This window comes from Anguilla rostrata, chromosome 6 (genome assembly GCF_018555375.3).
Source record: "Anguilla rostrata isolate EN2019 chromosome 6, ASM1855537v3, whole genome shotgun sequence".
NCBI lineage: Eukaryota > Metazoa > Chordata > Actinopteri > Anguilliformes > Anguillidae > Anguilla > Anguilla rostrata.
Genome location: NC_057938.1, coordinates 5,627,540 through 5,768,679, shown reverse-complemented (window position 1 = coordinate 5,768,679; position 141,140 = coordinate 5,627,540). Strand labels below are relative to the sequence as shown.

Sequence of the window (141,140 nt, the reverse complement as noted above, 5' to 3'; positions counted from 1 at the left end):
ATTTACTCTAATTTCCCTGTTTTTATTTTCTCAAAAAAAAAAGATGGGTTGCAGGAGAGAGGAGTGCGGGAGAGATGGATGGCGCTTCCTCGCCGCGGGCCGTAAACGGGGGGGGGCGGGGGTGCGGTGACGCGCGGTGAATCTCTCCACCCCCCCCCCCCCCTCCCCCCCCCCACTCTTCTTCCCTCTACCAGGCTTCCCATTCGTCCTGATGATTCACCGTGTCTGCTTACCATTAAAGTCAGCGCACAGCAGAGACTAATGTCTCCAGGTTTTAATCTATTCTGCTCACTCTAAAGTGCAAATGGTCATAAGTTAGTTTTTTTTTTTTTGGAGAGTAGGTACAAGATTGCAGGCGAATATTACCGGCCTGTTGGTGCACTGCTGTCCCCCCTGGAACGTCTCTACAAATTGGATTTAGAGAACCGGGCGAAACGTTTAGAAGTGCGATTTTCTTTAAAGGTCCGGGGCTGAACAGTCTCTTTTCAGTTATTTTTAAAAGCAGTGTCTATACCAGGTTTAGGCTGCAAGTCGACGGTACTCTATTCATAATGGCCTCCGGTTCTAATGACTGAGAATTTACTGACACTTTCGTGAGCTGATATGAAGACAACGTCACGTTTGTTCTGTCGCTAAGGCCGCAAAGATGTCCATTCAAAAATATAACACAGGACTGCAATGTAATACCATTAGGCCTTCCTACGTGAAGCTCCTCCACTCCCAAAAAAAAGGTAAATAAATAAATAAATAAATACAGACACAAAGCGATAACTAAGTGGCGGACTAAAAACGAAGCACTTGACCGTCTGAAACAGGTCACTTGACTGGCTGCCTGCGCACTCCTTGACTAATGCTTAAAGTGGCACTCTTATCACACGCGATGCTAAATGGGCTTCCCTCAGGTGTCCAAAAGTGCTCCTAATCCCTTAAACCCACCCGCGCTCTCTCTCTCTCCCTCTCCCCCTGATCAGGAGGAGCCGGCTGCGCTCCCCGCAAATGAGTCGGATCGGCGAACGCAGAGCAGTCAGTCCGCGGGACCTCTGCCAAAAAAAAAGAGCGACCGCTCCAACAAGAGCGGGACGGCTGAAGCGCGCGCGCCGTACGGGAATCGGCCCGCGCCTGTTTAAATCTGCACAAGGGGTTCCGCCCAACTCCACCGCACCGCCGGGACTGGCAACGAGAGGCTGCAATCTGGCGGCCACTGGCAAGTTTTTCCGTGACGACTTTTTCATTCCTCCACCACCCGATCCTCGATTTCCTCCCAAAATGCTCATCTCCGCCGGTAACAGCCTCATTTTTCACCACGACAAAAAAAAAATCAATATCCTAAACAATTGCCCCCCCCCCCCCTTTCAGGACCTGTGCTGAATCTCCTCCTGACTCACGGTGTTAGCCTCTGTGCTCTCATCGCGTTCCCTGGCTCTCTGCGATTCTGCTCCCTGCTCCTCGGTGGAGAGCCTTAAACCTGCTCCCGGCCTTCAGCCTGCTGTACACACACACACACACACACATCTCACTCCCCCTCACCTCAGGCCAATCACTCTTTCTCTCTTTCGGGCAACTCTCTTATTTCAGGTTGTTTCTCTTCTGCTTTCGAGCTTCTGTTCCTCACTCCAAAGAACCTACCCAAGGCCTACCGCATTCTTTCTGAGCTCTTTCGTTTTTGGGTTCTCATTCCTGTTAATTCTTCTTTCTGAGGCTGCCAGTTTTGACCGTGCAGGTCACATGGCTCCTTTTTTTGGGCCCTCCAGGAGACCAGGATCCGCTCACATCACCTCACTTTAATCAGGTCCCCAGGAGGACCTCTGGTTCTACACTCTTAGCCTTTTCCAAACTGGAGTTCCTCAAGGCTCCATTTTTGGGTCAGCTCCTGTTCTCTTCTACGGCCATTAATCAGGTCCCCTAAGTGCTTATTCCATAACCTCAATGCAGAATAGTGCTTATTTCCTTATCTGATTTTCCCCTTGATTTCGGGTTTTAAGTCAGGTGTTACTGCTTCCAGAGGACATCTTTTGTCTGGATGCATTCCCACCTTAAATCTCAAAATATGACCTCTGGTCTTATTAACTATCACCCATTCATTAACCACATTACTATGCTGTTACAATATGTTCACAGCATTGATACATGATGCAGATACAACTGGATACAGGAGATACAACACTAACAATGCAGGGAAAACAGTGGGAAGGCTACAATGCCATAGCGACACAGTGAGAGATTTCCAGTGGCACTGTAGCCTTGTTCAAAGCCCCACTGTGAGCCTGTAAGATCCCGCGTTTCCCAGCGAGGGCCCCCCCGGCCAGCGGAGCCGCGGATGAACTGGACCATGGTGGACGCCGGGTCAATGAAAAGCAGAAGGAGATAGCGCGCATAGGTCGATAGCAAATTATCCAGGGCAGTGGCTCCGGAGCGGGGTGCAGCGATGTGTCCGTCCTCGGAGCGACGCGGGGGGGCCAGAGGTGACGCCGATGCTGAGATAGAACCAGGAAGCATGGAGGAAACCGTCCCGCCTGGCACCCCGGCCGGACACCACATCAACTATGGATTGATTATCAAGGCCCAAAAACGCACACACCAACACCACCACCAGCACCTCAGGAGGACTACAGTTCCCATAATACCGTGCTGCTAATCGCTAATTAAGCTTCCTGTGTCTCCTCACTGTGACTGAGTCACTGGGGCTTGTTGATGTAATTAACAGGGAGGCCTTGATCTAGTGGCATCAGTGCAGGGCTCCCAGAGCTGTATGTAAACAGCACTCTACCAGTGGCTTCCTGCTCCTGCTCCTCCACCAGGAGCTCGCTGACTCGCTCGGGTCTTACAGCCTTACAGTCCTGGAGAGTGATGGGGGAAACACGCGGCTGCGCATTCGTAATAATCAGGGCCGCACTTGCCTGAATCAGCACTACCGTCCCGCCATTTGTCCCACTAATGCAGCTGTTTTTAGCCATTGTGTCTCTGTTCACGCTGATTGGTGGGACGCAATAGCTGTGGCCTCAGATTGGAGCCCGTGACCCAGGGGGTCCTTAATACAGTTCCCTAATGAGCTCCCCTACCCGCAGCCTGCAGAGAGAGAGACAGATATATATAGAGTGAGGGAGAGAGGAAGTGTGTGCGTGTGTGAGAGAGAGAGGGGGGGAGACAGAGGAAGAGAGATAGAGAGAGAGGGTAGAGGTAGAGATTTAAAGATAGAGAGAGAGATAGAAAGAGAGATAGAGGGCGAGAGTGAGGGGGAGAAAGAGATAGAGAGAGAGAGTGAGGGGGAGAGATAGAGAGCGATAGCAAGGGGGAGAAAGAGATAGAGAGAGAGCGAGGGGGACAGAGTGGTAGAGACCGAGGAGGGAGATAGAGAGAGAGATAGAGAGTAAGGGGGGAGAGAGATAGAGAGAGAGCGAGGGGGAGAGAGAGATAGAGAGAGCGAGGGACAGAGGGTAGAGACCGAGGGGAGATAGAGAGGAGAGAGAGAGTAAGGGGAGAGAGAGAGAGAGAAGGGACAGAGGTAGAGACGAGGGGGAGAGAGAGAGATGAGAGAGGGATAGAGAGAGGAGGGACAGAGTGGTAGAGACCGAGGGGAGATAGAGAGAGAGAGTATGGGGAGGTAAGGGGAGAGAGAGAGATAGAGAGAGGAGGGGGAGAGAGAGATAGAGAGGAGAGAGGGAGGACAGAGTGAGGTAGAGACGAGGGGGGAGAGATAGAGAGAGAGAGAGAGAGAGAGGAAGAGTGAGAGAGAGAGAGATAGAGAGAGAGCGAGGGGGACGAGTGGTAGAGAGTAGAGGGGAGATAGAGAAGAGAGAGAGAGAGAGTAAGGGGAGAGAGAGAGAGATAGAGAGAGAGATAGAGAGACTGCTTCCTCTCCTCTCCCCGGCGTCTCCTCCAGTGAGAGCGATGCGATGGCAGCGGACTCAGGGATGCACCTGCTGGCGTAGGACACCGGCGCGCTCAGCGATGCTCTCCAGCGCGCCTGCAGCCCAGCGAGCGAGCGAGCAAGCGCTCCGCCGACTCTTCCCCATTGTTCATGCCCCCCCCTCCCCCCCCCCCCCCCTAACCCCCCCGCCTAACCCCCCGTGATCTATGAGCTGGGCTGTCTGATGGATGGGTCCACTCACTGGGCAGACATCATGATGAACACCACGCCTACAGATACCCAAGGAAGGAGACCACATGGCAACTCTCCCGGAACAATAACCCCGTGTCTACAGTGCACTCCTCCCCTCCCCTCTCCTCCCTCTCTCCCTCCCTCCCTCCCTCTCTCCTCTCCACCCAGCTCCTCTCCAACACATCCATTCTTCAGCTTTATTTATTTATCTGCTCCGCTCCTGTTTGTTTATTAAGCAAGATGGATTGAAAGAAATAAAAACAAGGTGAGAGATTATTTTTATGTTTTTTTTTATTTATTTACGTTGTTTATTTATTTATTTTCTCTCTTTAACGCGTTGTGTCCTGAGGTAGCGCGTATCCTGGGCCGGTGAATCACAGAGTCGCATGCCCCCGCGCGCGATGCGTCACATGGGGAGGTGGGGGGGGGAATAATTAAAGCTTTGCCGTGCGGATGGCTGACAGGACGGGTGAATAATTGGTGGAGACGGCCTGGATTCGGAGGGTTTTGGCGACATGTGGCCAGGCTGGGGAGCGGGGGCGATGAGGATGCTCTGAGGCCACTCATTTGTTAAGCCGAGTCCCCCCCCCCCGCCCGCGCCCTAAACGCGCGATCGCTCTCGTCCCGCTCGCCCGTCTGACGGGCCCCCATTCCTCCTGTCCGGCGCCCCTGTCCCACAGTGTCCGGCCGCGGGTTCTCGGAATGCCAAATTTCTGATTCTTACGCCACTGAATTAATCTGGGATTGCAACTCAATGGGGCGACGCACTGAAGATCCGCTGGAACACTGATGCTCTTTCAGCACCATGGACAGCCACCTCAGCCCATTGCAACACAGACTAAAGCTGTGCAAATCAGCCTTACAAGACAACCGACCTCCACCGGCTGTCCCGCACCCATGAACCCGTCACCCTTTCTCCCGGACCCAGAGAAGACGCCAGCGGAGCACGTGCTGCTGCCCCATGTCCCCTCTCCAAAACGCAAGGCTGCAAACACCTGCAAACCGTGACATCAGCCAAAACCCACTCTGGAGTTCCTTCCTGTGGCTCGGATGGGTCGGAGACACGCACTGCTGTGACCTCCCCCTTCGGGCCCCGGGTCACCAGCAGTTCAGGAAGTGGGGGCGCGACGGACAGGAAGAGGACCCTGACCTCTAGCCGGGGCGACGCACAGTACAGGAAAGTGTCACATTAGCAGCTGAGCTCTGATGGGTGTTGCGTGTGCCGCACTGTGCTGAATTAGAGCGGACCTGACCTGACACAACCTTCCCAAGCCAGTAAAGACCAAGCCGGACAGTCCAGGCAGATTAATCATTATAGCCCAACAGCCTCCAGGTACGTTCCCTTCAAAAAATACAAGCAATAGCAAGCCGTGTACGTGAACTAAAACCGTCGATTTTCAGATTTTCACAAATTCCACTGCGTATTCTTAACGAAGCAGGAGAAAGATGAAAAAATAGAAAGTATGACACATAATTAAGATACATATTCTCCATTCTGGGGGTCTCCATTCTGCTTTGATATTCCACAGGTTGCTCTGCATGTGAAGAGCCACTTAATTTTTTTTTCAGTTCTCTCAGCGAATAACCAACATCCCCCCACCATATTCATTAAACACGACAAAAAGCAACAGCGCAAAATAAATAAGAAAAAGTATATTATCCGCGATGGCCCACAGAACCGGTAACAACCACCGCTTCGTCCCAGGACACACATGAACGGTATTACAAAACACATATACGCAATAACGCGCACGCAAAGCGCACAGATCCACAGTCGTGCACACACAAGATACCCGTCCGCCCGGGCCTAAGACTGCGTGCTTATTAACAGCACGAGTATTCCCCAGCCCAGACTGCGAGGACCCTCTGGGTAAGCGATGGAGCCTCCCCTCCTGGGGAGTGGAGGGTAAGAGGGGCGGTAATGTAGCGCAGGAGTCCGTTAGCGCCCCTGGGGCATTAGCGGCGGCGCCGGCGTTTGTTTACCCCCCTCGTGCCCGCGTTTATTCCCTTCCGCTCCGCTCACCTGCGGCAGGGCGGTCCAGGGGGTAAACAAATATTTATCCTCATTACCCGTCGGCAACCCCGCGCCAGCCGCTAACCACAGTGCGCCGCGACCCGCTGCAGGACGCCGCGGTAACCGAACTGCAGAAACAGAGGGATTATTAATCAAAGAGAAGGAGGAAGAGTAAAGAGGTAAATCACCAACTCCCCCCCCCCCCCGCTCCTCGCCCTGATGTACCCACATACAAAAAAGACTTCTTCTCTCTTATGATTTACACTGCAGGCCCGAGCCCCGACCGGTAACGTATTCATGAACAAAAGCCGGTAAATAATGAATGACCCCAGAATGCATTGCACACAAAGTGGCATTTAAATTAATGGCGATCGGCGCGGGAGAGTCCCGGAAGCTCGGCGCGAGCGTGTTGTTTGTGCGTGCGGGGGGGGGAGCGGTCACCGCGGCGCCGGCCATCACCCGTAATGTACTGCGCAGGTCCCGCCGGGGGGGGGGGGGGGGGGGACGGGGAGCGGTGGGGGGGTCGAGCGGCAGTGCCCTCGTAAAAAAGGAAGAGAAAGGTAACGATAATTCCAGGGGCCCAAAGCCAGGGAATGGGGGCCCGCAAAAAAATACAGTCAAATTATGTATAACTTTATTCAATGGCGGTGGGGCCCAATGTGTAGATAATAAGGGGCCACAAATGGCTGTTGGTCCCCCTGTTTAGGGGGCACTGACAGTCAATGGGGTCCTATGCAGGGCTCCCTCCTGCTGAATGAGAGTAGGAGTTGCACGCTGCAGCCCTGTCAGGCCCCTCCGCAGGACCCCAATAACGCTGGCTGACTGATGGGGCTGTGACAGCTCACCGGCCGCACACATCTCCCCCCCTCTGACTTTATGGGAACTGAGGGAACGCCCCCCCGGATTAGAAGCGTTTTTTTTATAACTCAGCGGAAGCTTGTTGTGCGAGGCGGTGTTCGTTTTATCTGCTGTTTCTTTTTTTTACTGCCGTAATGTACTCCCCGTGTTTCGGTTTGAGGCCCCCCGGCCGGGAACCGTTTAAGGGAGAATTCGCTGCGGTGCAGCTGGCCGGCCTTTTCCCGGGGTTCCCCAGGGCTCCACTGGGGCCCGCCTGAGGTCTGCGTCGCTCTAATGGCACCCGCCGCCGAGCTCTGCCCCCCCCCCCGACCGCCGCCCGCTCTGCAGGGAAGGACCTGTCAGGACCGGTCAGAGCCAGCGGGCCGCTGATCTCGCGACCGCGGCGTTCGCTTCGAAACCCGGGGCGCCCGGAGACACGCCGTTCTGAATGCCAGCGAGAGCGGCGGCCCCGGGCTGACGGGCAGCTGCGCGTCTGGAGGAGACAGACGCCTCGGCCCCGTCTCGCACACACACACACGCACACGCGGGATCACGCGTCCGCCCGCTTTCGTCTGCCGGCTCCTCCTCCTCTCTCCCTCTACCCCTCTCAAACAAACAAAACATACGCTCCTCCTCTCCGTCTCGCTCCTCCTCTCTCCCAAACAAACGAAACAGGCGCTCCTCCTCTCTCCCTCTACCCCTCTCAAACAAACGAAAACAACGCTCCTCCTCTCTCCCTCTACCCCTCTCAAACAAACGAAACATGCGCTCCTCCTCTCCCGCTCTACCCCTCACAAACAAACAAAACAAGCGCTCCTCCTCTCTCCCTCTACCTCTCTCAAACAAACGAAACAAACGCTCCTCCTCTCCCGCTCTTCCTTTCTCTCAAACAAACGAAACAAGCGCTCCTCCTCATGTTCTCGGGTCGCACATATACAGGAATGTTATGAAACCTGTCAACACATCCGGCACAGGCAGACACATCCAAATTATGCTGCCTGTCATCTCCCGAGAACAGAACAAGTTCAAAAAGTGAAACACTGCAGACGCAAACAAACAAAAAAAGATGTCTGCAGACTGCATTAAAATACACAATACAACACAAACAATGCACAACACAACACAAAATTTCTCGCATGAACATAATGGAATATTATATCTGAAGCAAAAACAGTGCTTCAGATATAATAAATGCTGTCAATTCTGTTACGTGCCAAAGCACCAAAGCAGCAATTTAGAACACATATCAGAAACACCCATTATTTTAGGCTTCTTTTTTTTTACACACAATTATGATGTGAATTCATTCAAAACTGACTGACGTGACTTGTGCCTTTTATCTCAGAAAGACATGCATGTATAATGTACGTGTACATGTTATGTTTATGAGGGGAAATTAACATTTAGGGAAGTGGCGAAGGGAACACTTAAGAAAAGCAGCGGTATAAATCTTGACATTAAAAACGCGATCTTTGTTCTTGAAAAAAAACGGATCCTGCGCAGTTTAAGGTCGTGCACACTTGTCGGGGACAGTGGTAAGAGGTCTGAGAGGACAGCCTCTCTGTGCGCTCTAAAAGAAGCACGTCAGACTGACCCAGACCCCTAATAACGGCACAATGGGCCCTGTCAGCGCTGACCGTGACACGCAGGAGAGAGCCTGAGAGGCAACCCAGGGCTCTCCTTTCACCCCCACTGACATTTAACTAAGAGCCCGTCTCACTGGCTATGTATAGCAGAGCTCACCCAAAGGGGTGAGTGTGGGGGGAAGTGTGTGTGTGTGTGTGAGTGTGTGTGTGAGTGCGTGTCTGTGTGAGTGCGTGAGAATGTGTATGTGTGTATGTGTGTGTGTGTGTGAGAGTGTGTGTGTGTGTGTGCGTGTGTGTGTGTGTGTGTGTGTGTGCGTGTGTAGTGTGTGTGTGTGTGATGTGCGTGAGATGTGATGTGTTAGTGTGGGGTGTGTGTGTGTGGGTGTGTGGTGTGTGTGTGTGTGTGATGTGTGTGTGTGTGTGTGAGTGGTGTGTGTGGTGGTGAGATGTGTATGTGTGTTGTGTAGTGTGTGTGTGTGTGTGTGTGTGTATGTGTGTGTGTGTGTGTGTGATGTGTGTGTGGTGTGTGTGTGGTTGTAGTGTGGTGTTGTGTGTGTGTGTGTGTAAGCACGCCTGCAGGGCAGAGGAGATGAGCTGGGGGACTCTGTAACCAGCAGAGAGGTCAAGGACCAGCCTACTAGGACATCATCATCACCATCTTATCAGCACTGTAATAATTTGACGATAAAATAAAATAAATAATAAAAGGCACCATAATCCCAGCTCCCCGGAATTGGAAACTTATACAAGGGCTAGTGATTGGAGGTGGATGGTGCCCTTGGGCCGCCACGGCCTGCCGATACAGAGGGAGAGAGAGAGAGAGGGAGGGAGGGAGAGAGGGAGGAGGGAGGAGGGAGAAAGAGTGAAAATGTCCTTCTGTCTGACATATTGCACGGCGTGTCGCCCTGCTTTTACGGTTGCGCGATCTTTAGCATTTCACAGAAGGGTCTCGGTGTGCAGGTTAACTAGTAGCCAGGGGCTAAAAGAATTCCATGTGACAAATGGGACAGTCAGCTGGAAAGGGGAGGAGGGGGTGAGGCGGTGAGGGGTGGGGAGGGGTGGGGGGTGTGGGGGGGGTGGAGAGATGAAGAGAACTGATCAGCGGCCTGTGGTGGCGGGGGGTGGGTGTGGTGCGGGGGGGCGGGGGGGGCAGATAAATCTCCTGCGCGGTAACGGCGGGGTCCGTGGTCACCCTTTTGGGGCCAAAGTTCCCAGCTGGAGATCTCAGGCAATCAGGCGAGCAGAGCGATGTTTGCGGAACCCCCCGCGCCCCGCGGTGCCCCCCCCCTCTCCTCCACCCGGTCGGGCCGCCGAACAGTCCCGCGCGTCGCCGGGGCCCGTGGGGGGGGGGGGCAGCAGAGAGGGGGTCCCGCGCATCTCCTCTACCGCCGGAATTTAATTGGAATTAGGCTCACCAAACCCGGGAATGGGGCCCCCCGTGTGCGGTGCTTTTTTTTGTTTCCGCGGATCTCTTAATCAATCAGAGTAACTGAGACACGCTTTAAAGCGCCTCGATGGCTCCCTCTAACAGGATGCGGGCTCGGCTCGTTACTGTTCGCTTTCGTTTCTGAACACCTCACTTCCTGCTGGCGGACGATTTTCTAACCAACCAGCTCTCCGCACCTGGAAACATTCCGGTGTGCAGTAGGAGACCAATCAGCCAATCGATCTATCGATAAATCAACCAAATGTAACCCCCTGTCCAACCCCCTTTTTAGCTGCGTTTCGGAAAATGGATGCAACAGTTGTCTGAGAATTGGTCCCATTGATTAGCTAATCATGAAATAAATGTTGGGCGTTCATCTTTCATAGCATGAATATTTACACCTGACACAACCTGACCTTCGAAGGGCGGATAATTGTAATGGTCAAGCCCGGACTCATGATTAATTAACAGCTCATTAGTCTCAGGAATTAGTGATTTTGTTTGAGACGAGAACAGGCAGGTGCAGGTAAAGCCCAGGGGTGCTCAAAAATTCGCCCTCCGAATGCGCTGCTTTTAAACCAGGGGTCTGTTGCCCTGGTCCTGGTGAGCCACGGGCTGGCTTTTTGCTCTCACCAACTGAAACCCGAGAAACCAGGTGAGGTGACTTAACTGTGCAACCAGCGCCTTTAATTGATCAACTGAGAAAAAGCTAACGTTGAAAAGACTGTTGTTCTGTAGGACCGGGTCTGTAGGATTCCTCCTTTTAAACGGCAGCTGCTACAATAAAATTCCCCTGCCCCGGCAGTGGCGTGTCACTGACCCCACGCGTCACGCGTGAAGTCTCCCTCGCCATCCTTTCTCCAGCGACACCCCCCCCCCCACCGCCCCCCCCCCCCCATCCCTCACATTCAGTTTCACAAATGCATTCGCTCCCTGCCTCCAGCAAACAGATTAGGGCCCTTTTATCAGAGACAGGGAGTACGTGATAATGGCTTCCCACAGATCCCCACCCTGTCACAGATTAAAACAGCCCCGGCGAGTGAGGAGTATTAGCAATCTTTTCTCTTCTACTTTTTTTTTTTTTTGTCTCTTCACGCCATCAGATTTCCAGACCAATCTATTGTAGCGGGGCCCGTCAAAGGTACAAGGAGAAGTCAGTTCCAATACGATAAGCCATTGTCTTTCTCCTCCCCATCACTGACTCCCAGTCCCGCCATCGATCGTCGCTTTGCCGCGCTGCTTGTCACCTTGGTGTTTGTGTGTGTGTGTGTGCGCGCGCGTGTGCCTGTGTGTGTGTGTCCGCCTATGGGTGCGTCTACCTATGTGCGTTCACAGGAGCGCGCACGTGTATGTGTGTGCTTGTGTGTGTGTGTGTGGTGTGTTTGTGTGTGTGTGCATCCCCCCCAACACACACACACACGCACACACACACACACACAGTCCCTTTAAACTTGATTCAAAGTGATTGATCCTAGGGTCCGGCAAACAAAGGTAGACAAGAGGGCTCCTCACCATGTGCAGTTGCTACGGAGACTCAATTACAGGGGTTACCGCTCCCTCACCGGATCCTCTTTCATGGGGGGGGCTCGTCCGGCATCCAACAATTTAACGGGCCCGTGCACACCGGGGGGCCAGCAGTCAGCCGCCTGTTTTTCACTTAGCGCAGGTGGCGGCGTCGGAAAGGCACACACCGTCGCCACCGCCATCGATTTTCAGCTTTCCCGCCAACGAATTCGGCGGAGCGCGTTTCAAACGGCGGCGTCGAAGACGTTAAGCCGGACGAAAAATTAAAAAAAAACGAGAGAGAAAACGCTTCGCAAAAAGGTATTTTAGAAAAAAAAATATATCGTACTCACGAGCTGATCTTCAAAGTGGAGCGCTAATTGGGATGAATTTTCTCGGCAAACGTTCCGCATATTTCTAGATTTTTATTGTTATGTAAATTTTAATATGCTAAATGGAAGAGAAAAAATGTATTAGGGAAAATGGAAACACGTTCCATTGATATTTAGAAATAATAAGAACAATAATGATCACAACCGCATGAATAAACTATTTTGAATTAATTTTACTACTCAATAAATAGCTGACATATCGCAAAATGAAAAGCAGTAACATTGCGTTTGATTCATGCACACACACACAGTGGCATTTTGCTGGATAATTTCACTTAAAATGCTTTTGACATTTTGACACCTGGTAAGCGAAAGAGACGGTCACAGAAACGTCAGGCTGGACTGCAGAGGCTCCACAGCAGGGCCATGTGCGGGGAACTGAGAGGCCGTGCATTGCAGGCCAGGGCCGGGGCCGGGACCGGGGCCGGGGACATTAGGCGTCAGGTGACAGTCTGTAGAGTCTGCTCCTTCATCACTGCTCCCTGTCGCTCTGCAGCTCTCTCAGTACATTTCCTCTCCACTGATCTCCCCATCTCACTCTCACTCTCACTCTCACCATGTAAGTCTGTGAAGAATACACACAACCCCCCCCGACCCGGTGCAAATACACACACACACTCACTCACACACACACGTATGCACACTCACTCACACACACGTATGCACACTCACTCACACACATATACACACTTACTCACACACACACGTATGCACACTCACTCACTCACACACACATACACACTCACTCACACACACACACATATGCGCACTCACTCACACACACACACACTCACTCACGCACACCAACATACACACACACACAGACACACACTCACACACATGCACACACACATACGCACACGTGCATACGGACACACACATGCACACTCACTCACACACACACACACATACACACACACACATACGCACACGTGCATACGGACACACACTCACTCACACACACACACATGCACGGTCACACACGCACCCCCCTTCGCCGTGATAACCAGCCTGTCCCTGGCAGAAATTTACAGCCTGTGAAGAGGTCTCAATACCTATGTGATGAGATATACATATTTAATGAGCTGAAATGAAACAAGGTTGGGGGGGGGCGTGGAGGAGGAAGGGGGGGGGGGGGCGATGCCTCCCCTTCTCCTAGCCTGTTTTTATAGTCATATCTCTAACAAGGTGCCAAATGTCAGTGCTCTTGTTAATCCCAGTCCAGCTGGACTAATGAAGCCAAACTCCACAGACACCTGAGCATGGTGGGGGGGGGGGGGTTGTGGGGGGTCGACGCGAGCGCGAGGGGGGAACTCTGGCTCCAAAAGTTAACATGGCTTTTCCCGGGGTCTCTGGACAGAGACCCACGCGGCGAGGTCAGCGAGCCCGTTCCTGATTAGAGGCATGTGGCCAGCTGAGCCCCGCCCCGCGGACAATCCCCCCGTCCTGCCGCCCGCTGATGGGATGGCAAGCAGGGGCAGCGCGTCCGCGGCGCCGCGTGATGAAGGGCTGGCCGTCCGCGCCGCGCTCCTCGCTCCCGATGGAGACCCTATCAGGGGAGACAGCGTCCTCTCACCCCCCCTCGCCCCCCCCCCCAGACCGGATCTATTCCACACGCAGACCGAACAGATCTGCTCCGGCTGCTTATGGGCGTGAGCTAATCTACGCCGGGTTACAGTTCACCCAACAGCCCGGCTGGTAAACTGTCACTGTGTCAACCCGGCGGAAACTACGCCCCTCCCCCTCCCCTGCCCCCTCCACCCCCCCTCCACCCCCACCTCACACGTTTTTACTGTCCCGAGGAGGAAGAGACTGGGAGCAGAATTACTCCCCCAGCTTTGGGTTGCCACATACGCTAATGTGGGTCACAGATCCGGCTGGGTTCAGCTTTCTCCTTTTTCATTTTTTTTCTTTTTCTTCCCCTCGTCGGCTTTGAAGATTGTCTCCTGGAACACGTGCCTGGGTTCCAGGGGTGCAGTACGAGGGTGGGGGGGGGGGGTCTGTTTTCCGGGGGAATCGTTACGGAGGGAGAGATGAGGAGCCCGTGGGGATTGGGATGGACGGTGGCCGCGCGGGCCCTGTGTGTAAATCAGAGAGAAGATTGGATCTCCCCGGCCTGATTGTGCCGGTAAATGGCTCGGGGAGGCTGCCTGTGCGTGCGCCGGGGCGGGCTGATTTGGTCGGGCCGGTGCCGGAGAGCCCCCGCGCCTCATCTGCGGCGCGCCGGGTCTAATAAAGGGCATCATGCGGCCCATTTTTCTTCCGGGCCCTTCCGCCGCGGCGGGAAGCGGTCAGACATCTGCGCCGCGGCGCGCCCCTCCGCCGCCCGCCCCGCCCCGCCCGCCCAAGATTGATGGGTAACGGGTCACACTGTTCCGTCCCCAAAAATAAAACCCTCGGAAAAAAAAAGTCCCCCCCCCCACCCCACCCCCCAGTCTTTCATCACTTCTGTCACCCCTCGCGGAACAAAACACCTGAGAGAGCTTCGGTGGTCGCGGTCACGGGCGGGCGGTGCGTGTGGGTGTGGTGGCGGGTCACGAGGGCGCGGTCCCGATCCGTAGAGGGAGCGGAGTACTTCGACGAGCGGGACGAACCGCAACGCTTTTTTTTTGTGTTGAGATCTTGTTCAAATTGAACGGGGGAAAAAACATTTTTTTTCTTGAGGTGATGTTCAAATGCTCAGATCCAACCGGGGAGAAACCTCGCGACTCGCCCGTCCGCCTGTGAACGAACGGCGCTTCTCTCGCCCTGCCGAAGTCGGTCCAGTCGGCTCGGCGGAAAAACCCGCCGCTGGGACGGACGGGTCGCGATGCTTCCGGAAGGACGGAGACAATGGGAGGGGAGGGAAAAAAAACGGCGTTAAAAATAATAAATCAACCTTTAGGTACAGTGGCTGAAAAACAGCGTTAATAACGCGCAAATTAAATGTTTGCATAGAACAGGGGCGGAGGGGGTGGGGGGTGGGGGGTGGGGGGATGGGTTTGGGCGACCGGCGGTGGTGCTGGGTGGGGGGGGGTGGACAGCAGCCCACGTTATAGAACAGAGGGACTGGCAGCACATCCCCCCCCACCCCCCTCCCCGTCACCCCATTACGGTGTGCTGGTGGCAGTGTCTCCGTCACGTCACCATTATTATGAATAGTGAGCATAATGCATTGCCATATGAATGGGATTGTCAGGCTGATTGTGATGTATAGGTTTTCATTACCGCTTGCTGGCCCCTGCCATTCCGCATGTGGAAAATTCTATTTATCCCCTCATTTGTAGAATCCCCCTCCCTGTGTGATAGCAATCAGAGGGCTGTAATTGTCTGCGCAGCTCTGACGGCTCGGGGCTGATGAAGAGCTATGTGCCGGAGCAGGGGGGGGGGGGGGGCGGCTGCCGGGCCGGGCCGCCCGTGCCCCGCGCCCCCCGCCCCGCGGCCGCCCCGCAGCCGCCGCTCGCCCCGCTCCGCCCTTCGCCGCGCAATTAATAACCATTTGCAAATGGCAGATGCATAATAACCCCCCCCCCCCCCCCCCGCCCCATCTCCTCCGGCCCCCGTGTCTGCCGGGCCTATCCACCTCCACACCACCGCCAATTTGTGTGTGCGTGTGTGGGGGGGTGGGGGTGGGGGTTGGGGGGTGGGAGGATGAGGAGGGTGTGCGCCATCGTGTCGCGGACGCGCGTGTAAAGATGAAGACAAACGCGTGAGAGATGCGCCTCTGCCAGGGACGTGCAACGGCGCGGACGCCGGGGAGCGGGGTCGTTATTTTTTCGACGGGGGGGATTAAAGGCGGCAAGGCGCCGGGGGCGTCGGCCCGAACCCGAGAGCGGAGCTCCAGCCGGCTCTGAAGGCCCCGGGTTTCCGCCCGCTTCAGCTCTCCTGATCACGGGACGGACGGACGAAGAACGAGGAAGCGTCCAATTTCTGAAACAAAATGGCGGACAACGGCAGGGGTGAACCAAAAACATTAACAAAACTAAAAAAAGAAACGGGAAGCTAAAAGGCGACTAAAACTAAAAGGCCTGGTCTTACACCGAACATAGCGAATCTTCGCTTTCCATCTAATTACTCGACTCAGACACAGGGCGCAAGAATGACAAAATGGCCGTTGGCCAACGCTTTCCAAACACTGTGGTAAGAGGCCAGCCCCTCCGTTTTGGCTTCACCGAGCGCCAACTCTCTCTTTCCCAATCCCGCCAGGCGTGCCCCGCCAATATCCGCAGCACCTCGTTGCTAAATTGAGCGAATTAACGCACTTATTCATGCATTTTTGCTTTTTCGGGATGGGGGGGGGGGGGGGAAGCGACATTCGGATTGCCCTCGCGGTTTATATTTATTCATTTGTTGACTCGCGACAGTAATTTCGGTGGAGGGGGCAGACGAAGCGGGGGGGGGGTCGCCGTAATTCAGCAAATGAGTCGGGTTTTCTCTCCGGGTCCTGGCCTCTCAAGGTAAAAAGCGGCAGGAGAAAGAGAGAGAGAGAGAGAGAGAGAGAAGATAACGTCATTGTGTACATATACCGGGCCGGCCTCCTCGCTCGCCCCTAACTCGTTTTAGTTTTAATATGCACGTGCCTAATTTGAGGGAATATTCAACAATTTGCAGCACGTTAATTCGGTTATTTTGATTTATGATTCCGCCTCACGCAGATATTACAAAATCATTCCCAGATTTGAAGACCACCCCCCCCACCCCAGCCCAGCCCCCCCCCCACCCCCAATTTAAACATATTGCATTTTTTCTTGTCTTTGCTGCTATCTAGTTTAGTGTTTCATTAGATCCTTTTAAGTGGACGGCTTTCTTGACAAACACTTTATGCATATCAACCTCCACATGTATGCTGGCAGTGGGGATAATGGATGTGTAATTGACTAATTTGGATGCTTTTTGCCCAAAGGAGGGCGTGCATTAAATGTTTGATTTCCCTAATTTCCAAACACATCATTACGTCCACCTCGGCCGCTCTTAATAGGACTTTATGAGGCTGTTTTAAAAGTCTTCTCCTCTTAGCTCTCCAATTCCTGAGCATAATTAAGTCAAATATTTAAAAATATGGTAATGCAGACCTGTTTGAATAAGTGCTCTCCATTTCCATAATTTCATTATCACGTAAAACACACTAACTATTTGAAAGTATTTGCATTGCGAGACGGAAATGTTGCACTAATTAGAACAAAAGTGGCCTTTGGAGCGAGGATATGTGTCATTAACTCCCCATCAATGGGGCGCTCTGCGGAGGATGGAGTGCCGGCGTCGGACCCAAAGTCCGGGGGACGTGTTCTCGTCTACGCCAGGGCCTCTCTCCAACAGTTCCGTGGGGTCAAGGATTCGTTAATCCCCCCACCCCCCCCCCCACCCCCCACCCCTTATTTTGCGCTACACCGTCTTATCTCGGATACATGCAAGATGGAATTCGCTAAACCGACGCAAATACCTTAAACTTCCACTACCAGCAGCGTGCTACCCTAAGCTGGACCCAGGTAGATTAACTAAACCTCTTGGGTGCATTTCAATTCACATATTGAATACAAATGAATTCGCTCCAGCGCTATGAATCCACAAGGCCCACATTGTAATGGCATTAACCAGGTTTCAGAACAGAAATATAGTCATCCTCAGGTTGTCATTATAGTAAATGGTGGCTGAGTTGTCACTTGTTATCATTCCCTTTGTATCCTCCTATCAATTTCTTTCACCTTTGGTTTTATCTCTGTGTTCGGCTCTCGTCATCGATTGGCAATCTCTCGCCTGTGATTTGCCGGTCAAAGCAGCGCGCAGCCATCTCAGCGCGCGGGGACGCCGCGCTAGATCAGATATGATTGACGGATTGATCTCCTGTCTGCCCGCCCCCGTGCGGCTGCTGACGGACGGCTGGAAGTTCTCCTGTCTCTCTGAGGGGTTTAATCCTTTGAACAGCTGGTTTTTTTTTTTTATGTTTTTTTTTTCTCCAAAATTCTCAATCGTCAAAAGTCAGTGTTCTAGAACCCTGTTGCTCCCAATTACCAGCAGTGATTGTTACATCAGCATTAGAATGTTCAGTTAAGGACATTCTAATCACATATTTGTGATCTTACACCTTACAGGGTTAAGGAAAAACCATTTGAAGTGTGTGTCTTTTGGAATGTTTTTTTTCAAAACTGTAAGTCAGTGCTCTAGAACTCGCTGCTTTCAATTACCAGTAGTGATTGTTACATCAGCATTAGAATGTTCAGTTAAGAATTTTCTGGCCACACACGCCTGTGACCTCACACGTTAAAGGGTTAATCCTTTCTCGAGGTGTGCGGTGGCGTGGGCTCTCTCTGCACGCACGGTGCGGCCCGCACCCTGCAGCTGCGGCCGGTCGCCGGGGTCCAGCCGCCGAGCGCACTTCCCCTTAACGCCAGGTGCCGTTTTCAGAAATAACTTCGCCGAAAACCCCTCGTCTGGTTTTGTTTCTGTGCCTCCGCAGTGGCGTGATTACGCAGCCTCTGACGGACGCGCCCGTCCGCTTTTAAAGTTCTTCTGAGAGAATATGAAAATCGCCCGGCTCATTTTCGCCCTGACACGCGTCGCCCTGACGCGTCGTCGACATACGCGAGCGGCTAATGGCTCGATGCCCCTATTTGTGGAGAATCGCTTTAAGATGATGGAGATTTCTGGACGCGCTCCCTGTCAATAGTATCATTTCCAGGTTTGCCGGCGTAAGATGCGTGTCAAGTGGTGAAACAAGCCGAGCCCTTGCCTCGTTCCCACTGCAGACGGGAGCCGTGCGAGCAACGTGTCACGGCGTTAGCCTGAAACGGCGAATCCAGAGAGGAGGAAATTTAATGGTTGGTTGGAGCCCATTTTATATTGACTCAGTCAAAGATGACACATGACAAGAGGGTTTTCTTAGCCGTTGCTTCCGCCGTCTCTATCGGGCAGCAAAGTGACACTTCAAATTGGCAGGCCCGGGGAGAGACAGTAAGAGAGTATGTTTTTTTGGGGGGATGCAGGGCATTGTGGGATACCAAGAAAATGCTTTGAGATAGCGATGTTACCAGTACATTCTGGTCTCAGAAAAAAACTGCTATACAGTTATGAATTGGGTACATCGTAATTTTTTTTTTTTTTTTGCAAAGGAATTTTCTCTTTAATGATAGAAATTATAATTATTCATTATTAGAAATAATTTGAATTTAGTTTTTAAAAATGAGCTACCCAACTATGTTAAACTACTTTTTCTCTTTCACAAACACACACACAGTAAAAATGTTTAAAAAGATGGTTTCCTTATAAACACAGTGCAAAAATCTTGTTAAAGACACGACCATTTTCAAATGTAATTTGTAATGACCAAAGAGTCATCCCGGACAGTTTAGCTTTAGGTTACAAAGGCCACGTCAAAACATTTTCACTCAGTGGTTAATGGAAAGAAACACCTTTAGTGGACACCTACAGCTCTTGCATCTGTAATTAACCTTGATGCTTTGTGCTGTTGTTGCCATTGATTTTTCTGTTCCGTGTGTGGGTGAAAATTGCACTTTAAGTTACCCTAAGTGCTGAATTAATACCGAAACCACAAGAGTCCCCTCTTCCACTGACTTCCAATTAAAACGATCAGGCATGTCAGGGCGCGTGAGGGACAAGCCCCCCCCTCCCCTCCCCTCTCCAGAGACTCCCTCGCTCGTTACTAGATGGGACAGCGTCCCCTTCTGGCGAGCTGGGGCAGGGGGGGGGGGGGGGCCGTGTCCCATCTCCGGCGCGTGAGAGAGAGCGGGAATGTGGGCGGGGCGAGCCGGGCGAAGCGGCAACGCAAACAACAGAATTCCAGAGGAAGCAGGTGCAGACTGCCTCATGTGGGGGTGTGGGGGGGCAGGAGAGTCCCTCGTCCCTAATGAACTGTTAGAGAGGGGCAGATGCATCCGGCGGGGGCGCGCCGGGCCCTTTCACCAGGGCCCCTGCGTGCAGTGGGGAGGGGGGGGGGCGGAGCCACAGAACAGGAAGTGTAAACGCCTTGGAAAAGCATTAAGGCTGCCGCTGGTGTCGGACGCTGCAGATAGCCCTGGCTGCGCAGGAGCAGCGGTACTGCGCATAGCCTGCTGCGCAGAGCAGCGGTCGCTGCAGATGCCCTGGGTGCGCAGAGCAGCGGAGCTTGACGCGGCTGCTGCAGACGGGGGCTGGCGTCGGCGGTGGTAAACGTCGGAGAGTTAGCGCAGCGAGGCAGGCCGCTGACAGTCGGAGCGAGAGTTTCCTGCCCCGAGCCCCGGTGCATCCTGCACAGGAACCGCCCCCCCCCCCCTCCCCCTCTGACCGCCTGGAGCCCGGCCCACAGCAGCCCCCCCCCCCCCCCCCCCCCTCCCGATGCGTCAGTCATCTTCCTGCCGCTTTGCCGTAACATCAGAGGATGTTTGCGAGGGAGCGAGCGAGCGGGCAGCCGGTGTCGCGCTCCGGCCCCACGCGCCAGACGCTCCGCCGCAGGAAGTTCCGCGGGGGTGAGGTCACGGTGCCTCGCGTGCGGCCGAGCGCGGCCTCCGTCCTCAAACGCGCTGGCGGAAACCACGGGACGGCGTGAGGTGACCGCTCTGAGCGTTCGAAACAAAAAAAACCGAAAAAACTAAACGTCAAAACACATCAAAAACCCGCTATTTAAAACACGTTCCTGCGTCTATCAGGGTGAAGCTGTTATTGTATTGTTCCAGAGCCCTGCTGCTCTAGCCTCAGCCACCCTGTTTTAAAAACACGCAGTTCACGGTCCTGGCCTGTGCGCTGCAGCCGGATGGATTCCCCGGCCGGCTCTCTGGACAGCTTTGCTTACGGGTGAGTGACATCTGGTGGCGGAGTTTAACGGCAGGACCGAGTGGCTGACTGGAGACCCCGGCAGGCCTGCGGGCCCTCAGTTTGAACCCTGACCCCATCCACTTGGCCCTGTCACACCCCCCCCCCCACAGGGAATCATTTTACTCAGGTTTTCTGTGGCAAAGGGGGGGTTGTGGTCTGATCCTGAGAGAGAGTGAACCCCCTCCACACACACACACGCACTGATGTACTGCAGTCAATGGGGAACTCATTTCCCTTATTGCGGGGCGAGGCCCCTAATGCGATTTGGGATAATGTGGCGCGCTCACGCCGCGTACCTGCTCTGTCACTTCCTGCAGACTTCATTCCGAGCGATTCGCACGCGCAGATTCGGCTCAGAAACGCTGCGTTCCAACAGCCCATCCCAGAGACGCTGTCAGGCACTGTAAGTGTTATGACTAAAGCAAAGGAAGAATGATGATCTTCCAGACAATGTGTCCCGTAGGAGAATGTGAAATTCACTAAATATCTCTACCCCGCCAGAATGAAACGGTATTGCGTTTAGGACATTGTGTTTAAGTTAACTTTGCAGTCGCTCATTTGAAAAGAGGCCAATATGACTCAATAAATCTAACAGTAGTTCTGAAGCTCAGACAGACCCAGCGAATGTATGACTGTGGAGCACATTTACTTCCGCACACTGAGATCTGTCAGTGTGCTAGCGAGCTAGCTCGTGCGTCACAGGCACGGCTGAAATACTGTGGCGCACACTATAAAAACCAGTTTCCTTTTTTAATCGTTCCATTTCCAACTGTTACCAGGAGCCGGTTTGCTCCAGGAAGCATGTAAAATAAGGCGGTGTGAATTAATCTAGGAAAGGGGCAGCACTGGAGGTCCATGCACTGGAGTTGTGTGCCAAGCGCTGTGGCACCTGGAAGAATGGCAGACTGGCACCCTCCGTGCCCAGCAGAGACAATCAGTACTCCTGTGGCTGGCACAGTGACCTTTACACTCCTGAGTCAGCAGTCATGAAGGTCATTACAGCATCCCACTGCAACCAACTAATAATGACCAGAATACCCTGTCTGTGAAAGTTTGCATGATTGGACTACTACTACTATTACTACTATCACTACAATTATTATTATTATTATGATGATGATGATGATGATGATGATGAAGTAAACTGCACTTTTATTTTTCCATGGAAACCCCTCATAGAAATGATATCCCATGGAAACCCCTTATAGAAATGATATTGTGTTAGATACTATGTAGTATGTAGGGAATCAGAGCACTAATTTAGTCAGGATAATGGCGAGCATTGCTGGGGTGAATGGCCTGTTTTCATCATTATGTTATGTTATGTTACATCAAAATGGATGGGGAAAAAATAAACTAATTATTGCCTTTTTCAGATATTCCAAGACATTCTTTTAAAAAAAATTAACTGCTGTGAAATATATATGCATCGTTAAGTCTACATATTTACAACGCATTCCAGTGTTCTGTTTCCATAAGCGTTATTTCAGGATGAGCTTTGCTAATGGAATCAGATCGCATCCAGAAACTGTATTACAACATTTTAACTTAACAGCCGCTCACAACACTGCAGTGTGGTTGTAAACGACTGATTAACCAATTAACAATCCTCATGCTATTAGTGGGGAAAAAATGTGGAAAAAAAGACGTTTTAATGGAACGTATGTCTCGTAATTTTCAGTTCCTGGACTTTCTTTAAAAACTATGACAGTGGTCATAAAGTAGGACATTCCATCTGTTTTCCTGATCCTTCATAAGAAGGAAATGTTAAAGATAAAGGGGAGGGAGGCTTGCACAGTAGACAAGGTCTTTGTCTTTTTTAGACCTCCTTTCCAACCTATGTAACAGCACAAAAATTCTACATAATGTAATGTAGCTGATGAATAACGTCTTCAAGGCCTGGTGGCACAGGGTCTTGCTCCAGGCTATGGGGAAAGGTTGGACATGGGGACGGGTTAAACACAGGGACAGGCTGGAGACATTATAGACACATCAGTCTCCTGTCCCACCCTCACCCCCTTAGGCCCAGGCACTGAGCCCCAATCTCGCACACCCCCCTTGCTCCGATTGCGCTATGCTCTCTGACAGGGGCACAGCAATGGGCATGCCCTCCTCTGTCCTCTGTCCACTCTTCCTGGGGAGGGAGGAGAGGGGGGGGGGTGGCGGTGGCTAATAGTCCATCTCCCTGCCTGGGGGGTTGGGAACGCTGCGTATCTAAATAAAGACAGCTGCATGGAGAGGGATGGGTGCCTTTGGGATGTCCTCTTCCTCCATTTACACGTCTTCATTACTCCGGGCGCGTGGAAACAATCGATTTATTAATCTCATATATTCATTTATTTATTCATGCATTTCGCAGGGGCCCGGGACCCTTTCATCACGCCGCTCATTTGCCGCCTCCGAGCGGATTTACCCATAAGCCTCTGCCTTTGGCAGTCGGGCGGCCGGTAATGACTGGAGCAGTGGCTTATCCGAGGAGTGAGGGAGGCCTTGCGAGAGGCCGCTGTGACAGTCTATACACTGCCGCTCTGCTGAACTGACTCCTAGGAGTACGACAGAACTGCAACTGTCCACTCAAGGGTACAAAAGCAGGATGAAAAAAAAACACTGGCTGCGTCGGCTGGGCGGGCTTCGCTGCTTCCGGAAGGCCCCTGTCACATTCTCCTCTTTGTAAGTCTCGTCTTCTTTCGTTACGGTGAAGGAGAACAAAAATCTGCTTTCGGAAAAATAAATGCGTGGAGTCGGGCGTGTGAGACGGTGAAAGACAAGTGCCACGGGACCTCTCTCTCCCGCCATTAAGCTTCTCTCCTCTGCTACGGCGTTTTCCACATTCCTTCATACCGTGCGTCAGCTCTGCAGAAATCTGTGATGTAAGCGTACTGTTAAGCGTACTGTTCCGTCATAGGCTAGAGAATGTCCCTCCGCCTCCTTCCCTGACTCTCTCGTCCTCTTGGCCTTTAGTCCATAGCGACACTCGCCTCTTAATAATCGTTACTAAATTTAGGCACTTCGGCCATTGTTCCGTTTTGCGACCCCTCTGTGAATAACAGCTGCGGCGACGGTCACCTGCGTCCTTGATTAGGTTTACAGTAACGAGCTCTTTCCCTCCGGTTTCGCCCGCTTTTAGGAGCATTTAGGCCGGGGACGTGCGTGACCACTTGGCTCCGTTCCTGAGTGAGATCGTCAGGCCCGCCATTATTGCCATGCTAATTACACGACTCCCCAGCCGCTTTAATCATCCCCCCCCCTCCGCTGGTTACGCAGCCTTTTGTTTGTTTTGTTTTCCGGAGCGAGCATCTGGCGGTTGCTAACGCTAATGTTTTTGTCGTTCTGTTGCTTCCGCCATTCCAAACGGTGTTCTCAACTCAGGCCCGTGCTGAATTTAGGATAATGTTAGTCTTTTCTCTCATCATATTGAGGGTCCTCTGCTTCTTCTTCTTTGAGTTTCAGTTTTCTTTCGTTGGTTTACACCGGACCGTCTTAACTACGTTTTTTTTTTTAGCGCTCGTAAATAAAGCCGCTCAATAATCCTGGAGGAATCTCTCGCTCCGCTCCGTCCTCTGCTCGTTCCGAATACTCACATTATGCTTGACGGCCTCCTCTTTTACTGCATTGACATTTGGCTGTCTGTATAATCTACCCATCTCCCTCTCTCGCGGGGTCTGATCTGACCCGATATCCAGCCGCCCCGCGGTCCCCCCCGTCCAACATTTACCTCGTTAAGTACAGTTACATTTTTCACAATGTCTGATCTGTCCGTGAGAACAAAATCAATTTCGTTCTTTCTTTCTCGCCATTGGCCCCCTTCCAAGTCCATTTCCTGCCCGGCCTCCTTTGATGGAATCTATTCATAACCCGAGAGCCGGCTCCTTCTTCCGAAAAGCTCTGGCGGCATGTCGCCTCGGTCATTACGGCCGACCCTCTCCAAAATTGCCTATTACCGCCTCACCTGCTTTCTTTCCCTTTTTCTGCCTTACTTTCACATTAAAATCTCCATTAAAAAAAAAAACCCTGTATTGAGTTTGTACAATTCTGCGACCGCCTCACCTGTCCCCCTGAACTCAGGGAGACCTATGATATCCCGTTTCACACCGTCTCACCCCCCCCCCCCCCATAACCGCCCCCCCCCCCCCAACTTCGCTTCAAAAGACGGCCTGACTATTTCGAAGTTTCCGAAGGGCGCCCGACCGCGCCCCCAGACGTTCTGAGCTACCGGCTACTCCGGGCGCAGGCGTGACCGCCACCTCGGGCAGTTGCTGCCGGCGTCCGAGGGCCGGTGACTGGTTAGTTAATCGTGTTCGTAGCGGTCAGCGTGACCGTCACGGAAAACATCGCGCGCGGTTCAAAAGGTAGGAACGTGTTTTTATTTCTCTTGTCACCGGCGGCGTACCCGCCGAGCGCGACGGCCCACGGGCTAGTTCGGCTCAAATCAAACCGGCGTGGAGCCGGGCTGACCGTCGGAGCGCCCGAGCCCTTTTTTATTCCGCGGCACGGCGCGTCTCCTCTGGAGAACAGGAGGCACCGCCGCGGCGGCGGCGTGCGACTCGCTCCCGTCCCGCCCGCAGATTTATTAATAAAACATGCTCCGCCGAACAACACTGTCACAGTCCTCCAAATCATTTCTCTCCTTCTGCTCAGATCATTTGGGTGGAAATTGCACAGGCCCGTTCCCTACACAAACACCCGCCCCGGCTTTCCCTCTGACAGACTGAAGTGGAGGCCGAGTGACTGACCGATGACCGACTGACCGACTGACCGGCTGACTGACTGACCGACTGACCGACCGACTGACTGACCGACCGACTGCGACTGACTGACCGACCGACCGACTGACTGACCGACTGACTGACTGACCGACTGACCGACGGGCCGGAATCGCTTAGCTGGCGGGACCTTAGCGACGTTCGCCGCGCCGCGAACGCACAGCAAGGGACCGGGGGGGCTGCGTTTCCCGCAAGCGTTACCGCAACGCTGCGCCGACGTTGAGAGGACGTCTGCGTGTGGAACAAAACGGAAAAAACCCCTTGGTGCACAACGCAGGGAAGAAGACATGCCAAACTGTGTCTCTCTCTCTCTCACACACACACACACACACACGCGGCCCAGCTCGGTCTCGCCCTATCAGATTCCCTTTCCCATTCATCCTGCTGTCCCGTCCCGCCCCGTCCCGTCCCAGCCTCTCCTAATGCCCACATAAAGCATTTCCCCAGAAATGAATTAGCGGCATTTTTAATCAGTTTAGCGGTCGATTGTTGTAGGGGGATAAATACATATCACCATAATACGATACAGCGGCCACTGTCCGTCAGCGCGGGCTATTAAACCCGCCACGCGGTATCAGTGACAGCTCGCGGGATGGCCCCGGACGCGTTTATGGACCCATAGGTTTTGGTTAAGCGGAGCCGCGGTCGACAGGTGATTTGCCTATAACCTCGCCGCAACCCTCCAGCCCATTACAAGAGGAGCCATTTTGAAACAGGTGCGGACGCGCGAGGGGGGGGGGGACGAATGTCCACGTCTGCGTGTCCTCTGCTTTTAATGGCGTCACCGCGGTAACCGTGCGGAAAATCCATACGCGCCCGCGAGGCGGTCAGTCCACATTACAGCGGCGCTGGAACAGGTGAGTAACGTTCCTGCTCCGAACGCCACCGTCCCTCAGGCGGTGGAAATTCAGCCCGCTCGCTGTGACAGAAAGTTCCAGAAAATTCCGGAAAAAACGGAAGGCTTTTTTTCCCATTGTCGTAGGACAGGGACTGCTTTAGAGGACTTAAGGCAGTGGTGAGAAACCCTCCCCCTTGAGGGCCGCGGGGTCGGCTGGTTTTGGTTGTTACTCGGCAACTAACTGATAAATTTAAGCAGTTGATCTGACAGTTAACTCACCTCACCAGGTTCTCCGGGTCTGAACTGGTCGCTGTTTTTGAGGTGAAAACAAACACCAACAGACCGCTGCTCTCTGAGGCCAGAATGGCATACCCCTGGCTTAAGGTCTCCACAGGGTTTAGGCTCTCTCACACTCAAGTTAACTTATAGATTACATCGTGATGTATTTCTGACTGAAGGCCATTTTGGGATGCACTGTACACGGCTTCAGCTTATCAGCACGCCATTTATCTCTTACAGTAAGTAACAGGGATTCCACAATATCGTATCTGTCTGGATAAGATAATAACAGTAACAGCTATCTGTGAGGTGGAAGGGCTTAGATAATGACACATACGGAGAGGTTTGTCATGTAACTTACTCTCAGCAAAGGTGCCAAAATAATGATGTACCTGCAGGGTAGAGAGGGTTTGGAAAAGGACGCGAGAGGAACAGTCTGTTCTTTATCAGCAGGACAGAGCAATTTAACGGTGAAGCATGTGTTATACGGGTTATGTGTCCACCTCCTCTTATCTCTTCCCACTCATTCAAATGTATTTATTACATTTTTTTATGATGTTTTCCTGGTTTCAACAGGCAATACGTTTTTTTTTTTTTACCTTTTCATAAAATGGCCGAGTGCAATCTGTCTGCTTTATAGTCGGGCCGGGTTAAGACTCTCAGCAGACCGAGCGGGGGCCTCCAACGGCCGTAACCAGGTCCTGCTCGGGCCGTCCGAGGACCGCCTGCTGAGAACACACACACACACACACACACACACACACGCACATACACACACACACACACACACACCAACACAGCACACGCACGACACCACACACACACACACACCACACACACACACCACACACACCACCACACACACACACACACACACACACCCCACACCCACACACACCACACATCAGACACACATACACGCACACCACACGACACACACACACACACACACACACACACGCACACACACACGCACACACACCCACACACACACACACACACACCACACACACTCACACACTCACACACACACACACACTCACACACTACACACACACACACACACACAACACACGCACACACACACAACACACACACACCACACACACCACACACTACACCGCGCGCACACACACACACACACACACACACACACACAACACACACACACACACACACACACACACACACCACACACACACACACACACACACACATTCACACCCACACACACCACACACACACACACACACACACACACCAGCTCCCATGGGGGGGGGGGCCCGGCAACCAGCAGCCGGCTGGGAGACAGCTTGATTTACCGGTACAGCCGCAGCCGGCGAGCCCCACGGATGTGCGCCGTACGAGCTGCCGGCGTGCGCTTGTCCCTCCTTTCTTTTTTATCCCTCTCTCCCTTCAGGACAGGATGTTTAGCCCCCCCCCCCGCCCCCCACCCCCCCCAGGCCATCGAAATTTATGAAAGGCCCCGCGAGCGCCTGTCTGTAACAGCTTTATCAGATCAATCGCGGATGATTACACTGGGAAATCGATGGCGGCCTGTAATTGCATATTAAAAAGATATTTTTTTTTGTATTGATAATGATACTAATACGAGTGTTTACATTTCGCATGATTAAAATCAATGTTGTGGAGTGAGTTACGGGGGGCCCCGGCGGCGGGGACACCTTTATGGGGCGTGTTTACCGCCATCGCTCCCGCGCTTAGCGCTTAGCGCCGATCTGCGCGGCCAGGCCCGGGCGGGACGCACCGCGGCCCTCTCTGTTTGATCTCTGCACCCTGCGCGCGGCCAACGCGCCGCCTCTCCCTGTACACCCAAACACAGCGCTGCCTCTCCCTGTCCACCCAAACACAGCGCTGCCTCTCCCTGTACACCCAAACACAGCGCTGCCTCTCCCTGTCCACCCAAACACAGCGCTGCCTCTCCCTGTACACCCAAACACAGCGCTGCCTCTCCCTGTCCACCCAAACACAGCGCTGCCTCTCCCTGTACACCCAAACACAGCGCTGCCTCTCCCTGTACACCCAAACACAGCGCTGCCTCTCCCTGTACACCCAAACACAGCGCTGCCTCTCCCTGTACACCCAAACACAGCGCTGCCTCTCCCTGTACACCCAAACACAGCGCTGCCTCTCCCTGTACACCCAAACACAGCGCTGACCCGTAACACAGGACCTGGCAGAATTACCGCCGTGTTGTGGTACAACGTTACCCCCAACGACAGACATCAAATTGCAAATAACTGACACAATTAAAGCTTTTTGAAACTTGAACTTTGTAGGATCTGCATTCTAACGCTGTTGCTCGTATGTTTTTCAGTTAGCTTTTCTATCCGTCTGTAAGTGCTTTTTAATATCCTATGCTAGTTCGAGTCACTTTATCATATGAAAAATGTGAGTTTCTTTTAAGATTAACTACCGCTACTCAGCACAGTATAACATCTTTATCATGTGCTTTCAACTGGAGCATGATTTTTTTTTAAATGCATCACTCATTAAAAATAAAAAACAGATTGGATGATCCCACAGAAATAATTTTTCAGACTGTGTAAACAGTGAACTGAAGTGAATATATTCTTAGCCATTTTTTTTCTTTTCTTTTTTTTTGCAAACATGCTGGCCACTCCTACCACCCCTAGGGTTAACTAAACACTTTCCCAAGCACCATTAGATATGGACGGTTAAATATAATTGTCTGTAGAAATTCTGAAGTCTTTCCGGGGGCAGCCCACAGCGGGCAGTAAAACTGAGGCCCGTTTTAGACCATGTAGGACCCACAGACTCAGACTGAAGTTATTAGGCATAGGGAATTGGGGGGGGGGGGGGGTCTACATGCAGGTAAATGGGAGGAGGGATTGTGGGGGGTGGGGGGTCTACATGCTGCTAAATGGGAGGAGGGATTGTGGGGGGTGGGGGTCTACATGCTGCTAAATGGGAGGAGGGATTGTGGGGGTGGGGGAGTCTACATGCTGGTAAATGGGAGGAGGATTGTGGGGGGTGGGGGGTCTACATGCTGCTAAATGGGAGGAGGGATTGTGGGGGTGGGGGGTCTACATGCTGCTAAATGGGAGGAGGGATTGTGGGGGGTGGGGGGTCTACATGCAGGTAAATGGGAGGAGGGATTGTGGGGGGTGGGGGGTCTACATGCTGCTAAATGGGAGGAGGGACTGTGGGGGGTGGGGGTCTACATGCAGGTAAATGGGAGGATGGTATGGGGGGGTGGGGGGTCTACATGCTGCTAAATGGGAGGAGGATTGTGGGGGTGGGGGTCTACATGCTGCTAAATGGGAGGAGGATTGTGGGGGGTGGGGGTCACATGCTGCTAAATGGAGGAGGGATTGTGTGGGGGTGGGGGTCTACTGCAGGTAAATGATGAGGAGGGATTGTGGGGGGGGGGTTCTACATGCAGGTAAATGGAGGAGGGATTGTGGGGGGTGGCTAGCTAGCTAACTAGCTGAACAAGGCAGGCCTGAAGCAAGCCTGGTTAAAAGAACACACCTTTCCAATGGGGGGGTGGGGGGGGGTGGGGGGTTTGGCAAGGGAGGCGTAGGGAAGGCTTGGGGAGCAACGTTCAACCCATCGCTGGTTATTGAGGACATAACCTCCTTCATCAGCTAAAATTCTAAATGGGGTGGAAATTGCATACCCCTTTCCTCCGTGCTGGGGGGTGGGATGGAGATGGGGGGGTTACAGGGACAGGAGGCACACGAATTCAACTAACCTTTGTTCCTCTAGCCGCTCCACGTGGTTCCAGGCAACTACTGAGGCTTTAACTTTAATTAAAAGTTCCTTTCCTCTGGGTGACTTACATTCCCAGTCGGGGGACAGCCAAAGTCAGCGTGAAAGACAAGAGTGATTACAGCGTGAGGAAGGAAGAGGGAAAAGAGGAGAGAAGGAGAGGTCTTTCAGAAGCAGTGGCGTGGGGGGGGGGGGGGCGGGGGGCGTGTGCCGGTGCAGCGGGGAGGCTACGCGGCTGCCGGTCTCCCTCCCGCCGTCGAGCGGCCGCCAAAGAATCCCTCTCAGCCGCGGTGCGAGAGCGAGCGCGGCGGCGGCTAACCACGCGGCGGCTAACAGCGGGACCTCGCGCTGGCTCGGAGTTAGCGGGGCTGATCAGAGGATCCCTTTCATTTCCCCCGAAAACCGTCCCATGGCGTGCGTACTAGAGTAGAGTCCCGGACACACGCAGGCACGAACCAGAGGAGCTACTGGAGGCCCCGGAATCACAGCATATCTGGTCTTATTAAAAGATGAAATGTTTGTGTCCTAACTGCGGTAAAACTGAGACACTGTTTTAATTACGCATTACTTCAGCCCAGTTCAGGAATTCATTTCTTTTTTCCTTCTGTGGCGCTATTGTACCAACTATATTTTTTTAGGGTGAACTCACATGACACCACCCAGTCCCACCCAAATCACCCCCCCACCCCCCCCCCCCCCCCACCCCCCCCCGCCCCCCGAGCTGCAGCAGGACAGCCCCCCCCCCCAGGCCCCAAGTTCTGCTACGCCAGCTGCTGCGGCAGCGGTACTGTATTATACATCATATTATATTAAATACATATATAATCACCGCACGCTGATATGATAAATGGAAGGGGCCCGCTGGTCCGGGATCCGTGGACCGCAGCCCGATTCCGAATTCCAGCAATCCGTCTTTTCCCGCCGCGCAGCCCCGGCTCCGTCCGGATCCCCCCCCCCCCCGCCCGAGCGGCGAACGAGCCCGCGTCCCAAAACAAAGATTTTCATCCGACGCAAATTATGAACCCACCCCCCCCCCCAAAAAAAAAAAAAAATAGCACACAGAGATATCTTCTTCCTGAGCGCAGAAGAAGAGAGGGTGGGGGAGGGGGGGAGAAAGAGAGAGGGAGGAAGGGACAGAGAGAGGGAGGGAGGGAGGGAGGGAGGGGAATCCATTCTATTCAGTGAAAGATTGGACAGGCCCCTCCGTTCCACTTAATGTCTGTTCCTCTTGAGTTCCCAGCTGAGCCCAGAGCTGACTTAACTGTGCTCAATCTCGCCGGCACTGCGCCGGGCCGCCCCGCCAGCCGGCCGGGCCCCGGACAGTGAAATATGGCCACAATTAGCCCGGACACAGTTCAATGATGATAGAGAGTGTTCGCCCCCCTTAGGCCGTGATTAAAAGGCCCGCCCGTCCCGCCTTTGATAGAGAGAACTAATTTCACATTATTATGGCCACATCTTGATTATAACACCCTCTCCCCGAGGTTCGGTTTTTTTTTTCTTTTTTTTCCCCCCCTTCTCCTTTCTCTCCGGTTCTCCCTTAACTCCGGGCTGCAGATGGATATCCCGCCATCTTTATCATTCACACATCAGCGGCGGAGCGGCGCTCTCCCCCGGCCCCGCGCCTTTATTCACACTTATTTCCCCCCCGACGCTTCCCCCCGCTTCGTCATTATCGCGCCCGTCCAATCGGCGCGGAGGATGAGCCCTGTCATGATTAAGCCCGTCCAATCGGCGCGGAGGATGCACCCGCCCCAAACACACACACACATACATACATACACAAAAATGAAAAAAATAAAAAAAGCCAGTGGACAAGATTGAGATCAGTAGGGTGACCTTCTATGTATACCCATAAATACTGTTCCCCCTCCCCCCTTCACTTTCTCCCTCTCTCTCTTTCTCTCTCTCTCTCTCTTACTTGGCAGCACACACTCTGCTCCCCCAATAATGTTCAGGAGCAGAGGTACCCCTTTACAGTAATGGGTAGGAACACAGAGGGGCTGAGGGGGGTGGAGGGGGGGGGGGCAATAATGAAATGGAGACATCAAGGGGCATGAAAAAGGGAGGGGGAGTGGAGGCTGAGGAGGGGGGCAGTAATTCGAAAGGAACTGAGCTGTCCACAAAACAGGTATGGGGAGAGAGAGAGAGAGAGAGAGAGATAGTAAGAAAGAGAGGGAAAGAGAGCGGGTGGGGGGGGGGGAGACAGAGCGAGAGAGAAGGGGGTGGGGGGGGGGTGCCGAGCAGAAGAGTAAGAAGGATCGCCTTCCACCAATGTTCCATCAAGGGAGAAATTACACATTTACTAAGGTTTCTTCTTAAGACGACGGCGCCCATAGATCAAACCACTGGATTTACGAGCCAATTTCCAACATGAAATATAGACACCGGGAATCAATTTCACCTGTGTTTTTCCCCCCCTCTTCCCGATAAAACACAGCCCTCAGCTCTTTAAGGGACTGTTCCATGCCCCGTTTTATAACCCATCCCCCTGTCAGCTCCCCTTTGTTACGTGCACACATCCGCGGCGGCCATTCTGGATTTATTGAATTTAAATAATCTATATGGACCTTGACTTTTGTTCCCTCATTTTAATTTTCAGAAAGACAGGATATACTGGAGGGGGGGAGGGGGGGGGGGACAGGAGCAGTGTGTCTCTCTGCCCTGCATATTGAGGTTATTTCCATATTCCATAAGGTCACTCCACTCTCCTTGCGAGCTGCGTTTATTTAATCAAAGCTAAAAAAAAACTTTTAGCATTTTTAGTTTTGCCTGCAAAGTCCTACTAGATATATTCTTGAAGCGAGGCCATGTCATTGTCTCCACGGACACACAACAGGACATCCACGTACACTGCACAGGCACAGTTTCAATATTAACCAGCAAAGGCAATCCCAGTCTCTTACACAAACCACCATGACTAAGTGGGTACAGGCGATGACAGAGTTTTGTGCATCTGTGGTTGTGGAGTAATTTCCAGCTGGTAATGCCACACTGCCACCCCTCGAACGGCGAGAGAGCAGTAGAAGACAGGTAACCAAACACCAAAACAACCAGGATGACCTGTCATCTCCCAGCTTCCCTCACTCCACCACAGCGAAGCTCCGGACTCTTCCCGCAAATGCAGCCCTCTCCCGAACCAAAATGCAATTCTGGAACACAAGCCCTGTGAAAAAAAAAAAACAGCTACTGTGCTTCACTGGGAATAGCAAAATGCGAGAGAGAGAGATGGCTTTGCTTTAGAGCAGCAGGAAAAGGCCCACGGCAGGCAGACACAGGCCGGGTGAGGAGAGTCAAAGACCCGGGCGGCGAAAATGCCCTACTTGAGATTTTATACGGCACAAATACCTGGTCCCCGACGTGCAGATGTCACTGGGTTATGTTTTCCTTTCTGGAATATTCTATTTTTCCTTGACATGAAGCCACTGCAGGGCGCTTATACGTGCTCAGTGTGAAGAAACAGTCCTGTGCGTGTGCATGCGAGCGTGATGTGCTAGTTAGCGTGTCAGGGCGTGACATTTTCAAAAAATTTCACAACGACTATATGAATTTAAATAAAAAATCATGGTAGGTACTGATTAGCCTTTATCACACTGTTTTGCATCTAATGGCAAAACGGCTTGCGTTTTAGTGAATGTTACAAAACAGAAGTCTTAACACACAGCTCCTGCTTTCTGTGTGTACGAACAAGACATCACTACAGTTCACCTCCCGCGATTGTCACGGTCAGAACGCAATTATTGCCGATTCAGTCAAGACGTGCCGTAAGTAGTGGGTGGATCTTTGTGTAAAATTCACTTAGGTGCCACATTTTTCTTCCTGAACAAGATGAATTGCATTATGACTCGTTTCCAGAAGAAAAATGGCACGGTGGTCGTCTTGCTCAAATTCGCAGAGCACCGTCTTTTTTTTTTTTTTTTTTTTTAATACATCTCGCAAAATTGAGGTTAAGAGGGGATATCCTGGAGCTCGTGTGCATCTCGTACAGGAGGGGAATGAGATTGATGTGTTAAAGAGATTGGTATGGGAAGGCCTTATTCATATGGTAATGCTCCTATTGTTTAGGGGAGGTTTTTCTCGGGGTTTTTCCACAATTTCAATCACGATAAAAATCAGACGGAGCACCTTGTGTCTTGGCGACGACGCGCCACGTTCGCAACAAAAGCAACGCCGCGCGCCGCGGAGAGGAAAGCGGTCGCGAAAACCATTTAACTGGGCTCCCGGAAAAAAATAAAAAAACGACAGATCTGTCCGCGATTCGGTCTCGTTTGACGGGGGTTAGTCCGTCACTCAAAACCCGCTGGAAAAAAAATCAAAAGCTGGATTCAGCGTGAGGAAGTGCTTTGGGGATTGATTCTATCAAGTCAGCTTCACGTTTTAAAATCAAACTGAAAAAAGACATCATTACTAATAAAAAAAAAAGTCACACATCCTTGAAAAGAAGCTGGGGTGGTAATGTAAAACAACAGGAAGCTGGGGAAAGGTTTGGTTTAAATCATCAAATATGTATGTAAACTACACAGGCAGGACAGTTTTCTCAGCACATGCCCAGTACATCCGGCTTAGCAGGCTACTTTCTGTGCTTCCAGGTCTTAATGATTTTGCTCCAGAAAATGTCAGCTTTAATTTTCTAATCAGATATGTCAAATAATTAATCATTATGACCTGGCTGTTACTGTAAATGAGAATGTGTTTTCAATTAACTAAAATAAATAAAAATAATTATATTATAAGAGGGTATGTTACTGATCATGTTTAAAAAGAGAACAGCAATAAGTGCCCTGTTCACCATCAAAGCAACTTATCACTATTAAGCTGTAGATGAAATTAAACCCCTTCATGTCGTGAAAAATACTGAAAACAACGGCTTTTGCAACAGAAAAAATGGTCTCTCAGAACAAAAAGCGGTCATTTATGCATTTTGGTATTTGCCTTGAAAACGACGTTGTTTGCTGTCAGCGCATGTTACCCGTACTAAAGCCATTGATTTATTTAACAGATGCCAGTGTCCAGGGAGAGTTACAGCGGAGTACATATTTCACATTCTTAAACATGATGCATTTATCCAGCTGGAAGCGATTCGGGTGGAGATTCCAGAGCTCGCAGTGCATAAAGGCGGCGAGCGGGACACGGGGGGGAATCGCACCTGCAACCTCCCGGGCCGACGGGCCGATCCTTTACCCGCCCCCGCGCCGTCCCCAGTCACGCCATAACCATGACTACAGCATAATCCTTAAGCCAATTTGCCGGCGCGGGGCGCGCGTCTGAAGAACAATGCTTATCTCTTATTGCCGGCCCTTCGCCGTTGCGGTAATGGCTTCATTATTTGTGAGGGATGCCCCTCGCCCGCGTGCTCCGTCACGGGCCCCGGGAACGGGGCACCTGCGCTTAAGAGCGAGGACGCGCCTCCTACCTGCCGCGCGGGCCCCGCTGAGCGCTCGCCGTGGTTACGGGGGCGGGGGGGTAACGCCGCCGGGCCGGAACGGGCCTCGAGGCCGACCGGGCCGGGTCGCCTTTAAACGTCCCGGCAGAGGCGTCCGATCGAACCGACGGCGGTGTTTTTTTGACCGCCGGTCGCTCTGTAAAAGTGCCCATCGGATTTTTTTTTTGCATCCGAGCGCTTGTCCCTGCATTTTTCTCCATATCATCGCCGCACTTCCCCCCCCCGAGCCCTAATCGATAGGCATATTAATCATTTAGGGGCAGGGGGGGGGAAAAAATGTGACAAACCAATTATTAATCGGCCCTGTCAAGCCCAATGCAGTAATGAATTTACTAAAAATGGTCTTAACTCCATCCATTCATTAACTGCTGATGGGTGGCAGACTTCACAATGTCAGTGGATTTTCCCCTCTTATTGACGTCGGCGCTGGCAGCTAATTTGCAGCTCTGCGGCGCGCTAATAAAATGGAGCCTGGTAATCAGGGGAAGGGCCGGACGGCAGGGAAACGAGGCCCTCTCGCCATGGGAGCGGTACTCCCCGCCAACTTCCGCATCTGAGCTTTAGCATCCCCGGGTGGAACCAGGGCAGGGGGGGTCTGCCTGCAGAGGGGAGAGCAGTATGTGGTTGGGTGGGCTAAGCTTAAAAAAAAGTAAAAACTATTATTTTAGGAAAGGAGCAGGTGGTGTTTTAATGCTCATGTTCCCTTCGAAGGCTGAGGGTGTCGAGGCCGCGTAGTTTAAACAGAGCCATGGACGAAAAAGCGGAGGGGGTCATCCTGAGAGAGATGTTTGAGCATCAAGGCTGCGGATGAGCCTGATTTTTGGGGCCAGAGAGTGCCGGGGGGGGGTCAGGGTGGATGGAACAAGCCCGGTCCAGTGGAGACAGCTCAGCAGATGAGTCGGAGCGGCCTTCTGCTGCAGCCGTGTGCGCTCCCCCTTCCTGCTCCTGACCCCCCCCCCCCCTCCCTGCGTGGGGTACAGGAAGACCCCGTACAGCCCCCCGTCCCAAACACTGCTGGGACAGCTGCATCCGTACCTCTGAGAGTTGCATTTTAATTCTTTATCCGAGAGCGCAGTTAAAAACACGAGTTCAAAACACCCTCGTTTGAAACACTGATGATGGCAGTTTGAACAGCAGGTGCACACGCACAAAAAAATCACAAAGGACCTAAAAAGGCAGGAGGGTGATTGTAACCATCGGAAGAGCGATTCTACAACGTCCTCATAATCCCCAAAAGTCCACATCGTGTCAGTATGTATTCAGGTGAATTGTTCTCATAATACAGGAAAAGCAATGCACACACGCACAAAACACACACACACACACACACACCGGATGAAACCCACACACAGACACACACCGCATAAAATCCTCGCAGCGATGCGTGTGCACACATAGAATCTGAACAGTGGACAAACTGATTTATTTCCCCTTGAGTGGATTACAGAACATGAGAACTTTAAATGCCCACACTTAAGGTTTATGTGACTGCTACAATGAAAACGCTCATTTCCCAAAGAACAGAAACAGTATTTTAAAGTACAAAAAAAACCAAATGTGTCTTTTTCCATATAAATTAGCGAATGTGCAGTTTATAAGAGCTCGTTTGACTGAACCACTCATCTCGGCACGGTGCATTTCGCCGCTTTCGCCACCAGAGGTCGCTACACCTCTCATCCGCATCTCCGGGCATTCCTCGGAATATCTATCACCCGGCCAAAGCTGATATTGACAGAAAAAGATCATCAAAGCGGGATGCGTCAGGGCGCAATCGACTTGGGCAACCTCTCCTCGGCGGCCCTAATTTATGACGCATTGATGAGCTTCGGCGTTTCGAGTTCGGTTGCGTCTGAACGAACGCCGTTAAAACAGCCTGGGCCGTTTCCCCGCTCGCGGTACGTCGTGACAACCCGCTCGCGCCGTCTGATAGTCATAACCCGCATCCAAATGTCAGCCTCGCCAAGCAGGACTCCGATCGTGCACTATTTATAAACTTTGTGTTTTTGAGGGGAGAAACCTTTTCCCTCCCCTCCGCCCCAAATTTGCATACAAATGAAGTGCTAAATGGGCTCAATGATATAATTGACTTGCAATTAGGAATATTCTGGAGAATGGTCACTTTGCAGTGGCCACAGCGAATAAAATATGGGAGAAAAAGGGCTGCTTAGCATATTAATGAAGCTCGTTAGCTGTCACTTAAACAGGGCTGACAAGAGGACTTATGTATGCAATGACCTTACAACTTAATTTGAAATGAGAATTCAACACTAATTGTTTTGGAGGACATTTTATCTAATTATAGTAGAAAGAACGAGCACGTTTGTGACCAAGTGTAAACGGGGGGGGGGGGGGGGAGCGGACGGACATGAAGACATCAAGTCAAACCGCGACCGCTTTAGTCTCTTCTCCAAATGAGGCCCGACTGGGGCGTGGGAATTGTTTACCACCGAGGGCCACGTCGACACAAACTGATTTGGAGTCATGTGGTTGACTGTCATAAGAGACTTTTTACATTTTTTTAATTTTAAATTCCCACTTTGGATTCTTTTCACTGGTTGTACTTTGGTTAAACAAGATTACCCACAATGCCCTCCCGCTGCTCTAGAAATGCTTACATGGTTACAGTCCTCATCTCATCTCAAAGACCTCCTGGAATCCTGAATTCTGTGGTGGAAAGAAAATCTTCCCACTAACCCACCCAGGAAGAGTGGTATGTTATGGGAGTCTGTGGCTTCGGGCCCCATAACTGCTAACCTGTGCCTTTTCAGGCACCCCAAACACTATGATACATGCATATTTAAAACAAAGAACTGCCATTTTAACCATCTTAGATACTCCTGCGATTTACTGTGTACATTCCCAAAACATATACAGCCACATTTCCAGCACTTTCAGGGTTGTCCAATGAAAAATTGCTTAGAAATGAAAATGCATTACTATCACTATTGCTCTCATTATTATTACTACTGCTCTTCTAGTTCATTATTAATTCTAATCATTATTATTCAATATTATTACTACTGAGATGCACTAATCATGACAAAAGAAATGCTTCAAACATTAATGGTACACAAATCTACTCATCAAAAACACAATGCTTGTACAAATGTCAAATTCACTGAGTACTGTTATGTTTAAGAATCTCAGAACATCAGTTTTATAATTCTGTAAACGATACCCAGACAGACTTTCAATTTCAGCAAAATACTGTTACTTTATTTTACACACCATTTACAAGAACTTACTGAAAACATCAATATTTTTCCAGTAATTACAGTTGTAGTGTCGCAACAACGGAGGCACTACTGAGATTCACGCCGGCGCTATTCATGTGGTACAATGCATCTTAATTTTAAAAAGTTTTTATATGTATCTTTGGAACTATACTGAGTAAAAAAAAACCGTCAGTTTAACTGGGTTCCACATTATGTAGCGGTCTAGCTTCCCCTCCTCCGTGTGCCAGTATCAGGGAGAAATGCTTTATGGGCGGGACAGGTTTAGCACCGGCGCACTGTAAACACGAGCCCCGGCCGCTCCTGCAGCTTGTTAACATCATCTCCGTCACTCAGCGCGCCGTTACTGTCAGGCCCCTCGCTGCGCGCCACGCAATCAGCATTAACCATGTCAGGAGCTTAATGGGAGGGCCATAAACCAGCTGACAGGCCTGGCAGAGCCCTGCTGCACGCAAGACAAACTGCCCCCCGCGCCTCCTTTACCAATGCTCGCCACTGCGCGCGGGGCTGGAAACGGCGCTCGGCTCACGCGGGGCTTGCCGGAGAAATCGCGCTGTCAACCGGCTAAAAACAACTACTCACAAATGATGATTTCTGGAAAATTCGCACGTTTTCGATTCGGTGCGCCGAGACGAGGGATTTCGCCGAGTCTTAAGTTCGCTTCTGAAGTTTATTAAAAAGTAAGACGCGTTTTCGTGTCACCGTAATTTTTACGCGTGACTTAGGTCACAGCCGAGGGAACCGTGACTGAGGCCACCGAGAATAAATTAACGGATGTTGCTTCATTTGCGGATTTATTTTGTTTTTGACAGGCTACCATAAATGTAGGCGACACTTGGCTTACGCGAGAAGCATAAATCAGTCCTTTGGAAGCAGTACATATGCAGATATTATGTGTACAAACAGCAAGCTCAATGTGTGAATGAGTATTCCTCATACTAACCTCAGTAAAATTGACTGGTGATTAGGACCATCAAATTGGCATTCAATTATTTTTTAATGCTGAAAAATACCGTACCATTCCGTACTTTAACAAGAAATAAAAACGTCTGAAAACACCTCGATTTTATTTGAATATACCGGCCTATCAAGGTGCTGCTGGAAATATACCTTGTAATTTACAGTGTGATCCAAAAAAAATAAAAAACAGAAACCACAAGGTCATCCACTTTCCTGAGAAAAAAAAGTTTTTATTTTTCAAGGAACGGGAAGAAAAAGAAAAAAAACACATTGTTGCTAAGCGTTTGCGCGAGCGCACTCATTCCAGTTCTATTCACAGTTTTGGCCGCGGCCAACCGACAAAGTGGAGGAATCTCGGGGCCGCGAAGTGTCAGCTGACACCCTCCCTGCCCCAATAAGCACGGCGGTCACACAGTGTGAAAAGCTATAATAAACAGGACATTTACAAAATCTTTACAATGGCAGAGGAGAGGCGCGCATTTAACTAGGTGCTTGTCAACGCTTCAATTAGACGGACAGGCACACTCCCGGGCCCCCTGATTAGTTCTCCGTGGCAATTTTCAGTTCATACGACTTCATTTCGCCAACGAGAGCGCGACGAGGGGGAATAATGGAATGGAATGTCAGTCAACGTCCACTCTGTGGTGGCGCCGGTGTCCGGTGGCTGTAGAGGAGGTAGAGAAGGAGAGAGAGGGAGGGAGGGAGGGAGAGAGAGGGAGAAAAAGAGAAGCGAGTGGCCAGTGTGGGTGTTTGGACTGTGTGGACACCGTGTTCCCGGAAAAGGGGAGAGGGGGGAGCGAGGGGGGCAGCAGTCTGGCCAAGACCGCATTCTGTGGAACGATGAACGAGCCCCGCCCCCCCCTTCACCAAAATGACCAGGCCACAGCACCGCCCCAGCACTGCGCCCGGGACCCCTCTGTAAAGGAGAACCACGCCCCGCTCCGCATCACAGCCGCTTGGTTTTCTTGCCAGGTGAAGACCCGGGGATCCACTCCCTCTGTTTCCTCTGCGGACAAAATGGAAGAGAGGTAGAAAAGAAAAGGAGAGATAAGAAAAAGAACGTCAGCGGCGGAGGCGTAGGCCGACGCCCCTGCCGTCACGCTGCTCTTCATCCCCGAAACGCGACCCCGCCGCTCCGCCGATACCGCGGCACCACCGCTGCCGTTGTCGACGACGACGCCGCCGTCCCGCGTAAAAGGGAACCCTGAGAGATGAAGGCGCCCTCTGATACGGGGAGAGCTTGCAATGAAACGGGGTTTGGGTGGGTGGGGGGCGGGGGCGGGGTGGTGCACGTGACCCCCCTAAGACGCTGCCCTTTTGGCAAACAGCTCAGAGGACACGGGGGCTAACTACCTCCCTGCTTCCAGGCGAGGGCTGTTCCTCAGACGCCGCTGTGAAACAATCTCTACCAGGTAGGCCGGGGCGGCCGCGGCTGCCAATGCGCTTGACCTTTCCCTCCCCGGACTAATCTGATTGTGCCTCCTTTATGTAATCAGCCGCTAAAGGTCACAGCGCCATTTAACACGGGAACCCTCTAAGCTATGGAATTTGCCTTGCAGTAAATTACCTATATTATGTTTCGCTCACATGTCACCCATACAAAAGACTTGCTTAACTCCTCGGGGGGGTGGGGTGGGTGGGTGGGGGGGGGGGTGTCGATGGGGCTCTCTGTCCGTAATGTTAACGGTTGATCCTGTAATGTAACAGTTTGCCGCGTTTGGGAGAAAATCTCCAGATGGATTTGAAATTAAGTAAATGGTGGCGACTGGAGTTCGGCAAAGAACGGATCTCGCCCCGCCGGCAAAGCACCTCCCCGCGCATTTAAGGATATTGACCGTGAACAAACCGTGACTGGCCTGGGAAACTGAACGGACAGACAAATAAACGCTCTAAAAGACCGCGACTGAGAAACGACACCGGTGCGCCCTCCACGCGCTATCAACGGCGAAAAAACAAGGCCTGAAACGGGCTCGCTGTCTTCATCACGACGACGCGGCAGAGAGCGACGACCGAACACGAGCCGGAGAAAGGCATTCTCCCCCTCAACTTTCTCGTTTTAATGCTGTTTCCACTCCTATGCATTTCCACTAGTTTTTTTTGGAGAGAAAGCGATGATTGTACGTCTGCTCAACACCGCGCTAAGCTCAACCTCATACACGACAAACAACACACACCCTCCAACCTGCAACACACAAACAAAACACCAGCCTCTCAAACTGGACAACGAACACCAGCCCTCTCAAACTGCACACGAACAGAAACACCGCTCTCAAATGCACATCAATGCCCCCCCCACCCACATGAGTAGCTACATGAAAGCATTCATGTAAAACGAGTGTGAAACTGAAACAAGTGTAATAAAGGCACATAAAACAGGCTGGCCACAGGCCCCTCTGACAGCATAATCCATTTTGTCCTTCAGGTTGTTGACACTGGTACAGGAAAAAAAAAAAAAAAAAAGTTTGCATTCAATCCTTTATCCAACCCCCTTCCTCGCTCTCCCTCTCTCTCTCTTACACCACACACACACACACACACACGCACACACACGCACACACACACCCACACGCACGCACACACACACACACACACACGCAGGAGACGCACACACGGCTCAGATGTTATCAGGGAAATAAAAGCTCCCCGCTCCCGCGTGCGTGCCATAATCCAGCACAGTTGCGAGAGCGGTCCCAGTGGTGTTATTCTCATCTGTTTAGCCTGAATGGGAAGGCTAGCCATGCTAAAAACCCTCCCAAACAACAATTAGGGAGAACAAACGAGCGTTGATTTATTCAAACAGTTCCCATATGCTCCTGCAAATTCTCCTCCAATTGCAAAAATTGCCTCTTCTGAATGCGCCGCGATGTTTAATATAATGTTTCGGGGGAAAACCCCTCTCGGTCGTTAATCAACCGCTAATGAGATTGCGGCTTCTGTGCTGATTTGGAGGAGAGCTCTTCTTGTCCAGGTTCTGGGAAGTAAAGATTTTTGTAGTGTAGTAATTCGTCACCCACCGCCCCCCCCCCCCCCACCCTCCTCTGTCCTCACATCACACTGTCTGACATGTCCGACCCTGCGCTCAAAACTCTTCGAACAAACACATTCCGTAAGCAGGCGAATCTTACGTAGCTTGTAAAAAAAAAAAAAAAAGACTTTTTCAATTCAGTTTTATTTTTTCCCCATCAGTTTCAGTTTTTCTCCATCGTTTGTCGTTTTGGAGACGAGGTAAGTAATATGAATGCCTGTTAATATGCGAAAACTGTTGCTCTGCCTGGATTTAAAAAAATAAATAATAACCTGTAGTGCACAGCCTTTCTGTTTCGCTGTGTTATTTTACATTACTGTACAACGTGTGTCATTTATTTACTGAAAATGGCACAATGCACTGCCCTCTGCAACAAGCAACTAAAATCAAGATCATTAGTTAAGTGCCTAAAGATGATCCTTTTATTCTAAACATTCTACATTTTTTTTTTACATTACATTTAACTACATTTTTTGCCTATTTAAAAGCCTGTCCTTTATTTTCGCCCTGAAGCTGTTCACGCTCATTTCATATAAATTTTATACTTTAATAGGAATATAATAATGGCTAAAACAATTTTTGGAAAACAAGACAAGCTAGGTCTAGAAATGTTTTTACCTCTTCAAATAAGTAAAGCCCTGATATAGGCCTACATATATTTTCGCTTAAACAAGCACAACACTTATGGAGTTTCATTTTCTTGTACACCGTTGGTAAATTCAGAAGAAAATTCCCTCCTCTTGTTTTTTGTAATAAAATTTTGAGTTATGAAAAAAAAAAAATTCTGCTGTTTTGTCATAGGCCACGATCAAATGAGGATCATACTTTAAGATCAGTTTCTGGCTCACTTAATACCTAACTTACAACATGGATTAGCCTTCAGTGTTATTAATATGAATATTATCAGTTGCTTATTCATGTTTATATGAGTCACAGTGCATACCTGTTACATTAAGAATACAAAAAGAATGCACAGAGGGCTTCAGTGGATCAAGACTGTGTGTGTGTGTGTGTACGTGTGTGTACGTGTATGTGCGTGTGTGTGTGTGTGTGAGTGAGTGCGTGTTTGCGTTTATGTATATGTGTGTGTGTGTGTGTGTTTATGCATGTATCTGTGTTTGCATGTGTGTACGTGTGTGTGTGTGTGTGTGTGTGTTTACATGCGAGGGTGTGTGTCAGTAGTAACACACACCGCGGTACGCACCGGGCTGGGGGTGAGCATCACTCCTGCAGCATCCAGGCCCTGCTCCTTAGGCTCCGCCCCCACGCTGCCGGCCTGTCCGTCGGCCGCGGCCCCGCCCATCTTGAGCAGGGCGTCGTGGCGATGGCGCAGGGTCTGCTCCTCGTACTGGCAGCTCCCGAGGGCCTGCTTGAGCTGGTACAGCAGCACCAGGTCACTGCGCAGGTCGTTGTACATCTGCACCACCTCTTCTGTGGGGATGGGGCTCACGTCTGCAGGGACAGGGAGGAGGGAGTGAGGGACCGCAAAACACACACAGATACACACACACATGCACGTATACACACACACACACACACACACAGATACACACACACATGCACGTATACACACACACACACACACACACACAGATACACACCCACACACACACACACACACACACACACAGATGCACACAGACAGAAACACATACACACACATTCGTGCACAGACGTAAACACAGACACATACACACACACACGCACGCATGCACAAACGCACAAACGCAAACAGAGAAACACACGCATGAGCACGCATACACAAACACACACATGGCAATGTGTGCACGGCTTTGCCTTCAGACATTAGCAAACACAGCATTTAAAACAGACATTTACAAAAACACCCCCCCCCCAACCCCCCAAAAAAGGAAAAAAAAAGTCTCATCCAATTTATATTCATTTGATTACAATTAATGCAAATGAACATTGCATCCCTTAAGTAGCAATAAACACTTTATTCACCAATCTACACAGAATAATTCAGCGGAAAGGCCTTTCTGCGAGCGCGCGGCGTGTATTATGACTGTTTTGTTCTAATTAGGGACGCGGCGGGCGAGATGGCGGGATGAGCAGAGCGCGCGGCTAAAAGGCCGGCTCGGAGCGCTGCGCCACTCCCGCCACCGTTCCATAAACTACCCAAGGTGTTCATTTCAGAGGGCTGGGGACCCATAAACGAGGGGTGAGGAGGGGGGGGGGGGGGCCCGGCGACCAGCATGCATCTGGGCCCGCCTCTCCCGAGACAAATCAGATTTACGGCTAGCCGCGGACCCCCGCGCCTTCAGCCCCGCTGCTTTGCATTTGTATTGGCTTTAATTGATGCTGTACAAGCACCGACCCCCCCCTCGCAACCCCCCCCCCAACCACCGCGCCCCGGAGGCGCCTGTAGTGCTGATGAGCTTTTCTGCTTTACAAGAGGAAAATCGTTCAGAGACAAGGTGATACGCTGCTCGCCCCCCCCCTCCACAGCCCTCCGGCAAAGCCGCACCCCCACCAGCCTTCTTACCCACACCTCCCGGCCCCCTCCCTCCCCGGACCCGGGCTCGTTTAATCAAACATGAGAGCGGGAGGGTCAGGCGGGGCGGCAGGCGAGGATGAGTCACGAGGAAGCACGCTGCGCTCTGAAGCGGGGGCTTCTGGTCCGGCCGCCGCCGCCCCGCCAAGATCGCACATCACAGGGCCCTCTGAAGGGGGGGCGGGGGGGTGGGCTGGAGCCTGCTAACCTTTAACAGGGCGCTGATGGATTCCATCCACACAGGCCTCTCTGTTCCACAGGCTCTATCAGGGCACCGCAGCAGGGCAGAGCTTAAAAGGGGGCGGCCCAGCGTGGCCGGGGGGGCGGGGGGTCAGGTAAATAAGAGGGCGCCGAGGCGGGCAGGCGGGAGCGTGCTGACCGCCGTTAAGGCGATTCGCTGTGCCGAGAGGCCCAAACGCGTCGTTAGCAAATTAGCTCCCGTCGACCGAGCCAATCTGGCGCAGGCCCCCCAACATCCGCCGGCTCGACGTGCGGGAAGCGAATTACACGCGGGGGGGGTGGGGTTAAGCCGAGGCGCCCCCGCGCAACGCGTTCGCCTCGTTCCGACGGTCGCGGTCGCCACCGTTTGAGCACGTAAGCACGCGGCGGAGAACGGCGGCCATGTTTAATTCATGCCGCTCCCGTCCGACTCGCTGCCAGGAATTAGCCCCCGGGTCCGTTAATTAACCACGGCGGCTCTTCAGCACTGAGACGCGCGGCGCGGAGGTCACCCGGTCTTCGGCGGCGCCGGGGGCAGAGTCATGCCGCGGCATAAAGCCCGCGGCCCCGGGTCGGGCGCCGAGGCGGAGGGAGCCGCGGACGGCGGCCGCCGTCGCCATGCCGACAGCTGGGCGAAAGCGAGCCGCGAGACGAGCACTTCAACACAAGAAGATTAGATGGGGGGCCTTTGGCACCGAAATTGTTGACGCTTAGACAATGCCTGCGATGACAGCGATATCGGTCCCGTAATTGTGGCAGATTTGCAGGTAGGGTCCCGAGGAGACGATGGGTGAAAGATGGGCGAAATCTGGCCGCCCCCCCCCCCCCCCGCCGCCCCCCCCAGATTCTCCGCCGGCGAGATCGAGAGAAACTGACACTAAGTGCCGCAAATTGCCACCGCGCGGAGCGACGAGATGCAACCCCGTATGAAGGACTCTCCTGATCGCTCTGGCGGGAGTGAGTGTGTGGTTAGCGGGAATGAGCGTGCGGTTAGCGGTCAGGAGAGTGCGGTATCAGGGTTAAGGGGCCCGGGTTTTGTCTGCTGATGTTCGCGCGGGGGGAGAACGGGGAGGGGTGGAGCGTGCGTGCGTGGTGCGCTAAGTCTCGCTCGTACTGAAGCGCTGAACGGGTCGATAAGTTTTTGATTCGATTGGCGGAGAAGGGTCCCATCCAGAACGCCAGCCCGTATGCATGCAGGCGGCGAAACGCTGACATTCGAGGCGCGGCCACGATATCAGAGCTGAAGAGTAAGGACCGAATTTGTCATTCTTGTAAGATTAATATACGAAATGAAAACAAGGAAAGGGCAGGCTTAGCTACAAGGGGTGACAAAGCCAAAATTGTTATCATCACCAACAGGGGAGAACCAGGAATTTTGCTTTTCTAATTTCCTTCAGAGAACACGAGTCATCCAAATAATGATTTTTTGACCCAATTTAGATTACAGTAATTTACCTAATGTTAGCATGCCTGCTAAGCATCAATAAGCCAACCCTGCCTTGCCAATGACTTTCCGTTTGTCGCGGTGCGTAGCTAGCAAATTCCTGGCAGTCAAAAGGGTGGCGTTTCATCGACAATTTAATGCAGGCCACTAAAAACTAGCACAAATGTCAAATGGTTAGCAAGGTTACGTTTAATGTCTAATGCAAGTCACCTGGGCAGTGCCGCATGAAGCTCACGCACGCACAGTGCTTCAGCTCCAATCCAACCTCTCATTAAGAGCACAGGGCTTGAGACAGTGCCTTATATGGGCTGTACTGGAACTTGTTGTGAATTGAGAATGGTGAGGATTCGAAAAACTTCCTCTCATCCGGCATGGCCCCACCCCCTGTGGATGTGACTCCACCCTCCTGTGGATGCGACTCCACCCCCCTGTGGGCGTGACCACGCCCCCAAGGCAGATGCTCTGTACTCACCCACTTCCAGCTCTGTAAGCATCTGCTCGATGGCTTTAATCTTCTTCTGTCCGACCGAACTGGGCAGTTTCATCTGAAACATGCAAACAGACCATAACTACAGACGCAAGACTTCTCGGTAAACAACAAACTTCTCTGCCATCTCGACAACTGCAGGTCACAAACGCACACCTAACATCATTCGACACATCAAATATTGGTGTCCTGGCCAACACACACACACACACACAAAGAATGAGGGTTCACATCCCTCCACCCAAAACATCATTGAAACCCAAACTGACTGCTAACAGGATTTTCCGACAGGTGTAAGAAATGACTGCTACTCTCTCAAACCTCTGGTGTACATGAAAATAAAAGATGTCGCACTTCAAAACGCCCAGCAAGCTCTTCTGCAGCCTAAATATCTTGTCCTAATTCCATTATAACTCATCTTGAGAGCAGCAGTAACAGTGATGACCTATTGTACAATTAAAGGAGGGGGGAGGAGGAGGAGGAGGAGGGGAGGATCAGCGCCAGGCTCCCGAGATGACCGCTCGGGCAGCAGGCCGCTCCCTCTCCAGGAGCTCAGCCAAATTAAGCGGCTTACTCGTGTCATTTCTGCTCCGGAGATAAAGCGCTGAAGATAGAGGACTCCTGCATGTTTAATTAGCTGACTCTTCATGCCGAGACACCTGTGATCACCTCAGAGGCCCGGAGGACGTCTGGGACGTCTCTGTTAAGGGCGCCTCTCGGGCCCGCTCAGGCCTCACCGCGTCCCACGGCTTAATCTACCGCCTAGGCCGAAAACAAAAGGGGTGCAGCGCAGGCTCGACACACCACACTTTCCGGAACCTTCCCTCATTATCTTTCCTTCCCTGTTCATTGGGACTGTAATTTATTTAACCAACCCCAGCACTTTGTTTTACATGCTGGTGCGAAAACAAATGTGATATGCCAGCTTGCAATATATTCAGCCGCGAATCCGCTTCTATCGTATCGTCTTAATGGGTGGGTGTGTCACAAAATTAATACACAGCCACAATTAAAGAGATTCATTTACATTAATTAAGATATCGATTTTTAGAAAATTAGTGATAGTGCAGCCAAACTACAATGCTGGAGAACTGCCACACAGTCCTAGAACGTTTGAGTAGGGTTTTTGGAACGCTTTTTCAAAATTCTAAATCAGTGTTATAGAACTGCATTGCTTTCAGTTACCAGTAGTGATTGTTACATCAGCATTAGAATGTTCAGTTAAGAACATTCTAATCGCATATTTGTGATCTTAGAATGTTCTTAACTGAACATTCTAATGCTGATGTAACAATTACTACTAGAAATGGAAAGCAATGGAGTTCTAGAACACTGACTCAGAAGCGTAAAAAAAAGCATACTCTTCAAAGGGGTTTAGGGTTAAACAGCTCACCCGTGCTAACGCACACGGAAGCCTCAAAGGGAACCAAGGCCACGAGGGAAGGGGACACTGAAACGCCTTCATCTCAGTCGCCTGCTTTACACGCAATTAAATACGAGGCGAAACAAGGGAGTCGCGTTCCCGTCGCCACGTTAATTCCCCATAATGCGTTTAGGGGGGGTGGGGGGCGGGTGGGGCTGTTGCCACAGTGACACGTCTAAATCTGTTTAGTTAGCGGAGTCTAGCTAACAGATTATCGGCCAGATTTGAGTAATAGACTCCTCATTTAGCTTTAATGCATTTTGCATAGAGAGCATTCGCCCCTCATCACTCTTTAAGATGAATCGGCTTCCCGGGCTGAATTCTAAAGATATTAGTCTGCCGGCAACTGCATAAATCATAACATTTTGCTAATGAGAGTGATATAAAACGCGCGGCCGTCCCACTCTGGCGCGCCGCCGTGTGAAGTCCTTTTGTTTCGCGAGCAGAAGGCGAGGTCGCCGGGCTCGGGGGTTCAAACGCAGCGTGGGGGGGGTCAGCGCTTTGACCGAGGGTTCGGAACAAACCCCCCCCCCCCCGGCCCCGAGCTAGCTGCTCAGAGACGAGGCCGGAGAGGGGGGGGGTTGAAGAAGTCCCTCAGTGGCTCAAATGGCCCATGGTGCACGTCTAATGACGATACACTTCTCCGGTCTTTAAAGAACATCAGCAGCCCCAGGCTGTGCACTGGACCCTGAATGCAGGTTAGGGTGTCTGCAGTGCCCCTCAGTGAGGTGCCAAACGTCCAACGCTTTGCCAAAAACTCAGCCCTGAATCTCCGGGGACGTTAGCATGTACGCTAAGCGAATGAACGCGCGGTGGAATGGGGGAGCGGCTCTCTGTGCCAATGGAACGTGGGCATGCATCCCTACCCATTACAACCCTACCTGCTCACTGTGTGCCTACAGCAGGTGTTAGAACAGAGAACCTGCAGTTATGGGAGGAGTCTAAGGCGGCGCCCCGCCCCCTCTGTGGGCGTCGGCTCTTACCCTCTGGCTCCGCAGCGTGACCCCAGACGACCTGAAGTCGGGGAACTTGATGCCCGTTGTCTCGGGAATGGCCTGGGGGGGGGGGGGAAGAGAGCAGGGACGCGTTAGACAGACACAGATACAGGCTGACCCCATACCACCATTATACTCACGGCTCATCTTCAGTTTCATTCTCACAGACAACACACTGCATTTATAATGATGTAACACCTGTGAACATCCAGTGGAGACCTTTTGGGAGGAAAAGTTTTTGCCTTTAAAAACAACAAAAAATTTCCCCCAATTTGGAATCTTTAGCCGGGGCTCTCCGTTCACCGCGATTAGGAGCACGAGGAGCTCTGGAGCCGAAACGCAAACCGAACCACAGTTCCGCAGGGTCGATCAGGACCCGCTAAGCCAGACCGCGCGCTCCCTTTCAAAACCCAAACTACATCATTAAACCTCACACATATCATCTTACCGCTCCACTCAAGATCAAAAACTCACAGAGTCACACCACAGAGTCACCAACTTCTGAACAAGAGACAGGCAGTCAGGTGGGAGTTTTTGGGCTCACCCAGACCAATGATATCTCTCACGCGCACACTGCCTCTTTTCAACCGCCTCTGATATTTTCATCAGCGGCTGAGAGCTCATAAGGCACGAGGAGGCTCACAGAAAATAAAAATCGGTAGCGCTGCCCTCGGCTGGACGGATTAAACAGGCCAGAGAGGGCTGTGGGCCGGGCGTGAGCTCCCCGCGTCTAACCAAACACTCTCCTGGGCTCACTTACCCAACACTTTCATTTTTTCCCCCTCTTTTGGGGATATCTAAAATAAATGCCAAGCTTCCGGGGAACTGCAGACGCGTTTTCACAAGGGGGAAGAGCCCGAGCCGGCCTTTTACAGGCTTATTATATCTTTTATTATTTTAATAATTATCCGTAATTGCGCACATTTTCCACGGCCCATTTCTCGGCAGCCCAGCCGGAGACGGCGGTTTGGAGAGCCAGTGAAGCAGCTGATTGGACCAGTTTAGCCCATTTTCCGCCTCTTGAGGAGGCGAGGGGGGGACGGAGGAGGAGGGGGATGAAACCGCGCTGGAGGGCCTCTGACCGAGGGACGGACGGTTCGCGGAGGACGGCGGGGCTCGGCGACGCCCCGCTGCGTTTCCCCCCCCCCCCGCCAGCCGACGGAACGAGACACGCCCGAGTCGGGGATAACGAGCTCGCCGAGTAAGAGCTGCCACTCAACGCCGTCCTTCGCCATCGGAGGGATTTTAAAAAGGGGATGAGACGACGTGCCGCGTGTGTGTGTGTGTGTGTGTGTGTGTGTGTGTGTGTGTGGAGGGAGGGAGCGAGCGAGCGAGCGGGGGCGTCTTTTAAACAAGGCCTCAGACGAGGAGGCAAACGCTGGTATCAAAGAGCCGTGGGCTCCTGCCTGCGCTGCTGCTGCCTGCGCTGGGCCTGCGTAAGCGGCGGAAGCCTCTAGAAGGCTGTCAGACAGCTCTCATTAGCACAGCCCCGCTATCCGCACACCACCCCCCCTCACCCCCCTCACAGGTACATTACACCCCACACACACACAACCACACATACCCTCACAGCATTACACCACACACACGCTCAATACTCCACACACATACACACAAGCAGAGCACATCTAACACACACACACACAACACCACACACACCATACACAAGCAGAGCACAATCACACACACCACACACAACACACACACACACACACACACGCACAACACAATCACACACACACACACACCATCTACAACACACACACACACCGCAAGCTCTCACACACACACGCAACACACACGCAACACACACACATACACACACACACTCAGCAGAGCACAATCTCTCACACACACACACAATCGCTCTCACACACACACAACCACGCTCTTCTCACACACACACCAACACCCACACCGCAGAGCACAATCTCACACACACACACACAATCGCTCTCACACACACACACACGCTATCGCTCTCTCTCACACACACACACACACACACACACACACACACACACACTCAGCAGAGCACAGTCACATACACACACACACACACGCGCGGCACACCACACACACCGCGGCACCACACACACACACACACACACACTCAGCAGAACACACACACACACACACACTCAGCAGAGCACACACACACACACACACACACACACACACACACAGCTCTTCACACACACACACACACATACACAAACGCTCTCACACACACACACACATCACCCACACACAACCACACACCACATCAGCAGTACACAGAGCGGTCGCGGTGTTTTGTGTGTCTGATTTGACAGGGCTCGTCAGGGGCGCGGTGCCTGCCGGCAGGCCGCGGCGGCGGAGACGGCGGTGCCCGTTTGAAGAGACGCATAAAGCGGAGAGGCGCTTTGAGGCCCCGCTTTGAGGCCCCGCTCCGAGGCGCTGCTCCCCCGCCGAGGGGCCCTCCTCTCCCACCTCCCATCCTTCCCTTTGTCTCGCCCGGGGGAGGCCCGGGGATTTGGGGGGCTTACGTACGGCCCCCCCCCAGCCCAGGCTCCGTCCCTAATCCTCCTCACTGAACCTGCAGGGGCCTTTTCAAGTCTGCCGGGGTAAAGGGCCGCTTTGGTCCCGTCGTGCCATTCGGGGCCGGCGATAATGACCGGCTCGGACTCTCAAGGCATGCTGGGAGTCGGAGTTTTGATCGTCCCGTCCCGGGCAGTGCGGGACGCTCTGCTCGTTAGGAGGAAGGCGACTCGCGGGCGGGGCGGGGCGGGGCGGGGCGCTCTGAAACAGTGAGGCAGGGTGGGGGCACAGTAAAATGCCCAGTGTTATAATCAACTCTAACAGAGGACATAAGAATCCAATTTAACACTGAACGTTTTACTGTGGGAAGAGCGACGGAGGGGAAGACAGAGAGGGAAGAGCAATGGAGAGGAAGAAAGAGAGGAAAGAGAGAAGGAGAGGACAAAAGAGAAGACAGATGGAGAGGAAGAAAGAGAGGAAAGAGAGATGAGAGGAAGAGAGGGTAAAGGCTGAAAAACAAAAAGCAGGTCTCGAGAGGTTCTCCAGACGCCGGTGCTTCGCCACTGTACTCCAAACATCTGACTGAGAAATAGAACTAGTAATCCAACACAAGCCCAAGCCATCACTGGCTGGGCCCAAGACGGGCCAGAAGGGCAGACTGAGACTCTCAAACCGCTACCCAGCAGCGTGGCATCGTCTGTAAGAGACCTGAACCACAGCCACGCGGTTTCAGGTTCACACGCGTTGAGCCGGGCACTTAGCCGTAATTGCTCAGGCGAACGTGCCCAGCTGGAGCCTTATTAACGGACGTGGCGCACAAGTGCACACCGCCCAGGGAGAAGGCCATCTTTCGTGTGAAGTAAATAAATAATGTAATGGTGGGCAAAAGGACTTCAGAACCCCGACGAAGCCAAGAACTTCGGTCGGAGGTTCTGAGGTCTTTGCATCGCATCTGGTTCATCAAGACCCTGAAGTCCACAGTCCCCCAAATTCTGAGACTGCTCCCACGGTACTTCAACCCAAACGTCGGTCACACACAGCCCTTCTGTACTCTGGATTACATTATTATTAAATTCCCCTCAAAGGTATGTCTAAAACACAAATCCCAACGCGCCGTGGTACGGGCGGAATGAAGGGGCCCTTCTCCTGCCGGAAACAGAGGAGCGAGGCCTGGGGTCAGCCAAGCAGGTAAACGCTGCCGATTGGCTCCCAGTGAAAGTGTCACCGGCTGCTTTGGGATCGATGGGCATTAAAGATGCACTGAACTGGAGCAGAAAGGAAGCAGGATATCCTAAGCAGGCTGATGTGGGGGGGGGGCAGCATTATTGTGCTTATCAAACAGCCTTTACTTCAGGAACTTACCACAGATGCTGCACTTCTTTCTTTAAACATACTGTACAGTTTTCACTTTCTGCTTTTACAACAGTGGTCCTCAACCAAGGATACAAAACTATGACCTTCACATCCAGAACTCAGCCTGCGACATAACGCCTGCTCCTCATGAAGAGATAAGATAATCATGTGTGGTGCGATCGAGTGCAGACCTAATCTTATTAATGACAGAGAGGTTAATGGTAAACTGAGCGTGTGTGTGTGTGTGTGTGTGTGCTTGAGAGAGTGTGTGCTTGGTTGTGTATGCGTGTGAGTGTGAGGACGTTTGTGTACGAGTGAGAGAGAGTGTGTGTGTGTGTGTGTGTGTGTACACATTTATGTGAGTGCATGTGAGAGAATTTGTGTGTGTGTGAGATTACAGTGATAAACATGCGGATTTGTTCGGCACGTGCAGGTAAACCACCGCGCATACGCAAACAGGCGCTAATCCCGCTGCTGCGTTTCCACCCCAGCAGAGAGGCGGATGCTAACAGCGCAGGCTAGCGCCCTCCTGAGTCGCGCTCACCGCAGTCTCCGCACCCGGGCGGAGGGGCAGCTTCCTCTTGGTGGTCTTGCGCTTGGCGCACTGCGTGTCCGCGCTGGCGTCGGCCGCCGTGATCAGCTTCTGCACGTCCTGGGCCCGCCGCGCCCGCTCCTTCTTCTGCGCCTCCATCTTGCGCAGCTCCTGGATCAGGTACTCCTCCTCCGCCACCTGCAGGGCGAGACGGGGAACTGCGCTTACAGCGGCCCGCCTAACTGAGCCTCCACACCGTGGAGACGTGTAGTACACAGGAGCTGCTGCTCACATCCACACAGAGACAGTACAGCCAAACAGAAGGGCTCAGGGTTAGGCATGACTCTTAACCCAAGGCTCAACCAGCAGCTATTGTAGGTTTACTGCCTCACACACAGTCCAGCTCTGTACATTCTGCATTGTGTAGGCCTGTACAATGTGATCAGGCCAAAGCATGAGAGGACTGCTGAGAATCCATTCGACAGCACCTTGTGAGGACCCTGAATGTCCTCACACACACACACACACACACACACCCCTGTGTCCGAGCTGAGGACAGGCCCAACGTGGGACATTAGGAGCACCACGCCAGGCCTACATCCTCCGGCAGGTGTTCGGGGTGAAGGTGGAGGAAGACTGAAGACTCAAGTTGACCCCACTCCAGAGTGGAGAGATCTCCTGCTGGCTCTCAGTTCACCGCCAGGATATTATCAAATATATTCATATGTACACTAGTACATAATGCCACATAATTCAAATTCTATTAAATATTACATTTTTCAAAATGTACTAGGATACAAAACAATCTATACAACAGGCACATTAGGGCACAGGCAGAGCAAGCAAGCTGGGCTGTACAGCAGAAACGACACACGGACTCAGAATACTAGAGAAATGCTGCCCTCTAGTGACTGAAATGCAGTTTTTCTACAATCCAAAATTCTAACAAAGGGGATTTGAACAGATAAAGAAATTCAAATGCAAGATTATCAGTTTGTTATTGGCACTGATCATTGTCTCTGTCGGACGGAATTTAGAAATTCACTAACATGTCAGTTTGACTGTACATTAGTAAATTCTCTGAACAGCACAAGGTATAAACAATGTAATATAAAGCATGAAGATACCCAACTATTAAATATTATTTTCATTATTTCAGCCATTTATTTATTCAGTTATGTAAAGTCGCTTTCCCTCCTTACACCACAATTTGGAATAACCAACCATGCCTTAGGGAGGAAGGAATACTGTACTAGCAGAAAAATACAGGGCAACATAAAGCCACCCCATGTCTCTAGACTAGAGACATCTGAAAACAGTCGCACAGACAGAGCAAATCTAATCAATCTAACCAGTTACTGCTTATCTGGTCTGGCCAGGAACCCCCTAAAGTACCATCAAGGAACCCCAGGGGCCCGCACACCCCCTGCTGAAAACCCAGCGCAAGATCCTGACATACTCACAGAGGTCCTCTTGCCGGTCCTTTAAACGCTGCGCGGATGAGGACGGGGGCGGGGCCTCACCTGCTCGGGCGTGCGGTTGAACAGCTTCTCCAGCTGGTCCTTCCGGCGTCGCTCGTGGCTGGCGTCGAACACGTAGGAGTCGGCCACGCCCCCCGCGTGCGGGCGGAGCTTGGCCAGCTTGGCGCAGACGCCGTAGTAGCGCTCCTTCAGGTCCTCCACTGAGCGTTTCTGGGCAGGGGCAGAACAAACGCGCTGTCAGTCAGGATGGGACTCCTCCCCCTCTTGCCATTGCTGGTACACCCCGAGGCGTTTTATTTTGTTTGTTTTTTTTAACTGACAATTTATTCTGTCAATTCTTATTCGACACAACAGATTGGGAGTTCGCCTCCATAATTATTCAGAAGAGAGACAGAGTTTGGGACAGATTTAATAGGGGTTGGTCTGAACACAGGTCTTGATGTCTCCAATGTGAGCGATATCATTCAATATGCGCATTTTCGTTTCTCAAGAAAACATTACATTACATTTATTTGGCAGACGCTTTAATCGAAAGCGACGAACAATAAGGACATATGGGCGGCAGTGTAGTATAATGGTAGGAATTTGGTCTAGTAACCTAAAGGTCGCAGGTTCGATTTCCTGGAAGGACACTGCTGTTGTACCCTTAAGCAAGGTACTTAACCTGCATTGCTACAGTACATATGTATACACAAATGCAATGTAAATGCTATTTTAAAAAAAAAAAACAATTGTGTAAGTCGCTCTGGATAAGAGCGTCTGCAAAATGCCTGTAATGTAATGTAATGCGTACTGAAGGTCAACCTGGCAGCCTGTCAGTAACACACGGCTGCACGCCCCCCTCACCCGGTACTGCTGATGGTCGTAGCGGTCCTGGATGACTATGAAACGCAGGTCGAAGCGCTGGGCCAGGTCGAACAGGTGGTCCGTCTCCGACTTGGTCCACCCGTCGTCATGGAGATGCTGCTGATACTCCTGTTCAGAGTACGCTGGAACCTGCACTGTCTGAGAGTGCAACACACGTACACACACACACACACACACACACTCTTATTACATGCTGTGGTGTTAGATCATCAGTATTTAAAGTTTAAAATAAGAACAGCAATGTGACATTCTTTGGATTTCCTCTTTAACACTTGGAAGCTACATAGTTAATCTACATGATATCCTTTAGATTTCACCAGAAGAGTTCATAAGATTGTTCGACGTGGCTTTAAATCCTTGACTTTCCCTTCACTGCCAAGATATTAACTATACTTAACAATATTGCTCTGTTCAGATCCATTAGGTGACGACGTCTTCTCCATTTGCTATACCGAGACATATTATGCAGCACCTTGTTCAATTTTGCGCAAGTGAGCGGTGATGAATATAGGTATACTGACATCACTTTCCCTTGACTTACTTTCCCATCATGCAACACGGAAATTAAATCATTTAAGGTGACACATGAAGTGGGATTACACAAAGGGATTCACTTCTGTCTGAGAAAGAACTAATAAATACCACACTCAATGCAAATGACAACAAATGAGTACAACAATCGGCTCAAATTAGAACAAGCAGGTACAACGCTCGGCACAAATGAGAACAAATGTACACAACGCTCAGTGCAAGTTAAAACCCCAGTTATACACTGTAGTACAGAGCAGTACAGAAGAGTACAAAGTGCTGTTCCCCAGGCCTGCCCCGTCTCCCAGCCCTCATACCCCTGTGCCTGAAGCCCTCCCCCCCGGGGTGCCCCCGCAGAACTGACCTTGTTGTATTTGGACCAGGGGTAGTCCTTGCCCTCCTCGGTCACCAGCCTCCAGTGGTAGAGCACGACGCCGTCCCGCCGGGCCGAGTTGGTGAAGGGCATCCACTTCCAGGGCCGCACCTTCTTGCAGCCCAGCTTGGCCTTGGCCGTGCGGTAGCCCTGGGTGGTGTCGCTAGGCAACAGGGGCGGGGCGTCTCTGGGGGAGACCGCAGCCAACAGGAGGGCTTAGCATGGGACTGCGCGACTACACCTAGTACAAATTCTCACTCCAACTCTAACAGAGCATACCTCATTCAGCAGAGGTAAGAGACAACACTCACATTCAGACAACAAAGGCGGGTTCAATCCTTTCCATCAAAATGGCAGCCAGAATCGGGACACTCACGCATGTTAGGCTAAGGACAGCGATCTGGTATGGTTTTCAGCCTCGGGCACACAAACCCTCTCACACGTTATTATCGACATTCATTCCGAAATCACAGCAGTCACCATGTTTCTGCAAACCCACAAGAACGTGTTTATTTTTTAAGGCCAGGTAAAGGACGTGGGTGTGCCGGCGAGCGTTCCACACACAGCACTCGTACTTTTTATCTGAGTACAGCAGCGCGTAGACCTCTCTGGGCATCCCCTGTGGTCTCTTGTGCGTCAGGGCGTCCGCCGCCTTCTTGGCCTTTTTCTGAACGGGAAAGAGCGAGAGAGAAGAGTTCAGACCGAACGAGCCGCACGGCTCCAAGTCAAGAGCAATCTACCACAGATTGACAGTGCAGATGTTAACTGAACACTGCCCTTTCGACTGATGACTCGATTGAGCAGAATCCGTTTGGCGTTCCGCTGCGACACAGATCAGCACACGCAGTGGATCTGCTGGCCGAGGTGCTCTCAAGCACTGCTCTCCATAGATGCTGACAGACTGCCCTCATACCGTATTTGGGCATGGCATTCTGAAGACTCAGCCGGATGCTTGTTTTCCCTCTTGCTAATGAGTTTAATAAGGGCTATATGTGGTTTACAGCAGAGGACTGATGAGAAACTACTTCGGTTTGCAAGATTAACCTGCACTGCCTAGACTCTGCTGAAACAAAATGACCTCCGGGTTTCCCTACGTAGACTTGGCAGTGTGCCACAATATCAGCACAGCCACCACAAAATAAAAATGTGATCAATAATGGTGTACATTTACGAGAGGCGTGTCTGGAGACAGTTTTCACAGACGAAGGAATCTGCAGCATCAACAAGGCAACAAAAAGGTCTTTGGTTATGTCAGGACCTGTTTAAGTCTCTAATTTTATTTCCTGAAATGTTAGAGATTTTTTTTTTTTAAATGATGAAAACAGAATATTGCTTAATTTTAGAAAGACATTCAGCACATTTATTTCAAACATTCTTTGTGAATTGAAACCTTGCACCCCAGGGGGCCATTATGGTTCAAACCACATCACCTCTGCAGGTTTCTGCAGCCAAATCTCCAGTGACAGTTTAGTGCCGATGGAAAAATGCAATGGCAACCCGTGTGCACTCTAGTAAATTGTTAATCTGTCTATGCAGCTCTATAAACTCCCCTGTCCTATCTTTACCCTGAAATATGTCTCTAACTCAGTGGTAACCAACCCCTCATTCCAAACCTAACAAAGCGCAACTCATTCAACAGCAAGCAATCTCGCTGAGCCGAGATTAGTAGAGTCAGGTTGAAATGAAAACCTACAGGATGGTAGATCTCCAGGAACGCAGTTGGTTACCACTGCTCTAACTGATGCATTAAGTACCAGAGTGAGCTTTCTCTAGAAAGAAATGCCAATGACTCCCTACAAAATGTCAAATGTGACAGTCAAAGATATTCCATAAGCATCTTCACTCTCAGCCGTGAACAGTACAAGGCACAGATGTTGCATTTGACTACTTTCAGGGAAAATGTCCAAGACAACCAGAAAGATTGGTCTCTTATGATCCACAAGCTATGGTACAGGCTGCAAGGGAAACAGCTCCATTTAGGAAAAAGTACTAAAGTCAGCTTGCTTTCTTTGTTTCTTGTAAAAGTTAGTTGCATACTTTGGGTATTCATCATTCAAAAGTGACAGCATGTGGAAGGTGTCTTTCTCCATTAGGCTACGTGCTTTTAAAACACTAGGACATGAAGATACTACTGAAAATGCTACTGTTGTATCATATAAAATACAGTATGCCTGCTGAAGAAGCACAAGTTCAATTCTAACAGGCAGCCTTCGACGTAGCTAGCCGTCAGGGCATGTGTGATGCTGACAGAACTTTCTGGTCTTACCATATCAGCATTAAGTATGCTGTCCTTTTTACTTAGAGGCCCGGCATCGTTCTCCCCTCCACACCATTCCAGTATCTCTCGGGCATCTGCACCGGTCGCCATTGTGATCTGCAAAACTGATTTGTTTGTATCAACACACATGTCAGTGTCATTACTCTTAAGGGCAAAATGTAAAGCAACCACGACCTCGTTATGTAAATTGTTATAGGTTAACGTTAGATCATCTGGAAACGCCGAAAACGTTGGTGGATAGTCTCAAGACTTCCCGATGAGAGCATTGTAAACATGCATGTAAACACAAAGCTCAACCATCTAGTACCATTGTTTTATGGGTTAGGTAGCTCAAGATTTCTCCCGCTGTGAACAGAATGCAGTTATTAGCTAACTGTTCATTACAGGGAGCTTACATGAGCCAATTTTATTTTAACGAGAATACAACAAGAACTCGGAGGGGCTATTGCATGAGGGCGTCAACCGGCTTACATTACGTTAGCCTACTGGACTAAATACACGTGCTTACTACCGTATTCATATGATTACAGGCAGTCTAGCATCTAGCAGTAAAGTTAGCCTGTGGCTACCTAGCTAGCTAGCTTCACGGCAACTCAAAATGTGAAAATTGTACACAGCGTTGAACGGGAAAATACACCATAACCAGTAACGAAGAGTTAGATTAATTAATTAACGGGCTACTTACACAATAATATTACCTTAGTCTACACCCACGGAAAACAAAAAAGGTACTGGTTAACATGTATGCCTAAAGCCGGGCTAGCAGTGACAAGGGAAGCCCGTGGTTCACTCGACAGGAATCGGCCTAACGCCCCCAAACAGCTAGCTAACACATTAAGAATTATTATACCTAACGTAATACATTCAGAATTAATATTACAAGGTATACACTGCACGCATACTTATGAATATGTACCTGTTAAAGAACCAGTATAGCCAGATAAAAAAGTCCTTCTAAATGATGTAAATTCGCTAGCCCTGGACAGCTCGCCTCCCAGCTCGACTGGCTGACGTTCAGACTCCTCCAGTTTGCTACAGTTTGTTTAAACTACAATTCCCATTGCTCGGTGAATCGGATTGGCTAATAGGGCGCAGTGGCAAAATATTTGACGCCATTTTTTTTTTTTTTTTTTTTGTTTTAGAAAATTGATGAAAATAAATCTTTTATTATATACGTTCTCCAGTATATGTGTGGAGATCACATTCTTGAAAAGGCGCGACACATTTATTTCTTGCCCTGTATTACCGTTGGCCTGCTATTTCTGTATGGGTAGAATGAGTTTACATTTGTGTGCAGACCCACTGAATGCATAAATTCATAAAATTACAAGAAAATATTTATTGACCACAAACAAGCACAAGCTCTTTATTTCTGGCCCCCTAACAAGCAATGTGATAATCCTACTTGCTTTAATAGTGTTCAATTTATATACTAAATTTAATGTGCAGTCCCAACACTTTGTGTTCATTAACCTCGATGACCATACCCAGGTAGCTATTAAGTATTGATTTAACTAGATATCAAACTATACTTCCCATTCTGAGTGGCCTCGTTCACAATCAATATAACACCCAATGCTATTCACTGAACATTGAAACAAAGGGAATCCTAGTGGTAAGAAAACAAAATGTATTGTCTTCCTCAAATACACCAATATTTACTTTACATATACAACACAATAAACTTTATTTTCAGAAGGCACATCAATTAATCAGATAAATTATAAAACAAAATAAAATCACAGTCTCTCTGATTCTAATGAAATCTCACAATTTTTTTAAAGAAATGCTTTTACAAAGAGTTTTTAGTAGATTACCTTCAAAATTAATTTCACAATATCCATTATTATGTGCTGATATACAGGCATTTATCACCATAAGTGACAATTGATCCACTTCAATCCTCACAACCAAAGTTTCTGAGGTGTGTTATTACAGTAAAACATTAATGAGTAACTTTACAGTAGATTCACAAGAATTCCTTTAACATATTGAATGTCTAGACTGCTGCTATTAGAACCCTATATTCACACTATAAGCACAAGTGACTGAAGTCTTTCAATTCAACTGAGGTGCATGCAACTATAGCATCTTCTGCCAAGAGAACCTGGCACAATGCAGATGCTTGTCAAGAACCAGTTCACTTGGAATGTATTTGGAATTCTCAAATACACAAAAAAAAAATCTTAATTGAAATTTAATTTTCATTAATTTTTGTGTGACTATATAATTACAGTGTCTGCTCTGAAATTTCCCTCCAAAAATATCAATTGTTCAGGAGGCTGGCCGTCACACAGTAAATTTGCCCACCCTGGAAAATGCGACTCAAGCTTAGCGCTGTGCTCCACAGCAAGGCGCAGTGTGAATATTATTAAGCCCGTCGAGGTCACGCAGGGTTAAGGGTGACTTAGTTCGCCACGGAGACGCGCTGTTTCTTCTGGGCGCCCGCAGACGTCTGGGCGCACCTCGTCAGGAAAGCCAGGCACCGGCTGGAGTACTCCTCCGGGAAGTCGCGGAAATGGCTGACGTGGGCCGAGGTGCCGAAGTCAAAACTGTCCGCCCCCGCGCCCTTCCCCCGCACCACCTTCACCATCTGCTCCACGTCCCCGTGCCGGATCACCCGGTCCGCCCGGGAGTACAGGTACAGCTGGGGCCAGGCCGGCGGGCAGTCTCGCATGGCGTCGTAGTGGTTCTTGTGGATGTACTTGGTCACCGAGTACAGCACGACCCTCAGCAGGAACACCGCGAAGCCGAAGAGCCCCAGGAGGCAGTAGAGCACCACCGCGTTGGTGTTGGGTCCCAGCGCGGCCGTGATGGCGCGCAAGGCCCCCCTCACGTTTTGGCTTCCAGGGGCGCTGTCTACCACGGCCCCCACCACCCTGAGGGTGCTGAAGCGGCTATGGCTCTGCAGGAGCTCAGCCATGTACCGGTACAGCATGAAGCCCCCGTTGCTGAAAACGTGGAAGAAAACGGGGTTGTTCTCCACCTCGTAATCGTACAGAAGTTCCAGCAGTCTGAGGGCAATGGTGTTCAACTCTTTGTAGCCAAATGCCTCTGAAATAAAAACAGTCTTCAAGGGAGCTGTGTAGCGAACTGTAATGCAACCCTGTGGGGGTCAAGACAGAAGTGGGGTTAGGAAGTTACACTTTGGTAACAATTGATTTGCCTCAAAAAAAGAGGCTTATACTGACCCTTTCATTGTAAATTGAGCTGTACTTTGTCAGATGTTTGTCTTTGCAGCCACCCCAGCCCAGCAGTACGACCACTGGCTCCTTTGATCCTTGCCAGTGTCTCTCTGTAAACACAAGGTTGACAGTGGTAACACAATACAGGAAACTGGACGAAGTGCAAAGTTTACTTAGACTTTTTTCATTGCATTCATTATTGACTTAAGAGAAACAATGGTATCTGTTATCTAACTGTTGTTGGAGATAACTGGAAAGCAACATTTGTTTCCCTTTTCGGATCATTTTGATCACTTAACCAGTTGAGAAAACGCAAATTAAACATACACAGCTAAATCAGACAATAGATTACTTCCTACCTAGCTAGTATTTGATAAATATAAAAAGTATCACTTGATGATGTAACACTAGCTAGCTAGAAAGCAAAATGATCTTACCCGTAACGAACGACTCTGGAAATACGATGTTGTAATCTATGTTGGCATCTCCCATAATGAACGTGCTTAAATCGCCAGTAACATTCAGTGTATTAGTTTATTTCTAGGTAGTTGGGCATAATACTGATATGCGACAATTGTTGCTCGGCAGGTGCTCGTTTTGTCTCAAACACGCCACTCTTCAACCTCTGTGGAGAAATGGTTTTACTTCCGGGTTCCAAAGGTAGAGCGTTTTCAAAATAAAGGCCATACGAATGAGCGATTCATAGAAAAAACTCAGTGAGAGCGAAGGAAAATATTTTTAACACATTGTATACGTTCCTCAAAGGGACGCGGAAATACTTTACACACTTCTGTGAAGATTTAAAGAAGTTCTGCAAAGAAGAGTGGGCTAAAATTCCTCCACAACGATAAGAAAGACTGATATCAAATCATAAGATGCTTTTGGGTCCAGTTTTTACTACTAAAGGTGGTGAAACTAGTTATTATAGGTTTAAGTGGGTAATTACTTTTCCAATTGTATTTTTATGCTGACGGTTATATTTAAACTGTTCATTACATTACATTACATTTACATTACAGGCATTTAGCAGACGCTCTTATCCAGAGCGACTTACACAACTTTTTACATAGCACTTTACATTGTATCCATTTATACAGCAGGATATTAATGAGCAATGCAGGTAAGTACCTTGCTCAAGGGTACAACGGCAGTGTCCTTGCCCGGGAATCGAACCTGCGACCTTTTGGTTACAAGCGCAGTTCCTTACCCACTGTGCCACACTCCTTACACTAACTTCTAAGGGAGAGATAATGATTTCAATTTAATGAAAAAAGGCCACCACAGCTATAGATAGGCCTGCATTCGACCCCGGGCCTTTCCAATCGCATGGTGAGGAACACAGGGAACAGTCTACAGCCATTCCAGGTCGAAACAGTCAATATGAATAAGCATGTCTAAAGTTCTGAGACATGATTTTGGAATTGGTATACTACGATACGCTAGGGTAGCTGTAGACAAAGCCAACTGTGGGCCCTGTGGGTAGGCTGTCGCACGTGGGCCATCCCAGGATATTTTTTAATGTTTCTCGTGGAATACTTTAAAACAACCGTCCCAGGATGTTTTAAAATATTTTTTGTGGAATACTGTGTAAATATTTAGAAAGATTTCTCATGACTCATGAAAGACAGTACAAAACGTAAGCACTCGGACATGCACCTGCTCCCAGACGCGACCACGCTTGCTTACATTATGACCTTCTTGTTAATAGCAAAATCGGTGGCTGGAATTAGGGAGCCATCAAAGGAAAGAATCAGATAAGGGGTTAACAAGCGAGACTCCAGAATCGGGAAATGAAACGGAAGGAAAACACAAATCTCATTGTGATTAACTCGATTAATAAGTGGTCGACGTATAGTGGGCCGCAATCATTATTGAGTTGTTCAAATGGCCCGCGAACGACTGACACAGCGTAGACAACATGTGAAACTTAGCGTGAGATTCACAAAATGGGATGCCTGATCAATAATGACCACTAGATGGCAGTAAACGTTCTCTTTGAGTTCAGTTCCTTGCTACAATGAGTTGTAGCCTTTTAACCATACATTCCTTGGTGACCAGTTGGTGACCCACGGGGATATGCTCCACGTAAAAGGACAGACGTTTTTATTATTATAGCTTCATGTGAAATGCAGCAATTGTTTGACTTTCTTTTCTTTTCCATTAGTAGTAGTAGTAGCAGTCTTTTGTTGTTGTTTGTCAGTTAATATTATGTAATACACAGGTAAGGTAAAATTGCTAGAATTCTAACGGGACAGCCAAAAGGGTCCAGTTACTAGTTTAGACAGAAGATTTCAGTAGGTCTGATTTAAATTAACTTTTTTGGATTCTGATTGATCCGACAACTGCAGAAATTGTTATACCATTCTTATGCTGTGATAGTTTCTGGTCTCAGTGTTTCAAAGATAAAATAATATTGATGTGAAGTGTGACGTGCATAGTTCTCAACAACAGCATGACATTTAATCCACTCCAAAAGTGCAATACAGATCTTACTGGAATGGTGTTCATTGACCCTCCATAATGTAAAGATATAGATCTTTGAAGATTAATTATTTTATTTGGTAGTCTGTAGCTCATTCTTATGTTTCAGCTATCATCTGCCATGTTTGCCTGCACCAAGCAGGAGTTAACAGGGTGACTGGTTCAGTGTACTTCAGAGTTGGTAAATTCATGTCTTGGAGGGTTGCCATGTTTGCAGGTTTTTGTTCGTTGAATCAGCTGGCAGTTTAGGCTTTGGAAACCAAATATGTACCCTCTTTAACAGTCAGCTGCAAAAAAGTGCTCTCCACGACTAGAGTCAAACAACCCTTCCAATCCTCACAGAGTCACCTTGTCAACATCAAAGTGCTGCAATATTGTCCACTTATCCAGGCCACAGTTTCATAATACAGCTTCAGACATTTGTGTGTACTGAGATCAACCACTTAAGATACAGTGCCCAGGGTTAATGTGGGAGGGAACGTGGCTTTCACACTTTAACTTTCAGTTGATCAGACCCACATGCTTTGTTGCCATTGTCATCACAAAGGAATCAATGATATTTATGACAGCTATTTACGACATCTTTGGAATGCCTTTCTCAAGAATCTGACAACTGCATAGTTTTGCGCTATCTTTATATCATTGTAGTAAGAACTATTACTGAAATACCTCTTATTGAAAATGTGTGGCTGTAGTGTATTGATTTTAGAAGCACAATCGACAGTTCCAGGTTTACATTGGCTGGGATTGTGTTCCCATCTTAAAATACTTGATTGAACACATTAACATTGGTTTGTTCCATGTTGTTGGCAACATGAGTTCCACGTGCATCACCTGACTGAGTTTGATTTCATTGGTATTTAAAAATGAGAAATTCCTTTGGTGCTGTTGTTGCTTACAATTTACTTAGGATTTCAAGCCGAACTGACATTGAACTTTTCTGTTGTAAATAAAAGATTCAAAGCTCTTTCTTCATTCGTGTCAAATTCCTAATTCCCCAGCCTTGAGTTTATTGTACTTCATTACACATGGGACAAAGTTTTCGTGTTATCTGGCCTTGTGGTGTAATAATAATGGCGTTTAATCATTGGTCTAGTGCAAGACAAATTCAAAATTTTGATTCGTCCAAATAACACTTTATCAGTAATGACCCGCGACGTGTGTCGCCAGTTGCTTTGGCTATTGGGCAAACGACGTTCAGTTAAAACTCCTTCCTTGGATGATTAGCCAACGCGGCTGTCAATCAGAACAGAAGCGGAGGTGGGTCAAATTGCAAGTTAGGTCCTTGGGGAGAGGCAAATGTTTGGAGAAGTCAAGACGCGATGTTTGGCGGCGTATGGAATAACAGTAAACACAGCGAATACGGACTTTTGTAGCTACCTAGTTAACAGATAAATCACTGAAGAGAAAACACAGACGAAGTAGAAGCAAGTCGTGTCTTATTTGATGCGCAGGAAAACGGAATAATTTATTTAACGAAATACAGCCAAGCAACCGATGATTTATTCCATTTATTTAGCTTGCTAACGAATGTGCAGACTGGCTGCGCATAAACAATGCAAATGAAAATACGCGAGCTAGCTTTCTAGCTAAGTCTGTACTTAACACTACAAACGCTAGTATTAGTTGTTTTCACTTGTTTGCTCGGCATAACATATTTTCTTCTAAAAGTAGTAAATGTTCCGTTTCTTCTGCTTTGCATTTCCCTTGTTTTATGAGGATTAGGAATAGTGCAAGCTAGTGTTAGATCGCTTGCTTACGGACGTGTTCGGATAATATGCCAGGCATTGGAGTGAAATGAGGCCCGGCGTCATCCCAATTCTAGTGTCGCTTGAACTACATCATGACAAAATCCAGGTAAGATATTGCTTTATCTATTTTAGCTAACTTTAGCTAGTAAAACGGCAACCTTCTGGCATTTTCAGAAAGAAAAAATGTTAGCTAGCTGCTATAATTAATTCGTGCCATACATTAGCGACGATATTAATATCAGTATATATAGATTGTGCTGTCCGCCAGTGACATACTGAATTGTGTTAGCTAGCTGTTAACACTAGCGGATCATCGGCTGTTTTACTTTGAAGCTGGTGCGAGCTCTGTCGTTACGTTAACTACAGCCATGTTAACTTCGCCAACTTAGACCAACGTTAGTGCGTTGGTTTATCTAGCTCGTAGTCTAATGCTAACGTAGATAAGTTAAATATTTTATACGATACTGTGAACTAGTGAACTTTGCCGTACACCAAGTGCATTTAACCAACTAGATAGTAAGCCTCTTTAAATGAGTAAATGGACTGAATATAATAAGCTGACATGCTGGCAAGCTTGTTTGTACAGCATTGTTGTGATAGCCAGAATTTAGCTAACATTAGAGAACAACGTTGGTTGCCTAGTAAAGTTGTAAAATAACGTTAGAAGTTGACATTGACTGCTCTTCTTCAGCATACAATCGTGTTTACAGTTAGCTGGCATTACCAGCTAAAACGCAAGATTTCATTTGATACCGTTATCTAGTCAGCTAGAACTAGCGAATGAAGCAAATGACATGTTCTGCAACTGTAGCAACAAAAAAAGGCTGTTCAGCACAGCGCTATCTATGATTGGTAGATAACTCGGCGAACAATTAACATACGTGCAGTTTTTTCGGATATTTACTTCAGCCTGTATATAACACATTTAAAAATTAACACAAGTTAACTTTCTGTTGGTAGCTATAACTGCACGACAAAAAAGTTGCGAATGGTCCATTTGGTCTGGTATTGACAGTGTTTAGAGTTTAAGGCTTGGTGGTTTTGGAGTTGGACTGCAATATGAAAGTTGTCATGTTTTGCAGAAAGTAACTTATCACCAGTTAAGGTAAAGTTCAGCATACGTAACGTTAACACGCGTAGGGTGTCGTGGGGCATGTACACAGTACGCGCACGTGGGCATTCATAACGTCGACTCAAATGTTTTGAAATTTGATTTGGGGGTTTCCCAAATAACTCCTAAATTTCACATAATTTCCATAATGTCTCAAGCAGCGAACGTAGGACTTTGTGAGTAGGACCTTGTTGGAGTTTTAGTTAGTATAGCTAATAATTAATTGTCCATATTCTGCCTTTTGCTGAGTGAATGGGGTTGATGCCCCTGTACGTTAACGTTCACTGACAATGTGCCACTCAGATTAAGGTCAACAGTATTGGGTGACACTCTCTGTTGCTTGCTCAGTGGGTTTGTGTTTTTGGTTTGGGCGGGGGTGCGCTTGTGGTGCCTCAGTCTGTGTTAAAACCGTAAACATGATTAATACTGTACTTCGTATTGTCAACCTAAACCGAAAGGTGCAGTCTAGCCACGTGTCTTAACAAGAGTGCGAGTAAATGCCACACAAGTGATTCCTATAATTGGGTGGTTTTTCTTCTCACTTTTTTGCATGAGGGAAATTTCTGAATGTAGGAACTCGCTGTGATGCAAGACCTCAGCGCTTACAGATTTCCTTTCTAACTGTCATTGAATCACCATGCCTAGGTAGTCAAATGCACAGTATAGGCTACTACATATTCACAGCCTTGGTTTATTAGACCCAGATGAAGAACAAATAGATGGAAATGTCAGTTCAAATGCTTTTCTTGAACCTCAAAGCTGAATTCATTTTCATAAGTTACACGCGGTTTTCCGTAAGTGCGTTGTTCACGGGAAGTGCAGAAACCGTTTTCAGTTGATCCGTAGCTTGCCAGTGCGCAACAGATGGAAGCATTAAGCAACCTTGCCTCAGTCCCTGTGGGAGGGAACGTGAGATTAAACATTCTTACTAGTAGTCCCGGCTCTGCTGTTCCAGACAGATCCAGACTCATCTGCTTCCCATCTTTCAGCGCACAGCCACACACGCCCACGAGCCTACGTTATGTGTGGGTTTAAAAAAAAGAGAAAGAAGAAAACTCGAACCTAAAATAAAAAAAAAGGAAGTCCCAGTTATGCGATCGCCAGAACCAATTATGTGCGTGCCTGCTATGTTTAAGGTGTCAAATTTCACAGGAAGATGCAACGCTCTTTATTGTCATGCCTTTGAATAGACAATAGCTTATACTACAGTGTTGTAAAATAAAGACTGTCTTATTTGATGTTTCATGAATTTAACTCCTTGAGTCCTTTAGGTTTAGGAAAAAGGCTTTATCTCTCTGTTCCTTTGGAAAGTGGTGCATTAAGCAGGGCAGCCAATCTATTTTGGGCCTATTTATGATAAGGCGTGAATTTGTTTAATTCGATTTTTGTAGGTTTTCATATTAGTTCATTGGCCATATACATTTATGCATAGCCTACCCTTACAAAAATATATTTTAGCGAAACGTTTCTTCAGTACAGACACAAATGGGACCTTCTGCAGTGACTTATCATGTGCAAATATGTCAGGCTGAGAAAATGATTGGACTAATGAAGTGCTTAAGTCCCCAAGCTCATGCAAAAAAAAAAAGAAAAAATCCAGCATATACACATTGTCCTCAGGGGATTTAGTGTGACCCCCTGATCCAGAGCAAGTGCTACTATAATGAGACAGGTCTGCTTCCAGATTATCCACCATCAAGACTGCCGGCAAGTATGAATTCCATCTAGTTTCACAGTTGCCTGCTGTGGCTTGAGACTCCCCTTTCCCACAATCCTAAGGGACTAAATGTGCCAAATGACCGTAGATGTTGATTGTCTTTCCTACACGCTATTATCATTATAGTGCGTAGTAGTAGTAGTGGATTGTGGGATGCTCTTGGCTTGGTATATTTGGATGCCGTGCAACTTTCTGTTCTTATCCTGGTAATAGTTGGCTTTCAAGAACGGCAGTAGTTTTCTTTGTGGTTTGTTTGTGTTGCATGCAAATAGTTTCTGCCGTGTGACAGCGAGTGCCTTGCACAGAAATGCCAGCCTTCTCACTGGTCATTTACTCCCCGTATCCAGAATCTCAGGCATGTCGTTTTTTTTCGATATTCACTGCTTAAAACCAGCAGCATGATTTTATTATGAAAGCGGTACTCTACAAGTAGCTACGTGCCGCCTGTAGAGAGAAATTTAGCCTAGGTCATAGATTTCAGCCGGGCCTTTTGTCTCGAGACAGTAAGAAAAGCAGTGGACACACGCGGTGGAGGTTTGTAGGTGCCAGAGCATTTTGGCCACTTTTACTTGCGTTAAAGTTTTATTTTTTGTTTTTTGGTTGTCAGAAGTACATTTGGTTTAACGTTTGCATTCTGCAATGCTGCTCCCCTCTCAGGAAGGACACAACTATGGCCGTCCTTGATTTATGTGCTTCTTACCGGAGAACATTTCTTAACCACGCCAGTTTTCTGTCATCAAGATGAATATGTGCTTCTGAACTTCTGAGAGACAATGTCATTTGCTTTGTTATATAGAACGTGTTGTATAGAAGGAAGTCATTAACCTCTCAGCGTAGGGCAATAACATATTGCTCTGTGACCTCAGTGAAACGTGCGTGGTGGATGTAGGGAAACGCTTAGAGGGGTCTGTCAGTCACCCTGCACAAATCCGCATTGCCCCTGAATAAATGCATTCTGTGCAGGGGCAATGAGTTGCTGAAGAATGTCGGGCGCAGCCTTTCTTTGTAAATACCGCACAGTTCTGTGGCAAATAGCGATGCTGGTGCTTTGCATGCTGGGAATTCTTTATGGTTGAGGGATATGCAGTTCTGCGGGAATCCCCAGGTTGCAAGAATGCCCCGAGGTAGAAAATCTGTTGTGATTAGAGCACTGGAAATGTTCAGTCTTAAATACCTATCAGTGTAAGCCTGCTTTTTGGCTTCTGTGACATGGCTCAAAAAGTGAATGACATTCTTCCCTAAATAAGCAATAATAAGTAAACATTGCACATCTGTGCTTGTACGCACTCTTCTGCATTTATTATTATTATCATTATTATTATTATTGTTCAGTACACCATTAGTCATTTACTTTTGCTGCAGCTGAAAAGTTCACATGGATCAACATAATCATTTTGTGGTTTGTATGATTCAGGAAGTTTTATTTTGTCCTGTGTTCTCCTTTAACAGAAGTGAAGAGCAGTGCACCTGGTGTATGATCTCCCTGCCCTTTGTTTTTTGTCATATCCGAAAATGCCTTGCATTGTGAAACTCTTTTCTGCCCCTGCAGATGTTAGTGTATAGCGGGGGGGAGGCTATCTCTTCCCTAAACCACACTGTCTTTGCTTAGCAAAATTAAGCCAAAAGCTTCAGCTGTTTACTTGAGTTATTGACTCAGTCAGTCTTGGGTTCAGTTCTCCATACATGGCCTGTGGGGGTGGGGGGGTGGGGGGGGGGGGTGTACTTCCGTGTGTGTTGTGCAGTCGTGTAAAAGTGTGTGGCCAGTCCAGCAGCAGCTGTGAAGGTTTATGGAATGGAGCCAGGTGGTGTTGCCCCGGGCCACCCTAAAACAGCCTTCAGCCCCCCGACCCCGCCCTCCTAGCCCTCCATTTCCCCTTGTTAAGAACCTTCAGCCGAGCATTCCCATCTCCTAACAACTCCACTATTCATCGCAGCGTGTTTGCTTTGTCTGTTCCCATGTACATTGAAACAGTGTTTATGTCTGTGCTTCCTACACACCCATTAACCCACATAAAGCGGAATTTTAACTTGCACGATTGAAATGAGCAGCTTCATTCCACGCTGCCACAGTTGCACCCCGCCCCTGATTTTCACCACCGAATTGAATTAAAGGAAATGAGTGTTGCCCATTCTGTAGCGCACACTGGACCTCACCTGTTCTACACGAAGAAACCTCAGAAATACATTCAAAATGAATTAAAATGTGTCCATGAGCACGTTATTAGTCATTTTAAAGAGAGAGTGGCTTGTTGTCTGGGTTATCGAGGGATAGACAACAGTAACGCACCACAGGCCCTGCTTTTGGGTGGAAGAGTCTGCATTCAGACGGATGTGTGCAATCGTATACGCTGCAGGTAGAATAACTGTTAAAACTGGCGCCGAGATTGAGATTTGAAGAGGGCAGTGACATGACGTTGGTTGTCGTTGGGGATGAGTGTGTGGTAATGGTCGGTTGTCAGTGTTTGGGTGTTGAGTGGGGTTGAGTGTGTGGTAATAGTCGGTTGTCAGTGTTTGGGTGTTGAGAGGGGATGAGTGTGTGGTAGTAGTCGGTTGTCAGTGTTTGGGTGTTGAGTGGGGATGAGTGTGTGGTAATAGTCGGTTGTCAGTGTTTGGGTGTTGAATGGTGTTGAGTGTGTGGTAATGGTCGGTTGTCAGTGTTTGGGTGTTGAATGGGGATGCGTGTGTGATAATAGTCGGTTGTCAGTGTTTGGGTGTGTAATGGGGATGAGTGTGTGGTAATAGTCAGTTGTCAGTGTTTGGGTGTTGAATGGGGATGAGTGTGTGGTAATAGTTGGTTGTCAGTGTTTGGCTGTTGAGTGGGGATGAGTGTGTGGTGATAGTCGGTTGTCGGTGTTTGGGTGTTGAGTGGGGTTGAGTGTGTGGTAATAGTCGGTTGTCGGTGGTTGGGTGTTGAATGGGGATGAGTGTGTGGTAATAGTCGGTTGTCAGTGTTTGGGTGTTGAGTGGGGATGAGTGTGTGGTAATAGTCGGTTGTCAGTGTTTGGCTGTTGAGTGGGGATGAGTGTGCGGTAGTAGTCGGTTGTCAGTGTTTGGGTGTTGAATGGGGTTGAGTGTGTGGTAATAGTCGGTTGTCAGTGTTTGGCTGTTGAGTGGGGATGAGTGTGCGGTAATAGTCGGTTGTCAGTGTTTGGCTGTTGAATGGGGTTGAGTGTGTGGTAATAGTCGGTTGTCAGTGTTTGGTGTTGAGTGGGGATGAGTGTGTGGTAATAGTCATTTGTCAGTGTTTGGCTGTTGAATGGGGTTAAGTGTGTGGTAATAGTCGGTTGTCGGTGTTTGGGTGTTGAGTGGGGATGAGTGTGTGGTGATAGTCGGTTGTCGGTGTTTGGGTGTTGAGTGGGGATGAGTGTGTGGTAATAGTCAGTTGTCAGTGTTTGGCTGTTGAGTGGGGTTGAGTGTGTGGTAATAGTAGGTTGTGAGTGTTGGGTGTTGAGTGGGGATGAGTGTGTGGTAATAGTCGGTTGTCGGTGTTTGGCTGTTGAGTGGGGATGAGTGTGTGGTGATAGTCGGTTGTCAGTGTTTGGGTGTTGAGTGGGGATGAGTGTGTGGTAATAGCCGGTTGTCAGTGTTTGGATGTTGAATGGGATTGAGTGTGTGGTAATAGTCGGTTGTCGGTGTTTGGGTGTTGAGTGGGGATGAGTGTGTGGTAATAGTCGGTTGTCAGTGTTTGGCTGTTGAGTGGGGATGAGTGTGTGGTAGTAGTCGGTTGTCAGTGTTTGGGTGTTGAGTGGGGTTGAGTGTGTGGTAATAGTAGGTTGTGAGTGTTTGGTGTTGAGTGGGGATGAGTGTGTGCTGATAAATGAGATGTGGCTGTGCTCCTCCTCGCTGGGGGGAGACATGGCTGCAGATAAGACCCGCCCCCGGCGCTGGATTCGTTGTTCTTCCCTGAAAAAGCCCTGCTTGGGGAATAGTGGCTCTCGCATTCTTGGCAGGATGAGAATATCGGAGCACAATTGCAAAATTGCACCAGCGGTCAAGCGGAGGAGGAAAAATCCTTTTAAGGATTCAGACGGCCGCGCGGAACCAGCGGTGGAGTGGGCCGGGCCATTGTGCTGCTCGCGTGGAGAACTGCGGCCCGCGTCTTTTGCATCGTTCCTCTCTGTGTGGTTCAGCGTTCTGCTAGCTGCGTTCACGTTTCGCCTCCATTCAAAATACGGAGTTGGGCCCATTAACTGTGTCTGTTGCCGTTCAGATGTGCCTAGTGTGCACAGTGAAATGTTCAGCGCTAAATGGGTTCCACACTGTGACCAGAGTGGACTCATGTAAACTATCGAGTTGAATTAGCGCTGGACATTTCGCTGTGTAAACATGCTGTGAAACGTGTTAAGCGTGTGGAAATTTGCATCGCAAAGCTAGAACTATTTTTTTCTCTCTCCATATCCTCTTTTTTTACATCATGACAGCAGACTGAAAGCCAAAAGAAAGGGGTCATAACCGTCCGTTCGCTTTCAGGACATTATCGGACATTTTTAGGACGGAGTGTGGCACAGTGGGTAAGGAACTGCGCTTGTAACCGAAAGGTTGTAGGTTCGAATCCCGGGTAAGGACACTGCCGTTGTACCCTTGAGCAAGGTACTTAACCTGCATTGCTTCAGTATATATCCAGCTGTATAAATGGATACAATGTAAAATGCTATGTAAAAAGTTGTGTAAGTCGCTCTGGATAAGAGCGTCTGCTAAATGCCTGTAATGTAATTATCGACACGTTTCTGTGAAACTTGCCAGGGCGAGACACGAGGGCTCTGTATTAGCACACGCGCGGCGTTAGTGCGCGCGCGACGGCTCGGCCTCGCACCGAGAGCAGCGCGGCTACGTAAACAGAGCGGAGACGGACTGGGCACGCGGGATGTGGGGGGGGGGCGTGACTTCCCCCGCCGGCCGTGACGGACGGATGTACGGGACGGCACCGGCTCCCTGTCAGCGGCGCTTTGTCACCGCGGGGGGGCGGCGGCCGCGGGAGGAAGGGAACGGCGGGTTTGGGTAAATACGGAGAGACACAGCGCGATTGTGCCGTCGCGGTCCTGCGCGTCCTCCCGACCGAACTGCGTCTCCGTACAGGCAGACACAGGAGAGGAAGGATGTCACGACGGGCCCTGTGAATGAGGCTCTGTTCTATAAAAAGCCCGTTGGCCGCCTCAAACTGTCCCGGGCTGACGGAGTTGGCGGTTCCCGGCTCACTGTGCGTTCTGTACCGGGGGCAGGGCCCGGATGAGAGAGCAGGCAAACTTCGGGGAACCCAAACAGCGCACTGGGACCTGGATCTCAGCGGGAGAACTCTGGAAAGTCCGCCGAGTTCTTACGCAACGCAGGTTAAAGAGAGGGTAGAGCGATCAGGCCGGGTTAGCTTTTCGGCTGCAGGATGCAGCACGGGGCCTTTGTCCCCCTGGCTCCGGCTCTGGATGGGTGAGGACTGTGGTCCCTTTATGAAAACCCCGCATACCTTACGCTCTTTTTTTTATTTTATTGCGCAAACCCATTCCAGATAGGGCTCATGGTTTGAACCTGACGACTGACAGGCAGCTGGGGTACAAAGGAGCAGTGTGTGTTGTTCATTGTGAGAGCGCAGAGTGGGAGTGACCTGCCGTGTGTGAGCTTGTTGAAGATTTTGGGGCCGGGGGTGGTGGGGTGGGGGTTGGGATGTTAGGTTTCAGGTCTTCCATCCACCAAAACAACAGCGACGATGGTGAAGTTTCACACGGGTATCAAGCCTGCACGTCAACTTCCTGATTCCATAATAAGCAAGACTGTACTGCACAACTGTACCGCAGTTCTAAAATTAATTTCTCATCATCTTTTCTTTTTTTTTTTTTAAACCCACCCCCAGGTCTGTCAAAGACTCTCAACCACAAACCCAAGATATGAGAGGCTCGCGGACGACTTCCCAGTAGACTCGACCGTGAAGAAGTAAAGGCCAACCGTAGCGACCGCGATGGACCGGAACAAGCGCAACTCCATCGCCGGGTTCCCCATGCGGCAGGAGGACCCGAACGGCGGGGGGGCGGGCGACGGCGCCCCCTCCCAGCCGGGCCGGGTCTGCTCCTCCTCCTACCGCGCCCTCATCAGCGCCTTCTCCCGCCTCACGCGCCTCGACGACTTCATCTGCGAGTGGATCGGCTCCGGGTTCTTCTCCGAGGTCTACAAGGTGCGTCCTCGCCCGCCCGCGCGCGTCCCGCCGCCTCAGAGGCCAGCGCTTTAACGCAGCGGCAGGCAGCCCTGGTCCTGGAGGGTGACAGGGCCTGCTGGGATTGGCTGGTTGCTTGACATGTGAACACGTGACATAGGGGGCGATATAGCTCAGGGGGTAAGAGCGTTTGTCTGGCAGTCGGAGGGTTGCCGGTTCGATCCCCCGCCCTGGGCGTGTCGAAGTGTCCCTGAGCAATACACCTGACCCCCTAAGTGCTCCCAACGAGCTGATTGGTGCCTTGCATGGCAGCCTTTCACCATCGGTGTGTGAGTGTGTGTGTGAATGGGTGAATGAGAGGCATCAATTGTAAGGCGCTTTGGATAAAAGCGCTACATAAATGCGGTCCATTTACCATTTACTTCTCAACTAAAGCATTTGATTGCACAGTTAACAGTTAACCAGCCTCACCTGGTTTTTGTGGGTCTGAATTGGTTTCCTAAGGTGAAACCAAAACCAGCAATTTCAGTTGCTCCTCAGGATCAGGGTTTGGGACCCCTGCTTTAAAGTGGGTAAAATTATAGGCTAATAATTGAGTAAATGAATAATTGTTCCAGGTGAGGTCAGCCTTTAAGTGAGGGCATCTGTTCTGTTTTTCACTCGTGAAGCCAGTTGACTCTTGACTCTCGAGCGGTAATTCTGCGGTGTTGTGAGGGCTCTCTGGGACTTTGCCCTCTGGGCGTTGGGAATTCTTTGGCCACAGCCCCGCGGTCGGATTGTCGACATTCCTGCTCTGCTTGGGGCTCGCTCAGGCATTAATTTCAGAGCGAAGGAGAAACCTCAGACCTCTCAGAAACGGCCTGCCGTGTTAGCATCTGGACTGCACTCTTCACCCGCACTGGTTTCAGCCAATTTGATATGAAAGAGCGGGGAGAAGTTTCTAGAAGGAGTTCCCAGGCGGTCTCAGAAGGGTCGGATCGTGTTTAGAAGTGGGACGCACATGACAGGGTGAAGGAAACCCACCGGAGTCGTTTGCACTTTTCTTTTTTCCACGCGTGATGTTGGAGAGTCGCCCATGTCGGAGGGGATGGAAAGTTTTGAATCGAGAGCACATGTGTAGAAAAGCTACTTGCTTTTCTGTAGACCGCAGAGCATCTAACAGCTAGAGACACCATAGATGCCTCAGGCCTGGGCGGTGGTTTTTAACTGTACTGATGAGAAAGCCAGCCCCCCCTCCCCAGACCCCACCCTCACAGCCTTAACAAGAATCTGACGTATGGCACACGTTCAAACGTTTCTGAAGCGTTTTGAGTTTCCATGGCTTCCAAAAAGAGGTCAGCCCTCTATATGGAGCGAGAAGACTTTCTCTCTGTCCCGTTTAGCTGGTACCTAGCCCTTCAATGTGTGAGATCACAAATATGTGGTTAGAACGCAATGGATTTCTAGAACACTGACTTAGAATTTAGAAAAAAAAAACATTCCAAAAAACGTACTCTTCAAAGGGTTAAAGCTGAAAAAAATACACACTTCATAAGCTGTGGAGTAGGCCTTCTCACCGAGTCATTGCTGAAGCTTTAATGAACTAACAGTTTGGCTTCTGAAAGTACCGAGGAACATGCGCTGCCGCTCTGCTGGTTGTGGCCATTACGTCATAGCGGGGCTGAGCATGGCGAACCGTGATCAGAAACACCCGCTGGTTGGTCTTGTTTACCAGTGACTCAACGTGCCTATTAATAGCACGGTGGACAGGAAATTGGTAACGCACGCATGTGACGCAGGACGAGTGAATGAATGGGTGAACGGGGGAGTCTTTGCTGGTGTGGGAAACGCGCGCTGCGTCCTCCGTTCCGCTGCACCCCCTCGTTTGTAAGATTTCAGCGCCCGTGGTTTTAGCGAGCAGCTCTGAGGCGTGTGGGAGCATGTTCAGGAATGCCGGAGCGGTTCTTATCTCCTGCTAACCCGTCACCAGGAGCTAAAGGGACCGGATTAAAGCGGTCGGTGCAGTTTTTTGCGAGTTACCCCCCCCCCCCCCCCCACAACGCCCCCGGCGGGGTGCGCGGTCGCAGGAAGCGAGCTGACACGGGCTGACCCACTTTAGGGGCGGGGGGGGTCAGAGGGGCCCGGAGGGAGCGGGGCACGTTCCCGTCACGCGAGTCGAAACGCTGAGCCTTCGACCGAGCTTCTCGACGGCGTCCGTTTTCCAGCGGCGCGATGCCGAGCGCGGCCTGATTCTGTACCCCCGGGACGTCCGGTGAACTCCTCCAGCGCATTCACGCGGCACAGATTTACGGAAGAAAATCGCACAAATGGCGGCTCTTTTTAAGGCTCGGGCTACTGGAGATCTGGGCCTCCCGTGCTCCTGGTGCTGAGTATGAAATGGGAGTCACTGAAGCAGTCGGGATTCCATGGCAGTTATTAGGAGCCCCCGCATCAAAGGGGCGGCGTCGGTTCTGCTGCGGTTCTTAAAAGCGTTCATCGCCGCCGCAGACCAACGAGGGAGTTTGTAAACAGCTCCATTAAAAACCGTGGCCCCCGCTACAAAGTGTTTCTGGGTAGCCGGGCAGAGCCTCTTGATGGCGGATGTTACAAAGGGAGCCCAGAGTGCCATTGTTCTAAGGCGCATTGTGGAGGATCCAAATGGATCGGGGAGGCATGTCTGATCATTCACTGACACCAGGAGAGAGGGAGAACCTGCCAGCTGGTTACTGAATGACAAGCTGAGTGTAGACTAGGGGTGGGCAGAGATGTCATTATCTGTATCTGTATCTGTATCTGTTCAACCAACAAAATTGTATCTGTATCTGTATTCGGAGAGAAGACGGGAAGTGAGCGTGGTTTACATCGGAAGTCAAGTTAAACCCCCCCCTCCCTTTAACTGGGGGGGACATTGAACAATCTGAAAACTGAAAAAATATATAAATGGAAAGATTCTGTTTTGCATTGGAAATAGGAACTGTTTACAGTAAAGATATATAGAAAAATGTCCTTCAGTTGGAGGGAATAATCTTAAATTCCAATGATGCTGCGTTCGCGTTTCTTGATGTGTTCACAGTTCGCTAGGGAAAGGGTTCAGCTAGGGTTAGGGTTAGGAGAATGGTAAGTCTGAGGGTTGAGGCAAGTTTACGGTTGTGTTTAGCAGCTTGAAGAAAGGTTAGGACATGGGTTTGTTAATGATTTTGAAAGAACCAAAAAATTTCTATAATAGCATGTGTACCTATGACCATACAGAATGTGTAATAAATGCACATTTTTAGGTAGAACATTTTAGTTTTTTAAATGACCCCAAACATATTATTTTGCATTTGTATTATAGTATTCATGATATTTTCCTTGTGTTCCATCCATTTTAAATGGGGTTTTTGATGTTTTCAATGGTACCAATGGCTTCAATTAGGGTTTAGGGCTCAAACTAGGGTTCAGCTAGGGTTAGGGTTAGGAAAACGGTAAGTCTGAGGGTTGAGGCAAGTTTACGGTTGTGTTTAGCAGCTTGAAGAAAGGTTAGGACATGGGTTTGTTAATGATTTTGAATCAACCAAAAAAATTCTATACTAGCATGTGTACCTATGACCATACAAAATGTGTAATAAATGCACATTTTTAGGTAGAACATTTTTTGTTTTTTAAATGACCCCAAACATATTATTTTGCATTTGTATTATAGTATTCATGATATTTACCTTGTTTTCCATCCATTTTAAATGGGTTTTTTGATGTTTTCAATGGTACCAATGGCTTCAATTAGGGTTTAGGGCTCAAACTAGGGTTCAGCTAGGGTTAGGTTAGGGTTAGGTAAAACGGTAAGTCTGACGGTTGAGGCAAGTTTACGGTTGTGTTTAGCAGCTTGAAGAAAGGTTAGGACATGGGTTTGTTAATGATTTTGAATGAACCAAAAAAATTCTATACTAGCATGTGTACCTATGACCATACAAAATGTGTAATAAATGCATGTTTTTTTAGGGAGAACATTTTTGTTTTTTAAATGACCTCATACATATTATTTTGCATTTGTATTATAGCATTCATGATATTTACCTTGTTTTCCATCCATTTTAAATGGGTTTTCTGATGTTTTCAATGGTACCAATGGCTTCAATTAGGGTTTAGGGCTCAAACTAGGGTTCAGCTAGGGTTAGGGTTAGGGTTAGGGTTAGGAAAACGGTAAGTCTGAGGGTTGAGGCAAGTTTACGGTTGTGTTTAGCAGCTTGAAGAAAGGTTAGGACATGGGTTTGTTAATGATTTTGAATGAACCAAAAAATTTCTATACTAGCATGTGTACCTATGACCATACAAAATGTGTAATAAATGCATGTTTTTTTAGGGAGAACATTTTTGTTTTTTAAATGACCTCAAACATATTATTTTGCATTTGTATTATAGTATTCATGATATTTTCCTTGTGTTCCATCCATTTTAAATGGGGTTTTTGATGTTTTCAATGGTACCAATGGCTTCAATTAGGGTTTAGGGCTCAAACTAGGGTTCAGCTAGGGTTAGGGTTAGGAAAACGGTAAGTCTGAGGGTTGAGGCAAGTTTACGGTTGTGTTTAGCAGCTTGAAGAAAGGTTGGGACATGGGTTTGTTAATGATTTTGAATCAACCAAAAAAATTCTATACTAGCATGTGTACCTATGACCATACAAAATGTGTAATAAATGCATGTTTTTTTAGGGAGAACATTTTTGTTTTTTAAATGACCTCAAACATATTATTTTGCATTTGTATTATAGTATTCATGATATTTACCTTGTTTTCCATCAATTTTAAATGGGTTTTTTGATGTTTTCAATGGTACCAATGGCTTCAATTAGGGTTTAGGGCTCAGACTAGGGTTCAGCTAGGGTTAGGGTTAGGGTTAGGGTTAGGAAAACGGTAAGTCTGAGGGTTGAGGCAAGTTTACGGTTGTGTTTAGCAGCTTGAAGAAAGGTTAGGACATGGGTTTGTTAATGATTTTGAATGAACCAAAAAAATTCTATACTAGCATGTGTACCTATGACCATACAAAATGTGTAATAAATGCACGTTTTTAGGAGAACATTTTTGTTTTTTAAATGACCTCAACATATTTTTTTGTCATTTGTATTATAGTATTCATGATATTTACCTTGTTTTCCATCCATTTTAAATGGGTTTTTTGATGTTTTCAATGGTACCAATGGCTTCAATTAGGGTTTAGGGCTCAAACTAGGGTTCAGCTAGGGTTAGGAAAACGGTAAGTCTGAGGGTTGAGGCAAGTTTACGGTTGTGTTTAGCAGCTTGAAGAAAGGTTAGGACATGGGTTTGTTAATGATTTTGAATGAACCAAAAAAATTCTATACTAGCATGTGTACCTATGACCATACAAAATGTGTAATAAATGCACATTTTTAGGTTAAACATTTTTTGTTTTTTAAATGACCTCAAACATATTATTTTGCATTTGTATTATAGTATTCATGATATTTACCTTGTTTTCCATCCATTTTAAATGGGTTTTTTGATGTTTTCAATGGTACCAATGGCTTCAATTAGGGTTTAGGGCTCAAACTAGGGTTCAGCTAGGGTTAGGGTTAGGGTTAGGGTTAGGAAAACGGTAAGTCTGAGGGTTGAGGCAAGTTTACGGTTGTGTTTAGCAGCTTGAAGAAAGGTTAGGACATGGGTTTGTTAATGATTTTGAATGAACCAAAAAATTTCTATACTAGCATGTGTACCTATGACCATACAAAATGTGTAATAAATGCATATTTTTAGGTAAAAAATTTTTTTTTTTTAAATGACCTCAAACATATTATTTTTCATTTGTTTTATAGTATTCATTATATTTACCTTGTTTTCCATCAATTTTAAATGGTTTTTTTGATGTTTTCAATGGTACCAATGGCTTCAGTTAGGGTTTAGGGCTCAAACTAGGGTTCAGCTAAGGTTAGGGTTAGGAAAACGGTAGGTCTGAGGGTTGAGGCAAGTCGGATACATCCGTAGTGTAGACAGTGTGCATTGCTGGGCCTCTTAAGTAGTTTCCAGCGAGGGTCTCTTTCCTGTTTCAGCAGCAGAAGCCCCCGCAGTTCCATACGAAAGGGGCAGAAGTGGCGTGTGTGCGTACAGCAGGGGTGTGTAGCAGTAGGACTGCAACACCTCATTCAAATAATGAACTAATCGTGGTCTTCAATCACGACCTTGATAAGTAGAGTCAGGTGTCTTAGCGCTGGGCTAGAACATAAAACCTGTATCTACACCGACCCGTTTCGGATAAGATTGGGCAGCCCTGGTGTTCTGTAAGTCAGAATCCTTGCACGAATGGAGAGGTTTTGAGTGGCGTTAGGAGGGTGGTAGGGGGTGGAGGAGGACTGAAGTTTAAGCCTGTTGGCGCCAGGCCGCGCTCCTGTGTCCCGCTGTGGTCTGGGGAGGCGCTCAGCTCGTAGCCTGGCCCTACCGCGCTCGGCGCGTACGGGGTTAATGCAGCCAAGCGGAAGCATAGGGGTTTGGGGGAAGGCGGGGGTTAGGGGGGGTTTGGGCAGCTGGCCATCAGCTGGGCCTACCCTGACGTAACCGCAGCGGGCCGCTCCGTTCAGCCGCCACCGAGGGGGGGGGGGGGGAAGCCTCATTTTGGCTTCGGTGGAGTTCAGGGGGACGCTTGCGTAAGGTACTGAGGTCCGGTGGAGATTTAACCGTGTCGTAGAGCCGGTCTGAGCATTCTGGTGCTCTTTCCAAACCCCCGCCAGCCTGTACGGCGTGGGACAGGCGTACCGCTGTGACGCTACGACGCGCGTCCCGTTTTACGAACGCGATTTATTCCCCCGCTTGCCGGTGCGCTGCGTGATTCGCTGCCTCGGCGATGGCGCAGAAGCGGGCCATCTGCGGTGGCCCACGAGCAGTCCCAGTGCGTCTGATAGGTAATGGGATTAGCACGCTTACTTACGTGCCGTAAGCTCCTCCCCCTATGCAGGCTGCTTATTCAGGTGAATTACATTTCGGGTTTATTTAGCGATTGATGCTAATGCTCTGGGTTGTGCAGACGGAGTTAATGTGTTTCGGTGCGAAGTGGGGAGCAGCTTGGCAGTACGAGGCAGGGTGTTCTGGGGGGGGCCGGGGGAACAGTGGGCACCACGTCCGCGCGAAACCGGCTGCCAGACCTACAGGTGGCACGGGCCAGGGACCTTCCCTGCAGCCCCCACCCCGAGCGCCGGCGAAGCCTCGATCTCCCTGCTCATTTTCAGGCATTTCGCGGTGCTGTTTACCCTCGGCTGGTTCCGTTTTCGGGGCTGAAAATAGCCTTCCCTCCGTCCTCCTCTTCTTCCCTAAACTCCTTCCTCAAACGCAGCGGGGCTTTCTGTTCTCACGCGGCGCTCGTGCACAGCGGCTGGGGTTGCTTTGCACCGCTCCGCTGCGCTTTCGGAGGGGAAACGCCGCGCCGTGCGAACGTGCCGCGTCTGCAGTAACCCCTCTGTTCTCTGCGCCGTAGCCGCCGAAGCGTTCAGTATCGCCGCGGCGCAGCTGCAGGAAGTGATATAAGCGCTCGTCGGTCTCGGCGCTGAACTTCCTGCGGTCGTGCCTTCCCTCTGCAGTCAGGCAGCGGAACGCTGCAGCGGAACGTTTGGGGAGTGACAACCGTGACAAAATAAGACTGTGACTGACAGGCTAGGCTACTGAGCAGCCCTGTGTGTGTGTGTGTGTGCGTGTGTGTGTGTGTGTGTGTGTGTGTGTGTGTGTGTGTGTGTGTGTGTGTGTGTGTGTGTGTGTGTGTGTGTGTGCGCGCGAGCGAGTGAGTGTGTGTGTGTGGCTGGCTCTTTATAGCTGTGCGCAGTAGTGAGTGTGCTGGGCTGTGGGTGAGCGTATGTGTATTTGCGTGCGTAGACGTGTGTGATTACCCAGTGCTGCTGTAGACTACACAGGGACAGGCCCCATTACAGGAGCAGCGTATCAGTGATAGTGAAGCCCTCTAATTAGCTCAGGAGGAGCTGGCGGGCACAGGCGTTCAGAGCGGAGGGAAAGTCCGCTTCCTTTCCATGAGTCAGCCGGCCGTCTTACCTGATGACATAAGCCCGTCCAGCATTAGCCCTCAGACTAATGAAAGGCCTGCTCATGGGCCCCTTTGATGGGGCAGGCGGAGGTGTGCGAAGGCATGCTCGCGTGCGTGAGAGAGCGCTGCGCTGGGGGGATGAGGATGGGGCGCGGGGGGGGGAGGGGGGGTAGGGATCTGAAAACAGAACAGCAGGTGACCTGCTGTCCTCCATGACTCAAACCTGTTCCTGAGGTCTAGCAGCCCTTCCCTTTAACACAAAGTTACGAAGATAAGTGCTTTGCTTCATTTTGCTTTCACAGCTTGTTTAATTTCTTCAAGAGCTGCTTCCCTTGGTGTCCTTGACTTTGACTGCATAGTAACAGGGTTAGTCAGCATTTGAAATGCCTATGTGGCATATTGCTGTGTTCACTTCTGTGGATGTGCTCATTTTCTCTGCAGACAGAACGGGCTGTAATGAAGGGGCACCCCCTGGGGCGGGGTGTGTCCTGGGCTGGGGTTTTTGCGGTTGGGGGGGGGGGGTGGGAAGGTTTGGAAATGCAAGCCTGACCCGTGCGTCTCGTTCTGCGCTGCAGGTGCGACATCGGGCCTCCGGCCAGGTGATGGCGCTGAAGATGAACAAGCTGAGCAGCAACAGGGCCAACATGCTGAAGGAGGTGCAGCTGATGAACCGGCTCTCGCACCCCAACATCCTCAGGTGAGCACCGCCCCTCTTCCATTCAACACCCACCAACATCCTCACGTCAGCCCCGCCCCACTCTCAATCAACATACCCAACATCCTCTGGTAAGCCCCGCCCCACTCCCAATCAACATACCCCAACATCCTCACGTCAGCTCCGCCCCACTTATCATTCACACACCCCCAACATCCTCTGGTAAGCCCCGCCCCACTTCCATTCACACAATATATATGAGCGTTCCTACCATGGCCTGTTATCCACTTAATGACCTCGTTTAAACCCACAACTCACGCTGCTGTAATGCTGGTAGTTTTCCATGCCCTTACATTACACTGCATTATCGGCATTTAGCCGAGCGACTTGCACAACCTGCATTTTTACATAGCTTCCATATATACAGCAGGATATGTATTGGAGAAAGTGCCCTCCTCAAGGATGCAGCGGCAGTGTCCTAAATGGGAATCAAACCCGCAGCCTTAAGGTTCCAAGCCCAGCTCCCTACCCATTATACGACACTGTGGTTCTCTGTGTATGTGAAAGTCGTGTGAGAGCTGTGATTCGTGTAACAGCGGTTCTGTGTGTCTGGTAAAGCTGTGTAAGAGCTGTAACGCGGGTCAGACGTTGTGTGAAGGTTAAGTGAGGGTGTGTGACTGGACGTAATGGGGAGTTCCACGTTGTAATGAAAGCGTAAGAGGAGCTGCAGGATTCTCCTGCTGTGTGGTAAACACACTGGAAACTTGCAGAGTTCTGGAGTATCCAGCTGTGGTGAACGCACTGGAAAACATGCAGAGTTCTGGCTTTTCAGGTTTGCTTTGGAGCCCTGCTGGGTGCTGGGTCATTGCTGGGTCAGAGCACACGAACGGGAGCACTTCTGTAGGGGCTGACCGATTCTCGGTCCCGCCGATGGTGATGAGCTCCTCTATTCGTCCTTTTTTCCCCGATTACGCACAAAAAAAAACCTGTCAAACCCCATTTCTGTGACTGTGTTTACATAGTGAACGTGTGCATTGTCACGGGTTTTCTCTGGCGCTGTGCAGAGTTATGAAATTGCTACATATTAGGCAAACGCTACATTCTGTGCGGTCACAGCAAGTGGAAACTCGCAGGGATTTTTGCGGCTGTGGGTGTAATGGCGTCGGGTTCTGCTGCGACATTATCTGGAGGAAAGTTGCACCACCACAGGAAGATGATTAATCCTACACCATCGCCATGTGACGTGAGATACCGATGCTGATACTGAACTGATAGATGCACTGGGCCTCATTCAGGAAACATGCGTACGATCACATTTGATTGTAAACTGTGTTTCCAAGAACATTTCGGCTTTCATTTCTTTCTTCTCTATATTTGTTCACGGCTGTTTTCTTATGCAAATCACATGAACAGGGTAGCGTATAAAATTTACAAACAGCCAGCAGTAGTCTTCTCATACACCTGGGACATGCACAGAAACAGAATCTGATGTTGTAATGGAAGCGGCCGAGCGCTCTTTGTCCTCCCGCGCACAGAAACCAGATCAGAGGCCCGCTAACAATGGCCGTCTCCAACACAGCGTCTCAGGGCTGGGACACGCTGCTCGCTTGCCCTTTGACTTCCAAGAGGCTCACCGAGCGACTGGTGCTGCTGGCTGCTCTATGGAGCAGCTGCTGGCTACTCTGTGGAGCAGCTGCTGGCTACTCTATGGAGCAGCTACTGGCTACTCTATGGAGCAGCTACTGGCTACTCTATGGAGCAGCTACTGGCTACTCTATGGAGCAGCTACTGGCTACTCTGTGGAGCAGCTGCTGGCTACTCTATGGAGCAGCTGCTGGCTACTCTATGGAGCTGCTGCTGGCTACTCTGTGGAGCAGCTGCTGACTACTCTATGGAACAGCAGCCTCGCTGAACGCCGCTTGTTAAAAGAAAAGAAAAGTCTGTACGCAAACGTGTACTTTGTGTTTGGGGCTACGTAGTGGATTCTTCCATTGGTAGCTTTTGGCTCCTGCGGTTGTAAGGTATTTCGGGAGAGAACAGGAGGGGTTGTCCTCTTGCCTGTGTGGTGCTGTTGCGTGACCTCGCTGGGTCACCTGCATTTCCAGGTGAAGGTCACCAAGCGCTCCGGGACTCATTCAGAGAGTCCTCGTCCTTCTCCAGAGAGGCACAGGAAAGGTATCTGACTCCCATTTCAAACGCGCCAGTTCCATTCAAATTAGTGGTTGACCGATTATCAGTCTGGCCATTGACTGGCTCCTATATATGAGCTTTTTCCCTTTATCGGAATTGGCATTTTGGCCGATAAAACAATAGGCACATTTTATGTAGTGCGTGTGCTCCTCTGACGCAGCCCCCACTGTCTGAAAGGTACAGTTTTGTAGTCTGGCTCAGGTCCCGTGCACACCATTATGGGATAGGCTGAAACATGGACAGTGGCAAGTAAATAGCCAATCAACACTTTTCTCCGTGATTATGGGAGAGATGCGGGAAGGTCACAGACACTGCGAGAAGCGCTTTCCTTCGCCGAGCGAATAGGCTGTTTTTTCGAGGTACGGAGAGCATGCTAAAGTTGTGTAACTCTCTTGGCAGTTGCCAAAAAGAGCACACTAAAGTTACAACACTCGCTCGGTAATGTCATTTTTCTCGAATTAGCAGGCTGCTTCTGATGGTGTCGGATCAAAAATAATCTACTTTGCAAAAATAATGACGTGCGTAAGCAAGCACTGGAGCTCAAGATAGGCTTTGAGGCAAGCTACGTACAGGTGCTTATCGCACTTCTCAGTGTGCATCGAAGCCTGGGTTGTGTTCCTATATTTGCTTATGTGCTCGATTATTTCTGCGCTATAGGCTTGAGGTTAATACATATTTATTTTTGTAAATGAAGGGGTTTATGCTCAGCCTTTTGTGAGGCCTTCTCCCCTTCTCTCCGTTGATGTCTGATACGGAAAACGTCTTCTTTATGTTCATTTACGAATGTTATTGACAAATTTATGACTTTTTACTTGGGGTTTGCGTTACTTGTGTTACTGTTTGTGTTACTTGGGGTACTGTATTTTGACAGTAAAACTTTCATATTTACAGCAGTATCAGCCCCAAAAATCAGTTATCAGTCACCTTCACTACTTAATAAACTACAGTAAACATTGGTATTGGCCCTGGGAAATCCATATCGGTCGACCCCTAATTAAAATATGTTAGTTAGGTTTACTTAAGATCAACTCTGCGGTTACGTTTATTTTGGGGTCACAGAGGTCTGGCATCTCTCCTGAAGTTGAAAGAGGAGGACTGAAGGCGAAGGCCACGATTGGACGCCACACTCTCGTCAAACACACGCACACACACACACACACCCCCCCCCGTGCTTCAGTTCCAAAGCTCACGCCGCCGTGGAGCGGTCACCTCCGGTCACTTCCGTCGGGGTTTAATCCCGGTCAGCGTGCTGCGTGCGACGCGGTCCCCCTCGCGCGCAATCCCAGTCGGAGCGGGGGGTCGCGACCTTCAGGCGGGAGAAGAACAAAGCCCTGTTCCCGCGGCAACCGGCTAATCCCGTCAAAAAAACGCAGGTTACGGTTTCCCCCCCTGCCGAGATCTGAAGGAGCCTCTCTCACTCGCCGCGCCCCCGGCCCGCTACGGTTGATCCTCTTTTTTGGTCTTCTCTTTTACAGAGCTGCGGCTCTGACAGATATGACTCTGTTCAAAGGCCCATTGATCTTCTGCCGGATACTTCACTCCTGTCAGGAAAGGGGGACCTGCCCAGAATTTGAATGGACGCCACTGTTTGGCTAAATTTATACGGTCACATATCCGGGGCCAATTCAAATTTAGAAAGAAAAAAAAAAGATTTTTCTTGATAAAGTTTCGTTTCATAACCAGTTGAAGTCAGAAGGAATTGTGTCAGATGATCATGGCTGTCTAAACGTGGCCTTTGAAGCGGAATGGTCTCTCTGTGTTTGTCACTGTTCACTGTGAAGCTCATACTTTCCAGAAAATTGAAAGTTTATGTTACCAAAGTAATTACCATTCCCTTCAAAATCTAGGTGTGGAGTTGCACACACCTTAGAATTTGCCTTAATGATCCGCCCCCTTTGATCGCTTTGCATTGTGACTGATCTGGAAGGTCTGGCTGAAGTTCATGTGCTAATTTGCAAACCTTACGCATGGCGCAGATCCAAAACAAGAAACGGTATGTACCGAGGTGATCAGAAGCATTCCTGGCACGTATTCGACCTCCTCCACCGCAAACCTGTTCATTTGTTTTTCCTTTTTGCTTTTAATTGGATTTTTTTTAATTCGCTTGCTTTTCCTTACGGTTGATTTATGGTAATCGATAAAAAAACCCCATTAGGTATTTACACAGCCGCTTACAGGTGTGGTGGGGCGACCGAGGCTGACCGTAGTCTGCGGTCAGTGGCACGGTGTTTTTCTCCGGACGGTCAAAGCTCGACTCCCCTGCAGAGCCAGCCCTTTGCAGCCCTGCCGCCTTTCTGAGTGAGATGTCGTCTTTCGCTGGGTGAAAGCGGGTGTGTACGAGCGTGGGTGTGTGTGTGTGTGTGTGTGTGTGTGTGTCTTTCTCTGTGTGTGAAAAAAAAACAATCGCATCGTTGTTACGGTGAGATCTGTGCGGGAGAGGTGTGGGGCCCTGTTGCTGACCAGCCCACTCTGAGGGGTCTTTGTTGGAAAAGCAGTAAAATCGCGCGGTACGGCACTGCACTGGGCTCATAATTCTGAACGCACAAGCTGCCCCGTTTAGCCACGCGGCTAACAGACTGGCCTGTTCGGGTTATTAAAAAACTTCGGAGTCGCCCGTCGCCCGACTCTGCACGTGCACAGCAAAATGAAGCGAGGAATTCGGGCTGAGGGGGAATCACGCTGTCTTGTTTTTCCTCCGGAAGATGCCTTTCTCAGTTACGCTCCTGTCAGATCTTGCCCGTCCGCGATCACCTAGCGAGCGCCGCGGTGCTCTGCCTAATAAGGGAAGGCTGCGGTTTAGCGCGTCTCTGCGGTGGCTTGTCGCGCATCCGGCAATTAAAGGAAATGTTCTCTCTGACTTCCTGCAGCCTGCCAAAATGAAGAAAGCCGTCCACTGCACCTTTAAATGCGCATGCTTACATGCAAACGTGCATGCACACACACACACTTGCATGCACGCACACTTGCACACATGCACGCACACTCTCACACGCACACACACATACACGCTCATATGCACACACACACACTCACACACACAGACTTGCATGCACACACGCACACACATCTCACACACCACACAACACACCACCTCATACACACACACACATCACACACCACGACTCATGCACACACACACACACACTCTTCACACACACACACACACACACAAACACACTCACGCTCATATGCACACACACACACTCTCTCTCACACACACACACACACACACACAAACACACTCACGCTCATATGCACACACACACACTCTCTCTCTCTCACACACACACACACACACACACACACACACACACACACATACACGGGTGCGCTCTCATAAATCTCTGCTGGGGCCGTGTTCTACCCAGGAGCCCCTGCTCTGCGCGGGCGTGCCGCTGTAAAGCTGAGTTATAGGTGCCATTGAAGGGCCCCATAAAGCTGTCGGTGTGAAAGTGCTCGGGGATGGCGAGCGCTCTGTGCTCTCGAGGTGTTGCTCCTGCAGCCCTGAGCGCGCGGAGCCCGTGGACCCTGCTGAAATACGGAAGCGTGGCCCTTCACAGATACGCGCCTGTGTTCCAACGGCTCCTCTTATCTCTGCCGCCTCCCGCCCTTCCCCCGTCTCGTTTCGGATTCCCGTTCGGCGCCAAAAAAGGCAGTGACGGGGCGGGGCACGGGGATTGGTCTCCCTCGTCTGTCGCTGACTGACAGGCTGTCGGGGCCTGTCGGTTACTGACGGAGGCGGCAGAGGCTGGGGGCCTGGGCTTACAGCCTGCCGCACGTCGGTGAAACTGCCCAGGCTGCCGGCAGGAAGGCGTTCATAAGCAAACGTTCGCCAGGTTTGCGCCGAGAGAAAGAGAGCCGCTGGGCTTGCTGGCAGTGCCAACCCACCCTCGCCCGCTCCCTCTGCCCCGGGGCACCATGGGACATGCCGCAGGACAGCGGGGTGCTGCTGGGAGACCGGCCCTGCGGAGACCTCGGGCTGTAGCGTTCCCGGCGTCTTCACTTCGTGGAATTCGCTTTCGCGAATTGAAAAGCACTCGCGGGGGGGGACGTCCCGCCGGGGTGTCCAATTAACGGGCGCGGCTGCGACCGGCGGTCCCGCGGGGCCCTCGCGTGATTCGGGCTCCAGCGACGCCCAGGCGACGGGGACTCAGGAGTCGGCGGGGGAATAGCGCTAAATGAAAACAGGGCGGCGGGGAGCAGCGGCGGGGAGCAGCGGCGGGCCAGAACGCTGGGAGGGATCGTAAATAACGCGTAGAGAGGGGAAAAGCTGAGGAAGGCATTCAGTACCAGTACAGACACGCAACAGGGCCCAAGCTCCCCTGTAAACACAGGTACAGGCCCATTACCGCGGAAAATAACACGGTGTCCTGTTACTTTTGGGGAGCTGTTTTGCTCGTTCTGTGAGGGAACAGGGAAATGAGGGACTGGCTTGCTGTGGGGGGGGGGCGCACCTAAAAGTACAAGTTAAGAGGTGAACGGGGGGTGGTTTTGCTAGCAGTTCCCCGGAGTTTAGCTGAAATTGCATCTCTGTACTGACTGTAGTCCCAACAGTCTGTTTCTTCGGCAGAGTTATGGCAATAAGAATGTAACAGTGAAGTGATGGTTGTAGAGTCTGTGTGCTTATTTGTTTGAGTGTGTGTGCGTGCGTGCTTGTTTGTTTGAGTACTTTGTGTGTGTGTGTATTTGCATGTGTGAGTGTGTGTGTTTGTGTGTGTGTGTGTGTGTTTGCATTTGTGTGTGTGTGCGTGCGTGCGTGTTTGTGTCTGTGAGTGTGTGTGTGTGTGTGTGTGCGTGTGTGTGTGTGTGCACGTGCGTGTGTGTTTGTGTGTGTGCGTGTGTTTGTTGTGTGTGTGTGTGTGTTTGTGTGTGTGTGTGTGTGTGTGTGCGCGTGCGCGTGTTTGTGTGTGTGTGTGCGGTGTGTGTGTGTGTGTGTGTGGTGTGGTGTGTGTGTGTGGCTGCGTGCGTGTTGTGTTGTGTGTGTGTGTGTGTGCGCGTGCGTGCGTGTTTGTGTGTGTGTGTGTGTGTGTGTGTGTGCTTGTGCGTGTAATGCCAGTCTGTGTGCAGGCGTCTCTGTCTCCAGGTCTGTCAGTGTACAGATGGCGGTGAGTGAAAGCTCAGTGAATGCTCACGGCTCTGTGCTGAAACCCTGCTGTGCTCCCTCTGTGATGCAGGCTGTGTGTGTGTGTGGTCGTGTGGTGTGCGTGTGCGTGTATGTGTGTGTGGGTGTGTGTGTGTGTTCATGGCTCTGTACTGAAACCCTGCTGTGCTCTCTCTCTCTGTTGCAGGTTCATGGGTGTGTGCGTGCAGGAAGGCCAGCTCCACGCTCTGACTGAGGTAAGCCTACCCCCCACCCCCCCACCGGGTGCCACTGCCTTTATTTCACTGGTAAATCGCAATGAGGAGAATCGGATAACCATAGACGCCTGATTGCTAGATTGATTACAGAGCTCTGTTGCATTGCGTGCTCTGTGTGTGCCAGGGCTCCATTCATTGTGCTGTTAGTGTTGCTCATTTACATAAGGAACAGGATATCGAGTAACAGCCGCTTCTGTCACTGGTGCATTGTTGGTAAAGAATTGCGTTTGAATTCCAAACTGCCTTCTCTGGCGCTGTCAACGTCAGCTGGTCAGCTCTCTCACATCTTCACCCTTCAGTTCAGAGCTTTCAACTGGCCCAGCCTTTCTAATGCAGTATATTATATTATAGGCCCACCAGACCGTTGCCTCCATATTCATATTTGGTTTTTTTATATAAATAAAGGACAGTGTGTAGTTTCCCCGTCATTCAGAAAGGGGGAAAGTGGAGAGGATTACAGGCGGAGGTGGGATCACAGTGCAGGAAGTGATGGGATTACAGTGCAGGAAGTGATTAGCATGTGGGCGGACAGTTGGCCGCGCTGTCTCCCGTAGCTTTGTGTTCGTAACACTGGGGGGTAAAGCTGTATCCCTTCGGTTGTTGCCTCAACAGTTTGATTGGTGCACATTCTGAAAACTCCTTAACCCACCGAAGAGCAGGTTTCTTTGGGTTTGTTTTCTCAAAATTCTAATTCTGTGTGATCTAGAACTCCATTGCTTACCAAGTATCAGTGGTGATTGTTACATCAGCGTTAGAACGTTCAGTTAAGTACATGCTAATCACATGTTTGGGTTAAGGGGCATGACCAAATAGAATACAGCTGCCGTAGACATTCAGAAGCAGGGTCCTCCTCTTACCAATAGTAAAAATTGAGGGTGGAAGGAACGTAGGAACTGGCCATCTGGTTAGTTGGTCTAAAATAAAATTTGTGCTGATACTGCTGTTTTTCTGTATGTAAATGTGTGCGTTTTGACGGGGTCTACTTTTGGTAAGTGCTGGAGATGTAATTAAAAAGTTCATAATGGCAAGCTACGACAAAAGTGAGTTCAGTGAACCTCCGGTGGCATGAAGGACGTGTTCAAAGGTTTACATTTTATGGAATTTGGAGCGTGTTCAGTCAGAGCTGTAAAGGTAGGGAGGAATTTCCTCCTCAAAGGGACAGTCCTATCTCTGCCCCTCCCCCCTTCTCCTCTCCCCGTCTTTCTCAAAGATTGTCCTAGCAGATATGCTTTTGTGTTTAGCCGAGCGGGTTCCACAGTACTTGCACCATCTGAATGGGGTTGGGCTGTTGCCTGAAGTTCCAAGGAACCCCTATAAGCCCTTGGAAAGGTATGGGGCTTAGCTCAGTGCTGCCACCACTGGCGGCGTGCGGTCAGCGCAGGGCCGGTGTGCAAAAGCACGACTGTGAAGATCGATGGAGAGTGGAGGAAGCGATCCACACGCTCACCTCATCTAGCGTGACCAACTCTTCCTCTCCCCCTCATTGTTCTCACTACCAAAAATACACATACGCCTGGCATTACACCCTGTTAAAGGGTGTTTAATTAAAAACAACCTGTGCGTGCAGGCGTGTGTGTGTGTGTGTGTGTGTGTGTGTGTGTGTTTACCGTACGCAGTGGCAGACGGAGTGTGAAGTCATGTGCTGCAGTGACAGCCTGACCCCGGTAGAGTAAATTGCCATATCGGTATTTTTAGCTTCCCAAAGAAAGTCTGCTGTGAAAGTGAAAGAAATGTAAATGGCAGGTGATACAGCAGTCAGGAATTTGTCTTGTTTTTGAAGGTAGACCACAAATATGCTCTATGAATACATTTGTTGCGCTTGAAAAAAAAAGGCAGTGAAAAACAGCAAGCCCTTTTAGTACAAAGAGGGCGCTCTGCTAGAGAGTATTATCTCGACCTAAAGGCCAATGTATGTTTTGGGTTCGTTTAATAGCCCAAACGTCACACTGTGGAGTGGCACGAGGGCCCGAGCGGTCTCCGGCGGCGTCTGCGTCATGCTTACGGGGCGTGTGATGGTTGCCGTGACGATGTGGGGGCCGGCCCCAGATCACGGCGCTCTGGGGCGTTTCCTTCCCACCGCCGTCCGTACCGAATCTGAATGAGGGGACGGACCACCCGGACAGCCCAATTACTCCCACCCCACAGCCACACCAAACGCCTGTGGAGGATGTGCTGGGAAATTAAAACATAACCGAGGCCTGGAACCCCACACAACAGCATCCCTCTGTCCGATTGGTCGTTTAGGAGGGGCGGGAAAGCGGAGCGAGGGGGGGTTTGTGATTGGATGGAACGATCTGGTGCCCTTCGCTCACAGACGCAGCTCGCGCTCGCTCCCCAAACGGTCGATTCATTCCCCCCGCCCAGCGTGCTGTGCACTGGCCTGTGTGTAACATGCACTCTCCATTACTCAAGCATGGTGTCCTTCTCTAACTGGCTGGCATGCAGAGCCAGAGCTGCCCCCCCCCCCAGGCTACGGGAGTGGGTCGCTGGTGTGTGGAAACGCACGCGGCTACCTCCCGGCCTCTCTCTCCGATGCATTATTCACAAGCCGTAACAGATGGCTATTGTTTGAGAGCAGGAGAAAACGCTGCGTCCCGGCCAGCCGGTGTCCTACGCGCCGCCGCGAAAGAGCTCCTCTGCTCTCGGGAGGCCGCGGCCCCGGGGGCGAGCCGCGCGAATCCCGCGAATCCCGCATTGTGCTGTACAACGGAGCGGCCTGTCCCCCCCGCTCGCCGAAAACATCTGCCTCTTCAGCCTCCGGCGTCTCGTGTTCCCGCGCCAGCGCCGCCACCGCCACCGTCCGGCGGACACGTCACGGTAACCACGGCGTCACGCCGCCACATTTCCCAGCGGCCCGTAATGGGGTCCCTGGGGAACACCCGAGGACATTTGGCCCGGCGCCTGGCGAAAGGCGTTTCTCCGGTGAGGTTATTTTTAGAGCCGCAGGCCGCGTTATTGTGTAAATACTCGGGCCGGCCTCTGCCGGGGAAGCCGAGGACAGACGCCGGGTTCCGGAGTCATCCGTCATCCTGAAGGAGCCCATTAGCAGGCCTTTGTGTGCGATGCAGCCCCTGCTCTTTTTAAGTGCCAGCGCCGCTCCACATCTGTTGTTGGACGGCAGGCCTTTAAGTAGCATAGTGTGCCCTCGGTCGTGCTTCTCAGCTCAGACGAGGATTTCCTTGGGGTGGGGGTGTGGGGGGTGGGGGGTGGGGGGGGGGGCGGGCGCTGTCTCGAAGCGATAATGGCGCTGTTTCACTCTGATGATGCTGCCATTATCAGGCCAGGGCTCGCTGGCAGGCTTCCCATTCCGGATCGAGGAAAGGTTTCTCTCTCGAAACCGGCAGGGCGTCGCAGCCGAACGTGCCGTCCTGACGCTCGTAAGGCATCGGGAAACGGGACGTGCGGCAGGAGCGCGGCACGAAACCCAGAACAGGGGGAGTTGGAGTTTCGGGTCGTGCTAGTTTGCGCCGCAGCGCACGCTAGTTAATGCCGTGTGCATCCAGCCGTTTGAACAGACAGCCATGTGACACGCGAGCCGCGTCTCCGCTGATCAGATAAATAATGCAAAGTCAATGGCTCCTTTCTCCACAGAGACAAAGGGAAGGTTCTGCTAGGCTGCGCACCGCCGCTGAACTCCTGCAGGCTAGACGGGCTATTCTTAGCGGCCGCTTAGACCCCGCTTCCCCGTGACCGAAAAGGCCGCGCGCGGGTTTGCGTTGTTTTCCCAAACAGACGGCCCCGCGCCCGTGATTAGAGCCGGAGGGGGACTTTAAGACCTGCAGGGTTTGGGGAGGGGCGAAGCGAGAGAGCAGCGGCCTGCCTGCCTGCCTGCCTGCCTGCGTAGGCCGGGACAGAGCGAGCATGTGTTTATGTGTGCAGGGGGGGGGGAGGGGCTGGCTCTTCTCCAGTCAGCCCCGCCCCCCACCCTGCCCCTTCCCCCCCTTCCCCCCCCTCGGTGAGAGCGGAGACGAGGCCGGGCTCGGCGAAGGACATTGTCTGCGCACAGTACACAGCCGCTCTCTTACGTTCACGGCCTCGTTTTTTATTTCGCGTTGGCTGTCGTCCCCCCCCACGCCCCTCTGGCTTACAGTCTCCCGGTAAGACGAGCGCTTCCGGTACGCCGTCGCGTGTGAAACCGCGGGCCGGGTCGCTGAGGTCGGTCGGAGCGGGAGCCCGGAAGCGCGCGGCCTTGCGATTGGTGCGGAGGGCCTGCGAAGAGTCACGCAGCAGCAGGGCAACCTTTGCCCCGTTTCCCCAGAGCCTGATGCGCACAGCCGCCCGGCGCACTAGCGCGGCGGTAATCCCGCGTAATCCCCGACCTGCTGAGGATTACGCCGTCATTCGAACCCTCAGAGGCTGGCAAAGCAAAGCCCTCCGTCCGTGAGCCGGACGTTCCCATTGGTCGGGAACACGCACGCATAGCCCGTGTTTGTTTACGAGGGTCACGCGAATTCATTTCCCAGCACCGGCGCTTTTCCATGTGTGCCTTAGTATTACTGGTAATCAAGAGCTCCGTCTGTGTGGCCTGCGTCGGTTGTGACTCTCGGTCTTTGCTAATCTGACATTGTGAGCTACAGCGTCAGGGCGTGGCCTTTGTTGTGACCTGTACGGGTCTTCCTGGGTTCAGTGAAGGCTGTGGATTTAAGAGCGCCGCCCAGCTGGGGATCCCCAGGGATCGGCTGTGTGAAGAGAGGCGTGGGCGTGTTCGACGCGACCTGGCGGGGTTTCAGCCCGTAGCAGGCCTGCTTTTCAGCGTCGGCTTCACACCGCCCTCAGAACCACAACCGAGAGAGTGACCCAGCTCTGGCGCTTTTTCCCTGGCGCTTTAGAGAAGGGTGGAGAAGCCCTGAGAGGCGGCAGATGAGATGAGTGGAGGTGGATGGTGATTCACAGCGAAGGTTGCTAATCCCCCATTGAGCCTGGGGGGGGGGGGTTGGGGTTAAGAGCGGGCGCAATCAGCACACGGAGGGGGCAGAACTCTCCTGACCGCCAGAAGACCGCGGCCTCGCCGTCACCCCCCCCCCCCGTCCGCAGCCGATTTGCCTGCCGACGCACTACAGCCCGTGTACCGCGTCACATTGTGGCTCAGCGCTGTGTGATGGGTCAGCCTCCCTCGGACACCCGATTCCACGCACCTGCTCCGTCCTGCACCTGCCGCGGGGGGTCGCGGCAGCTGTGGGGAATTCTGGGAAGAACCGGACTAGCTCTGACCCTGCGGTCGGGAGCGAACACATTTGGCGTCGAGCGTGCACCGCCGCAAAAATAAATAATGCCGTTCTCCTTTCTGATTTGGCGTGTGCGTCTGTGTTTGCGGCTCCACTGCAGTTTACAGTTCCTTGAAGTAAGCCTGGCAGAAATAGACAGGGCCCAGATCGGGGAATGGGGGAGCAGCGAACGTACTCAGTGTCTGATGCCACCCCCCCTCCCTGGGTGCTCTGCCAGGGTGAGAAAGCGGCAGTGTTAATTACATCCAGCTGCTCTTAGCCCCTCCCACCAAGCTAATGTATGCGCCGCACATCCTCGCTGGGACGTTGCGTCGAAGCTCGATTCGTTACCATGGTGTCCGGAGACTAGCTGGGGTCGTCTTTTCGCTCTCGGTGGAGTGTTTTTGTTTTTGAAAATCATTTGCTTCATCAGCAGTTTTTTTTTAAACTAAAACGGACGTGGAAACCGACTTCAAATTGCATCGCTAGCAAAAAACACTTTTTTGGGGGGGTAGGAGGGGGACTTTATTTCCTTCTGCCTATTTCATAAATATCACATTTTTGAAACTGCCATCAACTGTTCCCTTTTCCAGAGGGACTTTCCTTCATGTTAATGATACCCAGTTTTGACCGTTGTGTTATGACTGACTGAGTTGGTTGTTCCACTGTGGTGAAATATATAATGCATTTTTTTAAAAAGGAAACTATTCCGTCTAGTGATGCGGGGGAGGTTAGACTATGAAATGAAACTTCATTCAAATAACAGTTCTTAGCAAATTACACTCTGACTGGATACAACTGACAACTTTGTAATGCCTCATGTTATTTCAGGTTGCTGTGCTCAAAGACTGCCAGGAATGGCGCTCTTAATTTGAAAGAATGGCTCCTGGTAATCCCATTAACACAGATTAACTAGCAGTAGACACAGTGAGGAGTTAAATTGCGGTTTTTTTGTAGTTTCAGCGGAAGGGTGGCCTTAGGAAAATGAGGCCAAGCAGGCTCGTCTGTGTCACTGCATTTGAGAGGCACTGTCCCCGATCAGAGGCTTTAGCAGGCAGAGTTTCAGAGGTGAGAAAGGTTCAGAAAGTAAAAGTCCTCTCCGGTATTTTTGTTCCAGTCACCTGGATTTGCTGATTAGCTCAAATCTTCAGCCAGGAGGTAGAACTAATTAGTGAAATCAGCAGGCTGGGTTGGAGAAGCACATGGCAGGACTTTGACTTCCACGGCCCCTGTTCTTTCCGCCTCTCCAGCGTTTTATCAGACGATTTCTAAAACGTTTACACATTTCCAGGTTACACACGGCAGCTGTACAGCCAGCTCAGCACTGGAGATTAGAAACGTACAGAGCCTCCTGATAGAGATACCACTGTTCTGCCACACGCTGCTGGTTCATCAGTCCCCATTTCATCATTTCCTCCCACAGCAGAAATGCAGGCCTGGGTTCATGTGCTTTTTGCACGAGCCCCGGCTGTATTGAGTGTCAGGTCATTGGCTGCGTGTGAGCACGGCGAGCTTGCCATTGGCTGAGAGGCTCGCGTCTTTCATGGGCCTCATTACTGGAGAACCAGGTGTCATAGTGCACCCTCTGTGTCATTGTTATGAACTCTACCTTGACATAAACACTGGGTGAAGTCAGAGTAAACTGTGAGCTCATAGTCTTGTTCTCTTGAACATAATAAACCAGCAGCACTCAGGCCATGAAAAATGACTTCAGAGCTAACTCTTAACTTTTGCCCTTTTTTTTTCTTTTCTTTGAGTGGGACAAAGTAGATACAATATTTCGTATTTACCTGTTCCCACAGTTCATTCTGTTTGTTTGGGGAATGGTGTAGTAGATCTATATTATATTTCACTTCAGAGCCTCCATGTTCCCAGGGTCAATCTTTCCCGACACAGTCAGCTTTGCCTTATAAATCATCTTAAATCACTTGCATTCATTGAAAAGGCGCAGAGCAACGTGGCAGGTCACAGAGGGGGCTGATGGGAGATGCGGTCCAGAGCACGTTAAAAAGTTATCCGCTCTCTGTTTCTCTGGACTTCATGTTCCGTGAACTGGGTGAATTGACCTTGCTGCGGTCCCTTTCAGTACATAAACGGGGGCAACCTGGAGCAGCTGCTGGACAGCGACAAGCACCTGAGCTGGGCCACGCGGGTGAAGATGGCCTGCGACATCGCCATGGGCCTGGGCTACCTGCACTCCAAGGGCATCTTCCACCGGGACCTCACCTCCAAGGTGACTGCGCCACTGCGGGCCTAGGCACACTAAGAGTCCTCATGGACCTGGCTTGTGACTCACTCACTCACTCACTCACGCATGCACTCACTCACGCACTCATTCACTCACTCACTCCTCACCCACACACACTCACACACACACACACACACACACACACACACACTCACTCACTCACACACACACACACACACTCACACTCACACTCACACCCACACACACTCACACACACACCACACACACACACACACACACACACACACACACACACACACCACACACCACACACACACACACACACTCGCACACTCACACTCCCCACACAGCACACACGCTCACACCTCACACACACCACCACCACGCACACGCACGCAGCACCGCACACACACACACACGCACACACCACACCGCACACACACCCCACACGCACTCACGAACCACAACAGCTGCACACACGCCACACGCTCACACAAGCACACACGCACACCACGCTCCACACACACCACACACAACACTACACATCACTCACGCACACACGCTCACACACACACACTCACACACTACACACACACACACACACACACATCACATCACACACACACACACTCACACACACACACACACACACACACACACACGCTCACACACACTCACACACACACACACACACACACCTACACACACTCACACTCACACACACACACACCACACACACCCACATACACACACACACACACTCTCTCACTCACACACACACACACCACTCACACACTCACTCACACACACTCACACACACACACACACACACACACACACACACACACACACACACACACACACACACACACACACACACACACACACACACACAGCTATTAGCACTCAAGTGGCTGAAATCCGGGGGTGGTACATAAGAATGGTGCTTTGAATCAATGACAGCGTGTGTCCTTGTTGATTGGTACACACAAAAGTTGGTTACACTCTGTCCGAGCTAGCCGCAGCAGCCAATAAGGGACAGACATGAACTTGCAAGCGTAGGCGTTGAGCATGACAGGGTTGAGCAATAAGGGTCAGCGGGACGTCCCAGTTCGGCTGGGGTAGAAGTCTGATTTATGTCCTTACGAGGGTTGTGCCTGTGCTTATTTATTTTCTGAAAGAACTGAATAACAGGGGCCTAAAATCCCTTGGTCCTGGTCTTTCCCATTTTTAATTTTAATTTAATTATCCATAAATCATAACCGTTCTTCCCCTACTTACTCAGTAGAAGACGACAGACACGCATATCCAGTATATTCAGATATGCTTGGCAGGCATGTAGATCATGAAGAACAGGGCAGAGTCTGTACTGTGTAGCCCAAGTCCCTGAAGCATTAAGCTCATTGGGAGAAAGCGCGGTGCTTCTATGGTACTCGATTCTTCACTTTACAGCCGTTAATAAACAGTTAAACCACACTCAGGCGATTTCAACACATTTTGAAATACGGATAAAAAATGGATCCTTGATAAAAGGTTGTGTAACAGCTGAACGACTGCTGGCTGTTATGTCACAGAAAAAGCTGCCTCAGTTGAAGGACGTTAGGCTATAAATGCCATTGAGTTACAAAAAAACAGTTATGGTAAAGGCTTTATCCAATGCCATTTATATAAAAAAAGAGTCAGAGAAATTAAACTGTGCTATGTTTAAATGCAGCAGTGAATAAGAATAGCCAAACTTTAATGATGTGGGCTGTGTCTAACAAGGCGAGTGCTCTGTTGCCTTTTTATTTAAAAAATGAATCGGCTAATGAAACTTTAATGTTAAACTGCAGCGCTGGAAAACGGAAAGCATATGTTCAGGCACTGTGCGCATGCGCAGTTCGCTTACAGCCGCGGTAGAGTTAGGGCTACCAGTACTGGAAAGTATTCCCCAGTAGCTTTTCAGCTTTTTTTTTTGGTGCGACAAAAAAAAGCGGCACAACCCTACCCCCTTCACTCTCTGGTGTTTTTCACTTGCCTGATCCTGCTCTAATTAGAATGCTCAAAAGTTGTGCACCTGCCAAATTTGGTGGCCCTGTTTCACGGGCCATGTATTTTTACTGGAGGAAATGAATGCCTTACTCCAGACTGAGGGTCACCAGCTGTCTATTTCAGTGAGAGTCCGCCACTCTAACCACCACCATTACCCGATACCCGCGCTACGGTTACCGAAATGTGCCTGTAGCTCCAGGACCGCTGCGGCCTCCAAGGTTAGGGGTTTCCTGTGACCCGTTTCCTCACCATGTGCTGTTTTTTTTTTGTCGGTTTCTTCACAGAACTGCCTGATCAAATCGGATGAGAACTGCTACACGGCAGTCATCGGGGACTTTGGCCTGGCGGAGAAGATCCCCTGTCACGAGTGAGTGAATTCTGGGGGAGGAGGGTTCCAGGAATGCCCCGTTTTTAGACGATTAATTCCTCAGTGTGGAAAGTACACAGAGAAGGCGATTTTGGACAAAAGTTGAAGGTCAGGTGGACCTGACCTTAGAGTTTCAGTCCAGATAATTTTATCCACTTTAACCCCTGTACGTGCAACAAACTAAATTTAAAGTATAAGTTGTGATTGTAAAGGTGGCTAATAAAGTGAAACCAGGAGTTCAGAGAATGTTGAATAACAAAAAAAATAAAAAATCCAAACCGAATAATCCAAAAAAAGGAGGAATTCAAAGGAGGGATTGTGGTTTTGTCAGCCTAGCGTTAAGTCTTGTGAATAAAGGAGTGACTAAGTCAGCTATTTTTGGAATGCACTTCTTTTTTTCTTTTTTTTTCTTATGTGTGCCTCGCAGATCTCAAAAAGTCACCAGTTAGGTGATGATTAATCCAGACCAGCTCATGACAGGAACGCTGTTTTCGCTTGTTGAATAGCATTTCTGATCACTGAGGTAACCTCTAGCTTTCTGCCAGATGTATTATAGTGACCTTTGAAACACAAAATGATTTTTTTTTTGTTTTTTTTTACTTGGCAACCTTGTTGAAATGGCAGAATGTAGCAGACCTTCTCCAGTTTCCAGTAATGACGATAGGTTTTTGACGGCAGACGTTAAAGGAGGGGGGGGGGAGGTGTTTTTACAAGCTGAGGTCTTCACGGGGCGCGACTACTGGTTGGCAGCGGTGCTCGCCGATGCAGCGCTCGTGAGGAATCCGCTCCCGTTAAGGTGATGGCCGTCCGTCGGGGCCGTCCGCCCCTGCCCCCCCCGCCACCGTCCACCCCCTGCCCCCGACCCCACCCCCCATCGCCTGTGTCACGCCCACCTGCCGACGGCAGACGCTCACCGTTGTCTGAAATGTCACCCACAGACGCTCTGTGACGGACAGCCCTGCGTGCTGTAAGGTTATCTTCCTGCTAGGCCTGGGGCGGGGGGGGGGGCTTGCCCTCTCGTAGCGGCGGGTCCCCAGAGCCCCCCAGATCTTCCTGTGAAACCCCCGGCGTGGCGCGGGTCTGGTTACAGGCCGCCGGCCCGAATGACGCCCCGGGGGCTCGGGGGGGGCCGCGCTTCTGCCCAATCGGGGGAGCCCGCCCGTGGGGACATCGAGCCGCGGCCACAGAACGACGCCTGCTTCCTGCTTCCCGACACCGTTCCGTCTCTCCGACCCCATAACGTCTTCCACGTTATTGTGCTGTGCCCAGTGATTTTTAATTATGCCCCAGCCACCTTGGCTGAGAAAACATGGACGCGCTGCCAGCGGTGAGAGGGCCTCTGGTGCGCTGAGGAACATAGCGTTCGCAAGCAAACCCTGGGAGAGCTAATAATACCTGGCTAGCCTCAGGAGGCCCTCATCTCCTATAACAGCGCTGCAAAGTCAGGCTTTAATAGCAGATGTATTTGTCTTGGAAGTACTGGACTCCAGTTTGCCTGGTTAGATCAGCAATTCTTGGGAAGGGAGCCAGATTTTTGGTGAAATGGTAAAAAAAAATGAGTGCTAAGTTTACTGCGTGCAACAGAAAGCTCCATCTCTGGAGAGTGGGGTCAGTGTGCAGTGGTGCATGTTGGGTACAGCGCTAAACACAGTGCTGAAGTTTGGGTCTGTTGGATACAGCCCCGAACACTGTGCTGAACTTTGGGCCTGCTGGGCTCCAATTCAGCAGGATGTCCAGGTTTCTCTGCTCAACGGACACTCTGAACACGGAATAAGCTGTTTACTTTGGGACTACCAATGCAGTACAACTCACATTTTATTTTTTTATATATATTATTTCAGTGTAGTTTTTATGTCTGCAAAAAGCAAATAGCCTGTTGCCTAACTTTAGTGCACTGCCTCTCACGATCAGCATAAAGGCTTTAATTGTACGCTGTCCCTCATAAATTCATAAATGGTGTGTAATAGAAACCACGGTGATTAACTCAAACTAGTATTCCGAAAATGACACCCTGCAGACCCTTTACTCTCAGGTCCAAGGTTCAGTTTGATTGAGTAATCTCTCTTGCTCTGTGTTTGTTCATGCAGTTCTGATGGGGAGAAGTTGGCAGTGGTGGGCTCCCCCTTCTGGATGGCTCCGGAGGTGCTGAGAGACGAACGCTACAATGAGAAGGTGAGGTCTGGTCGGGTTCGGTATGGGAGTTACTCACAGACACCGTGACCGTACTGAACCCAGATCAGCCCACTGTGGCCTCATCCGTCTTCCCCGTGTTTGGATTTGAGTGTGATGTGAGCTAAAACACTGAGGTCACTGTTCGGCTCAGAAGATTCCCTTTTGCATGGTAGCTTTTGTCAGAGGGCGTGAATCATTTTTTGAATTATGAGCTATTTTCAGTGCATAAATCAGAGCTGAATTCTCCATATACACGTGATGTGGAGCGCAACAGTACGTTATAAATAAGCCTTGGCATCGTTCCCATGGATATCGGTGGTGAAATCCAGTCTGCAGGTGTTGAAGAGGCAGCTAATGCGATTTCTCCCGTGACTTCCAGGCGGACGTCTTCTCGTACGGTATAATCCTGTGCGAGATCATCGCACGCATCCAGGCCGATCCAGACTTCCTCCCGCGCACCGAGGTGAGCTCTCCTCCTCCTCCTCCTCTTCCTCCCCAGCTCAAAGCTTCTGTGAGATACTCGTTCTTTTAATAAACTTCCCAAGTGAAAAAATTAAATCAGGCTGCTAGTGGTGGAAGAAGGAGGTTTCTCAAACCCCAGAGTGGGTGGAGCAACAACGAGCTGTCGATCGCAGCCTTGTTTGAACCAGCTGAATGCATATTTTCTCCACAGCAACAGTGACTGGTTCAACCCAAGGAGTGACATATGTTGCTCTGCCTATTTTTGGTTTCATGACCCCTTATTCATCACTAATGGCTGCCAGATGAGTGCAGCTCACTGCTGTTCATGCAAATCCCATTCAGCTCCGCTTTCTACAGTCAGCAGACCTTCGTCAGACCTTCAGATTCCCAGGTGCTCCTGTCAGGCCAGTGCCTGACCTGTGTGTGTCCTGAGATTCAGTCATGCCATGGATGCACCATCCCCTAGTTCCCCCGGTTGTTGGTGTAAGGAGGTGTTGGGCATTTTGGTGTTTGGGGCTAACTCGCACCCCTGTCTCTCTTCCCCACCCTGGTAGAACTTTGGCCTGGATTACCACGCCTTCCAGCACATGGTTGGGGACTGCCCGCACGACTTCCTGCAGGTGGCCTTCAACTGCTGCAACGTGAGTATGGGAGCAGGTCCAGACTCGTGAGCCAAATTCTGCCTATATAATTGTGCATTCGGAGTAAAAGTATTTTCTATGGAATATTTATAAATTGGTGTGTGAATCAGGTGCATGGTGTGTGATGCCTTCTTAAAATGCGTGTAGCTCTTAGTACTCTGTCACTAGTGTGAGGGCTGTTGACGCTGGGTACTGTGTTAGATGCATTAAGTCAGTTTTTGGTGTATCCTAATGAAACTGCTCTTTCCTTCTCAATGAACAAAGTGGTGGGCCTCTGGGCCTCCAGTCGAATGGGCCTGCTCTGCCATGTGCTGCGTTGACGGTCTCTCCTCTGACTGTGTCCGTTTGTCCGTCGTCTCCAGATGGACCCCAAGATGCGGCCCTCCTTCCCGGAAATCGCTAAGAAGCTGGAGGAGATCCAGAGCCGTATGAAGGAGGAGTCGGAGCGGGAGGGGCTCCACCTCGGCACCGACGTGGACCGGAAGACGCTTGCCAAAGGTGCCACCTGCTCCCCTCCCTCCCCCCTCCCCCCAGTCTCCAGCTCACTGTCTCTAGCTATTAAAATCCCCACCACAGAGCGCCAGCTGCTATCTCGCTAGCCGTGAACCTGACCCCCCGGACACTTCCTGCTTGCGTTCCCTCCCAAAACTAACATGGCAAAAAATGTAGCCACGCCCACTCTCCCTGTCACCATGAAAATGTCCCCCGCCCCGACCAATGGTTTCTTGGAACCAGCTGAAGCCCTGGCAGAACGGTTATGTAATGTGTCCATGTGTTATATCCGGAGGACTGGATACTTCTTGCGAGGAAGCAGGGATACCGCCCACCCCCCCCCCCCCCCGCTCCAATTTTCTCTGTATTTGTTTAATTGCAGACGGTGTCCACTTACAGACTCAGGTTGCCAGAGCGTGCCAAGTTAGAGCTGAGTTAAATGAACCATGCGGAATTTCATGTCCCGACTCTGCCAAAAATATGAACCGTGAAAGAACAGTCCCGTCGCGAAAGCCTAAACTGCGAAGCCTCGAGGCAGGTCCTCCAGGGGTTATAAATCACGGGCGGTTCTTGGATTCCTTTCTATTTCTAATCTGGTACATTTCACTACTTGCGGACCGCTGGCTTTGTTGCGCGTCACAGTGATCGTTCCTAAGAGCTGAAGACGTCGGTTTAACCCCCGTGCCTTTTCACTGCCTTATACACCCACGTACACTGATCTAATTTTGACGTCTCCCTTTTGGAAGAAGCTGCAAAGCGTTGACGTGATGTGTTAATGCAGCGTGAAAACATTTTGGAAGGAGACTAAAGGTTGGCTTTGACAGTCTGGCCCTCGTGAGGATCACACAATTCCTCTTTTTCATCCAGTCATTTCTCTCAGTTTTTTCAGTTTAATCAGTTAACCGTACTTTGCCGTCAACTTTAGGGGTGTGTCCGGGTCTTCAGCTGGTGCTGAAAGAGATTATTCACCTTCATGTTTAAACCTTTTGAGGTGTAAGATCACAAATATGTGATCAGAATGTTAACTGAATATTCTAATACTGATGTAACAATCACTGCTGGTAACTGAAAGCAATAAAGTTCTAGAATTAGAATTTTGAAAAAGCATTCTAGAAAACCTCCTCTTCAAAGGGTTAGCAGAAGCCATCTGTGTAGTGTTGTCTCCCTGACAGTTCTCTCTCTCTCTGTGAGCAGGTCCCGGTGAGAAAGGCATTAAGAGACTGAACCCCCTGGGCCTGCAGGATGACAAGATCCCGCCCAAGTCCCCGCGCCCGCGCCGCAACATCTGGCTCTCTCGCAGCCAGTCGGACATCTTCTCCCGCAAGCCGGGGCGCAAGGTGAACGTGCAGGACCCGTATTACAACCCGGGCCCCAGGGCGCACAAGATCAACCCTTTCAACGCCCGGGAGGACCTGAAGGGCGGCAAGATCAAGTTCTTCGACATGCCCAGCAAGTCGGTCTTCTCGCTGATGTTTGACCTGCACTCGCCCACGACCGGGGTGCTCACCTGCCCCTCGCAGCTCAACTCCACCGCCCCTGAATCCTGGCAGGAGCCCTGGCAGCTGCCAGGCCGCCGCTGCCGCTCCCTGCCCGTCTCGCCCCAGCTGCCCGCGCGGGACACCGTCGGCCCCGGGCCGGCCCCCCTCCAGCCCGCCGGCCGCAAGGGCGACCCGGCCCAGCTCGGGAACAAGGCGCTGGGGGCCTGCGCCAGTACATTTTCGGTGGTGGTGATCCCGCCCTTTCGGCCCAGGATGGACGGGGAAGAGGACGAAGAAGAGGAGGAAGAGGAGGAGGTGGCCTGGGAGGAGGGCTGGTCTTCCCCGCTCAGAGACGGGGGCGAGGCCATGGACTGCTCCAGCAGCTGTGGGAGCCAGGAGGATGAGGTCGATGGGGCCTTCCTCCAGCCCGAGGCCCAGAACGGCCCCTGCCCTCGGGCCTGGGCCTGCGAGGACATGGAGGCCGAGGACCAGGAGGACCTGCAGGGGAGAGCCCCCGACACGGGCACCCCCACCCTGGACAAGACCTCCTTTAGCCTCAGCCTCTCCGTGGAGGCCCTCTGCTCCAGCCCCGCCCAGGAGAACTTCAGCTCCATCGTGCTGGCTCCCTGCGGGGCCACAGAGGGCCAGGGCGTCCCCTCCAAGTGTGACATTTAGCTTGTGCTCCAGAACTGGTTACCAGGCAACCGAGTTTTAACAAGAGAGAGAGAATCCTCCTCCTCAACCGCCCAGTCAAGTGATTATTTTACTGGATGGCCACCACACGGGAGATTATTTTTAGACGTTATTTAATATTGCAGAGAAAGGTGTACATATTTGTTTCCTGAAATGAGGAATCCCTGAACTTTTCGCAGGGCTGGTATTTAAGCACTTGGAGTGAGAATCCAACCCAAAGTGTGATGAAAAGATCCTGCTCAAGTCCCAAGTGCTACGAATGAAGGATCCTCTAGTTTACCACGTCTTCAGATCTGTGGTGCTTAGTGAGAGGAAGTGCCTTTGCCATGTGACGCCCTTTCGCCAAAACACCCCTCAGTCACGGCGTTGGGGCCATTCTTACAGTTGGCAAGCAGTGTGAAATGCCAGATCCTTCATTTGTAGTCTCGCCTTCAGACTTCGCCTAGTGTTATAGCCAAAATTCATCTGGCTCTTTCTAAGAATCCTGGGGGTTTTAATGTTCATGCAAGGCGGATGTGTATTTATATGTCAGCAACAATCCTGCAGGCGTTGTACCCAATTTACGTTTGCCAGACTTGGGGGGGGAAGGTGGCTCCCTGTAAAATAACTGGTTGACCCAATCAGAAAATATATAAGCTAGAACAGCAGACCCCACGGTTTGCAGGGAGTGGTTGCCCGTCCCTACTCAAACGTGCCCTTAATCCTGGCAGAGAAATGGAGAAGATGTGACCGCAGTCGGGGTCTCCATTTTAAAACCCAGAGACTTCCGCAGCGTGTTCACTTTCCACATCCGCCTTCAGTCAGTCTGCCCTCAATGGCGACCGACAGCTCTCCAACAATAACTCCCAAGAACCAGACACTGTGGCTCTCCCATAGAAGCACTGATGCTCTCTCACTGTCGACAAACAATCGGTGCATACCAGACATCAGAGGGGCTTTCATTGTCCTCGATTTATGTGTTTACCAGCCGACTAATTTCATGAAGTGGCTTGATTTAAAAGAATGTTGAATGCTTCCCTTTTAAGACCTCCCTTTTACGAAAAAGGAAATGGTTTCCTTCCATAAGTCTTCCTAGTCATTAAAATTGCCACTTGTGAAGATTTATCGCACTCTCTTTTCTAATTGGGAGCACTTTAAGAATGTGGAAGACATTACATCCTAACCCAGTGTGCACAAGTCTTAACCTCCAATGTTATCGAGAGTGTAAGTTTATTATAAGCCACAAAGCCATCTAATTTGAGACTTCCCTGGTGCACTGTTACAAGAACAGCCAAGTGGACAAAGTCTTTTCCAAATGGCACTCGTCACTAGAGTCGGCCTCCATTTTGATTGGTTTACTCAAAGGTGGCGATTAAGCCTCTCTCTGCTTCCCTAATTCTTAGTGATTCATCTACGTAGGTGGATGTGTCTGAAGCTAAAGTTCAAAATACGAATAGGCTGACAGTGTCTCTCCTTCATGTTTAACACCGTGGCGTAGAACTGCTTTTAAAGGGATTTGGGTCGTTTGTGTTGCCATTTGCTTTTTGAAGGGGCTGCAAATGCCACTGGATCCTTAGAGAGGAGCACCCACGTGGTCTCAGCGGACTGCTAGTCTGTGAAGTCGACACGGATCTTTCTCACACTTTTCATCTTCAGGGCTACAGAGAAATCCTAGCCTGTTACTACTTAAAAACAAATTGCACTTGAAAGGAAAAGTATACATGTATATTTAACCATGTCTGCAGTTTTCTTTTTTTTTGTCACTACATTTCTATGCAATACATTAACTGCAATGGGATAGCTACATTTTACAGAGGGAATTTATTTTGATATTTATAAAAAGAAATTGCTATGTCTTATTTCTGTAACTGTAAAGACTTCCATGTTTAAAATACTTAATATAGTCTTTGTAAAATACCGGGATTTCTTTTGATGTAATGAATGCCTTGTTTTGGGTAGTTTCCAGCCTGTTCTTTGTCAGTTGTTGGCTCTGAAATCCTGACTGTTCCGATACTGTAAATTTGTGTTTGTGCAAGAACCGCAAAGTGTGTATTTAAACCAAAGACAGATCAGGACTAGAATTTTTCAGAAACATTGCTTTTTACAAAATGTTTTTAAAAAGAACAGTGTCTATATATAAGCATATGTATGTACTTTTGATCGCTTTAAAAATAAATTTAATACTACTGCACGTGTCAAAATGATTGAAGTTGAAACAAGGCCCTCCTAACCCGGCATAATGCATTCTCTATGTCCAAAATGGCCTGTGCTAATTTGTTTTGATAGTATAATCGTTGGGCTAACTCGCTTAGCCTTCTAATTTTGGCCTCGCTGGATTTAATAGCAAAACAATGGAAACAGAACTGACTCCTGCTGACTGATGATGGAAAATGACTCACAGATCAGATCATGCTCTGGCCTCTATGGGTTAAAGAGAAAGGAGACCCTGACGTGCCTGTCCTTCCTGTGTGGTTTATGCAGTTCCTGTCAAGTGCTTAAAAAAATTCAGTCAGGGCAGCGCGTAAAGAAAAAGGTGTTTAATTCGTTCACCAACCAGTTTTTTGTTAATCTTTTGTATAAAACGCCTTTTCAACCAAATTCTATTAAAAATATATTTACCACTGACCTGGAAATGAAACGCTTAAGTATCCTTTACAAAACAGGATCAGTGTCCAACACGCAGACCTGGGTCAAATACGCATTTTGGATTCAAATACTTTTCTACGCTGTACTGATCTCGTCTGGGGTATTAGAACCAATGAAATACTCTCAAAAAGTGCAAATCCTACCTTCTGGTCATACTGGTGGGCTCAATTACACCAGGCAAGATCAACAGAGCACAGAAAGGTATTTGACCCAGGTCTGCCAACACGGGATGTATGTGGTTAAACCGAACGGAAAGTTTCACACCACCGAACAGCCAGATCAGCTCTTCCCCCACACGACCTCCATCTTGTGGGTGTGGGCTTTGGAGGACTTGGAGAAGGTGCTCTTGGCGATGTGCAGGGGGACAGACTTTCCGCTGAGGTAGAGCTTGTTCAGGCACTCGGGGAGGAGGCTTTCTGAGCTCGGCTCGTCTGGGCTGCGCTTCAGGGTGCAGGCGAAGGAGAAGATGTACCCGGTCATGAAGGCGTCGAACCCCGCCCGGTGAGTGCCGCCCTCGGCCTTCTTGGCTTGGGCCGCCGTCTTCCCGCCGGGCGGCTGGCTCTCGGGAGCGCCCTCTGCTGGCGGGGGCTGAGGCTCGCAGACCCCGTTCCCACCGTTTCCCTCGTCGGTCAGCACGTGCGCGTCGGTCTGAGGCTCCTCCTCCACCTGGGGCTGGTCGTTCATTGGTTCCGGCTCAGTGGGAGGGGACGTCCCCGTGGCCAGTTCCCCTTCTTTGGCAGGCAGCGTCTCCATGGCCAGTTCCCCTTCTTTGTGCTCAGAGGACCCCTCCTCCAGACAAGGCTTCTTGTTCGGGGAGAGGCAGCCTCCCTCCCCGCCCCCCGCCTCCTGATTGGCCTTGTGCTTCCTCTTTTTCCTCTTCCTCCTCTTGTTCTCCTTGGTCTTCTCATCCTGCTGAATGATGAGGTCTGTGTTGTGGGACATGGGACAGCTGGATCCACTGGGGCACCAGCCGTAGGCCTGTCAGACAGAGCAGTCAGGTTAGCCACCTGTTCACGGGACAGGACTCCTTTCCCTGTGACACATCCTTTACAGTCCCCCCTCCCCCCCCCAAAAAAAGACAAGGTGACAAAAAGGAGAAAACCAACCCTCCAGATGTAGAACTGATTCTTGCTTTCTGTAATCCATTAAAATAAACATTTAATTAGGATTTCCACTGTATAGACAGTGTGACCCGTTTTCACTCTACAAGCAATCCATGCTACGAGGTGCATCTGTAAGCTGTGGTTGCATTGCTTTCCTGGTTGAATCGCTAAAGCCCAGAGTTGCAATTGTCCTTTATCAGTAATGGCACACCAAATGCACCATGCCATGGTCACCCGTGATTGAAAGAAAGCCTGGACTTCAAGGTCCTCCTGGACAGAGGCGTATCGACACTATCCGTTCGAATGTGAGAGATGGGACTGACCCACGGACTGCACAGGCCGAGTATGGTTGTGACTGGGGTCACCCCAGCGATATGCTGGACTGGTCCACACGGGGAGGAGGAGGAGGAGGGGGGGAAGGTGGCGGGGAACTCACGGAGAAGCGCAGGCAGACGTCCTGCGGCCCGTCCTGGCTGGACTCCTGCGAGCAGGGCCGGTAGTCCACGTAGCTGCACAGATGCCCCGAGTAACTGCAGAACTCCAGGAACAGGTTGGGGCTGCTCCCCCCAGCATTCACCAGCTTACAGTTGTCCAGCTTGCTGAGCGAGAGAAAAAGAAAAGGAAAGTCTCTCCAATGCGTCCATTCTGGATACACTTCTCAAGCTCATAAAGGTCTTCCAAGAAACCCATCGTGACTTACAGTACGTCCTGTTTCAAGTGTTGGAAAAGGTAACATTGAGCCTTAAGTTCAACATCCTGTGGGCGAGAATACCCAGCACAAACTGGAACACTGGATAGCAAACTGGTTTTCACTACAACTATCACACCTAAAAATAAAAAGTCAACTGATGATGTACATAACTGAAATTAAATGGGGCTGTTCTGTACACAAAATGATCCAAGTTGAATGTACTTGGAAAACCACCTTTAGCACTGTACACATATTGACCGAGCTCAAAGACAGTTTGGTTCTCCTCAGAGCCCGGGGGGGGGCCCCCGTGCAAGCAGGCCGCCGTCGCGGGTACCCACCACTTCTTGTAGGCGTACTCCAGGTACGAGGCGGCGAAGCGCAGCTCGTACTCGGCGGCGTACTTGGTGTCGAAGACGCCGGCGGGGAACATCTCCGACAGGTCGGCGGTGAAGGTGCCCAGCCGCTCCGGCAGGTGGGCGTAGAAGCACTGGTACAGGAAGACCATGTCGATCAGGCCGTTGTGCACCACCAGCGGGCGGCGCGCGCGCAGCAGCTCCACGAACAGCGTGCGCACGTTCTGCCCGTGGACGTCCCCGCCCTGGAGGAACACGCACAAGCGCGGGCGAACGCCGAATTACACAGCCTTCAGGGGCAGCCTGCCAGAACATACATACACACCAAACAAGCTCTGCTTATTCAGGAGTCACTCACAATAAAGGCTGCTCCAACTAAACTTTATCTACCTATGCTGGGGTGGAAAAACAGATTAACATGGGCAGCAACTGAAGGTTCTGCAGTCACCCTGACTGCTGGGCATTTCTTTTGCTGTGACAGGTACACGGCAAATGTAGGCTGCTGGAGCACTGTGCCAATCAGCATACTTAAAGATAATGTGTACACTGTAGTGGGGCCACGTTTCTTGATACAGAAAAATATATACATATATTTTTGTTTCTAGACGGTGGCAAGCCTTGTTGATCACACATGTCACTGAAAATAAAAGTATCTGACAAACACACCACAGCGACATCGTATGACTGTCAGGCTGCAATTAAGATGTTGTTTAGCAGCTCTGGCCACTGTCACATCACTGCCTGTTAAACTGTGCTGACTGCAGCCTTACGCTGTTCAGGTCACAAATCACAGCCCAGCTCAAGCAGGTGACATCAGCCTAGGTAATTTGCCTGCGATAATAACTACCGTCAGTGCTCATCCCTAGTGTGGGTCCCAGACTCCCACTCCTGTAATGAAGGATTAGAGTGCAGAGCTGTTATCGCAGAGGTGCAAAGCCACTCATTACCCGGTCTGTGGGTGGCCTCACCTTGTCATTGCCCTTGTAGTAAGGGATGCCCTGGGCGTACTGTTTGTTGAAGTCGAATCCGTGCTGAACCAGAAACTGCACGGACTGGGGCTCGATAATGTACTCTTCTACACAGAGCAGAGTAAGGTTGTACACCTGCACCAGGTAGGTATCATCTGCCTGTTGGGGGGGAAATCCACTATTAGACACAGTCACACTGTGAGGGAACTTTATACTCGCTGTTCCCAAGCTGTATCAGTTTGTTAAAAACTTACTTTGTTCTCGAGTTTTTTGTAACACGCAATTCCCAAAGACAGCACAGAGCGCGTGCGAGCCGCATGGCATATGGCTTTGTATCTATCTTCGATTGATCTTTAAAAAAAAAAAGCATTAATACATAATCGTAATTAAAAACCTGCACGTGCTGCAACACATTTGCAGATGCAGCTTTTCACAATGTCATGCACAGACTTCAATAATTAAACTTTTTTTGGTACATTCTATCAATGAAGGTTATCATAAAATTGCAAAACAGAATGATCTTATAACTGGCCACAGGCGTTACAAGAACACTTTTACAAGAGAAAAGGTGTAATCACGTGCTGCAACACATTTGCAGATTCAGCTTTTCACAATGTCATGCACAGACTTCAATAATTAAACTTTTTTTGGTACATTCTATCAATGAAGGTTATCATAAAATTGCAAAACAGAATGATCTTATAACTGGCCACAGGCGTTACAAGAACACTTTTACAAGCGAAAAGGTGTAATAAGTCGAGCGGACTTTACTCACTCGGCCAGTAAGGCCTTTCTGCTTCCCAACCCACTCAACTCCTACAAAAGGAAGAAACATTCTGAGTGAGTTACATTGGCTAGCTAGTGTAGCCCGCTAAATCAACATCATTCGCATACTTAACTAAACACGGCACCGTTCGACAAGCAAACGCTGAGCCAGTAACGCGCGTGCAGCCCTGAAAATGTGTAGCTGAACACTGGTTGCAAGCCGTTTGTCGGGCAAAGCTTGTATGCTTTGTGTAGTAGTAGGTCAATAACTGAGCTGTGTGAACTTGTAATAACAGTGGTAACGATGAAACCACACTCACTGTATCAACTGCAATGAAAGAGGACGTTTTAATCGCCAACAGCATTGCTGGCCACAGCTCCTTGAAATTATTGCCCTGTACATCGATGACAGGAACTATCATCGAGGTAGTCATCTCGGCCACGCACCAGCAAAATGCGTTAGACTTGTCGCTTGTCCACTTGGAAGCACTAGCTATTACTTATTCCCTAGCTACCTTACGCTAGATAACGACTGCCATCGTTTAGTCGTCTGTAACTTGTTTGTTAAAAGATCGGTTACTTCACTGTTTTCAGAAGACACGCGACAGATCGTGGATTTAGCTAGCCTACATGCTGAATTTCCAACCTTTAGCTAGCTACGAAGCTGTTACTGTTAGCTGTTAATAGGTTATTCCCTTGAGAAACCAAGCTTTTAGGCAGCGGTCTGATGTAAACGTGAATGACTAGACACCGATACAGCCAATGGCTTGTTATATGGATTTATATCCTTCATACATGTCGACTTCACGTGTCACGCTAAATCAGATTGCCATACACGGCACTCAGTATTCGTTTACTAGCTAAGCACCTGTTAGCCGTGCTTTGAAGCTCTGTCCATGGTGTGTGTTGTGAAGGGCCGGAGTTACTGTTCGTCTCGTTTTCATCCTATTTGGGCTCAGAATAAATACAAAATACAAATCATGTGCTACATTGAATGACGTGTCCGTTCTAATGTCTGCAATTGTTCATAAAAATGACAGACCCGGTTTTTTCGAAACATTTTATTAAGGCACCTACGTGGACTGCTCATTTAATGACGTGAGCAAATTTAGTTGTTGAGGGGCGAAGTTGCCATTTTGGCTCAAAATAAAGTCGGAGTGGCAGTGCTTTGCTATTCGATTTTCTTTTTGTTTGAATAGTATTTTAAATTATATACTATTAAAACATTGGCTGCACAAATATACAGTTTCATTATAATTTCAGTTTTGGCCAAAGTCGCAATTACAGCTTATTATAAAACAAGCTTGAAGTTTTAGCTAATGTTAGCCAGCGAGTTAGCTAGCTTCCGTCACTGAACTAGCTGCTACTTGGCTAACAATCGAGAGCATAGCTTGCGGGGTGGCTAGGTGGCTACCTAGCTGCTTAGCTAAAGTATGGGAGGATGCTCCGCTCCAAATTGCTCAAATTCTACAACAATAGGAAAGCAGCTGTTTCGTTTCCCGAAAGACCCGGTGCGAATGAGAAAATGGGTTATCAATTGTCGACGTGATTTTGTGCCAACTCCATGTTCCAGGCTGTGTCAGGCAAGTTTGGAATTTGAAACAGCACTGTATCACCAACAAGTTGCTAGATAGCTGCTGACAAGCAAAATAAAGTTCTAGCAGTGTGAATATTATTGCTGTTTTAACACTTGAAGTCCATGGTATATTTGAAAATGCGCATCAGCTTTTAGCTAACGTTAGATGGCTAACTGTGCAGTACCAGTGCATGAACATGTCTTCGTGCGCAGGACCATTTTGAGGAGAGCCAGTTCGAAGAGATCGCCAGGTCCCCTGCAGGCGGAAGGAAGCTGAAACCAAATGCGATCCCGACTCTATTTAATGTGCCCGACCCCCCTTCTCCCATCACCCCCGTTATCGTGTTACCTCTCAAATCTGAGCCGGGTAAGACATCCCTCCTCCGGCAGTAACCCTTTCGCAGTGTTACCTGCGAATTAACTTTCTGTGTGGACACTGACTGCCCAGAACAATTATTGTCTTTGCCATTATTTCTCAAGCATATCATTTGCTGACAAAAGGCTGAACAATTTGTACGAATGTGTAAACATGACGTTTTCTGTTGGGATGAAAATGACAGTTGATGCGTTCCAGCTGCATTACATCCTAGACGTATTAAAAATAACCATTAATGCCATTGAGTAAGTAGAACGATCATTGAGTATAGAATGCTGTCTTCACAGTGGAGAAGGAGCAGAACTTGGGGGATCACGGATATGCTCGCCGTCAGCCCAAAGGAGACTTGGAGGGGGGTGACCCTGCTGGTCTGAGGCTGGAGGAGGAGCGGCCGTGCTCTCTGTGTCAGCAGTACAAGGCCCAGCTGGAGAAACAGCAGCAGCACACAGCCAGACTGCAGAAGGAGGTCAGCGTGAACTTCCGAAAGCAGGGCTGCCCAACCCTGCACCTGCAGACCTGCCATCCTGGAGTCTTTCATTTCAACCATAATTTGGCACACCTGATTCTACTAATTATCAGCTCAAAGAGCTCTCTAGCTGTTGAGCGAGGCGTGCTTTGTTAGGGTTGGAGTTAAAACCTACAAGACGGTTGATCTCCAGGAATAGGGTTGGGCAGCCCTGGCCTAAAGGCTTTACCTTCTGCTGCCAGTGACATCAAGCTTCCCCTGTATGTCCTGAGGCATACCGACCGCTATAATTGTATGCTCCAAGCCCATCTGACACAGTGTTTTTTCTAACGTGGGATTGTATTTTGCTACAGGCAGAAGAGATGAAGAAGAAACTGAACAAGCTGAACAAGATCGAGAAGGGCCTGCAGATGTTTCTGTACGAGGACCAGATCCGGGCGCTGACCCTGGCCAAGCGTTCCCGCCGGGCCGTCTGGTCCCAGGACACGGTGGTGACGGCCCGGCGGATTCAGTGCGCCGTGGGCGTGAAGGGCTACGAGTTCCTGCGCGAACTGGGCTACCCCCTCCCCTCTTACAGAACTTTGTCCAACCGCCTGAAACCCAAAATCATGGTGCCCTCCGCCATGCAGGAGGAGCTGGCCGAACTCGGGCTGGGGGTCATTGCCACGTACGACAGTCCCGAGGACAATGGGGCGAGCGAAGAGGGATTTATTGGGGTGATTTCGTAAAGGACATTGTCATTCCATACTTTCAGCCAGCTTCATGTCGTGTATAAGTGTTCAGACTGACCAGCTATTTTTTGGCTTGTGTTGACCACATACATGATGTTTGGGGATAAAAGGTCCTCTGTGCTAAATGTACCATGAAGAGAGTCTTGAAGCATGTTCACCGGGTGTGATCACATTCAAGAAACCCACAGTGTTCAGGCTTGGCCTGACAGCATTGTTTGGCTTGTGGTTTGCCAATGTGTATAATTCCTGTTCAGGGATTTATGAGTGAGATTTGTTTGGATGACGGAAAGTATTCTGTTGTCCTTGGTGAGTGCTAGTACTCAAATCTTTACTTTGTTATCCTGTTTTGTTTTATTTAAGGAAAGTTAAATGTTTTTGGGGAGAACATTCACGTATCTTGCATCAGCCGGTCTGGATAAAGGCTTAGTTAAGAATCACAAGTTGGAAAAAGTTTGTTTGCTTTCTAGTTCTTCGTTGTACATTCATGTCCATAGATGATGCAAGACTTAACTGTCAGCTGTATATCGGCCACAGAATGTCATCCTTCGCACCCCCATAGTATGGCCACATGGTCTGTGGAGGGTCTCTGCTCTCAGACCTGAGACCCATGTGGTTCAACATTCACTTTCAATTAGTGGATAAGAGCATTAAAAACCATTTTTTCTACCAGTAGCCAAGCACCGACTTGCTTGTATGCGGACGACCGGCTCGTAGGGTTGGCATCAATTGCGTTTTATTTCAAAACAATTAATTGAAATTCAATTCATGGATTGAAAAATGGCCATAGAATGTTATGAGCATTTTTCAGTGCGCTAACTGAATTTCAATTTTCGTCGTGAAGTGGCTGAAATGAAATGGAGTCGACGCCAACCCTGCCGACTAAACAAAAATGCACTAAAGTAGTACGTCTCATTCTCTATGGTCGGTCAAAGGAGAAGTAAAGGGCGGGTTCTTGCACAGTGTTTTTCTTTAGAGAACTATAGGTTATTTTTATATTCATCTGCATTATCGGGCTGAAATCTTGGCACAGCATTTGTGTGAAATTATTCATTCAGTCTCATTTGCAGCAGACTCTAGAGAATGTATACTTTACCAAAAGCATGCCATGAAAAAAGCAAAGGTTCTGTATTTATTAAAAAATAAAATTTGCGTTAGAATATAGTTTTGGTTTCACTGAACATTGTAACCCATCTTAAAATCTATGGTTTAACTGGCACAAGCTTAAATGGCCAAGGCAGATGTGATGTGGTTAGACTTAAACAAGGAAGGAGATCATTTTTATGAGGTTTATGACCAGCCTCAAAATCACCAATGGGATATGTTGAGAAGGAACCTGAGACAATGGATTGAGACTTGAATGCATCTGAAACAATGGATCATACCCTATTTTCTCATAAGCCAAGAGGGATATAGTTCAAATTAGAAGTGAGGGGTTTACTGCAAAATCCCACGGGCTTGCGGATGAAGGCCCGAGGTAACTTATGGCGGTATAACTGAACGTGTGAGGGGGTTTCACTCAGCGCGTTTTATCATTCCTAAAGGTTATTAATTGAATTTCTCAGCATTTTGGATGCTCCGTATTTTTATTTTAATGTGACGGATCACATCTGTCAAATTTGCAGCGCTGGCTTTATAAAGTGGGTCTAATAGCAGTTGAAGACATAAATCATCTCCGTGCTGAAATATACACGCAGTCAATGAGCCTGCTCTTAGCCCCAGCAGGCTACATGAATCAGTCGTCCCAGTAGGATGATTTAGTTTTTTAAATAAAATACAGTGCTTTGGCATTGATAACTAGATCATTTAAACCCTGCGCGTGATCCCTCCGCCCCCACGCCTTGGCCAAGGGAGGGGTGTCAGATTGATAGCGAGCACAATGAGTAGCTGCATACTGTAATTCCGAATACACTGAATCAAAGAGAATGCATTATTCAACAGATGATCAGACGAATTCATCACGTACCCATCCCCTAGCTGCTCTCCCCACAACCCCCTGGTTGATCAGATGAGCAGTGGGACCGGACGCGTTGATTCAGGCCTTCGGAGCAATGGCGCTGGACCGGGTGACGACGAGCGCAGACGCAAATGTCTAGCAGCCCTGCGCTAAGCACGGATGTTGATCTTGTTTTTTGTTTCCGAAGCGACGCGAACGGCAGAAACGAGATTACCGTTTGGTGCGGTGTTCCTCGCTTCTAAGCCCGGAGGCACTGGTCCTTCAGTCACCGCTACCAAAATGTCCAGTAATAAGACACTGATCCAATTAGATGCCATTTTCCCTTTGGTAATGCTTTCACTGTGATTTATACATTTCTGGGGGAACATGGCCTCCCAGGCAGCCCGCATTAGGCCTAGAGGCATTAACCAATACCCCCAAAGTGCCCTGGTGCAGCAAGTGACATATTGCTGCACCTGCGGTAAGTACAGAGCCGTCACCATTAATATTTCAGCTGGAACCGAGTTTGGCAGTGCAATGCTTTCGCTCTCCAACAGAGGACAGTGTGATATTACAAATGAAGCTCCGTGCCCTAGGCCACAAGCGGAGGGCGCAATCTAAGTAGGGATTCGGCGATACTGTTCCCTTGTGGATCAGAATGAAAACTTTCTCTCCTGCCTGACATCATTGCCTCTGTATTAATATATGCGAACGAGAAAGTGTTTCGACATGACGTTGTTATAGCAGCTTGGTCAGTATAAAGATCTGGTGTTTTATGGTTTTCCTAACTATTTTAATTGGACTTTTTTAGTGTCATGTGGGCATGTAATGTAGGCACCAAAAAGAGAAAGTGGGTTTAAATAGGTTGTCCCTTTTACCAAATATCTAGGCGTTCGAATAAAGCCTGCCAACCATCAACTCATTTTACTGTCGGTCATTAACAATAAAGAGAGTCAATGTTAAAATCACTGTCCTCTGTGCACATGATTTAAATGGTCATGCACGGCAGTGTTCATTATGGCCCCCAATGTCTCCCGAGTGTAATTATGTGCCATTGCATTGGCTCATCTTGCTTGTCATTATTGTCATGTTGAGCCTTTGATCTGTTTATATGTGCTGCAGACAGACAAACAGCTGTGTGATGGGTGCTGCCCACTACTACTCAATGCTGCATCCCTGTAATGAGAATTTTATAAACTTTCAATGGCTTTCCCTTTGATTGGATTTGGCCTGTCAGGTGATGGATTCAAGCATGTCTTCAGCTGGAACTAGCATGGAAAGCCTTTACTCATTTTAGCTGATAAAAAAATATTGCTTTTTTTTATTTTTGGAGCAGGTTGCTGAAGGGTATTCTGCATTACGTCAATATATCATAAGGAGAAGCTGAAATACATGCGTTTTTAGTAACCTTTCCTTTGAACAAACTGTGAAAACAGAACCGCGTGGGAGAGTGCTTCTGTTTATTCCACCCCTACACTGGTCAGACCTGTTGTCCTTCATCCTGACCTTTCACAGTCGATAGCTGGCCAAGAGGTTATGCAAACGAGGGTCGAAGACAAGCAGCCCTTTGAACCGTATTTACAGTTCCACCAGACCTCTGTACACTTTATGATATCAACATAGTCTGAGGTCCAACTATGACACGGGCCATACAGCAGCTAGAAGAGACTTTGGGTCCTCTTTGTATATTTAGACCCTTTTAAACAGGGCGGCTATGGACCCCTGGGGGTCCTTGAAGTTACTGTAATGGGTCCCTGGCCAGACCTGTTATGCAATGACAATATATCGTAGGAAACATTACATAATATAAACCATTTTGTAAATATAACCATGATTTTAACTTGTGATTGGGGTCCTCTGGATGCCTTTGAGTCTGTGTGGGGCTTCCTGGAAGAAAAAAGGTTGAAGCCCCCTGATCCCTGACCCCTGACCCCTGACCCCTGACCATTTTATGTCCACAGGAGGCCACTACATACAGACTGCAGGCTGCTTCTGGTGCAGGTATAAATACCTGATGCGCACTGGCCATTTAGCTAAGCACCAATATTCCATGCACAAGGTCTGATTGAAATAAGATGTGCATGGAGATATAAAAATAAGTTTTTAAAAACAGCCAATGAAAATGGCCCTTGAAAACCCCCGGCAGCCAATACCCTGCCTGTAATTGAAATATGTATCTCTGGAATCTATGCCATTTGCTTAGTAAAAGGGAGACAGCAAAATGTGCTGTATGCATTGCAGAACCTGACAGTGGAAAGTATTTAGATTAGTCATCTGTCTATATGAGAACATTCTTTCATATCTTCAGGCTCAAAAGGGGGGAGGGGAGGAAGGGAATCAAAAGAATGATGTTTTCCAGCTTTCATCTGAAAGTATCAATGTCACAATATAACATTGTTAGCATTACAGAGGTAAACCAAACATGTTCTTTAATGATGGAAGTAAATGCAAATGTGTGCGCATCATTCAAGGACACAGGCCTTATCTGGTTCAATAATGATGTGCTTCGTTATGCAACAGATCACGTGGAATGGCTGGGCCCATCCTAAATACAATCTACTGGACTTTAAGAGGGGCCCTGCATGCACACACACACACACACACACACACACTCGAACACGCACGCACATACACACAAAAACACACACACACACACACACACTCTAACGCTCACGCACATACATACACACACACACACACACACTCTAACATGCACGCACATACACACACTCTAACACGCACGCACATACATACACACACACACACACACACAAACACGCACGCACATACACACACAAACACACACACACACACACACACACTCTAACGCTCACGCACATACACACACACACACACACACACACATACACACACACACGCACATTCCCTGAGCATTTCCATCCGTATAATAGATTGCAGAGGGGTGACTTCAGTGGCACATTTATTCACTTGCTGTCCCGTTTTTCAGGCCAACTGATTAACAGAATAAATAATGACGCCCTCATTATGCAGCGGGTCATTTGCAATTCCAGTGTACATGAGCAGGCGCAAACAGAAGAGAATTTATCTGTCCCCTTATTTACAGACAGCAGGGGAGAGGCAAATACACAGAGGTTATAGGCTACTACTGCATCTTGCTCGAATTCTGTTTACATTGCAAAGTATTCTGCAGTCATTTCTCAACCAATCATGGCCAGTCAGCTGTGCTGAATACCTTTATACATACCTTCTGTATTTGCTTGAATGTTCCAGCAGTTTTTTTTTTTTTTGTCTTAGTAAACTTTGTCTTAGTAAACAAGGCCTGGCCCTCTCTGCTGCTGGTTCATGGGCAAGTCTCTACTTTACAATCAACCAAACAGTGTTGCTATGGAATTCTCAGACAGACACAAAGGCATGATATGGATCCCCTCCTGCTATATAAAGGATATGTCATTCTTTAAAAACAATCTTTTTTTATCTTTTGAGTGTTGTTATCCCAACTGGAATTTCAGCTCTGGAGGTCGTCTGGCAAATGGAAGGTTCAATCCCCGATCTTCTGGGTGTGTTGAAGTGTCCTTGTGCAAGACACCTAACCTTGCTCCCAACAAGACACCTAACTTGGTTTGCGTTTTGCATGGCTGCCTCGCCGTTGTTGTGTGAGTGTGTGTGTGTGTGTGTGTGTGTGTGTGTGTGAATGGGTGAATGAGAGGCATTCATTGTAAAGTTCTTTGTGCTGTTGTTGCTGGAAAATGCACAATATAAACAAATAAATGCAGTTCATGTCGGTCTCTGAGGTGCGAAGCGAAAACAAGATTGAGTGTGTCCGCACAGGTGTCGAGCGGTCTGCTTGCGTGAACATTTGGTCGAGGGTAGGAACATGCAGGCACAATGTGCCTGGGCCCCTGTTTTTCTATGGAAGCCTGAGAGGGACACAATGGTATGATGTGGATCACTTCCCGTCATACAGAGTATCTGTTTTTCTTTAAAAACCGTCTGCCTTATCTTTAAGTGCTGTTATCTTGACTGAGTCTCCGTCTTTCTGACTGACGCTGGAGTGATCTGCTGAGGTAGAAATCATCTCACTTAATCACGCTGCCATTAAAACGTGTCCTCGGACAGGCAACGGCGGAAGAATCTCCGATGACTGAAATGAAATGGAAACCGGAGGCTCGGGAGGTCAAATCGGGCAGTGGAACGAGCGCTGGAGTGAACAGCCCTTTCTCCGCTAATTCACTTTATCCTTTTCAAACAGGAAGCTCAGGATGAACAAAAGCCCTGAAAGAAGCCCTGCTGCTGGAACCTGTTCTAAAGACATACAAAGACAGGCTCGGCTCGGAAAGGACGTGGCAGAGCAGCATGAATGGCAAGGAACCAGTCTTGTAACTATAAGAGCCTGGGTTTGATTCCCGATGATACTGCTGTTGTGAACTACAAGCTTCCTAAGTCCTAAGTCTTACTTCCAAAAAAAAAAAAAAAATGTCAAAAATGTTAGGGAATTGGACTTACACATCCAGGATTGCGGGTTTGATTCCCTGGTGGGGAACCACAGTTGTAACCCTTGAGCTAAGTCCTTAACCTAGAGTTAATACCCAGCAGTATACGTGGACTATATGTAGAAAAGAACGTATGATGTGAAAGTCTCTCTGGATAGTGACTGTGTCTGCCTGCCTAAAAAGGGAAAGAAGTACAGTGTCTGCTCAGCCTCAAAGTGTCACATGACACACCTAGAGGAAATAAACCTTCCTCTGATGGAGCCAATGCAGAGTGACTGCCTGCAGTGGGAGGATGTTTCACCTGAGCTTCTTATTACTGCACACCCTGCTCGCCTGGTCTGTTTTATAAAACTGCTCGTGTGCAGTTAGCCTGGGAGAAAAGCTTAGATGAACTGTACTGGAAATACTGTTTAAAAAGAAAACAACGGTGATCCTGACAGCCAATGGGCCTGTTGTTTGTGAGGTCTGCTTGGCTGAGCTGTTTGTTTTCAGCCCCCCCCCCCCCACCCCTCCCCCCCCCTTCAAACAAGGCCAGATAACATGTGGCCCAAATGTCCAGGCTTAAAAAAACACTGACAAATGGCCCCCAGAACTGGGAGCGTGAGTGAGCCTGAGAGACAGTCTGTTCTGTCACACACAATCAGTCACACAGAGAATATAAATTCACCAGTCTGTTTTCACCATTTTGCGTCAAGGTCTAACCACTTAGGCTGTACACACAAATCATGTATAATTGTAATCATACGCAGTCATAGGTACATAATTGCATTGACTACTTTTCTTCCCAGTTTTACTTTAAAATTCTAACCTCACGTCATCACTCTATGTCTAATAAAGTGTGGAACAGCATCCATTCTTTGTCAAATGCTTCTATTGTGTCTTCTGCTTGTTGTCAAAGAGAAATAGCGAGACAGCAGAATGGCGTTCTTCTCTACCAGCGTTACAGATGTTCCCTCGCTCGTCCACGGTCATATTTCAACAAAGTAGAAACTAATTGTGAAACGGGGCTTGGCATTATCATCTCAAAAGCTGCCTTTCAGTCGTGAGAGAGTGAAGGCTGGAAGCAGCTCGGACTATTCATCGTCATGGTGAGGGAAAGAATATGGGCTAAAGTGGGTCTTTGCTTGTTACCCACGGTTTGTGAGCGAGGTGGGGAAAGGTCCGACGTCTCGATTACTGAAATGATCTCAGGTCGTCTACTCGAGCGCAGCAAAAACAAAAACAATGAGAAAGTAAACGTGGAATTGCTAAATTTGATTCATCTCCTCTGTGTGTGTGTGTGTGTGTGTAAATCTGAATTCCTATGTTTGCGTGTTGTTTTCCCCTTGCCACTACATTTTTTTGTGGGGGTGTTATATGGCACCGCAGTTTTTCGTACTGTGAGTATTTTGCCTTTGGCACATTGTGAAATCTGAAAGCACGCAGAGGCCTTGAAGCCCAGCAGTATCGATCAAAGGTAAACCTTTCTAAAAAAAAACTTAAAAAAAACGAAAATATACCAACCCCCCCCCCCCCCCCCATTTTATCAGTCTATTATATGCAGTGAAGTGCGATGTGCCCGTCTCTTGCATTCGGATCGCTATTAGGAAACGGTGTTTTGTTTCCTTGTTATACTCGTGACTGGGCCCCGGGGATGAGGTCGTGTGAATTGTGATGGTCTCTGTCGCTGTTCATCACAGTCATTTCAATGCTGTCTTTATTCTGCTTTATCCCCAGTCACAGTGGGGACAATGCCAGAGCCAAATCAGGCTGGACAGGGAGAAAGGATTTGCGGACAATTTTGGCTACCGTTCAGTTTGTGCCCAGCCTAAACTTTAAGCATGATTTATTTTATTTTATTTTTTAATTTAAGAAGAACCGTTATTTCTTACTCCACAGGGCTACTTCTTCAACCTTTGGCATGCATTTTAATTGCAAGCCACAAGTCACCATGGAGGTACTTACATATGTGCACTCTGAGGAGTTACTCCCACAGAAGTCACACTCCTGGAGTGTTGGAATGTTTTGGTCGTCCCTCCCCCTGGCCTTCCTCTGATTGGTTCCTCCTTTGTTTGAGGAGGTGGACCAGCTGGGCGTGAGAGCCTTTAAAAACACCAGAGTAATGAGTGTTTCTTAGTTCCAAAGAGGACTGAGAAGACAAAAAAGAATAACAGATAACAGTGGGTAAGTTTCAGCAGCATTCTTGTGTTTTTAAATATGTGCACATTTCTTAATCTTAAAATTTTATAAATTTTAAAGGTTTAAACAAACAACAATATTGTGGGGAAAAAAGCAAATATGAATGATCTCTTACAAGAGCTGTGGTTTTTCCTTTGGACTATTATTCTCTTGACACAGTTTGCAGTCAGCTGTAATTCTGCACCGTTCCCTTGTATGAGCTCCCAATGTGACGATAGCAGCTGAAAGGATTGAGCTTATTCCTTCAGAAAGATGCCGACAAAATGCACGTGGAGCAGGCTGGCGCAGGGTCTTAGCTGTAAGCGGAGAGAGGCGCGTACAGTAAAGGAGCTGACCTGACCCTGAGCCTCCCTGCGCTCTCTCCCTGCGCAGGGCTAGCACCATGCAGCTCTGGAGCTTTGGGGCCCTGTGCCTGTCAGCTCTGCCCGGGCTGCTGTTGGCGGGGTCCATTTTCGTGGAGGGGGAGAGAGACCGCTCCAACATATGCAAGCCCGCGCCCCGCTGGACGATCGGCGAGGAGGCTCCCATGGAGGCGCTGCTGGGGAAGGTGGCGGTGGTGGCCCTGCTGAAAGCCAGCTGACACTTCTGTCTCACGCAGGCCTCCCGGTGAGTGCGCGTGCGTGTGTGTGTGTCTGTGAGTCTGTGAGAGTGTGTGTGTGTGTGTGTGCGTGAATGTGTGTGTCTGTGTGTCTGTGAGAGTGTGTGTGTGTGTGTGTGCGTGTGTGTGTATGTGTGTCTGTGAGAGTGTGTATGTGTGTGTGTGTGTGTATGTGCGTGTGCGTGTGTGTGTGTGTGTGCTTGTGAGAGTGTGTATGTGTGTGTTTGTGTGTGTGCGTGTGTGTGTATGTGTTTGTGAGAGTGTGTATGTGTGTGTGTGTGTGTGTGTGTGCGTGTGCTGTGTGTGTGTGTGCTTGTGTGTGTGTGTGCATGTGTGTGTGTGTATGTCTGTGCGTGTTCATGTGTGTGTGTGTGTGCGCATGCGCATGTGTGTGTGTGTGTGTATGTGTGCGTGTTTGTGTGTGTGTGTGCTTGTGTGTGTGTGTGCGTGTGTGTGTATGTCTGTGCGTGTTCGTGTGTGTGTGCGCATGTGTGTGTGTGTATGTGTGTGCGTGTGTGTGCATGTGAGTGCATGTGTGTATGTGTGTGTGTTTGAATGTTTGTGTATGTGAGTGTGCATGTGTGTATGTGTGCGTGTCTGTCTGGTTGTCTGTGTATGTACGTGTTTGCACATGCGTGGTAGCATAGCAAGGGCTGGTTTTATGGGGGATGAGGCCATTTTCACATCGGAAATGCTAAATCTTAGGTTTTAGCGCAACTGCGATATTGTGTGTGTGTGCGCGCGCGCGCGTGCGGGCGATTGTGTGTACGCGTCGGCGCATGTACGTGCGCGGTAGCACGATAGGGGCCGATTTCACGGCGGATGAGGCAATTTTCACATCAGAAGTGCTGCATTTGAGGCTTTAACACAATTCAGCGCGGTATGAATGGGGAAATGATTTCTGTGCCGAAGCATTAGCCAGGTTACCTATTGGGCAGGTAGAGTAATCACACAGATGCCTCTCCATATTCCCCATTTAATGATGAGCTCATTTCCTTTGGAAATGAGATATTGTGAACTGTTCTATTTGTGGTGCGAAGCGCTTTCTCCTCTACAGCTTCAGGCCTGCTTGACACGTTATCCCCCTGGCTTTCATGGATCTGGAGCTGCCGGAATAAACCATTATCCTGATTTACCTCATACCTTTAATTGAAGCAATTTCGTGAAAAAGATAAAATTCACGTTTCCATCGGAGGGTGGGCAGATTACATAATCAGGCGAATGTAGATTTGAAGTATATCGAAATTGCTTTCTGAGGGAAGGTGTTATGTCAGTGCAAAAGGACCAGTTCCTAGTCCTGTTAGCATTTTGCACACAGACACGTTTGTTGGTTGACATGCTCAAACACATGGTCACACAAAATGTAGAAGCTAAAAGTGAAGCTAGAATTGTACTGATAAGCATGAATTTGTTTTGGTTTAGCTTTGATGCAATACCATTTGACAGTATTTTGGCAGCAGAAATATATATTTGAACTTTATTTTTTTTAAATACTAACAAATACGCTCCAGCTACCAATTTTATATGCATCTAAATTATTTGCGCAATGAAAACCTTAATACAGGAGGCACAGATTTTCCAGGTGTTTTTACCTCGAGTCATTTATTTTTGACGTGCGATTCACATTCTACCACTAGATGGCAGTATTGTCCATGTCTAGAGTTAACCACTCGCCGATAGCGCTGAGCCTTTCGGTCAGCCCAGTCCTTCTCCTCCTTGCTCTTGCTCGTGCTCTTGCTCCGCTGATGCATTGTGGTCCATGTGCAGTTTGGGAGGCCTGCGTGACAAGCTTGACCGGAGCGGGCTGAAGGACGTGGCCTTCCTCGTTGTCAACGAGCTGGAGGCCGACTCCAGGGCCATGTTCTGGGAGCTGAAGAGGAGGGTGGCGAAGGGCATCCCTGTGTACCAGCAGTCCCCTCTGCAGGACGACGTCTGGGCAGCCCTGCGGGCAGACAAGGACGACTTTCTGGTGTACGACAGGTAGGGGACTCGCCCAATGCTGGCCACTGCTGAAACCCGTGTTCACACTGGATGGAAAACAGTGTAATTCCTTCGTGAGGGCAAATAGAATAGTAATACTTCCCTCTCTACAGGTTTACATGCGCAAAGTCAGAGTTTAAAAAAAATTTTTTTAAAGCTGTTTAATATAATCTAATATTCCTTAGAGCTCATCTTCTGTGGCACCAGAACAATGTCAGCAGTTATGAAGTTCATAATGGCAATTTTGATAAATTCATGTCGTGTGCATGCTAGACAGAGTGGAACCATCCTTTTCAAAAAGTGAAATCCTTGGGTTTTCACACTGATTCTGAGTTTGGCTGACTGATAAAATGCCATCTGGGATGGCTCTTGGAGAAGAATACTGGGAAAGAATCACGTTGCACGCACTTTTATGAACTAGTCCTTGGAATCTTTGGGGTCAAGTAACCCCAAACACCAAATCAGAAGAAGGTCCAGTTTTTAGAGTGACCATTTTGTGATTTGACTGAACTCTCAGAGCACAAAATCCCCATCAGGGTCAATAGGCATTTTGGTATGTTAATTGTCCACACTCATTTGACAACTCATTAACTTTTTTTACGTGCTTGGTATGTCCAAACAGTGCTTCCCTGAGTTTATAAATTAAATATTAACTAAGTGTTCTGGAGAACTAAAGCAATCACGTCGAATTTCAAGCCCTAATCGGGTTTTATTTATTAAGTGACAGCGGGGAAGTCAGACTGTCAAAGTTCATTTCGTAATGTGCGGATCTCTGCTACCCTCCCCCCGCAGATGTGGGCGTCTGACCTACCACATTGTCCTGCCGTACAGCTTCCTCCATTACCCCTTTATTGAGGCGGCTATAAGGGCCACCTACAACAAGGACATCTGTGGAAACTGTTCAGTAAGTGCAGACTGGGCACGCCATTTTGTTTCTCCTTTGCAGTTTTTTTTGAAAATATGAGGCATTGGTACTACTACTGCTAATATCACTATACCACTACTACTACTGGTACTACTACTAATAATAATAATATTACTATACTAATACTGCTACTGCTACTGCTACTACTAATATCACTATGCTACTACTACTACTACTACTAATAATAATAATAATAGTAATAATAACGCATTTTGTTTATGTCAGTGTTATTGCTAATCTGATAGCACTTCACAGTGAATGGGGGTAGCTCCCCTCAGACACTAATTATGTGTATAGCACCCACCTGTGCGATTCACAGCAGCCATTTTGTGTCAACCACACATTATTGTTTATTGTGTCACTATAGTATTACGCTTCTTGCCGTGTTTCTGCTTTTCCGTTCCAGTTCATTTTCATTGCATCACGGTAGACTCAGGTTGTCGTTGAACTGTAACATCACATAAAAACAGACGGGGTTTGAGAGAGGGTGCCTGTGCATTTGAGCCGCAGGTGGATTTGTCACTTTCACCATTGTTGCAGGTGGACTCTAACTCCATGCTCTCTGCGCAATGGAACAACACCCAGTACAATGACACTGGGCTCGTGGCTTCAAATGGCAACAAGACGGACTCCAGCCCCATCGACGGGGCAACAGGGGGGCCAGACGAGATGCCCCAGCCAGAGGGGGGCACCATACACACCCAACACATGCATAACACCCATCAGTCCAGCACCCAACATCACCACCACGGTCACCACAGTGGCCACATGCACCACGTGGACCATGGGAGCCCCCAGCATAACCACGGCGATCACAACCATGGCGATCATCACCATGACCACAGCGGTCACTAAAAGCGGAGAAACCCCACGGCGGTGCTTTGTTTGGGTGCTCTATCTGTCCCCCTTCGGCACCCAGACGTCCCGTCAAACAGGACCGGGGGAACCTCTCCAGCACCCTGAAGCAGTGTGTAATTCTGTGAGCGTTCCGAAGACGAAGACAGGTTGAGCAGCCAGTTCTTGTCAGGAAACATTCTTGTGTGCTCACGTGTTCTGAGGCTGCGCTCTTTCTCGTGTTACCGGGCTGCTCCTCTGCTTACATCAGCATTGTTAGTCTTCCTTTTAGTTTGCATTATTGATGGATGCTACGTGTTGATACACATCTCTTGCTTGTACGTGTAAAACCAGACAATGACATCAAGGATTTTTTCAAGACTCAGGTAGATGTTAACCATCTGTGTGTGTGTGTGTGTGTGTATGTGTGTGTGTGTGTAATGCTGTCTTTGTTCAACATTAGTTTTAACACAATTGTGACTTTTTATGTCGTTGCTCTAAACCTAAAACTTTGATGGACTGGAATTTGGGATACATTAGTTGGGAATTCATCAGTGAATCACTTGTGATCATTTTCTGTGCATGAATGCAGGTTATTCTCAGTGTCTAGTCTCATTCGCGCTCGTTAAATGAGCACTTTACTGCAACTTTGCGTGTTTGGTTTATTTTCATGTGAATGGTCTCATTCCGTTGCACTTAATGAAATCTGCAGTTTAAACCACTATGCTGGGGCTGCAGAAGGATGCTGTGCAGGACATAGAGTCTCATTTAATGGGATAGACCAAGCGCACAGTTGTGAAAAGTGAATTGGAAATGTATTTGATTATATACTGTCTAAATATATATCTTATATCTTATCTTATAAATGTTTGTGGTTCAAGTTTGACATTGCTTTCAGTAAAATGGTCACTTGTTTTGGAACATTTCTCAGCAAATACCTTTGCAAATGGTACCCTACGTCCTTGTCATGATGTCAATACAATAAAATGATGATATATTGTCTTGTAAAGAGGTTTTATTTAATATCAGTGTCGTTCATTAATATGCTACTGAAGAACAATGTCATGCCCTGGTAACCCCGATTTTCGTGAACCACAGGAACAATAAACGTATACCGAGTGGGATGGAAGTGTCTAATATGCTTGCTATTCACAGCAGTCGTGGCTCCCACTAAGATTTGTATCACCCTATCTTTGTTTATAGTCAGCTTGCTCAATGACTTCATTCCCATGAGAAAAACACACACGCCAAATACACTAGCGAAGGCAAGCTCTTAAGCTTCTTGTTGTTAGGCGCGGTGATAAACTAGCCTACATCTGCCAAGATCACTGTCACGTCGTTAGTCGCGCACGAGCTTGGTTGCACCGGCGTTTCCACCCGTCAACTTGAATGAACCACATGACAGCTTCTGCTCTGGAGCTGAATTTATATCACTGCAAGCTTGACCCGCCCTGCTTGCACAAGTAAGTGTAACTTCTTTTATTTTTTAATTTTAATTTTTCTTTTCGAGTTTTAATAACATGACGTTTGGAAATCGTTTTTGTTACTTTGTAACTTGGCTACCAGCCAATACAGCATTTTGGTGCGGACAAAGTCGAGAGGAAAACGAGAAAATATAGCCAGCAGGATATACAAGAATGCTAATAGCCAGATTAATTTTGGAAGCAGTGTTAGAATAAACTGAATTTGCGTTTTCAAACACAAATTTTGACAAATTTAATTTATCCGAATGACAGTACTGGTCTGTAAATCGCTTTTGTGGTTGTATAAGGGATTGGCTTAATACGATTGCAGCAAGTAAACTCCTTAACTTGACCAAATGGCTTGTCTTGCTCAGACGGTATGCTGTTATTTCCACGATTTCCTGGCACGAGTAAAACATGTATATAATACATTCATACAAAGCGCTCTTTGTTATAGAAGAGCCGCGCATCCGATCATTAGATGGCGGTGGTGTTACATTAGTAGGAGACGTGTGGCAGCACGAGTGGTGTAGCTTAGCTTCAGTGGTTTGGCGATGGCATAGCACGAAAGTGGATTACAGTGTATTTGCTTTTCTTGTATTGTTAATGCCCGTTACATATGCATTACTTTAAAGAATGGTCATAAGAAAATAGTGTATGTAGTTCATACACTGTCTGTTTTAAATAGCTTGAATTGTATTTGCAGAATTATCATCAGTGATTACAAATACTATAACAGCGATAACCAACCCTGTTTCTTGTGATCTACCATTCTGTAGGTTTTAATTTCAAAACTATTTGGCGCTCCTGACTACACTAATTAGCTGCTCAATGCAGATCTTTAGCTGTTGACTGAGGTGTTAATGTTGGAGTGAAAATGTACAGAACGGTAGATCTCCAGGATCAGCGTTGGTTATCACTGTACTATAATAAGTAACTATATGAAATGTCCAGTAGAGGAACTACGTAATACCATTATAAAAACCACAGAATGCTCACCAGCCTAAGGTACGCTTCCTCCAGCAAGAGTGTGATATGGTCTATGTGAAAAGTGACTTAAACATACTTTTTTGATTTTGTAGCTTCATATTATGATTCAATATTAGCAATATTGAACTGGGTCTAGCAAACAAAATTAATGTTTTAAATGTTTATTATTATTATTATTATTATTATTATTATTAATAATAATAATAATAATAATAATAATAATAATAATAATAATAATAATGAACGAATGCACTTGTTGTACGTCGCTCTGGATAAGAGCGTCTGCTAAATGCTTGTAATGTAATGTAATGTAATGTAATGTAATGTAATAATTTTGTTTTTACTGATTCACTTGAGATTGAAACTGCGTTTGTAGCTGTTTTCAACTGAATTTTGTACTTTGGCCTTGAGTCCAGTGTCGCGCGCCAGCTATTGCGGAATAAAATAATTGAAAATAGGAAGAGATTGGGGGAGAAGGCGGAAATAGTCGTCACGAGAGGGCGAGAAAACAGGTTTTGCATGTTTAAGTGACTTTGGCGTGCATTCGAGAAGTTGAAGAACTTCAGTTACATGACGCTATTTAAGATATATTGTAACAGCACACCCTTGTGATCGAGTGATTAAAAACTCTATGTTGTTCGAATAACTGCTTTATGTAGGCTACTTAAAAAAAAAATATATATAAAGGATGTTTCAGTATTACCAGAAATGCAGCATATATTACGAGAAACTTCCCCACATAAAGCTACTCTCAAAAATATTTAAGTATACCTCAATTGGCTACACTGTTGTCCAAGTTGGGAATTTTTTTTTTTTTTCCTTTATTTATTTATTGTTGAATGTTAGCAACATTAATGAACGAGCACCTGTTCTTTCTGCAGCAGTATTGATGGATCCAGCTTGGCAGAAGATCCAAGGCTTCTACAAATGGATTTTGGAGAACGGAGGTATCTGCTCATGGTGTAATGTGTTCAGTGTTATGGGGAGAATTCTATGACAGTTGTTCATAGAATTATTTCATCTCAAGGCTCTTCAAAATGGCCGCCCTGTGGCTGAGAACTTCCTTTATTCTTTATCCAAGGCCCTGGTACATGGAAGCATGTCTCAGTTGTTGTGAATGAATAGAAGATATGTAGCTGTTTATGATATGAATAATTTGATCATTCTAATGGTTGCAGTGTTACTCCGGATATCTGAACCAGACGATGTTTATTTCATAAAGTTTGTATATACGCTAAAATCAGGCAGTATCGAGTGCCGATATGGATGAAAGAACCGTGCACATCTGACCGTGTGACCCTTAGACAAGAGAACGGACCCGTGGCTGCTGGTCTACTCTCCCGTGCCGGTCACCATCGTCTTCCTCTGCTATCTCTTCGTCTTGTGGGCCGGGCCCAAGTTCATGAAGCACAGGGAGCCGGTGGACCTGAAGGCCGTGCTCATCGTCTACAACTTCACCATGGTCTGCTGGTCGGCGTACATGTTTCATGAGGTAAAGTACGGCGTTAGAGGTCAGCCTTCCGCAGTCGTGCCTTTTTTTTGCGGATTCAAAATCAAATGTGGCACAGTGCTCTCGTTGCCTGGAGCGATGTTCCGTTAATACCCAGCCGTACGAATGGTTAATATAGAATACGGTCTATTGGCCTGGCTATTTTTGTTCTCGGGGAAATAAATAATGTATAATAACTTAATCTGAACGAGGCCTGCTGCGGCGTTCAGATCAAATCAGCGTTTGAGGATCTCTTTGCCCGGGTTAGAAGCGGGTCGATGTCCTTTGATGTATTGCTCTCTCTTTGGCCCCGCAGTTCCTGCTGTCCTCCTGGTCGGCGCGCTACAGCTTACTGTGTCAGCCGGTGGATTACAGCAGCAGCCCGCTGGCAATAAGGGTAAACCTCGTTTCGGGAGAGGGTACCGTGTCGTCCTGGGTTACCCGGGCTTGGCACGAAGGTGCCTGTGTGATCTAGCGCTAGTACCTACATCAGATCATAGTTGTGACCACTTTTTTGAAGGGCTTGTGATGATTATCTGGGCTCTCAGATGTGAGCTCTATGTGTTCATTTAAACACTATGCACAAATCCCTATTAGACAAATTATGATTACTGTTATAATGTGGTGTGCCGTTGGTATATTGCATTACATTGTTTGGCATAGTGTAAACACTGTTTTTCATTGTGTTTCTGGAGATTTTTCTACCAATACACATTATTTTTGTTTTATTAGTAATAATAATATATTGTGTCAGTTATAGATCTAGCAGTAGTGCATCTGGAGACATAAAATGCACATATTTTACTGAAGAAAAGGAAAAGATGATAGTGTTCACCTGCAAAAGTGTCCTTCGCATAATATGAAAATTGAAGACATAGTTAAAAATTGGACTTTAATGTACTCTTGATGGATGAAGCAGAATTTTAAGAACCTTTTTTTTTTTTACCAGGAACCAGCTGAAGAAATAATGTTTTTCTTCCCTCTGTAGATGGCAAAAGTGTGCTGGTGGTTTTTCTTCTCCAAAGTCATTGAGCTCAGTGACACGGTAAGGCGGTTGGCATTTGGATTATACAGACCGGTGTTACACAAAACTAAAAAATTGAGACGCCAGTGCACTCATCCCCCAACCTCCCCTCCTCCTTTATCTAGATATTCTTCATCCTGAGGAAGAAGAACAGCCAGCTGACCTTCCTGCATGTGTACCACCACGGCACCATGATCTTCAACTGGTGGGCGGGGGTCAAATACGTGGCCGGGGGGCAGTGTGAGTTTTTGGGTTCCTTTCAGCAGCGCACTGGGCACTGGAGGACCACCTCCCCAGCCCCAGAGTAAACGTTAAAACGTTCCGTCTTCAATCAACTCTTACTTAGTGCACATGGTCCCTGTTGGACTCGTATGTACTCTGGTAGAGTTAAATTAACACTGGACAGTGTACCACACAGTATCCCCTGGAATGCCCTTTGCCTTAATAGCCCTGGAAGTATGGCGCTAAGGCTAAAGAGCTGGTCCTGTAACCTAAAGTTTTCCGGGTTACATTTCCACGCGTGGGTCGTGCAAGCTGTGGATGTGTCACTGCTAAATAACGAAGTGAAGCACTTTGCTGCTTATTTAATGCGTCGGAGATTTTGGTGATTTTCGCCGTCAGTTATTTTAACCTCCGCGATGTGAACGGAGCGTTTCCTGCTTCGAATGGAGCCCCGGTATTAAAGAACAGCTTCATGCGGTGAGCCTTTATTTTCTTTTTTTTCGCCCGTCGCTCTGTAATTTCTGTGTGAAGGCAGCGGTGACGTGAGGTTCTCGAAGCTGGATGCTGTCGCTGTTTCGCTCAGGGGCAGGGGAGTGTGGAAGCAAAGTGGTGCACAGAGAGGTAGAGAACGCAGGGGCCTCTTAGGTGACCCTCACTGCCCTCCCCACAGTGTGCACTGAGTTATAAGATTTTGGGGATAGGCGGGTGGGTGGGGGTGGGGGAGTGGTGTTCAAATCCCCAAGGGACAGTAGTCAAATGGATAAGCAATGTAATATCTCAGTTGTCCTTGCAGGTAGAATTAACACCTGCATGAAGCCTGCTGTTATGTTGTTATGTTATTATGGGCCTGCAGATCCAGTTATGGCTTTGAAATTATTCTGTGCGAAAGGCTAATGCAACACTGGGTCCAGAAAATGAAACAAAACTTTACTGAAAGTAAATAAGGGTACTGATTTTACAGCTGTCCATCTGAGGACTGTTTCCATAATGGAAATCCCACTTCTCAAATGCCAAAAGAAGGACGTAATTACAAAAACACCAAGAGTTTAATGGCAAAATCTGCGGATAAAAATTGAAATTTTATAGATACACACATGGGAGCTGAATTATAAGATGGCAGGACTATCAGAATCTTGTAAATGTTGTGTTTTTATGGTTTAAATAATGGCGTAGAGCAGTATCTGCTTGAAGATGCCAGAAATTAATTAAAATTCACGAGGAAGTGGCTCTGTAGAGATGTAATTGAAATTGCATCGTTAGTAAGGGTCAGGGCAGCCAAACAGCTTGAAATATCACGAGTAATGGCAGTTTCAGGAATTTTTAATTTGTCCCTTTTGTTATCCTGAAGTTAGTCTCAAATTTTCCTCACAGTTGAAATGTATTTTATTTAATTTTATTTTTTGTATGTACTGCAGAGGAGGGGGGAGAAAAAAATGCGGGGCGGATTTGAATTGCAAACGTCTCCGTTTTAATGCGTCTGACATTTCAATAATGCCGGGCCCACGGTGGCATGCATCACGCGCGCCTATTATATTAAGGCCCCATTCAGATCCCAGGGGGAGGCCTGCCGTCATGCTGCTCGGTAGGCAGCCTCAGCGCCTGTTCTGTAGCGCGCCTGTTCTCCGCCGTGAAGGGTGTGGTCGGAGCGGGGGGACGGGGTGAAGTGAATTGACTTTGCGACGCTCTGCGCGCTGTGGCTTGCGTTCTCCCTAGCCTTCCTGATCGGGATGATCAACTCCTTGGTGCACGTGGTGATGTACCTGTACTACGGCCTGGCCGCCCTCGGACCTCACATGCAGAGATACCTGTGGTGGAAGCGCTACCTGACCAGCCTGCAGCTGGTGAGTCAGCCGAGCTGTTCCGTGCCGAGCTGAGCCGTGCCGAGCCGTGCCAAACCGAGTCATCTCTCATGGTTGAGCTTGAAGTCCAATTGCCCCACACAATGACCACTGAGCTACCAGGAGGAGTGGCTTCAAGATGTCTACTCTACGTGATTTAATTGCACCCTGCAGAGGCCTTTTTTTAGTTTTAGTCATGCGGGAATGCATGCGCATTCTGAATCCGCCGTGGTGCATGGTAATGACATATATGGCATAGGAAATTAAATGTTCACGTGTGTGTGTGAGTGAGCGTGCATGCATGTGTTTGTGTTTATGTGTGCAATACAGGAGGTGAAAAGTCTGAAACAGAGATAGAGCGAGCAGTGTGTGATGACAGTGGCGGTGACCTGTCTCGTTCGCAGACGCAGTTCGTCATCCTCGCCGTCCACACGACCTACAACCTCATCGCCGAATGCGACTTCCCCGACGCCATGAACGCCGTCGTCTGCGCCTACCTCCTCAGCCTGATCGTCCTCTTCAGCAACTTCTACTACCGAAGCTACCTCACCAAGAAGGAGAAGGAGAAGAAGACGTGACCGGCGAGCTCGCTGCTTCACACATACCGCGCAGCTGTGTACGACAAGGGTTCCCCAATAAACCTGCGGTTTGGCCTCCTTGCACTCTGTCCTCTGTATCGTACTGTAGTGGAGCCACAACCTCAGAGCTCTAGTGTGACGCTGGGGGTGTACTGGTATGGCCGCCGCCCCCCCCCCACCCCCTTCCTCTTTCATTCCCTCCATCAGCAGGACAGTTTCCCTCTTGGCCCTCATCACCTCCATCTCAACCTCCCCTTCCACATCCAAGGGCATCCCCCCAAACCGCCCCCCACCCCTCTCCCACCAGCCCCCTCCCCCCCTGGTCATTAGAGATGGAGTCCTCGGTACGCTCTGCCGACTCCTCCAAATTGAAATAAACCCGACCGGGCCTATTGCTCTCCAGTCCACTTATTTATCTAATCTCCCTCTCTGACACTTCATTTGTCTTATAAATTATTGGCTGGGCGGTAGCCAATGGCTGGCCGGCCCGAGGTCTATAAAAGCTCCCGAGCGCCGCCCACTCCCCTCTGTCTCCCGGGCGACTTGACAAGTGGCCGAGATTCCAACCCCCAGCCTCCCCCCCCTCCCGCTGACAGTTACGTCAGTGCGCCTGCGGGGGCAGCGTTGAGCTGCTGCACTTTCCAACTGGGCTTCAGTCTAGCGTGCTGGAGAGGGGGAAGCTTTTTCCTCCAATCGCAGGTGAGCTCAGATAAGGGCTGGTATGAGTCTAAAAAGTCATGTGTAAAAATTAACAGGGCGGCGCCTTTGATGCGGGTACCTTTAAAGCCTGCTGGTTCTCAGCGAGAGGGTTTGTGTGTGTTTGTAATGAGACAGCCCAGCTGCGCCTCCCTGCTTTTCACATTCAGGGGAACGCTCGTAGGCAGTTCCCAGCATGCCCCGCTCTTTTTATGGTTCATTCACAGCTGCCCGGTAGTGGAAATTATCATTAAAGCCCGTTTTTATAATACTTACAGCTGTCCCATAAACTCCTGGAAGCACGGTGTCAGGGGTGGGTGACGGACAGAATCTGGCAGCGGAATGAGCCGTCCCAGCCTGTCCGTTCGAGGGCTTCCGACCGGATTCGGGTTCTCGTCTTTATTTGTGTTCGAAAAACGCGGCGCGGCGCTCTCTGCGGTCGTCGCCATGACGCCCGGGCGGCACGCGCTGTGACGGAGGACAGAGCCTGTTCGCGAAAACGTGAAGCGCCTCTCCTGACGGTCCCGGGGGGGCCGGAGGGCCAGGGACCGTACTGCGCTGGCACGGGTATCGTGTCAGGTTCTGGAACGTTCTCCCCTCTCAAACAGACAGAAGCTGGACCCCGTTTTTACATTACAGGCATTTAGCAGATGCTTTTAGCTTTTAACATTTTTTTTTACATAGCATTTACATCGCATCCATTTATACAGCTGCATATATACTGAAGCAAGGCAGGTTAAGTACCAGGCTCAACGGGAAAGCAAAACGAACAGCAAAAACTGACACTGACATTTACTTGCAGGTCAAAATTAAGGGTGAACGTTGATGGAATCCAGGCCTGAGTGTTCAGCCCGTGAAACAGGGTTCAGTGGTGGCTGTACAGAAAACAGTCTTGGGGGAGAAGGTGTCCCCCCCTCCCCCCAGCTGTTCCAGGTTGTCCAGTGAGAGCGCTCTTCCCTCCTGTAAACACGCGTGTTCAGCGCGCGCTGTGAGCGGAGCGGAGCGGTCAGTGTGATTTACGGTGGGGGAGCCTTTCGTGAACATTGTCTCCTGCAATAAACGGCTGACAGCTCCTCGCCCGTGGGGGTCCCATGTCACCCTCCCTCCCACCCTCCCCCACCTCCAATTTCCCCTCCAGAGAAGGGAGATGAAGGCTGAGCTTTAATGTCACCCCCACTGTAAGCGTCGCCTCCTCTCTTGATGGTTTGATGGAAAAAGAAAAAAGGTAGAGGAGCAGCAATGCTCTTGTGGAGGACGCCATTCCGGCTCTGCTCTGTGGTGCTGCTAGACGGTGTCGACCTTGCCCTTTTGTTCAACCTGGTCTTCTCCTGAAACTAGCAGAAGAGTAACGTTCAAACAGGAAGTAGTCCTGAAGGGGATACAGCAGGTGACATGTTTCCAGCTCACAGACCAGTAGTAAATATAGTTCCTCTGGTGGAGAGCCTGGATCCTGGGCAGTCCTTTTTGTCTCTATATTGTGACTTTAAGATGGCCTGCACTCAGCCACAACTGAAGTGCTTTTTACTTTCCGTTTGATGTTGGAGCTGAGAGGATTGGTCACAGCTGAGAAATGCTACTCCGGCCAGCAGCACAGATCACAGATACTCGGAAGACCGCCAGATGTTCCACTCCCCGTCTCCTTGGGTTTTCGGCTTCGGTGGGTCAGTCAGATCGCCGAACATCTGCGGAGCATCGCGAAGCTATCCTTGCGTGTGTGTGTGCGCGAGCACGCGGCTCCACTCGCGGTACGTACGGTACGCTCAGGACACCAGCCGCGGCGTCCTGAGAAAGAATCGCGGACTCTGCGCCGCCACACCGCCACCGCCACGGTCTTTCCCCTGAGCGGTGGCGACTCTGGCGCCCGGCCCGAACTCCGTCTGATTCTGGCGGCCGTGATCCCGAGACACCGCTCGCTCCACTGCAGTGGAGCATGGAGGGGTAGACGCGTGCACAGGCCAATCTTTAGGTGCCTGTGCTTGTCGCTG

At 49.3% G+C, this 141,140-nt stretch overlaps 7 protein-coding genes across 13 annotated transcripts; 4 read left to right on the top strand and 3 right to left on the bottom strand.

Annotated features, from left to right (window-relative positions):
• Window positions 1-40,122: 40,122 nt before the first annotated feature.
• On the bottom strand, window positions 40,123-61,031 carry LOC135258311 (DNA methyltransferase 1-associated protein 1-like). 3 transcript variants are annotated; one of them, XM_064341715.1, is made up of 11 exons: window positions 60,870-61,031; window positions 59,942-60,057; window positions 58,251-58,342; window positions 57,667-57,862; window positions 56,754-56,912; window positions 55,950-56,117; window positions 54,439-54,624; window positions 50,010-50,081; window positions 47,589-47,661; window positions 44,143-44,390; window positions 40,123-40,919 (listed from the first exon to the last, which is right to left on the bottom strand). In XM_064341715.1, the coding sequence occupies exons 2-11, from the start codon at window positions 60,041-60,043 to the stop codon at window positions 40,860-40,862; spliced, it is 1,356 nt and encodes a 451-aa protein (XP_064197785.1). In that variant the 5' UTR covers window positions 60,044-60,057; window positions 60,870-61,031; the 3' UTR covers window positions 40,123-40,859. The 3 variants fall into 3 exon arrangements, with proteins under 3 accessions (XP_064197785.1, XP_064197786.1, XP_064197787.1); XM_064341716.1 differs by having other exon boundaries at window positions 60,856-60,988; XM_064341717.1 differs by lacking the exon at window positions 60,870-61,031 and adding an exon at window positions 60,639-60,756.
• A 592-nt stretch (window positions 61,032-61,623) lies between these two features.
• On the bottom strand, window positions 61,624-63,789 carry tmem53 (transmembrane protein 53). The gene is made up of 3 exons (XM_064341718.1): window positions 63,576-63,789; window positions 63,145-63,248; window positions 61,624-63,059 (listed from the first exon to the last, which is right to left on the bottom strand). The coding sequence occupies exons 1-3, from the start codon at window positions 63,628-63,630 to the stop codon at window positions 62,361-62,363; spliced, it is 858 nt and encodes a 285-aa protein (XP_064197788.1). The 5' UTR covers window positions 63,631-63,789; the 3' UTR covers window positions 61,624-62,360.
• A 3,098-nt stretch (window positions 63,790-66,887) lies between these two features.
• On the top strand, window positions 66,888-110,449 carry tesk2 (testis associated actin remodelling kinase 2). The gene is made up of 11 exons (XM_064341712.1): window positions 66,888-67,476; window positions 76,041-76,358; window positions 84,905-85,026; window positions 92,463-92,511; window positions 99,823-99,969; window positions 102,261-102,343; window positions 104,431-104,515; window positions 104,895-104,978; window positions 105,532-105,618; window positions 105,981-106,116; window positions 107,305-110,449. Exons 2-11 carry the CDS (start codon window positions 76,146-76,148, stop codon window positions 108,261-108,263), a joined length of 1,965 nt encoding a protein of 654 aa, XP_064197782.1. The 5' UTR covers window positions 66,888-67,476; window positions 76,041-76,145; the 3' UTR covers window positions 108,264-110,449.
• A 333-nt stretch (window positions 110,450-110,782) lies between these two features.
• Window positions 110,783-115,725, bottom strand: toe1 (target of EGR1, exonuclease). Its single transcript, XM_064341713.1, has 7 exons — window positions 115,107-115,725; window positions 114,797-114,837; window positions 114,276-114,372; window positions 114,022-114,180; window positions 113,039-113,298; window positions 112,446-112,608; window positions 110,783-111,884 (listed from the first exon to the last, which is right to left on the bottom strand). Exons 1-7 carry the CDS (start codon window positions 115,218-115,220, stop codon window positions 111,186-111,188), a joined length of 1,533 nt encoding a protein of 510 aa, XP_064197783.1. The 5' UTR covers window positions 115,221-115,725; the 3' UTR covers window positions 110,783-111,185.
• A 158-nt stretch (window positions 115,726-115,883) lies between these two features.
• Window positions 115,884-119,092, top strand: si:ch73-382f3.1 (uncharacterized protein LOC100151273 homolog). Its single transcript, XM_064341714.1, has 4 exons — window positions 115,884-116,369; window positions 116,576-116,729; window positions 117,026-117,204; window positions 117,558-119,092. Exons 1-4 carry the CDS (start codon window positions 116,220-116,222, stop codon window positions 117,930-117,932), a joined length of 858 nt encoding a protein of 285 aa, XP_064197784.1. The 5' UTR covers window positions 115,884-116,219; the 3' UTR covers window positions 117,933-119,092.
• A 6,827-nt stretch (window positions 119,093-125,919) lies between these two features.
• On the top strand, window positions 125,920-131,864 carry selenop2 (selenoprotein P2). The gene is made up of 5 exons (XM_064341706.1): window positions 125,920-126,503; window positions 126,891-127,124; window positions 128,884-129,096; window positions 129,889-130,000; window positions 130,562-131,864. Exons 2-5 carry the CDS (start codon window positions 126,901-126,903, stop codon window positions 130,874-130,876), a joined length of 864 nt encoding a protein of 287 aa, XP_064197776.1. The 5' UTR covers window positions 125,920-126,503; window positions 126,891-126,900; the 3' UTR covers window positions 130,877-131,864.
• A 129-nt stretch (window positions 131,865-131,993) lies between these two features.
• Window positions 131,994-138,543, top strand: elovl8a (ELOVL fatty acid elongase 8a). Of its 5 annotated transcripts, none has more exons than XM_064341711.1 (8): window positions 131,994-132,318; window positions 134,193-134,255; window positions 134,613-134,800; window positions 135,114-135,194; window positions 135,786-135,842; window positions 135,947-136,061; window positions 137,757-137,884; window positions 138,286-138,543. In XM_064341711.1, exons 2-8 carry the CDS (start codon window positions 134,198-134,200, stop codon window positions 138,457-138,459), a joined length of 801 nt encoding a protein of 266 aa, XP_064197781.1. In that variant the 5' UTR covers window positions 131,994-132,318; window positions 134,193-134,197; the 3' UTR covers window positions 138,460-138,543. The 5 variants fall into 5 exon arrangements, with proteins under 5 accessions (XP_064197781.1, XP_064197778.1, XP_064197779.1 ...); XM_064341708.1 differs by having other exon boundaries at window positions 134,190-134,255; XM_064341709.1 differs by having other exon boundaries at window positions 131,994-132,322.
• The last annotated feature ends 2,597 nt before the right edge of the window (window positions 138,544-141,140 follow it).

What these genes read in the sequence shown, in the direction of transcription:
- LOC135258311 (XM_064341715.1), bottom strand. Translation starts at nt 60,043, where the DNA reads ATGGCGACCGGTGCAGATGCCCGAGAGATACTGGAATGGTGTGGAGGG. An exon ending in GCATACTTAATGCTGATATG is followed by an intron (nt 58,343 to 59,941) that starts GTAAGACCAGAA and finishes TTTCCCGTTCAG; the next exon opens with AAAAAGGCCAAGAAGGCGGC. An exon ending in GCCCGGGTGCGGAGACTGCG is followed by an intron (nt 50,082 to 54,438) that starts GTGAGCGCGACT and finishes CCCCCCCCCCAG; the next exon opens with GCCATTCCCGAGACAACGGG.
- tmem53 (XM_064341718.1), bottom strand. Translation starts at nt 63,630, where the DNA reads ATGGGAGATGCCAACATAGATTACAACATCGTATTTCCAGAGTCGTTC. An exon ending in TCCAGAGTCGTTCGTTACGG is followed by an intron (nt 63,249 to 63,575) that starts GTAAGATCATTT and finishes TTGTGTTTACAG; the next exon opens with AGAGACACTGGCAAGGATCA. An exon ending in GCTCAATTTACAATGAAAGG is followed by an intron (nt 63,060 to 63,144) that starts GTCAGTATAAGC and finishes TGACCCCCACAG; the next exon opens with GGTTGCATTACAGTTCGCTA.
- tesk2 (XM_064341712.1), top strand. Translation starts at nt 76,146, where the DNA reads ATGGACCGGAACAAGCGCAACTCCATCGCCGGGTTCCCCATGCGGCAG. An exon ending in TCTTCTCCGAGGTCTACAAG is followed by an intron (nt 76,359 to 84,904) that starts GTGCGTCCTCGC and finishes TCTGCGCTGCAG; the next exon opens with GTGCGACATCGGGCCTCCGG. An exon ending in ACTTCCTCCCGCGCACCGAG is followed by an intron (nt 104,979 to 105,531) that starts GTGAGCTCTCCT and finishes CCACCCTGGTAG; the next exon opens with AACTTTGGCCTGGATTACCA.
- toe1 (XM_064341713.1), bottom strand. Translation starts at nt 115,220, where the DNA reads ATGACTACCTCGATGATAGTTCCTGTCATCGATGTACAGGGCAATAAT. An exon ending in CTTTCATTGCAGTTGATACA is followed by an intron (nt 114,838 to 115,106) that starts GTGAGTGTGGTT and finishes TTCCTTTTGTAG; the next exon opens with GAGTTGAGTGGGTTGGGAAG. An exon ending in ACGTCTGCCTGCGCTTCTCC is followed by an intron (nt 111,885 to 112,445) that starts GTGAGTTCCCCG and finishes TCTGTCTGACAG; the next exon opens with GCCTACGGCTGGTGCCCCAG.
- si:ch73-382f3.1 (XM_064341714.1), top strand. Translation starts at nt 116,220, where the DNA reads ATGGGAGGATGCTCCGCTCCAAATTGCTCAAATTCTACAACAATAGGA. An exon ending in CATGTTCCAGGCTGTGTCAG is followed by an intron (nt 116,370 to 116,575) that starts GCAAGTTTGGAA and finishes CTTCGTGCGCAG; the next exon opens with GACCATTTTGAGGAGAGCCA. An exon ending in CAGCCAGACTGCAGAAGGAG is followed by an intron (nt 117,205 to 117,557) that starts GTCAGCGTGAAC and finishes ATTTTGCTACAG; the next exon opens with GCAGAAGAGATGAAGAAGAA.
- elovl8a (XM_064341711.1), top strand. Translation starts at nt 134,198, where the DNA reads ATGGATCCAGCTTGGCAGAAGATCCAAGGCTTCTACAAATGGATTTTG. An exon ending in ATGGATTTTGGAGAACGGAG is followed by an intron (nt 134,256 to 134,612) that starts GTATCTGCTCAT and finishes TGTGACCCTTAG; the next exon opens with ACAAGAGAACGGACCCGTGG. An exon ending in ATACGTGGCCGGGGGGCAGT is followed by an intron (nt 136,062 to 137,756) that starts GTGAGTTTTTGG and finishes CGTTCTCCCTAG; the next exon opens with CCTTCCTGATCGGGATGATC.